This window comes from Vigna unguiculata, chromosome 9 (assembly GCF_004118075.2).
Source record: "Vigna unguiculata cultivar IT97K-499-35 chromosome 9, ASM411807v1, whole genome shotgun sequence".
Lineage (NCBI taxonomy): Eukaryota > Viridiplantae > Streptophyta > Magnoliopsida > Fabales > Fabaceae > Vigna > Vigna unguiculata.
In genome coordinates, this window is record NC_040287.1 from 7,540,370 (window position 1) to 7,684,548 (window position 144,179).

Here is a 144,179-nt window from a genome sequence, read left to right on the forward strand (position 1 = left end):
ACCATCAGGCCTACCTCCAGAAGCATTCCCATCTGCTCCCACCATATGGTGATCATCACAAAAGAGAAGACGGAACAAGAACATACACAAAAATTGCAAGGGTAAGCTAGTGCAATTTAAAACTTATCATGATATAGAAGAACAAGTACATAAGCATTCCCAGGCATACAACACAGAGACACAAAGTCATGTTATGGCAAACAAGTAAGACACTATGACTCAATTATCCGGATACATATACTAAGATCGGATTCACTGGACGCTTGCACTTGTGGTGGCCTCTACTGCTCTGCAGAGCCATTGCCAATGGGTTTCACCCTACCACGCACAAGGTTAACCTTCAAGCATCTAAGGCCATTATCTTGCCAAAGACTAAGGCCTCCCGCCACTCTCACCACTTGGGTCAGTTTGCTCTACATGAGACTTACTGACCCTTTAGAGTTTCGGGATGCGATCCTTACTTGAATCCATATCTTAATATATACACTACACGCCACCATGGAGTCTCCCTACGAGGCTCATGGAATTACGCCTATCACATGCGATTTTCATGTCTCTCATACCACAACCACCACTTTCATCTCATACATCCAATTCTCATTTCACCCAATCATCATGTACAATTCCATGCCATCACTCATACCAAACATACCACTTTCGTTCATAAAACCCAAACACCCAAGCATATTCACGTACATCATATTTGGGAAGAATAATCCAAACAATACATGCAACAAATCATCCAAACAGTCAATAAAACAGTGCACGCACTCACGAACTCGCTTGGGCGAGGGGCTGGCCTCACTCAAACAGCGGGCTCTCACCCAGGCGAGACATGCAACAATGGGGATTTCACGAACTCTCGCTCAGGCGAGGCCTTCTCGCCGGAGCGAGACAAGGCGTCGCTCAAAACACGAAATGGTCGCCTAGGCGAGTGCTCGAGGCAGAACCTTAGGCGAGCCTCTGATATTCTCGCCTAGGCGAGACAAGCTCGCTTGGGCGAGACTATCAGATCTCCCCCACTGCTCCACGCATGCTGTTGGGTATTGGGCTCCCTTCCTATGTGGAGAAAAGGCCCAAAATTTGAGAAGCCCATGTCTCACTTAACCTAGTGGAGAGGAGGCTATAAAATAAAGAGAGAGGCAGAACAATAGAGTCAGAACACACTGAAAGCCCTAACGCATAGAGGGAGAGGTAGAAGGAAAATTCTGTTCACGTTTTTCACAGAGCTGTCACAGTAGAATCGGCGCTGCGGATTCGTTCACCGTTGGATCCGGCTGAAATTTTTACAACAGGTTCGGAACTCATTGATCTTCATTCTGACCGGTCGGATCTTTGATACGAGGTCTGAGTTCGGAGATATTAATTTCGCACTGCAGCAGTGATTTTTAGAGGTTTTCCTCTCTTGTTCTTCTCTATTTGAAAGCTTTGTTGCTTTGTTATTTGGTTGGATGTTGACACTAATTTGTGCTATTGATTGAGACTCTTTTGTACTCTTGTTGATCATAGTGAAGCTATTTCTTTAGTCTGGACGACTCGTGGTTTTTACCCTTGATTTGAGGGGTTTTCCACGTTAAAAATCTTGGTGCCTTTATTTGTACTTTTGGTGATTTATTATTGCTGCTCTTTGATTATTTCTCCTCATAGATTCTTGCAAGTTAGGGGAAATTATATCCGCTGCATTCTCTGGTATATTGTTTGTTGTTGTTTTCCCCATCACATGCAACCCCAGAAACAGACCACATCAAGCATTTTAACTCCATCTTACACAAATACATGTATCCTCCAATCATTTCATGCATAACAGTAGTGGAAACAAGCACATGCAACAAAAAAAGACGAAAAAACCTAGCTCCCCTTACCTCTGTTTTGGAGTACCAAAAGTAACCAACCCTAGCTATGGGGTATCGCAGCTACAAGGACTAGAGTAGAGCTGAAACATGAAGATCCGGACCAAAACAGGGTTAGGAGATCGAACCCTAATGTACCCAAAGCGCTCAACAGCGAAGAAAAGGGGAAGAGATAAACTAAAGCTCTAGAGTTCGACTTACCAGGAGTACAAGATGGGTTATGCTAGCTTGGAGATGGGAGATGATACGTGCCCTAGCAGAGCTTTGCTTCGTAGAGGGAGACAACATGGAGTTTTGTTTTTGAAAACCCAGACAGTGAGAAATGAGGAAGCAGAAAGGGTATAGGGGTCCTACTGAAGGCTGGCCTTGGGCCTCCGAAAAGGCCAGACCCAAAACTTTATAACACTGAAAAAAAAGGGCTTACAAAATTTAAATTAATGAATTAAATAATTAACACTAAAATTAAAAGACTAATAAAATATCAACAATTAATATTAAAAAAAATTATACTATAAAAGAAAACTTGGGATAAATATTTTACTATAATTAAAATTATTATTATCAAAAAAATTTAAATGAATCAATTAATTAATTAACAAAAAATTAAAAAAATAATAAAATATCAATAATTAATGTTAAGAAAAATCTTATATTATAAAAGAAAGAAAATTTAAGATACATTTTTTTCTATAATTAAAATTATTTTTGTCAATAAAATTCAAACGGATGAATTAATTAATCAACACAAAAATTAAAAGAATAAAAGAATATCAATAATTAATAGTAACAAAAATCCTATACTATAAAAGAAAGAAAATGAGATAAATGTTTTTCTATAATTAAAATTATAATTATCAATAAAAAGTTAAAATGAATGAATTAAGTAATTAATACAAAAATTAAAAGAGTAATAAAATATCAACAATTGATGGTGGGAAAAATCTTATGCTTTAAAAGAAATAAAATTGGAAATAAATGTTTTTTTCTATAATTGAAATTATTATTATTATCAATAAAATTTAAATGAATGAATTAATCAAAACAAGATTAAAAGAATAAAAATATCAATAATTAATGTAACATCCCATTTAATTAATAAAGCTAATTAGGAAATGTCACACAGTATAATATAAGAAACAAGATTAACGGAGTATAACGTCACTCCTACAGATATCCCAAAGTACTTAAAGGACGATAATAGAGGCACACCACGATGCCTGATACAAAGTAATGTAAACGAGTGATAGTAATTCAAATAAATTCTCAGATAAGACAATAAATACATGGGCCTTAGCCCTAAATGAAAATTGTGATCCAACCCTGAGAGACTACACATCGAGACCTCCATCACCCCGATGACTTGGGGTGTTTCTCACATCTGCTCACATCAATAAATTAATGATCATCGCAAAGAGAGAGAACCACACAAACAAGACATGCAACAAACAAACAAACAGGGTAAGCTAGAGCGAAAACAGTTTAACATATAGTTACATGCTATTTCACAGTCCACGAAATATATGTCACCCGAACATGTTATGGCTTTTCAAGCAATACACTAAGACTCAGACTCGACTCATTCGGATACATATAATTTAGTCGGATTCAGCGGATGCTTGCACTTGTGGTGGATTTTCTTGCTCTACCGAGCTGCTCACCCCCGAGCTAAGTGTTACGATGTCTCAACCCCCATACACAAGGTTAGCCCTTAATGGGTTTCGAGCCTCCTGCTACTCTCACCACAAGAGTCAGTCCGCTCTATGTGAGACTAACTAACTCCTTAGAGCGTCAGGATGCAACCTTACCTTGAATCCTTACTAATTATATAGATGGGGCACCACCATGAACTCTCATTAACAAGGGTCATGGAATTACGTCCCGACCAACTGAGGCACCACCCTGAGATCTCACCTAAAGATTCAAGGAATTACGTCCTAACCACATATAAATCATGTTTCACCAACCAAATAGGTATTCATCATGCATACCGATCTCATGCCAAACTTTATAACCAACCTTCATTCATATCCCACATCAAATCCATACCAAACTCATCATATTCAATCCATGAACCAATCCCATACATGCACATTATGTATTTCATGCCGTTAACAGATCACATCACCCAAAAATATAGCAAACATACCAAGACAACGGAGAAAACAGAACCTGGTGCATTCTTGCTCAGGCAGAAGAGTCTCACTCAGGCGAGAGCGTTCTCTCGCTCAGGCGAGCTCCCTTCGCCTAGGCGAGAGCTCGAAAAGGGAACAATGGTGTTGTCACGTTCTCTCGCTTAGGCGAGCCCTCCTTGCTTGAGCAAGATGGCCTCTCGCTCAAGACTAGAGCTCGTCGCTTGAGCGACAACTCGGGTAACACCAGGGAGGGTTTTCTAATGGTCTCACTTAGGCGAGCTCCACTCGCTTGGACGAGATTATCAGATCTTCTCTACTGTTCGCGTAGGCCAGTGCACAAATTCATCCAGGACAATGTGAAATACGCATTTATATCATATTGAGCATCATATACACACCATAAACACAAAATAGAACTGAAAAAAAAAACAAGCAGAACACATTTTAAACTCGAACCCTAGCTTCCCTTACTTGGAAATAAGCTAGCAAGGGACCTCAACGCTTAACCCCACAAATACAACAATTCCGAGAGTAGTTTAAGAGTTGGAAATAGCGACACAAAAGAAAGATTGGGTTTACTATTGTGAACCCCAACATAACTACGAAAAACAACTTAGCAGGGAAGAGTATGGTTCAAGAACTAACATACGTGAAGAGAGAACGAAGTTGAACTAGCTTGAATGTGACAGAGGGATAAACCCTAGCAGAGGTTCACAACTGCTCAAGAAAGGAGCAAGGAAGATCTGTTTTTCTGTAATGAGACGTATGAGTGGGGTTAGGGCAGATTAGGGTGTTTGGCTCCCTATGGGTCAGCCCTAGGCCCAACTGGTTTGGGGCAACCCCTTTAAATTAGGGCAGAAAATTATTTAGTGGACCTTACAATTGGAAAGAAAAATCGTATACTGTGAAAGAAAGAATATGAGATAAATGTTTTTTATAACTAAAATTATTTTTATCAAGATGAATTAATTAATTAACATAAATCTTAAAAGAATAAAAAAATATCAATAATTAATGGTGAGAAAACTTCTATACTATAAAAAAATTGAGATAAATGTTTTTCTATAATTAAAATTATTTCTATTAATAAAATTTAAATAAACGAATTAATTAATTAAACAAAAATTAAAAATAATTTATTGACTAGAAATAGTCATCAATAATTTAAATTTATATTACTGATAATTTTATGACGAAAATTTTGTCTAACAATTTCAATTTGTATTACCAACATATTTACTAAATAAAATTTTTGTCTATAATTTGAATTTATATTACGATAATTTTTATCGATAAAAATAAATTTATCTATAAAATTCATTGACAATTTGTTTTATAAAAATTTTAATAAAATTCGTCCGTAAATTAAATTAAATTTATCAACAAATATAAATCTGTGGGAAATTTTTAAAATTTTTTAGTGTATGTCACATTTTATTAGATGTTTTCATCCAAATAACATATATAATTACAACAGATAGCACAATAGTATACTGATAAAAGTTTTTTTAGAAAAATTCACGGAGACACAAAATTCTAATGAAATATATGTTTAACTCACATATTAATATTTATTTTCAATTCAAAAATTAAAAACAGTTTATAAATTCTTTTATAAAATACTCAAATCTTTTATTCAAATTTGCACTCACACTTAAATTTTTAACATTGTAACAAATATTTATCTAAGACATATTTTTAGATTGGAATTTGATTTTTAGGGATCGAATTCTAAATTGTGATTGAAGGTAAATTGGTTGAACAATAATTCAAATATATGTGCAAATATATTTGTATTTGAAAATAATAATTCGGATATAAAATAAATGAATTATATGTGTGAATATTTGAAAAAGTATATTATCTGAGTAATTTCTCAGTCCATATATTGTGCTATTTGAATGAAAAACACATTATATTATACCTAGTACAATAATATTTAAACAAAAACAACTCAAATAAAAAATTATTGTTGACAATTACACGTAAATAAACTCACAATAGTTATTAAAAATTAAAAATATGGTAGACACTATTCAAAAATTACGGTCTAATAATTACATTTAGGAGAGATGAATTTTCATTCAGATGGCCTATCAGATATATTATAACATACTATTCTACTGTACATACTGTTACCGAAAAATCAAATACGTGATGGAAACTACTACTCGTTGTCTTCTTTTGTCCTTGAAATTATAACCACATAATGTTGTTAATGATCATTTTAGATATTTTAAAATAATTGACTTTCTAAAATAAAGTTAATTTTCATTTAGGGTGTGTTGTTGGAGGTGGATAGGGGAGAGAGTGTGAAAATGAATTTGTATAAATTTGGGTTGATGAATTTTTGTGTTTTTTTGAGTGGATTTGAAGAGTAAAGTGAGTGGATTTGGAAATAAATTTTATGAAAATTAGCGAGAAATTTGATTGATGTGATAAATAAAATTAATTGTAAAAATAGATAGAATTAGAAAATTACCAAAATATCCTTGATGGAAATTGTAATTTGATGTTATAAAAATAATTATAATTAATTAATAAAAATTAAAAAATATATTAAAATTATATGAAATTTTAAAATAAAAAAATTAAATTTTTATGAATGTAAAATTTTTTTATACAATTAAATTTTAAAAAAATTATACAATTGAATTTTAAAAAATTATACAATTAAATTTTAAACAAAAATTATATAAATAAAGTTAAAAAAGGTTAAAAAAAAATCACATACACACACGACACCAATGTCGTAACCGGTGTTAGTGACACATACACACACACACACACACACTCACTTGCACCGCACCAGTTAGCTAATCGGTGCATATCTCAACTATGGACTTCACCACCACACACCACCACCTGCTATGTGCGCCACCATAGCCCAGCCTTCCATCCTCTTTCTCGCCCACGACACCCAACCACCTCATCTTCTTCCCCTCCATAGATGAACTCAACAATCATACCCACACCCACACTGTATCGCAGCAACACCATCTCTCACCTCTCAAAACGATCTGCAACCACCACGTTGCCAGCATTCACAATCACACACTAGTGTAGCCAATTTAAAATGTTCTTCGAAAATGCACAGTGGAGTGGAGGGAATCTCGCTCAAGAATCTCGTAGGAGGTAAGGGAATCATGAAAGGGAATTGCGACAGCTGTTTTTGCATAAGAAATGTGATAAAACAAGGTTATTTTGGTAATGTGCCTCACATAATACCACTATCAACGCACTTTTGTAGGGATGGATTAATCCATTTATCTCCCAAATCCGCTCTCTCACATCTACGTAAATCTATAAAAAAGAACGCGGCCTAAGTACAAAATCCGCTCTCTCAAATAACCTCGTACAGTACCAACCATGAAAAGAAACACTACATTAATGTTACTTGTAAAAAGTTTTACATGTTATTCAAAAAAATTATTTGTTAAACTTTTCAGCATAAATTATCTTAAACATTAATAAATTTATCATATATATATATATATATATATATATATATATATATATATATATATATATATATAATAGTTTATATTTGATGCCAACGTTCTAAAAGTTAATTTAGAATGATTTATTTTTTCCATGAAAATAAATAAGTTTATAAAAATGGGTCACGAGTTTCTTCAAATATTTTTATATAAAATAAAATTCACAAGTTTCGCCTTAAAAAACAATTCTATCATCTAAAGTTAAGAACAACTACAAAGTTCTAATAATTTTTTATGACTTTTGTTGTAAACTCATTGAAGATTAATGAATACCAATTAATCTTAGAAAATAGCATAAAATTGTATAATCGAAATGGCATTCATCTCATGTGTAAATTATATATAAACAAAACACATTTTAAATTTGGATTAAACATGTTTTTGTCACTTAACTCAACAAAAAATTGGAATTAATATCTCTTCAAAATTTTGATTTAATTTAGTCTCATAACTTTATAATTACGTATTATAATTACGTATATTTAATCACTATGACCAAATTTTAAAATTTTATTAAATTTATTTGACGTTTCAAACAAGTTATTTTTTAAAATTGTTTTTTAAACAATTTTGAAATCTTGTTGAAATGGTTTATTGTGGTATTTGGATCACAAATTTTTTAAAATAATTCAACATATTATTTATTATTTTAGTAAATAATTATATAATTTATTTTAAAATTAATATAAAGATGACGATCCGTTATATAATTTAACTAACTATTGACGACTTTTAACTATTATATCTCTACTTATCAAATATTCTACTTTTTATTTAGGATAGTTATTTCAAATATTGTGTTAATATAAAATTGGTATTAGTATTTTTTTCCTAACGTGATTAGAAATAAAATATTTAGAAGAGTCAAATTTTAATTATAACAGCCCTTAATTTATGTAGGATAATAATTGTATAATTTATTTTAATTGTAACTGCAAATGTAATTAATACAGCGTTATTTTTTTAGAATTTGTGTTTTCTTATTAAGAGTAAACATTTTACCAAAGTCAAATTTAACTATCATAACCATTAATTAATTAATAAACAATTACACAGAAACTATTAACAAAATAAAATAGATTATTGAAAAATATTAAATGGAAACTTAAAATCATAACATAATATTTGTGACACTTTTTCCAATTTTGAGAATTTTAGACTTTATTAATTTCACTCTATAAAATTTACAAAGAATGAAATTTTAATGGCGAAATGGACGATTTCTCCTATGTCATTCATTGTGACAATATGAACATTTTTTTAGGTTGAACTATTTGATCCATTTCTCTATGAAAATGAGTAATTATTGACCTACTGTATAACTTACGATGTATTTGAGGATTTGAAATAAACTTTGTAGTTTAAATATATAGCTGATATGATAATAGAAAATCGAAAAGTTAAAAAATGTCCACAATCATACCGCTAATCGTTTAATCTAACATTACAAGACTTTGGTTGACATTGATGGAAGAAAAATATCTCTTCAACATTAAATTCAGAATTTCCTCAATAATCATGAACGTTGACACATTGCAAATTCAATCAAATGTAATAATTAAAAAACATTAATCATCAAATTTATATTAATTTTAAAATAAATTATATAATTATTTATCCTACATAAATTAAGGGTTGTCATAATTAAAATTTGACTTTTGTAAATATTTTATTTATAGTGACGTAAGTTATAAAAAAAATTCATTATATGTTTTACATTAAGAAAATATTTGAAATAATTATCCTAAATAAAATTTATTAAGAAGTATGTGGAGGTTATGTAGTAAAAACGTTATTGAAAATTGTATGCTATATATGCTTACGACTTTAGATATGCGTGTATACAAAATTCATTCGAAAAATTAAAATTTTAATATCGTCTTTTAATATAACGACTTGAACAAAATAAAGCAAAAAATTGTAAATGTTGTGAACAAGTTATACCAAACTGATAATTTTATTTAAATTCGACCATTGGTAATATATGAAAAAAATTATATTAATTTTGTAAAAGGAACCGTTTTTCTTTTTCTCTTAAGTCAAAGTTGATGCAGTGCTTACCTAACACCGACGCATGATCACGTGAGAAACTATAAGTCCAATATAAACACGAACTCAACACCCAGCAATGCCAAGACTCGTTCATCCAAGCCACGTTCCTACCAACAAACTTAAACCTTCTCAATCTTTTTCCTTTTTTCTCTTTCAATTATGTAAAACCTAACTCATTTTCCACTCTAATTAATCATAACGATTACTTCTTCCCATGTATAAGCTCTTAAATCACAAACCAAAAATGTCCTTTTCGTGTAAGAATAATAATTCTCAATTCGTATTGTAATAAATATTATTTATTGTGTTCTAGCTTCGGGACCAATTTCTGGTTGCTTCATTTTACCTTTAATTAAGGAAAACTAGAAAAATATTTTTCTTACGTACGTTGATCCGAAATTTCAATAAATTTTAAAATCACTGTATTTATTGTACTTAAGCAAAATCGGGTGAAGAGCATTCTATCACAAATTGCATATGATCAAGAGACAGAGACAAATCTGAGAAAATTTAATAAATAATGAAAAAATAGTATGAGATTTACTTTATTGAATTTTTTTTTATCATTTTATAGTTAAGAAATAATATGTAGACAAATAATGTATTGAATAGAATGATTCTGCTCAATTTCTAAAATTATGTGTATAAAACATATTTATTAAGGAAATAATCTTGAAACGTTAACACCAAATTAACTTTCTCTGTAAATTTAAAATTAGAAGAATGAACACCTATCTACTACACAACTCAAGAGTAATGAAGACATGTCATGTAAATAAGTGATAACACAAGTATACCTAATGTTCAAAACACGAGACACTGAAACTCACATCAATCACATTAAATGCACCCATTAAACAACAACCTCAACCTCACACTCTACCTACTTATTCAATTTACAAACATCTCATAATTCTAAACACAAAAAATAATCACAAGTTTTTTTTTTTTTCATTACTATCATAATTATATAATAAAAACACGTCTAGATTTCTATTAATATAAAAAGTAATATGTATTACAAATAAACATAAACCGTTTTATTTTTCATTTAAAAAAATCATAATTACAATTATACAATAAAAAAAATTATAATTTTTATGTATAATTTATAAATAACAAAAATAAAACCTTGTTGAATCAAAAGATAAAAAATTACTGTTAATAGCTATAGATGTTCAAAACATATATTTGATAATATGTTTATTATAAAATAATGACCAGCCTCCACAAATATAAAAGAGACCGTGTCAATAATAGTCTAGAACAAAATATCAAAGTTCTGTCTCAATTGGCATGTTGGTTAGGGAAATTAATAAATTAAAAAACGGTCAGAGAAAAAAATAAAAAATTTCCTTTATATAGCACTAGGTTGAGGGAAACCGAAGAAAAACCCCAACACACTACTTCTACTACAGTTTCATTCCAAAAACCAACCATGTCTCCGTTCATGGTTGTCGTCGCAACAATCGCGGTTACGATTTTCGTATATCGTTTAATAAACTTCTTAACGCGTTCTTCTTCTCTGCCACTTCCTCCAGGTCCGAAACCCTGGCCCGTTCTCGGGAATTTCCCACACATGGGCCCGGTGCCGCACCACTCCCTCGCCGCCTTGGCCCGCGTTCACGGCCCGTTGATGCACCTGCGTCTCGGATTCGTTGACGTCATCGTGGCGGCGTCGGCGTCGGTGGCCGAACAGTTTTTGAAGATCCATGACTCTAATTTCAGCAGCCGGCCGCCGAACGCCGGAGCCAAATACATAGCCTATAACTACCAGGATCTGGTGTTCGCCCCCTACGGCCCGCGGTGGCGCTTGCTCCGGAAACTCACCTCCGTTCACCTCTTCTCCGGGAAGGCCCTGGAAGTATTTAGACACTTGCGTGAGGTGAATTTTCTGTTTCTATTACACACGTAATATTCATGCATACACACGTGTATACATGTTATATATATATATATATATATATATATATATATATATATATATATATATATATATTTAAAATTTATTTTATTTTTCTGTGAACTTTTTGTGTTATAGTGTATATGACAAGACTTTAAATCTATATATGGGAAAGAGTACATGATAGTTTGAGTAAGTTTTATTTGGATTTGAGTGGTTTTAAAGGGAGAGACGTGTATGTAAGTAAATGAAATTATTTATAAACCTTATGTTATTATTGTTAGTTTCTATTTTACTACTGATATGAATTAACTCTTATTTTGTTCTTCTAATTTTTTACAAAATTTAATTTAAAATTACTTTTTGTTTACTTTATTCTCTTTAAAGACAATATATTTTCGCTTTTGAATTTTTATTTTATTTTGTAAATTAAACCCTGTATAAACATTTTTAAATGCTGTGTCTGTAGAACTTCTGTGATAGTCATAAAAGCTTTTTAACTAATTTATTTAAAGCAACAACTTTAGTATAATTTTTTTCTTCAACGCCACATATTAAAAGTGTCGGTTTAATGTCAAGGCACAATTTATTTAAAGTTACAACGAAATCAGTCTAATTAATTTCTTTTTCAACGCCACATATTAAAAGTATGGGTTTTTAGTATCACGCCACAACTTAATTCATAGATTTGGTAACTTGTAACTCTTAATCTAGAAAACTGTTTTCAAAGCTTCTCATTTCCTCAATAGATCTGTGTCAGTATTGCATATGTTTTGTTAACATTTTAAGGAAAATATTTTCACAATAGTTGTTAAAATATGTTAAAGATTTGGTCCCAAATACATATTTACAGAAGTTGAAAATTACATTTTTGTATAAAAGTACAATTTTACACTTTAGTCCAAAAAGACAGACCTAACGTACGGGGAAAGACGTACAACATACTTTAACACTATTTTGTTAAGAGAAAAAAATTGAGAAAATAAAAAAATAAATGTCACGGTATAAAAAATTAAACTTCAAATTATAGTTATATCATAATATATTTTTAATTTACTGTGATTCACTGTAAAAATATTGATGAAAAAATTAAATAGTTTATCACTTTATAATAAATATTTGAAAAAAAAAATCTTTTAACTTATCGATTAACATATTTAAAATAAAATAAGTTTGAAGTAAATTCAATGCTTGAAAACTGTTTTTTACTACAAAAAATATTTTCAAATATCATTAACAATACTTGAAAAAATACATGTATTCAAAACATATGTGTTTTGCATAATTAATATTATCTAGTGTGAAATTTACTCTATTATTATTATTATTATTATTTGAATACCTCTATTTTTAAAAATAGATGAACATCTTTATGTAATAATAATATTTGAAAGAAGTGTTTTTGAACCTACCCACTACTCTAACCTAATCATGCATTACTGATGATGCCTATTCCCATACCATGCTCAACTTTTGTAATGACAACATTCATCACAACATAAACCGTTTCCTTTTGATGTTTACTTATTTAAGATATATTTTGTTTTAGATGTTGATGTCATTTATTTTATAGACTAAAATGGTCTTTTCAAGAAAAACAATAATTTTTTTGTCTTTTCTAATTTTCACTAATTTACAAGATAAATATTTTCACTAATTTAGACGAGAAAAAGTATCGACAAACAAACCGAAAAAATAAATTTTTTTGGTCCGTGCTTGTTAACGTTTCCCCTTAATAGTTCATAAGTACGCGTCACATTTCGACGTGTATAATTTTCATGCTAGTAATTATGCAAGGCGTGTGTCTCGCATCCGCGCAATGCTTTTCTTGTGGTCGCATTCATGTCACTTCTTACAAAAATGCCACTTATCCGTTTCACTGTAAAGTATTGTATAAATATTTTTTATTTTATTTATATTTTGAAAATAAAAAACTTATTATTAACATGATAGAGATTTCTGAAAATTTAAAGAAATTTAAAGAACTTTTTATTTTGTATAATAATTTAAAGAAAAATAATATATTTAATTTCTGAAAATACTCGTTAATGTCATACGATAGAGATTGAAGTCAACATGAGTGACGTAGGTGTGGCAGTTGACATTAATGAAAGTGTGACGAATTGATAATGAAAAACTAATTGAGAAAATGAACGACACGTTTCAGGAAGAGGTGGGAAGACTTACACGTAACTTGGGAAGTTCAGAGGGAAAAGCAGTGAATTTGGGGCAAGTGTTGAACGTGTGCACGACGAACGCATTGGCGAGGGTGATGATCGGACGGCGAGTGTTCGACGACGGGAACGGCGGGTGCGATCCTAGGGCTGATGAGTTCAAGAGCATGGTGGTGGAGGTGATGGTGTTGGCCGGCGTTTTCAACATCGGAGACTTTATTCCGTTGTTCGAGTGGCTCGATCTTCAAGGAGTGCAAGCTAAGATGAAGAAATTGCACCAAAGATTTGATGCGTTTTTAAGCACCATTATTGAAGAACACGATTCTTCTTCCAACAATCTCTTGAGTATCTTGTTGTCTCTTCAAACTGTGAAGGACGATGATGGAAACCATCTCACTCACACAGAGATCAAAGCACTGCTTCTGGTAGTAACCACTCTGCTCCATACTCCATTTTTTTTTATCGTTTTCATAAAATAATCGCTTGTTAACTGTTTCTACTCTGTTCAAATTTGGCAGAACATGTTTACCGCCGGAACTGACACGTCATCCAGCACAACAGAATGGGCCATCGCGGAACTAATGCGAAACCCGAGAATCCTGGCCCAAGTCCAGCAAGAGTTGGACACAGTTGTGGGCCGAGACAGGAGCGTGAAAGAAGAGGACTTGGCCCATCTCCCGTACTTACAAGCTGTGATCAAGGAAACCTTCAGGCTCCACCCATCAACCCCTCTTTCTCTGCCACGTGTGGCTGCCGAGAGCTGTGAGATATTTGGGTACCACATCCCCAAGGGTTCGACTCTCTTGGTGAATGTTTGGGCCATAGCCCGTGACCCGAAGGAATGGGCCGACCCGTTGGAGTTCAGGCCCGAAAGGTTCCTTCCCGGTGGTGAGAAGGCTGATGTTGACGTTAAGGGCAATGACTTTGAGGTTATACCATTTGGTGCTGGACGCAGGATTTGCGCTGGGCTCAGCCTTGGGCTTCGAATGGTCCAACTTCTAACTGCAACCTTGGCCCATTCTTTTGATTGGGAACTGGAAAATGGGCTGAACCCAGAAAAGATGAACATGGATGAAGCCTATGGGCTGACCCTACAGCGGGCTGAGCCTCTTTCAGTGGTTCCCAAGCCCAGGCTCGCACCACATGTTTACTCAATGTATTCATAATTTTTAAGCTTCTCAGCTTCTTAGTATTGCTGTTGCTCCTTACTTTTTCTTAATGTGAGTTTTAGTAACAATAAAAATATAAATGGTGCAGTGTAATATTGTGAAAAAGGAGATTTGTCTTTTTAGTTGTATTTAATTTCGGGGAAACTTATTTGTATATGTTTATGAATAATTAAATATATGCTATATGGAGGGGATTTCATAACTTGTTTATACCACATGTTTTCTGTATGCTAATAAAGCTTTTTTCTAATATATTGAATGATAAATACTTAACCCCTTCCTACCACTAGGGAGTCACTATGTGTATGTTGAATGATTCCACACACAAATATTCATTTAATAATTCCACAATTTGATTACATTAACCAATTTTTTATGTAGAATCACACATAAATCTATGGCGGAGGCCTTTTCATAAACACACACTTTACATGTAAACTTCATCCATTTTAGTCTGATAAAACTTTCAACGGTTACCAAAATTTACATGTAAATTTCATCCATTTTTACAAATACCTTTGCAACGTAAACACCTCATCCATCCTGGAAAACAAAAAATACTTCGAATTACAATGAAAATCTCTCTTACTTCTTCATTTCCACTTTCTCCCCTTTTTTTCTCTCTTTATATTTTTCTTCCTTCATTCTCCGTTGCATAAAAAAAATCATCTAATTGCACTAAAAAAATAACAAAATTAATGATCCTGATTTCTAAAAAAAAAATCTTTATAGTTTATGTGGATAAAATAATTTAGTAGAATAATTTATTTATTTAGTAAATTTAATATTTGTTGGTGTAAAATATGTTGTTTGGATTAGAAAATTGAATGAAAATAAGCTTGAAAAAATTTAGAAGGTATTTTAAATAACTAAAAATAAAATTTAAAATTCATTGAATTCTACAATTAGTCACTTTTTCTTTTTACATATATATTGAAAAAAAATCAATTTATTAAATATAATTTTTAAATTTTACTAACATTTTTTTGTACAGATTAATTTTAATAAAATTTTATATTTTGAAATAAATATTTTCAAAATGAAATTTTATTTTAAAAAATAAATTTAATTACTTTATGAAAAAGAATAAAATGTGAGATATTACTTTATTTAAATAAAATATTTAAAAATAAAAAAGTTATAAATAATTTAAATGTTATTTATTTCAATTTATTAAAATTGTAGAATTTTCAAGTCTAAACACAATCTTAAACTATAATTGAACCACCTCTCAATTATTCCTCAAACTTTTAACATCCTTCATCGCAGATGTCATGTTTAGAAAGGAAGATGTAGTAATAAAAAGAACAAATTACATGCCAAAGATGAACACGAAGAGTTATAGATTAAAAAGTGTCATAATCATTAAAAGTATGTGATGAATATTAGAAATAAACAATTCGTGGAACGAAATCAAAACAAAAAAAATTGAAAGACGTGATGGATTTAATGGAAGAGATTTTAATATAAATGAAAAAGATTTATCATTTTCAAAGATGAAATTCAAAGATAAGAATTGAAGCTTCCAAAAAACCAATACAGAAAAAAAAAAATCCTTATATAATATAGGCCTACACACAAAACTCAAACATAAATGACTACGGTATAGAGATGGCAAATAAACCCGTCCCCGTGGATATTGTCCGAACCCGTCCCCGTTTTGACGGGGAATCCCCGCATTGACTGGATATGGGTATGGGTATGGGGAATCCCCGACTTTTTCAGTTGGGTATGGGGATGGGTATGGGGATGTACATATACCCGCCATAATACCCGTCCCCGCCATATCTCCATTCTCGTTTAAATTATTAAAATATTCACAATTAATCAAGTAACCCCTATATATATATATTTTTTTTTTCTATTTTTTTTTTCTTTTAATTATTTCATTTGTCATGAAACTCATTCTCATCTCCAATATATTTTTTATCTTATCATAACCTTTATGTAATTATGTTAAAATGATGTATGTTAATTAAAAAAAAATTATGCCTCACATTTGAATATTTATATTATTTTTTAATATTTTTATTTATTATAAATTTTTCTTTCACATGAGAATGTTTATACTCTCAATTTAAGATAATATAAAAAAAATTCTTTACTTATTATTATTATTAATTTTTGTTTAATTTGAAGAACTCTTTTGTTTCATTAAAATAATTTTCGTTATTTTTCAACCATTAATTATATGTTAATATTTGAAAAGTTTTCTTAATTCTCTAAGATATTTTTCGTCTTATCATACCTTAGTTATACATTTGATTTCCTTTGTGTGATTTTTTTCGATAGTCTCTCAAATTATTTCTAAAACACACATTTGTTAGTTTTTTAATATTTTTATTTATTTTTTTTATTTTCATCATGTAGAATAATATTTCGATATATTCTATCTAATTATTTTTTATTTTATAACTCATTATTAATCATAATGTAATTTTTTCACTTTAAATTCTGTTTGAAGTGGTTAAAATTTTATATATATATATACATATATATATATATATATATAATGATATTTAGGAATAGTATATGATAATTCACTATAAGAAAAACATGAAATGGTGACTGATTTAGTCAGTAACCCATATCAGTCACTATTTTTCGTCATTGGTGGTAGTAGTTGATTTATTGTCTGAATCAATGACTAAATTAGTGACCGATTCAATGATCGAATCTGTACTTGATTTAGTGACCAATTTAATTACTAATTTATATGTAATTTAATGACAAATTTTTTGGTCACTAATGATATTTCTATTTAATTTTAACCACTTCAAACATAATTTAATAATTAGTTCTGTAAGGTATTTTTCATTTTATCATACCTTAATTATACATTTGATTTCCTTTGTGCGATTTCTTTCGATAGTCTCTCAAATTATTTCTAAAACACACATTTGTTAGTCTTTTAATATTTTTATTTATTGTTTATTTTCATCATGTAGAATAATATTTCGATATATTCTATCTAATTATTTGTTATTTTATAACTCACTATTAATCATACTGTAATTTTTTCCACTTTAATTGTATAAATAACTTTTATTTACTACAATATAAAAATTTAATGTAATTGCTATGAATATTTTTTTGTCACTATCCAACATATATTGAAGTTCAAAAGATACAAAATCTATGTCAAAATTTTATTATTATGTTTATTATTTGTTCTTTGTGTCATTTTGATCAAGTGATGTATTATAACTTTTATTAGTGTATAAAAAAGAGATTCATTATAATTTAAAAAATTGAAGTAAACAAACATTTAAAATATATTTTAATTTGAATATTTGTTTTCCTTTTATTATTATGTTTATTATTTATTCTTTATGTCATTTTGATCAAGTGATATATTATAACTTTTATTAGTGTATAAAAAAGATATTCATTAGAATTTAAAAAATTGAAGTAAACAAACATTTAAAATATATTTTAATTTAAATATTTGTTTTCCTTTTATATTTTTTTGAAATATTTTTTAATTTTATCAACTAAGTTCATCAATGTTGTAGTTTGCAAATTTAACAAATGTTTTGGTTCACATGAAATTTTATTTGGTATTCTAATATAAAATGTAAACAATTATAATTTATTTTAAGGTATTTGGCATCGAAGAAAATCCTCCTAATATTGAATATTTCATAATATTATGTTTTCTTTACCGTAATTTTTTTTCTTTTATAAAAATTAATATTGAAGTAGTTAGAACACGGGTACGGGTATGGGTACGAGATTATACCCGTTACCCGGTGGGGATGGGGATGGAAAAAAAGTTTGATACCCGTTGGGTTTGGGTATGGGGATGAATTTTTTATGCGGGGATGGGTATGGGATAGCGAAACCCGTCCCCGCCCCGTTGCCATCCCTACTACGGTATGCTTTTACTCCTTTAGACTCCAAATTAAGTATGGTAAATTTTTGATTATAGTGTATGTTTTATTTATTTTTAATTACAATTTACTTAAATATTGACTTTCTAACTGTAGTTTTTTTAATGACTCTAATCTATTAAAGCTAACCATTAAATCAGAATAAGGAATGCTCGTAATTACTAGAAATATATAAAGTATTATAGTTTTTCTTTAATACTTCACAAACGATATTTATTCTAGGTAATCCAAAGACACAGATAGGTAACGAACCAGCTTGAATTTCCTTAAAGTACATATTTGTTTGTTATCAATCTAACATCAAACTATTACTTTATATAAAAATTATTATTAAGTATACTTTATATCAACATTATTTTTAAGTATTTTGCAATTACATTCTTAGCATTCTTCCCAGTTCAATTTATTTAACACTAAGACATCTCTTAATATCTAAGAACCGTATATATTTGCTATATAATTATTTGAATATATTCTGGGACAGGTGAAATGTCATTGTAGATACAAATGGCGACATGACTTGGAAAATATATAAAAATAAAACATAATATGTGAATAAGATCATTAAGATTACCTATGGTACATAATAAATATAAAAAAAATTGCAAATCCTATGGATATGTGTATTGGAGATTAAATCTTGGAAAGCTGAAATTATAGTTAGAAAAAAGAACCACCAGGGAACCCCACCCCTTCTTCAATGAAGAAAAGTCTCATTGAATAGAAAACCATATACAGCATGTAGAAATGACCCTGACATGATGGCTCCACCTTTTAACATACATCAAGCTTTTTCTATGGAGTGTTCTTGTTCAAATCCAATGTAACAATCGGAGACCAAAATCAGTTTTACACCCTGCAAGACAATATTAGCAAACACATGCAAGACAATATTAGAAAACAGTCGAGAAATACGGAGTGACAAATGTTCTATTTTTTGTTTGTTGGAAAATGAAAAACTGATGGTTGAAAATATTTTCACTTCAACTTCTCATCATCCCTTCATTATTTCCGGGTCAATTTTGGGTGTTACAAGACCCTAGTGATGAAAATGTAAATGGTGGACAATTCACTTCTACCATGTAGACAACATGTATGGGAGACATTGTGTTTCTTGGGAGTTTTGAACAGAGTCCATATTATTTGTTCATGAGTGTATGAAGAAAAGAACAAGAGCTAAAGGAGAGCCACAACTTGGATGGATAGAAATCATTTACCTGAAGGTTAGCTGGAGTCGAAGGCAACTTCATTGAGGTATTTAAGTGATCTGGAAAAGAGACTCTTTTCAAAGCATATAGCTCAGATGTAGAGGTATTGGCAAGAACCAACCACCACTGTTCCTCTTTTATCTGTGTCAAGAAAATTGTAAATAATATTGACCGCACACAGACTAGAAATCATAACAAAATATTTTTTTAAAAGAAAAAAAAGAACCTTTGGATATCGAGGAACAAATGCTCTAGAGGAGTGTCGTCTTGAATTGATCTTCTCTAATCTGATATTTAATATGTCAGACCTCTCACCATCACCGTCCCTGTCCCTCCTCTGAACCTTTAATTTCACTTTAATATGAGGGAAATGTTGTAGATCCTGGTCCAAATAAGAGAAACATAAACAAATTGAAAATATAACATCTATATACATAAATTAATTGTCATATCTTATAGATTGTGTTAAATGCGAAAGCCTGGTTTTGAGGAGAGAAAGCTTAATAGATTTCATTTGTTAACTTAAAAGTGGACTTCACCTAATTCAATCCTAAAATACAGTTGAAGGGAAAGAATTTTAGCCATATTTAAGGAGTGTTTGAAACATTACCAAAACCAACAAAAAATGTAAGGTTTAAAACTGATTGAAGGGACTAACAAACATTAAACCTACATAGAGATCCTACATCGACCTTACAAGCAAGGTGCAAACCTCGTCTTACTCGCCAATTTTATAGAATTGAGTTAGGATTAAAGTCTACTTCTTAATATGGTATTGGAGTCATTTAGAGCTTATCCTACTCAAGTTCATTGGGGTTGTTGTGTACTTGCTATTGGACTTTTGTTAGACCACCCACAAATATCTAATCTCACACTCAAAATGTTCATTCCTCGATTAATGTGCTGATCTCACATCAAACAAGGATATGATCAAATCATAATATATGAATGAGATTCAAACTTCATCTTATAAACCAATTTTGTAAGATTGAACTAAGCTTAAAGTCCACTTAAGACTATCTAGCATATTTTATAGATTTATTACACATCTCAATAATGCACAACAACCCATGGGTTGCAACATTGTCTATATGAAGAAAAAGAGTTTTCATCCAATTTTTTAACATCTTCCTATTCCCTGCCCATAATTAAAAACGTTTTACATTTTAAAAAAATAAGTGTATTTGACATGAACTCTACATAGAATATTTAGATAAACACAAAAAAGTCAGTTCCCATTTGTTTAGTTCTAAATAAAGCACTTCTTTTTGGTTTTATTGTTTGAAATACTCCATATATTTTATCCTTTGTCAAATTATACTAGTCAAAATCACATCAAACGTCCATTATATTTCTGTTAATTATTGGATGGATAATAATAGACTTAACTCTAAAATTATAAATAATTATGTTCTTAGTCCCTAAAATTTAAAATAAATTTGAACTTGGTTTTCCAAATTTTAAAAAGTTCATTTTAGTCCCCAAAATTTTAGTCTCTAATTACTAAATTTGACGGACTAAAATGATTTTTTTTGGGTAACCAAAAGTGGATTCATTTCAAATTTTATGCATGAAAAACATAATTAACTTAATAAAAACCAACGCGGGAAACACGTTCACAGTTATAGCTAGAGGGACTAAAACTGTAGTACATTTAAATAAAAATCTAGAATGAGCATTTAAAAATAAAAGTTATTAGCACTATTTACCTGGTGCAATCTTGAAGCTGGGAAATTTGCAGTTACAGTCTGCAGGGCTGTTTTGGGAATCTCTAGTAATTCCTGTACACTAGAAATTCCTCTTTGGCTAAGAGAACTTATCAGATCTGTATTCATGCATGGAAGCATCCATAAGGAAGAGTCCTTGTCAAACCACAAGCCCTAAAATCAGGTCACAAGATTTCAGGTCACTATGAGCACAATTTTATTGAAAGCACAGATTTCAAATATATGCAGTGGAACAATCAAAGGAAAGAAATAATATTTTTTTGATACAATGATGACTACAAATACAGTAACTTGTCTTGGTTGACACAAGTTACAAACAAATGATGAAAGAGGTTATGCTGTATCCAGTTCTAATCTCCATCCCCTTCAAAATGAGAACTAAAGGAATTAAACCTAAATAATAATATTACACTGCAACACCAGAACATTCTAGCTTTAGCACTTAAAATCAAGTTCTTATTTGTCCATTACTATAACCAAGTAAAGTGGTAAGAAATTAATCAGTACCTTTAAATCATACGATTTGTGGATTATATGATACAAACTACAAATTAAATCATGGAAATGACATGAAAAGCAACTACTCATAAGTCATCAACTATGCAAAGCAACATGTAAAGTGGCTGTTGCTGCAAGTGGCTATTACATTTTGGATTTGGAGATCATGGTTTCATAATTCTAGGGACGGTAAAAAGATTTGTGGACCCAAACCTTTGGACACTCTGAAATGCAAATGTAACGTGGTACAACTGTTATATCTGAGGCAGTTATTTAGTATTTATTGCTGACGATGTCGTCTATCATTGGATAATGAAGCTTTAATTTAGTGCGTATTTTGACCTCAATTGGCATACTTTTAGAAAAGCTTTGGATCAAAATATTTAACAAAAACCTTAAAGTATTTTATTAAGTCTAAAATAGACAGATATTGAGAAAAAAATTGCCCTATCTAGTTCCATATAAACCATCTAATTGCCAAGAATGAAGAAAGAGCAGCTGCAGAATAAAGCTGGAAAGAATAATACCTGCATGACCATTTGCAGAAGGCGCATGCAAGTAATCGAGCTAGAAAGCCACCCACTGTTTGCACATATATCAATCATTGCCTGAATTATGCGTATACTCTGATCTAATACGGATTTCAAGTCCGTGACATAGTCACTAATTGGTAACTCCAATTGAGAAAAATGAGCCTGTGCCCCAAAAACTTGTATGGTTATGTATATAAGCAAGGAAAGTTAAAAGAATTGTACCATTCTAAGTTAATGGTTGACTGACCTGAAACAGAAGATTTGCTTTGATGTGAGGGTCGTCTAGACGGTTCTTGTCCACTGGATATTTAACTTTCTCAGAGAGAGCTTCATTGTATTTTTCCTACAAGAAAAGAACAATATACCAAATTTTGGATAACATTATTTTAGATAGGCAATAGTGTTCATATATATAAAAATAAGAGGAAGCTTTGCAGCAAAGTAATTACCAGAAAGATGGTTTGTTTTGGAGCATGATTCAAGAAAGGGGATGCAAAACAGTATTTAAAAAGAATTCCATACATCATGGGCAAGATTCGATGGTGTTATGTAGTATGCTTCAGTTTAGATTGATAAAATTTCAGAATAAAGGGATGGCATACCCATTGAAAGCTAGGAAAGCCTCTGAACTCAAAGACCATTTATAAAGGACTTAAATAAAATTTTCCTCAAAGGGCAAGAGGAGCCTAACTTACACTTAACAAAGGCGAGAACAAGATTTGCTCAACTAAACCAACCCCTTAGAATTTGGAATGCTTCAAATTGCTGTATAACTAATAAATTTATTCTTTAAAAATGACTAACTCATTATTTTAGACAATTTATTTTGGAGAAGAATTTTAAATTATAAATTGAAACCACAAGTTTCATGAAGCTATTAAGCTATTTATATAGATTTTTCAGTCATTAGATGAAACAATTCACATTTCATTTCCTCCTTTTTGAAACAAAAGGTGAAATGATGCATTTCACTAGGCTAAAATTATTTTTTCAACACCAGGATATTGAGTTCCATCTTGTGACAGCCATAGGTATAAGTTCTTCATTTTATTTTCTGCTATCTTCTTCACAGAATTTATAGTTTTTCTTAGAACTTGGGTTAGGACAAACTTGACCAAGCAAAATCAGCTCATAAGTTGCAAAGGTTATTCCCCACTTCTATACCATAATTTGGCCATATCACTACTGGACGTGGAATCTCCAACATACACATATCATGCCAAGGACTAGAGATCTCAAGTAAAAAGTTTGTAGGACTCAACGTTTGACTTGGCCAATTAGAATAGCAGAGCCTATGGCCTAGCCTGTTAGCCTATTTAGAGGCCTTTTTTATATTTCACCAAGTAAATATACACCTGAGTCATATCCCAGTGAGGATACTGTGCAAAAATCAGAGATGATAGGGGGTTGTATCTGGGGCGTTCTTAGACTTGGTAAGCATGCTAATGGGTAGTTTTGTAATATCATGGGGTCGCCTAAAGGAAGATGGGTCTGCTGCGCCAGGTGGAGCCAGTCAAAAGGGTGGAGAAGAATTTATGAGGGGGAACAAGAAAACTTTTGCACAGACCTTGAATAACACCTTTGACGTTTCATGAGCCAAATTCCTACTCCTTGTGTCAAGGGAGATCTTGATACTGCAGATTAACAAGGAGGACTACATGGCTGGTTTTAAAGATTGTAAGAACCACTTACATGGTTGCATAACTCTTCACAAAGGGGAAAAACCCATGATCCATCTTGAGTTTTGCTCCAAAATCAGAAAACCTTCGTCTTCTTTAGGTACGTGAAAGGCCATCCCTCAAGGGAAAGGGTACTATGAATTTGGGTTTTACTCAAAGGAGGATATGAAGCATGTCCAGGAAACAGGATCTTGGAGTCTTTTACCTGGAGTGTCAAGGGTTTTTTTCTAGACGAAGAACTTCATCTCAGCTATGGTGAAATTAACATAAGCCCAGTGTTGGGTGAAAGTATCCATGGAGTACAGGAAACCTAGAGCATTATTCTCTATTGCCAGAGGAACTGGAACAACTCTTTCTTTGGGTGATTGCACGGTGGCCAGATCAAGAGGTTCTTTTGCAAGAATTTTGTCGTTGCAAATTATGGTGGAGAGAAAAGGCTTTGCTTTGGTGGTTAATCTGGAATATTTCCATAATTTTATGTTTTGTTTTGTTTTGTTTTTCTTAATGCTATTTTCCTATGAAAGCTTAATGCTTTCATGAGAGAAATTCATATATAAAAAATGTTTACTTAAGTTTTAAGTCCTTCATAAATTTGAATGTTTTCAATTGAGTCTATTAAATTTTTTCTGTCTATTGGTATTAAAAAATTTTAAATGGGTGACTATTATCTTGTCTCGTCATCTTCTTCTTTGTCTCCATGTGTTAAAAAATGTAAAATTTTGTGATTAATATAAAACAATATTGTGAGAGTGACTTCTATCGTTTTAATATTGTCTTATATTATATTAACTACCAAACCTCCAATTTCTTAACACATGAAGACAAGGAAGCAAGACGAAGGAACAACATAATAACCTCGACACCCAATTGATGAAAAAATTAAATGAAAGGAACACAATTGAAAATTTTGAGTATTCAATGGACAACAAAAAATTTAATAGAGACTCAACTGAAAATACCCAAATTTATGAGAGACTTAACACTTAATTAAGCCAAAAAAAAACAATGAACAACCAATTAGTTAAAAAGATCATCCAGTCTAGTCACAAAAATTTAATAAATTATAATATTTTATTTTATTTATGAAATGAATATATTAATTTAGAAAAACATTAACTACAAAATTTAATATATATATATATATATATATATATATATTATATTTAATTTATAGACTTAATAGACATTATTATAACATGAGGCCATAGGCCTCTGTTAGGCAGCCTGACCTATTGCCAACCCTAACAAGTAGTCCTATAATATAGATTGGTGGTTGTAATCTAATTGGCCCAAGAACAATTGATAGAAGAAAGCTTTAATACCATCTTAAAATTACTCAACCCCACAAAATCAATTTGCAAAGTGAGGATTATCATCCATTTAAATACTTTAGTTTGATGATTTCCAACAATTGTGATCATTTCAACTAAGCAAACAAATTTCTTGCTTACTATATAGCAAAACTGTAGTAATCTTATATGCACAAATTAGATCATCACACAAGTAGGCACAAATTAGATCATCACACAAGTAGGCACAAATCTTGTAAGTTGTAACTATTGTGCAGTTGACTTTAGAGATCAAAGTACAATTGATAATGAATGATGACAAAATCCATAAATTAGAATTTTACATATTTGTGGTTTGATATCCCTCCCCTCACATATTTACAAAAGTCTGAACTTCACAATATTTTGATTAAAAGGTTATCAACTCCAATCTTTATAGCAATTAGAACAGTTACCTCATTATGACGCACAGGTAGTTCATCAAATTCAGAAGCAGCAGATAAGATATGCAAAAAGACCTGCAGAATGAGGGAAAATTTATGCATTAAGATTTTAAAGAATTAAAATAAATGATAATTCAAACAATGAAGGTGTCAGAAAGTCCGAAAAAGGTAAAATTGTATGTCTTACTTCGAGTGATGTATCTGGACCTATGTTAGAACCAAACATAGATACAGTCATGTAGCTGAGGTAATACTGAGATGCAATTGAACCCAACATCATGGGCTCCACCTTCTCTTCATCCATTTTTATGCATCCGCTGTCTTCCAAATCCTCAAATGTGTTCTGCACTAGGCTGTTAAAAGAAAACTGTTTAGCCAAAATAACCCTGTCGAGGACAGTTACAACACTACTTTCAGCCTCTGGCAGATAAAGTGAGAAATAAACTTGCATCTTCGAAAGGGAAAACTGTTGAGTATGATGGTCAGGGTCCAGTAGAACTCTGATTGCAGTTATTTTGCCTCTATGATATATTTTGGGAAATACTTTTTGGACTCTTGATAAAGGAGATAAAATCAATTTTTGGAATGACTAGGGTGTTCATCAAGGTGCATATCTAAGCAAGTAGCTGTGCCATATCACAACAGAGTAAAGCTCTCAGCCACACTGCAATCTGCTCAGGCTTAGGTGATTTGTCGGGTCTGATTATATTTGAAGGACTGGATGTCCTGAATTGGAAATTTCAGTTTCCTCTCACTCAGATTTGAGTAAAATCATCTGGTCAGCTGCTGTTCCACCAGCAAAGTCTCTGGTTTTGTGGAAAATTATGCCTAACAGAATGCCTACTGATACAGCAGTGCAGGGGTGTTCATCTTTGTTCAATGCGCTCCTTGCGTAGAAAAGGAGAGGAATCTTTGTATCATTTCGTTTTTGAGTGTCTACTATACTGTATAATTGGTCCTGGCTGAAGCAAATTTTAAATGATCTAAATTTCAGTTCTGCGCTTCTTATCAATTTTTTAAAGCAAAAACACAGCCCTCTGGTTAAACTCATTCGGCTGGCTGCAGTTTCTGCCATTGTTTGGATGATTTGGCACATGAGAAATCACTCAAGATTTCAAAATCCTGTTGATTTAAACACTGCAAGTCCTTCTACTACTAATTTGGTTAGACTTGTAAGTAATTTTTCAACCAAAAAGATGCATAATACGGAATATGGTTTTAAGGTTCTAAAACTTTTTGGCATCAATTCAATTCGGCCTGGGAAATCTTCTTCCTTTATGCAAGTTATTTGGAGGTTTCCAAGAGTAAATTTGAAAAGGCTAATAGTGATGGAGCGGCTAGAGGTCATCCAAGTTTAGCTCCTTGTCCTGGTCTTTTAGAGGAAGTAGAGGGAAATACATTGGCAGCTTCTCTTCTATTTTGGGCATTCATAATTCCATGTATGTAGAATGTATGGGAGCTGTGATTCAGGATGGAGTGTGATTCAGCTTTGGTTTGCCAAGCAATTTCATCGCCGTCAATGGTTCCTTGGATGCTAATAGGAAGATGGCGAAAATGTTTGAAATTTTGTAGTGATATAGTTTAAAGTTTCATATATTTTTTGGGAAGGGAATCATTGTGCTAATATATTGATTAATTTAGACTTGGATAATAGGGAAGATTTTAAATGGTACACAGTCATGCCTCCGGTTATCAATTTAGATTTTTTTTTTTCATAATAGATATCAAGTTCCTATGTTTAGGAAGTTTAGCTTCTTGGGAAGTTTGGTCTTGAATTTTTTGTTCATGGGTTTGGTTTGGGCCCCTCATGATTTATTTTATTATTTTTTATTTTTCCTTTAATAATATTTTTCATGTAATGACAAATGACATATGTACTTTGGGGTGTCAACCTAACTGAGATAAAAAGAAACAGTTATAAGTCATAACATGAACTTAAAAAGCAATGATTTCAAATCATTACCTAGACAAATATGAATTCAGAAACTCGGAGTCAGCATTCTCCAGTCCATAGTATGCAGGATTTACCATCTGTCATAAAATGCCCATTAAGCACGTATGTAGAAAACTCATACAACAATAAATACAGAAAGAATTCTTGTTCGTTATTTAAATCCCTGCAGAAATTTTATATAAAAATTCACCTTTCAAGCAGTCAGTTAATTTGATAAACAGTAACCCATTAACCTCCTTTCAAACATCAATATTTTTAACCCATTAACCACCTATCTCCTCCTCAATTTCAACTTTTTTATTTAGAAAACTAAGGGCTATAAGATTCTCACATGCCGGACTCACACACAAGTGTGCACAAATGTACATGGTGTATGCACACATATAGAGGGAGAGACTGTTTTGTACAACCCATTTGCTAATTTCATGTCAAATTCAACTAAAATGACTATAATACCTCGCTTGGCTATAAATTGCTAAGCTATCATGAAACGTGCCAATTGTCTGCAATCTTATTTAGCAATAACCTTTCATTTCCATCAAATTTCCTTGGCTATAGTGCTGAACCAGAAATCTCTATTTCTCAGGCCATAATTGCTTTCATTTTTCTAGACGGGGATGATATGGAAGGATGTTGCAAATAGAATATTATTAGGATAAAAGTATTCTCAATATCTCCCTAGTAATTAGGAAAAAATATCCTTAGAATTTTCCTATTCATTTCACCATATTTCAATTTCTGTTTTCAGTAAATGGTGTGATTGTTATCAATAAAATAATTCTTTATTTTCTAGCATTTTTTAAGTTGATATTAGAGCTCCCAATATTCGCAGCCCTATTTTCGTTGCCACGTTAACTGCCATCATTGTCATTGTTCACAATCGATGTTCAAGTCAGTGGTAGGCCAAAAATGTGTGCTCCACTCGTGACCGCCTAAGACCGGGTTGTCAAGACGAGACCCCTTGAGAACCAAGTGGAGGTGATATCCCATTCAACTATGATTTGGTTATATTGACAAACAAGTTTTTTTGTTAGAAATTCAAGTGATAAGGATTGAATCTTTGTTATCTCCTTGTTTAGTGTTCATTAATGTTTAGTATGGAACCTTTTAAAGAGGAACTTGCTTAGTGAATATAGTATGATACACGATACTAATATTACGATATGATACTATTCTCCACCTCCACGATACAAATCGCTTGAAGACTCGTTTCTGCTCCCATATCGTGTTTGTGTTAAACAATTTGATCTTCGAATCATTCCAAATCGCCCTGAATCATAGCTTGAATCGTAGCATCTATGGGTAGAGATGCTACTCATAGTGGCACCTCTCCTGACAGCTACTCCTACTGCAACGACTCTCTTTACGACGCCTCTCATGATGCCTTAGTCCCTCCTGATTAGCATAGGCCATACTAGATGAACTAAGTGCTCTTCAGAATAGTGGAATTTGGGAGCTTATCCCATTACTGTATGGGAAATTTGTTGTTTGTTGTAGATGGGTTTTTGCCATCAAGGTTGGTCTTGATGGTACTATTGATCGCCTCAAAAGCCCGTCTTGTGACCTAAGGTTACACAATTTTTTGGGTTGGATTATGGTGATACTTTTTCGCCCATGGCAAAGATGGCTTTTGTTCGTTTATTTATAGTCATGGCTATTTTTCAACAATGATCTCCTTATCAACTGGATGTCAAAAATGCATTCCTCAATAAAGATTGGCAGGAAGAAATTTATATGGAGCAACCTCCAGGAGTTGTTGCTTAAAGGGGTCTTCTGGGATGGTATGTCGTCTTCGCAAATCTTTATATGGCTTAAAACAGTCTCCTAGGGTCTGGTTTGGAAAATTTTGCAACGTTGTTCAACAATTTGGAATGACTCAGTGTGAGGTAGATCATTCAATCTTTTATCTTCACTCGAGTGCTAGATGTGTCTACTTGATAGTATATGTTGATAACATTGTTCTTACATGCAGTGACAACCATGAGATCTCCCAAATAAAACATCTAACCACCATTTTCAAACCAAAGATCTTGGCAAACTCAGATATTTCTTGGGTATTTATGTGGCACAATCCAACGATGGTATTGCTTTATCTCAAAAGAAGTATGCATTGGATATTTTGGAGGAAACTGGGTTGATTACCTAATACAAACTTCTACCAAATCAAGAGGAGCCCATGTTAGATCCTGTGCAGTATAGAAGTTGGGAAATTGAATTATCTTATATTTACTCGTCCTGACATTTCCTTTCAGTCAGTGTGGTAGGCAAATTTCTTAATTCTCCAATGTGAAGATAATTGTAATGCAATCATCCGTATATTAAAATACATTAAAGGATCTCCTGGAAAAAGAATTGTTATATGGTTTCAATAACCATAAATGAGTTGTTTGTTATTCAGATGTTGTTATTCATATAGAGCTATGGCCTCAGACACTTGTGAACTAGATTGGCTTAAGCAAATGCTTAGAGAGTTACAATTTGGAAATGTCACTCAAATGACACTTATATGTGATAACCAAGTTGTTCTTCATATTAGTTCTAATCCTGTCTCTCATGAGAGGACCAAACACATTGAAACTAAGTTCATTAACTCAAGTGATTAGTTAACATCTATTTTCACGAGGACTGATAATTAATTATATTTGTAACAAACTTTATACATACAATTTGTATGCACCAGCTTGAGGAGGAGTGTTAGATATCTTAGATTATTACATATCTTATCATTATCTTTTAACTTCAGTTACTTTGTTATTATTCCTTATTTCCTTTATTATAAATACAGTAACATATGTGTATTAAGGGAGATTAATCGCATCCAGTCTTTACTATATTCAATGTTATCAATAAATAATTCTTTATTTTCTTACATTTTTCAAGTAAAGTTAATATTTGTAATACTAATACTAAATGACTCTGAAAATTTTGAGAAAAAGCATATGACCAATTAGTACTTACCAGTCTACGAAATAAGTATGTCCATGTAAGATAATGCACTGCGTCTTGTTTATGACAAATGGTTCCAGAAATAATTTCAGCGTTAATGTGATTGTGCAAATACTCCCTCAAACTGCTCTCAACAGGAAAGGGTTCATACAAGAACTGCAACATAAAAGAGAAAACAATATTCTCAGCACATTAGGCTAAAAATGAAAAGATAAATATAATCAGCAATCTCAATTTTGACCTTTTTATAGAAGCTCTTCTTGGGTTCATGAACAAGAATAACAGCTTTCCCATGTTGATCAAACTGAGGGCGTCCAGCACGACCCATCATTTGCAAAATATCAGTGATTGGAAAATCAACATACCTCTTTGCTTTTCCATCATAGTACTCAGTTCCCTGCAAAAGATGCAAAGTATTGTTGAAATAAAATGTTGAAGATAAACACCAGGAGAGATTCAAATATTTTATCCCACTTTCCTGTCAGCATAACTGTGACAGTTTTTCCTGTCAACATCATTGTGACAGCTCATTTTCCTGAGTTGTTAGTATTTAATTGGTACACAAGGAAAGTTTACAAAATATCATGTTCCCAAATGGTGGTTCTGGTTCACCTCACACTTAGTAGAATATCCAAATACAATAGGATTTTATTATACTATCTATACCATTATATAAAGGGGATTCTGCCTTCTAGTATGAAAAATGTTTTTTCTACTAATTTTACCTATTAAATAATTGTTTTTTAAAATTAAAACAATTACCTTACCAATTTTATCCTTTAAATGACCTTTTTTAAACAAATATTTTTTTAACTAAAGCAACTATCTATAATAAAAAAAATTACCAACAAAATAAATAAAAATCTATATACAGTAAATAGTAAAAAGTATTTGTTTATTTTTATCATATTAATAATAATAATTTTACAATATTTTCTTATTATGAAAAAAAAAAATGAACATACAAGTGCATAGTGCATGTGTTTAACTAGTTAATAATAAAAGAAGTGGTAGGAGTCATGGACGCACCCTTGACATGGTCAAGGATCCCAAAATCTTACAAGCCAAGAACAAAATAGTATCCCTACCCCCACCACCACAAGGTTTACGCAATAATAAGAAAAATGAGTTTGCTTTGCTATTCAGCCCACACAGGTAAAATTAATGAATTTGTTGTGAAATTAAAAAAGGAATAATAATAATAATAATATAATAATAATAATACTAATAATAATAATAGAAATAGTATGACAGTAGTATTTTGTTGAGAAGAGAGAAATTGAGAAGGAATAGAAGAATTCTGTGTCTTGAGTGGAAATGGTGTTGTTAGTTGAATATTAAATGCAATATTAAAAGTTGTTGGTAGTATATTAAATGTATTAATAGAAGTTATTAGAAACTATTAGAAGCTTTTAGAAGATTCTAGAGATCTATTGTAATTATTACTTTAGGGTTTGAGTTCTCTATATATGGAGAAGTTGATGTACGGTTTCACGTGGAATTAACAAAAATAAGAATCTTCTTTCTTCCAAATTATTCCTTTCAAGTCATGGGTATTCCTATTTATATAGAAGAACAAACCCAGTAATAAGAACAAAATAATATCAAATGAAAAATATTTGGTAAGGTATTTCTCTACCAAACAGTGTTATCGATATTGAAAAACGAAAAATATAACAAGTTATGGCAGAAGCATTATAGTCAAAAGAAATACAATGTATGAATATAGATAACTTTAAAAAATGGCGAGGGGGGCAGCAGTGAGCAGCAATGAACATTGAGGTCAGCACAAGCAGCGGCAATGAGACTGGAGAAAAATATGGAGAGGTGTGGGTAGAGTGTGAAAGTATTAGGTTAAATTATAATATTTTTGTTGGTTCAGATATGACCCAATTTGCAACAAAATTATCATTTGGGCTTTCACCCTACTAACATAAAAAAAAAAAGAGATAATTAGTGTTCTTTCTTTTGCCCTGTCCCACCATCCTTGCAAATGGAGTTTTCTTCTCCTGCGCCACTTTTTTTGCCTTCCGTGTTAGTAAACCGTGATGCAAAAAACAACCTGCATCACCACCTAAAACATCAAAGAGTGCAACAGTGGCTAGAAAGAAAACCACTAAAACGCTGTCGGAGAGCACAAATGGTCATCGGCAAGGAAGAAAACCACTAGGAGGCTGACGGAGAGAAGAAATGGTCATTGCATAGCAAGGTGGTTGCCGAGTGGAAAAAGCTCAACAAAAAAAAAAACTAGACAGAAAATGTTGGTGATGAAAAAGAACACCAGTTGTATCACTGAAAAAACAGCAGCCTTAAACAATAACACTAGCTGGAAAAAAGCTCAATAGAAAGTGTCATCAACGATGAAACAGCTACACGGTCTGGAAAAGGCTTGTCAAAAAGTTGTCCGCAGTCAACTGTGACAGCATTGGTGAACAGTGTCTCAACATAAACAGCGTGGCAAGGAAAAAAACTGAAAACAGAATCTAAAAGTTTTACTCCTATGATACTTGGAACCATAGGAAAACCACAGATTTGAGTCCTCTTCTCCTTAGGCTTTTGATACCATGCTAAAAGGATAGATGAAAAGACAGGTCAAACAGTATGCTACCACTGTGGTACCGCGGTGAGATCAGAGAAAACCAAGACAAAATATAATGAATTTTGTAGGTTAGACAAGTAGTTAGTTGGGGGTTAGTTGGTTGGTTAGACAGTTAAGATGTGATAGTCGTCCCTGGTGGAAGGCTATTTAGAGTGGGTCTGTGTTTGTGTAAAGGAGTTTTTTTGAATTTGAGAAATAGGAACGGGATCATTAGTCTCCTCCTGTGAGAAGGGAAACATTATCCCGTGGCACTGTATGTGTTGGAGGTGTGTTGAATAGCAAATAAAAGAAGTATTTCAGTCTCATCTGGTTTTGTGTGTGCTGTCTGTGAGTGATTAGTGATGCAGTTTTGGTTTCTTTAATCAAAGAAACCTAACATAATCCAATAATATATCTAACAATCAGAAATGTATACTTAGAATTGTAATTTAGAAGAATTATATTAGCCATTCTCTTGGAAATGCCATTGGATATTTGAACAGCACTCAAGGGAAAGCTTTTCAGGAAAGAAAACCTCTCATAAAAATCCAATTATAATACAAAGCAAAGAGACAGCAGCTAGAACATACATGAATGATAAGTAGTTAACAATCCCATAAATGAAAACCAAACAGGCTTGACACCAGAAAAGGCAACATCAATACGATTGCCAACAATTAGCATAAAAGGAAACACCTCTAGCAATATCACCTTGATAATCACCAGATGAGCTGGAAGATTCACACCCCAAGCCAATGTGCTGGTACAAACTAATATCTGCACAATATTATAAAACTAACCAATTATGGGCAAGCAAAAATAATGTAACTTTCAATTTCTTTTTCTCAATATAGGAAATGACAAATGTCAATTTTTAAGGCAACAAAAGTATGCCTGAATTTTGTTGTTTCCAAAGAGTTCCTCAACTAGTGATCTGTCTTTGTCATTCAGGCCAGCATGATGTAATCCAATGCCAAATTGCAAAGTATGCCTAAGGTTTTGGTCAGAGACTTGAGACAGAACCATCTGCAGGGTTTCCTCAGGCAAACTAAGAAACTGTCTTGATTGTTCATCCGACGCAGCAAACTTGAATCACGAACAAGAAAGATTAATAACAGCAATCCATAATGGAATAAATATTATTTCTCACATGAGATTGAATCTGCACCTGAATTAGGTCAAGTGCAGTAAGTCTCGTCTGGCGTCGGGATGAGACAAATATAAGAACTGGTTTTGCAGGTGAATGTGTGCATATTGCAGCATATGCTGGTTTATTCATGCTGTTCATCCTTGGGCAATAATACTTTCCAGGATAACCCTATAAGAAAACCAAGTAATGTTAACATGTTTAAAAACTTTTATTTTGATTATGCAACAGTAGGGGTTTGCTTAATAGGAGAAAACAGGTATGGAGTTTTTGCATACGGAAACATTGACATGCGTATCAAATTTCCATTCCTCTATTACCCTCATTCACACTTTCTACTAATCACACGAAATTTATAATAATAGACAGACAAAGAAACAGACAAGTTAAGCTGTTATCTATCTGAAACACTAAATCCACATACCTGAATATGAACTTCCAGAGGCACAGGCCTCACACTTGGCTTGAAATTGAATAGTCCAATTTCCTCAACGCCTAACCAGTCAGCTAGATCACTACATATAGAGATTAAACAAGGAAATATAAGTTAATACAAAAAAGCTCCTTTCCTGGTGCTCTTTCTCTCCCTACATTTACACATACCAAGTCACTCACTAGAAAATCATGAGTGCACATGGAAAAACAGTAACATATTAAAGGAGAGTGGAGAGCACAAGATTATATACAGAAATTAGTGGCATAGAAATTAAGAAAATGGAAAATGAGAATCATTTACATTGAACAAAAATTTTCATAGAAGTGGAGAAAGGAACCTACCCAGCATTAGCCAGTGCTGTAGAAAGGCCAATAAATCGTACTGGTCGATCTGTTTGGGATGATATATACCTCATCCTGGATACAATAACCTAGACAGAAATTTCCACAGTCGTCACTAAGTAGCTAGAGAAATCCTTATAATATGCACAGAAAATTAACCCTTAGAGTGAATAGCTTTCAGATAAAACATATGCTACTAGAGAAAAAATGCTTACAAAAGCAGAAATGAAATATCTCCTTAAAGAAATGAAGAAACACATCGCAGAGAGCACAAGAAAGATGGCATGGAATAAACATATTTTCTAAATCTTTATACAGAAAAGTACGTGTCCAAATACCAAAAAGGGAATGGATCCAGTTTAAAGAATGAATTCGGGTTTGAAAATAAGATCACAGAAAACGACCCTATAAAAATCAACAAGACCAAACGGACATTAATGAATAAAATCAGGGAAACCCAAGAGAGAGTGATTCCCTATTGCTTATGTAAGATGCATTTTACTTTACGGGCTTAGATCCATCTCTATGAAACGCAATGTACGTTCTACATATGTTCCTTTGTTGTGCTTGAGACACAAGGATTCCACCATATGACTTATCATTTACACACAGTACCCAGAGCCTAGTTGAATGCAGTAGACTCACTGCATCAGTGCAAAAGTTTTTCTTCAAAAATCACGTTTCTTTCAATTTTTTCTGTTCTCTCATTGTTGTGCCTCCTTATCTAACCTTTGTCAGCAAATTCCACCATTGTTGCTGCCTTTCGGTGTCACCCTTTTGATGGTTGACACCACCATCAGCATCGCCCTGCCAAGGTGACAACTACGCTGCTGGACTCACAAACATCGGATCAGCTGCACACCAAGAAGTGTGCACACTTCTCTCCTCGTTTATAACAGGCAGCCACTTGTGGTGGAGCATCCATGCACCACTCTAGCTGATCTCACCAACATGTCCTCTCTGATATGGTCAAGGCTTTGTGGTTGAGCCTCATTTATGTATCACTTCTTTTGGGGACATTTCTTCTCTCTCCAGAACTTTGTTCCCCCTTCAGCTACCCATGGCTTCTTATACTAGAACTGGGTCTGAATCCTCGATTTTTACTATTTCAATATTTCACTATCCATTGACGTGTTAGATGACCTTAATTATGACACTTGGGACTCCCCAAGTTTGACTTATAGCATTGTGTTGATTGCCTCACCTAGAAAACTGCCTCTACTAATGAAAAAGTTCACCTTCATTGGTTGAAATTTGATGCTCAAGTTTATAGTGTTCATAAGTCAATCATTCAGTCTTAGATAACAAAATTCTTCATTCTATTTTATTTTCCCATCAACCACTCCATCCTTTACCTCTTAAACCTTTTGAATCTACATGCTTTGTTCATAATTCTAGTCCTGGTCGGTTGTCGTTACCATCAACTACCGCACATTGCAAAACTGTTTTTTTTCTTTTCATATTACTTTTTTCAAATACCACCTGCATTTTTTATTCTTTTTTTCTTCTCCACTTCCTCTATATTTTTTGAAATAATATACATATTTTTTGGCAACAATAATGGCTAATGATCGAGACATTTCAAGAACATCCCAGCGAAAATACCCATTTTGCATTAAAATTAAATTTCTGAATTTTTTTTAAATGCATATATTATATTTCTTTTGACTACAACAATTTTCCGCTATAACCCGATATAGTTTCCCTTATAACTTTATAAAGGATTTTTGGGGTCTCCTATGTTCTCTGTTATCTGATATCGATAACATTAGCAGATTTTTTTACTACGTTTTTACATAGATCTAGAATTTATTATATTTGTAACAAGCTTGGTGCATATGATTTATATGCACCAGCTTGAGGGGAAGTGTTAGATGTAACGGGCTTAGGCCCATCCTTTTGTATTTTCCAATCTATAAATGCAAAACTCTATGCGCTCAATACACATTCATTTATTTTAACAACTCTAAACGGTCTTAAAGTGACATGTGAAGAGTCTATGACCCTATGATAATAAATCAACCATTAGTATTAATCACAATCCAATTCACTGTGATAGGACTAAGTACATAGAAATAGATCAAACAATTTATTAAAAAATATGAGATAGTGGCTTTATTACTGCTTCTTATGTCCCATATGGGATTCAATCAGCAAAACTTTTTACAAAAGGCCTTTCAATTGAATGATTTCATAATATCTCATGCAAGCTTCTAGAGTTAGAAAATTCTAGATATCTCTTTGTAATCATTACTTTAGGGTCAAAGTTCCTTATATAGACTAATGTAATGTTTCATAGTATCAATAAAACAATTTCTCTTATACAGTTTGCTATTTTTCAAGGGAAAGAATTTCTTAAAAGAAATTACCAAAACAAAAATATTGCTCCTAATTGCCATCTCTAATTTTAATAAAGAATTCATAGTACCCAATATGCTATAAAGAAATAAGATAAAATAATGAGGTAGTCACTAATATATTGTCACCATTCATAAGCATATACCTCAAGGATTGGCCCACGATCTGCTCCCAATAAGTGAATCTCATCCAAAATCATAAGTCCAACCTATGGATCATTTGCATCAAGATTAATATGTGAAGTAGATGACATCAACATTTATATAGTTAGATTAATAATATTACTAGTGAACCTATATATAAGAAACAAGGAACAAATTCATCAATACAAAAAAAAGTGGTTAAGTTAGCTATTTTAATTAATGAAATAATTCAAATTATATTCCTAGCATACCATTAGTATTTCTCAAATTTAGGAGGAATAATGTTCAACTTTTTTTGTATCAATTAGTATGTCATTGCACCTATAAATACATGAACCTACTAGTTATTTTAGAAAATATGGATAGCTAATTCTAAAGAGACAAATTATTGTCATTATGGGATTATTTTTATACACAAGGATAAAATATAAGGCTTCTAAAATACACAATGAGCACCACGGTCCACGGTTTTCACACTACCCCTCATGAGTAAGTGTTCTCAATTACCAGCTTGGATATCATTTTTCAAAGTTATTGTCTAGCTTTTCCTTGATAAAATGTTTGTTCACCCGATATGTTTAGTTCTCATGTTTCACAGGGTCATGTGCTAATACTAATTGTAGACTTATTGTCAATATATAACTAATAAGTTCATCGCAATTTATCTTTGTTAAGATATCATTAGATATCTTACTCTATCGTATTTTCAGTTTCTATTGTTATTATTCTTAATGTGTATTTTGGGCTTAGCCCATATTTTCTTTATTATAAATTCCTACGTGTATTTTCTACACAAGGGAGATTAATCCCATACCTAGTTTCACTATATTTTCTCCCATGGCGAAGATGGCTTTTGTTCGTTTATTTATCATCATGGTTGCTCTTCAACAATGACCTCTTTATCAACTGGATGTTAAAAACGCGTTCCTCAATAGCGATTTGCAAGAAGAGATTTATATGAAGCAACTTCCTGGATTTGTTACTCAGGGGGAGTGTTCTGGTTGGTATGTCATCTTCGCAAATCTTTATATGGCCTAAAACAGTCTCTTAGGACCTGGTTTGGAAAATTTAGCAATGTTGTTCAAATATTTGGTATGACTTAGTGAGGGGCATGCATTTAGTCTTTTATGCTACATGTGTCTACTTGATAGTCTATGTTGATGAAATTGTTCATACTGGCGATGATAACCATGGCATTTTTCAGATGAAACAACATCTTTGTGATCATTTTCAGACCAAAGATCTTGAAAAACTCAAATATTTCTTGGGTATTGAGGTGGCACAATCCAATAAAGATGGTATTGTTATTTCTCAAAGGAAGTATGCACGGGATATTTTGGAGGAAACTGAGTTGATGAATTCAAAATTTGTTGACACACCCATGGATCCCAATACTAAATGTCTACCACATTAGGAGCCTATGGCAGATCTCGAACAATATAGAAGATTAGTTGGGATATTGAATTATCTTACAGTTACTCGTCCTAACATTTCTTTTGCAGCCAGTGTGATAACCCAATTTCTTAATTCCCCATGTGAAGATCACTGGAATGCAGTCATTCATATATTAAAGTACATTAAAGGATATCTTGGAAAATGGTTGTTATATGGTTCTAATAACCATACAAGGGTTGTTTGTTATTCAGATGCTTCTTGAACAGGATCTCCTTCTGAAGAATATCTACGTCCGAATATTGTGTCTCCATTGAGAAACAAGGTGTTGTGGCCAGATCTAGTGCATAAGAAGAATATAGAGCTATGGCTTCAACCACTTGTAAGCTTGTTTGGTTTAAGCAATTGCTTAAAGAGTTACAATTTGGAGATGTTTAATGAAATGACACTTATATGTAACAATCAAGCTGCTCTTCGTAGCAGTTCTAATCTTGTATTTCATGAGAGCACCAAACATATTGAGATTAGTTGTCATTTCATTCGAGAAAAGATTGTATCTAGAGACATCAAGATTGGGTTCATTAACTCAAGTGATCAGTTAGCATATATTTTCACTAAATCTTGACGGGGACAGAAAATTGGTTATATTTGTAACAAACTTGGTACATACGATTTGTATGTACCAACTTGAGGGGGAGTGTTAAGATATCTTATCTCTATCTTATTTTCAATTTCTATTGTTATTATTCTTCATGTGTATTTTGGGCTTAGCCCATATTTTCTTTATTACAAATACAACCCCTATGTGTATTTTCTACACAAGGGAGATTAATCTTATACATTAGTCTCACTATATTTATACTATTCCATCATAGAAGTTTACATACTCCTTGGGCCAATGCTTGAAGCACTCGATCCAGCTACTATAGTATGTTTTTTGCCCGATATCCAACAGTAGGTCACCTGCCCACAATTGACCCCACATAATGTGCATTGGTATATGCTTTAAGATTTTCACTCTATTTTTTTTGAATAAAATCCCTCTTCTTGGAGTCCCTTTTAAATACTAAACAATTCTTTGAGCAACTTGCAAATGCGTCTGCTTTGGTTGGTGCATAAACTGGCTAACTAGACTCATAACAAAAGCAATGTTTGGTCTAGTAACAAGTAAATAAGCCTACCTACCTGTCTTTGATACATTTTCTTACCCATGGCAATATCCTCCTCTACACTTCCCAACTTTCTATTTAGATCAACGAGAGTACTAGTTGGCCGACAAGCTGACTTACCTATTTTTTTAAGCAAGTCTATAATATATTGTTGAGATATGTAGATTGTTAATCTCAAATTTTTTGGCAAGGCATTGAATTAACATTTGTTTTTCCTTTTTTCAACCTCAGTTATAATAATCCATCTACATATACAAACAATATTGTTACTCACCTTGAACCTGAATGTTTGATAAATAAAGTGTCATAATTATTCTTTCCATTTAACCAAGAAGCGAAATGAACATTCTGCAATTCTCTACCGAGTCTGGGATTTGTCCTCAGTTTCCAAACCATGATTCACGATCTTAGCCATCATACATGGGTGAGATCAGTACGGCAGATTGTGCAACAATTAAGTACGTGATAGGAGTCACTGTTGTGTAGCAATGAAGGTTGTGTTCTACGGTTACAGTTAAAGGCTCCCAAAGATTAGGAGCTCTTATACCATTATCAAGTTTAGAAGGAATAATATTCTACTTTATTGTATCAATTATGAGGTCATCGGGCCTATAAATACATGAACCCATTGGTTATTTTAAGAAGTATGGACAGCTAATTCTAAGGAGACAAATCCCTATGATTATGGGATTGTTCTTAAATACATAAACCTAGTATTAAAATCAATGTATGTGTTATATAGAACAAAATTACAGCAAGGATAAAATAAAAAGTTTCCCAAAATACACATCCACAAACTCTGAAGTCATATATTGATTCACCTTTGTGACATAACTACGGGTATGCCAATTACGACTAATTCCATCCCACTTTTCAGGAGTAGATATGATGATATCGGCTGACAAAAGAGCCATCAAATCGGGAGTATAGTCTCCAGTCATTTCAACCTGATGAAAAATATGATATCATTACCACCAACACCGTGTACGTTTTATAAATATTTGTTTCTCCTTAAAAACATTAGTACCATTTTTTTCCTTAGTTGAGACACAAGACGCTTTTGCCAATCACTCATTCTTTCCCTGACAATAGCTTTCAAAGGAGCTATATAAATAACCTGTTTGTTAAATAAGCAAAGTAGGTTATACACTTCATAAGATAATGTATTTCTTAAAGAAAACATCAAAGATTATCAATAGTGAAAAAATTAAACAATATATAAACAAAGTTTGACATTTATTTCTACAAATTAATAAACGTCATGTACAATGTATGCTATTCTTTCACTTAGTCTCAAGACAGTACATAAGTAAGCACCTTAAGTAGTTACCAAGAGCAAGCACCTTAGGTCCATGCTCTTACTCAAAATGCATTAACAAATTTGAGTACAAACCTTCATATCAGGCTGAGTATTGAAAAGACGAAGCATAGCAAGCTCAGCAGATATAGTTTTTCCACTTCCAGTTGGAGCTCCTAACAGAACATTATTGTCCGTGTGATACAAGGTATGAAAACTCTGCCCAATTCCATTAAAGACGTAACAGAACAGTCTTAATATGTCGTTTATGTATTTAAGCCCACAGTGCATCAGCTAACAAACTTTGTAATATGGAAAATATAACATACCTGTGTTTGTATCGGATTAAAATGTGAAAATTTATACAATGCTTCATAAGCATTGTTGCCGAGAGAAGACACAGGAAGAGGTTTTAAATCAAGGAGTTCTGTATGAGACGTACGAGCCTAAAGAAAATATTTTCAAGTGAGAAACAAAATACCATGAACAGTTGCCAAGAAATAGGTCTAGAAAAAAAAAAGAAAAAGAAAGTAATGAACACTAATACCTCTGGCAATGGTAAATTATGAAAAGTAATAGTGTAGAATGCCTCGGCATGAAGCCATGAATCAGAAACAGCATGGATATAATATTGTGGTGGATGTGGTTCAAATATAGGTACAGTGAAGGAAAGCTTGTAAGGTTCGCCTCTAGCCATCCGCTTTGTCAGTGTAAAGAGTTCCGAGTGGTAGATGTGATCATTCTCAGAATCCTGCTTGAAATGGTTGATCATGCATGCATTTGGAGTTAACAAGTATCAAAACATAATATCACTAAATATTGGAAAGCCACCTTAATTGGGGTCACCCTAGCCTGGCGTAATTGAAATCAATTTTAAAGTTGACAATTGCAACTTAAAAGGTGGTTGTTTAGTCTCTAATCAAGTAGACATGCGATCAAATCAAAATATATAACTAGGAAACATCCATCATCTCAAACCAGTTTTGTGAGACTAAATTAAGGCCACACAAATTTTCTAGGAATGTACTAGCATTCCTCAATCATACATTAGACGTTTCATATGCCAAAGTACTTACGTTAACAATATAGGTTAAACGGAACAGCATAAGCTCAGATAATTCAGAGACAAGAACAACTTCTAACAAATGAACAACAAGGCTTCTAACAAATGAAGAATAAGGCTAACGCATCAAATAACGCAAACCAAAAAAGTAACTTCTAATACTTAGGGTGGATAAAATAGAACATTTAAAAATAACTTAGAAAATATGGTTAAAGCATCTTGGCTGTAAAGAAATGATCAAACAAGCTGGGTCTGAAGCTGTTTTTGGATGTCCTATGTTTGTTTTCCAAAAGAAGTTACAGAATCTGAAACAAGCTCTCAAAATTTGGAATAAATCTGTTTTTGGGAATTTCAGGATTGGTTATAGCTAAAAAACAGATTTTGGGTGATATTCAACAAGATTTGGATACTACTCCTCCTGATGAGATTGAATCTCTTCTCTTTAAGGAAAAACACTTCTTTTTTTTAAGATGCAGTAAAAAGAAAGAACATTTCTAATGGTATTTACAAGATTGTGGATAGGTTGGTGGCAGTGGCTAGTAGGATTGTATCTGTTAAAGAAAGTATTTGTATTGCTTCTGAAGGAATAAACATGCTTTCTAAAACAGCCAGAGGGGGATGTTGCTTTCAAAATAGATATAAAAAAAGCTTCTGATATTTAGTTGGGATTTTTTGCTGGAAGCGGTAAAGCACTTTCGATTTCATAGTATTTTATCTTCTTGGATTCGATTGATTCCGAAATCTGCTATGCTTTCTATTAGGTTTAATCATAACCTTGCTAGTTATTTCTCTTATAGTAGAGGGGTTAGACAAGAGGCTCCATTATCTCCTTTGCTTTTCTGTATAGCTGAGGCAGTTTTCAGTAGAGCAATCACTTTAAAGATTGATAATCAAAAAATGTTGTCTATGGCCAGTTCTAAAGGGTGTCCTTTTGCTTCTCATAATTTGTATGCTGATGATGTCCTTGTTTTTTGTAGAGCTGATAGAAATCTCTAAATAATCTTATGAAATTTCTGGTTTTATATGGTTCTTGTTCTGGTCAACTGATTAATCATGAAAAAAATTAGTTTTGAGTAGATGCTACTTGTTCTTTGGTGATGCAGGGAAGAGGTTTAGTTTTATGTTCTATACATTCTATCTGCATGAACAACGAGGAATCCATTCAATATCCATTTTTTACTGTTCTACGGCTGTATACATTAGGTCTTGTCTGCGAGGTATTTTTTAAGATTCGCAATGGTGGTCTCTGTTAATCTTGTTACTTTTTTCAAGGCTTTGGGTTGTGTCTTGATAAAACTCATTCGTTCAGTTGTTGTATCTTATATTATTTGGATGATTTGGAGAATGAGAAATTATGCAAAATTTCAGAAAGATATATTGTTGCAGTCTACAATTAACACTATCAAAGGGTATGTAAGGTTGACTGATTTAGTTGGGTTAAGGTAAACACGGATGGGGCAGTTTGTGGCAGTCCTGGCTTCGCAGCGTGTGCTGCTTTGTCTTAGGGTGCCAGGGATGAATATATTGGGAGCTTCTCAGCTTTTTTGGGGTGCAGAATTTACTGTATGCAAAAGTCATGGGTGTTGTTCTAGCTACTAAACATTCTCAGTTGCCAGAATATAGGTGTGTTTAGTTGAAAAGTAATTTCACGCTGTTATGTAAAGCTTTTTCTTCTATACAAAATGTTCCTTCACCACTTGGAGGAAGATGGAGAAAGTGTATAGAGATTTGTGAACGAAAAGTATTCTCATATTTTTAGAGAAGGTAATCATTGTGCGGATAAGTTGGCTTCCCTTCCTTTGGATTAGAAAATAAGATTCAATATAAATGGGATGATACTATGCCATCTAAGATAACTCTTGATTTATTTCATAATAGGTTTCAACTTCCTTTATTTAGAGTTGTTTAGTTCTTTGATAAGTACATGGGTTTGGTTTGGCCCCCAATGTTTTTTGTATTTACTTTCTTTATTTTAATAATATTTTACATGTGATGCGCATGATTGGAGTACTTTGAGCTGTCAGCTTAGCAAAGAAGTCAAGGTACAGAGTGAGGTCTAACATGAGTTTATAAATATATATATATATATATATATATATATATAGAGAGAGAGAGAGAGAGAGAGAACACAATCTTACCCTAAGGCCACCAACAAGGATCAATCAATGACATTGGCATTTTATCATAAAGAGAAGTTTCAGTAAAACCAGTCCAAGTAAAAAAAAATACAAATATTTGGATAAAAATAGAACGTTTATACATGGAACGAAAATCTTAGTAACTTCTAAGTATTCTGTCTAAATCCACGACTAAGATTAGGCTATTGGCTTCCATATGGCATAGAGAACTTGGTCATTTAAGGGAGCTTCCCAACCAAACCTATAAGCTGGTGGGTTATAAGGCAATTTGCATCAATGATATCAGTTTTTTATTTTATTTTTTTCTATTTTCTATTGTGGGGGGAATCCTCACTCTTCAATGCCTTTTAATTTTATTTATTCACCTTTATTAACTCCTTCCATGTACTTTTTTAAAATTTTTGACTCACGAAAACTTTGGAATCCTGATAAAAAATAACTTTTACACAATAGTCAGCAGAATTCACATAATGTCACGATATGCGAAGTTCCTTCTTAACAACAAACAAGTCTCGTTTATCCCTTTAGCTTACTGGAAATGATTACCCAAGAAAGTAAGAAAATATTTGATACACACCAGAGAATTGGTTGGGAATTTCACATCTGATTATGAGAGATCTGCCAGTTTCAAATGTTTATATACACACATGCAATTAGTTTAGATCTAACAGAGCTGTAACTAACATTCAACAATCCGTAACTGTATAACAAATCTAACAGATAACTAACTTATTTATGGCACACGCCAAAATACTTAACAGAAGTTACAGAACACAAGTAACAGACTGCACATACACATGCAGTATAGTCAGTCAACATTTATAACTAATCAAGATGAATTATGTAGGTTGTCATGTATTTATAACTAGGAATGAGTCCCTTACGGGCATTCCTTGATGCCATTCACCTCTCTTCTCACCCATATAAAAGGATTTGGCCACTTGAACCTTCTAGAGCAAAATTTAGTAAGTCATTTTTAATTCCTTACTTCATTGAAGAGGAATTTTTTTTTGTTTTAATAACCTGTTATAGAAATTCAAAAGCTCCCTTTTGGCCTGATCTTATCTTTGCACAGTGGAATTTAATAAAAGCAATACTTGGAACAGCTGCATAGGCATTATAAAGCTCCTCCCTGTGGTATGTGATTATGTGATTAAGTGTGGTGCTTGCTCAGAATGTTTCCCAACTACTCTTACATTGTTGTGCTGTAGTCTATTTATAGTTATTATTCGGCATTTTCAGTGAATGTTGTGCGTGCCCTAAGTCTCCAAAACAATAATTGATTATATGTCTCAAGGTATTGGAAGAAGTAAAAAAAGTTTTGTACAAATCTGCTCCATATGCTACAAGTGTTCCTTTGGTATGAGGCATAACTCTGGTACTTTTTAGAGGAGGTTTCTTTGGCAAATCAGCCCCGATTTGGTTTAAAGGGTGTTTCACTATAAATATTGAGCAACTGGGAAGATTTGTTATCCGCTTTACTCTATATTCCTAGTTGTTTTCTCTTTTGTTCCTTTGTATTGGAGGATTACTCATCCCCTTTCTCTTTCAAATGCTCTCTTCAGTTAAATAAATTTCTCCTCCATAATAAGTGTTCAGATTTTTTAACAAAAATCAAGGAATTTATAAAGTAATGCATCATCAAAGGAAAATTTATTTCACCTCTACCAAAATCCACCAACGTTGAGCAGTACCATGAAAACGATCTTTCCAAGTGAAAACGGGCGTAATGACCAAATCAACCTGAAAATAACAAGTAATTGTGTAGAATTGGATGTCAAGACTATTTTATCTGATGAAATTGATGAAAAAAATGTAAAACTAAGCAGTCTGGATAGGTATTCAAACTGTAAAATACCTTCAGCACAGTTCTGGTAATTGGACTCACAGTTGCTGATAACTGAAGTGATGGAAAATACCCTAGGTTTTGCTTGACCAACTAAAACGGGGAGAAATAAGAACATAATAATCAACATTTCTTGAACATCTGAACCAACTTTTGAAAGAAACGTTTCAACATTATTCTTCTAAAAGGTACATACCCTTCCTCCTGGTGCATACCGAATTAATGCCCCAATGTCTTTTTCCTCCATCTCAAACAGGCGATCTAGGTCAGCCCCACGATCTTCAAGCTTTCTCAATATCTATGAACCAAACAATACTATCACACACACCAATATGAAATATTATATAGCTAGAAAATTTAGTGAAAACAATAGTTAAGAGCAAACTTCTGCAGAAAGATCCTTGTCAAATTGTCTAAGAGGATGTTGATGTGGCCAAACTTGACGATCCACAGCTTTGCTATATTCCAACATGAACAGAGTCATCTCACACCAGCCTCTTCGTAAACAAATCTCAAATAATGCCCGTGTTATTCGAGCCAAGCTTGCACTAATATATGCAGCATCAGATACCAAAGAAAAAGAATCCATAGAACCTCGAGATATGTACAACTGCAAACAACAAAGTCATATCTTATTCATTCAATTACTCAGGTATCCTAACTGGAAAATTGAGTCAAACTCAAGAACAAAACCTGAATCAAAATGGAAATCTTTCCATGTTTATTGGAAGGACCACCCTTTATTTCTAATGGACATGATGTGCGCGCCAACATCTCTAGCTCATTTTGTTCTTCTTCTCTCACAGCAATATTCTCAAATTCAGAAGAATGTGCTATCATGTTAATCACCTAGAGTGACAAAAGGTAAAAAGAACATAAAAAAACAAATAATGATAATAGTAATTTATAAATGTCATTAGAATGGATGAATGTTTTCATAGGCTTATTGCAAAGAACAGATAAAGATACATTAGATGACTAACCACCAAAATACACAGCTTCCCTAATCTTCTGGGAAAACAGCATATAAAAATGAACAATAAATAATTGCTTTTATTGTAGGAAAACACCTTTTTTATACGGAAAAAGTTTTGAGAAAATTATTCAAAACAAGAGGCAGGCTCAGGTATAAGCTATCACCCTTAGATATAGTAATTGACAGAACACTTAAAATGCTCCTACCTCACTGTCATTCATGTGCCGTCTCAGCATTTCATTGTATGTTTCAACACTGGAATATTGAATGTAAAAATGGCTTGCAATGCGACCAAGCTCAGTACAATAAAAATTGCCACTTTTCTCATCAAAGCGCATCATTTTTGCTTTATCAAGGGCACGTGCAGCATCAATTACAAGAGACCTCTGCTTAGAACTAAGAGCAGGATCTGCCATCACCTAAAGCATAAAAGATTAAGAAATCACATGTCTTATTCCATACAGTAAATAAAAAACTTATCAGTAGAAAACCATTAAATACATATAGCCAATTACTGAAATTATTTTCAAAATGATAGGCGGGCATGCTTCATTATAAAAAATCTGTGGAATGCAGCAAAATTATCAATATTTCCATTCTTTTCGTAGAATAATAAAAAAAATAATAAAACACACACACACACACACCTGACTTTGAAGTTACAACATATAAAAAAATTAAATACAATTTATTTATTTTTGGTATATGTTCTTATTTCTTTATTCTGTGTAATAAGAAACATGTATTTGTGGTTTGTATGGTACCAATTTCTTACAGAGAACCATGTTCCCTGAGATGAGCCTTCTCCTCATAACACAACTCCTACATTTAAGGTCAGAGCTAGAATTGTCATCTACATTTCTAGATTTTTATGGATTGAAGAAAGTTATTAATTTTGATGGAGCTCTCCTCCCCCTCGATCTGAATGAATCCAATACACGATCAGGGCTGGGCTGGGCAAAGGAATTATAGAAGAATAACAGAATAAGCCAGCTACTCTAGCAGGAAGCTTCTTGCATGTTCAAGAACCCTGTGGCTCTCCCCCTCCTCTTCTTTCTTTCCACACAAAAAACTGCCTTTCTCAAATGAAACCTCCTGTCATATATCTATCTAACCAGTTGGTATTCAGTTAACAGCCAGTTATAAAGTTGATGATAGCACAATTAGGTTCAATTCATTGCACTTACCCCATACACCTTTTACAAAGGAAGTTAGTTCAGTGAAAACATACATCAAACATAAACAAGCCAAAAACATACAAATGCATCATATAACTGGTTCAACAAAGGAAAAGTTTCTAGTTTGGTACCTCATCCCACCCAATACCATAGGCTAAAGGATTCATCCTCATCCTTATAAAAAGATAAGTATATCCCAGCCAGGCACAGGCTTCCTTAACATTAGTTACAGTACCCAATGCCACCTCTGCATTTAAATTATCTTTCAAGGAACTAATGAACTGCAAAAGATCAAAGAAGCCACTCAACACAATATGAAATACATAAAGAAAATCTCATCATATGCAGACAGAGATTCAAAGAACAAACATGAACATATTATCATTACCTGGCTTTCAATTGGGAGTTGGCTTGTCAACAGTCTCAGATAATAAGCTAGTTTGTCATGAGACGTAATTATAATACCTTCACCACTTTTGTCAAACTGAGGTCTCCCAGCTCGCCCAAATATCTACATCAAAATTTCATAAAAAAGCCTCTTAGTTAATTTATAAAAAATAATGGGCTGTCAGCTTCAAGAAAATTATCCTGTTTCTCCTATCAGTTCAAAAATATAATATTATTATCCCTTTGTTTCCTATTTTCAAAAGTTTGAATAGATAACAATGAAATGGAGAAGAGTTGTTTTCATTGTATCTGTTAGGTGTCAAACATGTTTCAATTAGTTTCCTATACAAACTTCTAAAGACAGGAAACAAAACAAAAATAAGTTAGCATTTTAGTAACTAAAAGTGAAAAATTAAAAACATTTCTTGGATCATACAAACAGTTCACATTTCCTTTAGACAAGAAACTGCCTGCCTCACCTGCATAACATCCAGCATACCAAGGTCTCGCCAGCCCCCAGCTTTTGGATCATATAATTGGGTACCCTAGAGAACACCAGTGATCATGTTAAATTATAAATTACAAGAGAAAAAATCCAGACATACTGAAAAAAAAATAATTCAAACAGAAAAAACTGGGTATGACATTGTAGAGTCTTAGAAAGTAGATTTAGGGTTCATTGAAGCCCACATTACCACCTTGTAAAATGAGGTTTGCATTCACTTAGAACCTGTAATTTAGTCATGTATTTATAGGTGGTCTAATAGCAGGCCAATAGTGGGTAACATGATGTCCAACAAACTATAGGAAATAGAGATACATTGAGTTGAAACTGCGTTCCTTACAGAGCACAGCTTATGTTAAGAAAACAGACTCAATACAGTAAATAGAGAAAATAAGGTATCATCTAATAATAAATATATGATATAGAAATAAGTAAAAAAGCATTCCTAATGACACATATATGCTCTAGATATTTCCAATTCTAACTACTCTAAAAGATATTCTTAGTTAAAAAAAATATGTGACTTATTTCTATCATTATAACATTCCCCTTCAAACTAGAGCATATATGTTATATGTGTTGAGTTTGCTGCAAATATGATTGATCCTCGTCCTCTCAAAGATTTGATGAATATGTCTGCAAATGTACCTCTTAGACTCCAGCTTTTCTTTTATGAAATGACAATTCACAAGAATATGTTTGGTCCTCTCATGAAAGACAAGATTAGAGGTAATAGTAATGCTATCTAGTAGTCACATACAAGGTTTGTTAGAGGATATCTGCATGACCACAGAGACGTTTTTGCTAATGTTCAGCATCAGATATGCTTCAAGAATGGGCATAATGTTGCTTTTTGTTATTACGAGACAGTTTCAACCCTCCACTCAAAAGTAGATTTTACTATAATGCTCAGGGAAATACAAATAAATTTGGTTAACGATACTTTTATCCATTCAATCAACTAGAAAAATCTTTTGCTCCACCTCTTCAGTACTCACCAGCCAAATATCGTCATCCCTCATATTATCTTTCCACTTCACAACATCCTCCTTCTGCTAAGGTAACCAACACTGATGTTAGTTGGCCGCCAACCCCCATTGTTCCTCATTCTAGTTCTATTTTTTTCATGTTACTAGAGAAAACAAGAATATTCAACAATGTATTCCTCATTCAGCTCTTCATCAATTACAGCGTGTTCCAACTATCACTAAAAATCCAAATAGTTAGTAAATTTGCTAAGGCAAATTACGATTATTTTGATTATTTTGAATTTCATGCTACTCATTATTTTGTCCAATCTCTGGTAATTAATGAAGTGCTTGTTCAAGGAGATTTGGGGCCAAACGATCTTTGTGCCTTTCCCACCTTTCAGCTTCAACCTCCTCCTCATGCCAAATCTGATTTTTTTTTTGTCAACTATGCAAATTTATACTCTTAAGAAAGTGGAATTTAAGCTTAATTCAACATTATAAAACGAACTTGAAAAGTGGGGTTTGCACCCACTTATGTATTATATAATTTGGTGTAATCTCTAGTCATGTGGCCTCTTCAACACACCCCCTCTTCATGTTGAGCACGGGACATCTAGAGCATGGGACTAGAGAGGAACACAGTAGCAAGTGACGCAAGGCCAGCCACCATGCTATGATAGGCTCTAAATGGCTCTAATACCATCTTAAGAAAGTAGGATTTAAGACTAACTCAACCTTACAAGCTGGTTTTGTGAGGTTAAGTTAGATATAAATTCCACTTAAGAAAAATCAACAATGAAAATAGTATTCAATTTGTTTGGCATGGTAGACTAGGGCATCCTAATGCTCATGTTATGAAACCTATTTTTTAGCTATGAAATACTCTTTTTACCACTGAAGTTGTTTCTTTTTCGTAAAATGTGTTGCATTGCCAAAGTTCATAATAATTTCCTCCTTATCTCGAACTGCTCACAATTATTCTCTTAAACTAGTTTATATTGACTTATGGGGTCGTTCTCTCATTTTGTCCACTAATAGCTTTTCTGTTTGTTTATGCTTAATCAAGATTTACCTAGATTTATCTTCATAAGAAAAACATCTTATTTCTTGAATGTTTTTCAACACTTACAGTCAATAACTAAACTTTAGTTTCAACTGCCCTCGAAAAGTGTTCAAACTGATTAGATGGTGAGTTCAAATCCTTGCCAAAGTTACTTGTAGAAATGAGAATTCAAAACTAGATTATTTGTCCTTATACTCATGATTAGAATAGATTTGTTGAGCGAAAACATAGACACCAATACCCAACAAATGACTTGTGAAGTGTATGTAACCAAATCCCTAGTACCACTACTTTTAAGGGCACACATTTCATCAATCATCGCTTATTGCCACTATAGGTTATGATAAAGAATCACCGAGAAAGTTGATGATAACTGAGGTTAGTATAATGGAGAGAAGGGCTATGACTACAACATATACATTTCTGAATAACAATAAGCTAATCATATTTAATTAGTATCGAGAGGGGGTCAAAAATGGCATTTACATATCTACAGTCATGAATGAACTTGTTTGGTTGATACAGTTACTTAAAGAACTAAGACTTGGAAAGGTTACACAAATGACTCTCATTCGTGATAACCAAGTTGCCCTTCATATTACCTCAAATTCAATATCCAACAAGAGGATCAAACATGTTGAAATATATTGTCACTACATTCATGAAAATATTTTATCTTTAGACAATAGTACTCAATTTGTTAACATCAATGATCAATTTGCATGTCTTCACCAAATATGATTTGTATGCACCTACCTGAGAGGGAGTGTTATATGTATATTAACATATGGACCTAGGCCCATCTCTGTGAAATGCAATGTACATTATATATATATATATATATATATATATATATATATATATATATATATATATATATATATTCCTTTATTGTTCTTGAGACATAAGGATTCCATCATATGACTATAATTTATTCCTACAAGATAATCTTCAACAAAATTTAAGAACTTTTGGTAAGAGAAGCTGAGAAAAGACCGTATAGGTCATGCTAAAAAAGTTTTAGCACAATCACAAAGTGATTGGGGTTCCACAAGTCTATGTAGTGTATGATTGATGCTCTCAAAGTAAACGTTAAGATATAACTTTTTATGGGGTTGACTGATGCAGGAATATGCCAGAAGATCTTTAGTAAACTACAATTCATTGTCCCTGTGATATATACTAGTCACTTATCCCTTTTCCATCACATTCATAAATTTTGAATCAAAATTATTCACTAGATTCCCAACTTTAAAAATTGAATACAGCAATATAATTCCATGATTCAATAATTTGATTGAAGAAAAAGAAACTATATTTATATAAAACAAAAATGATTATCTTATATCAGAGTTTCCATAGAAACAAAACCTTAATGACCACTGTGTGTGCAGGAAGATTGACACCCCATGCCAAAGTTGCTGTACAGACAAGAACCTAAAAGCAAAAAAGACAAAACTTCATTTCATGAAACCGGAGGGAAATTCTAAAACTCATATATGGAAAAATCAGTGTCTCTACCTTCAGAAGTCCATCAGAGAAAAGACGCTCAGTAAGTCCTCTATCTGCACGTAACATCCCAGCATGATGCACACCCACACCATATTCAAAAAGTTCAACAAGATCTTTGTTTCTGGATTTAATGACTTCTTTCTACATGCAAAACATAAAAATCTATGAACACAAAAGAAGCATTCATATCATAAGAAAAATGAAAATCAATGTTTGCTTTAACCACCTTCATAAAGGTGTATTGTGGATGTGTATTATTACTAAAAAGTTCCAAATCCTCATTCCTCCGTGCTAGCTCAACCTGCCAAACACAACATACAAGCGATGATACTGGAAGAAAAGCATGGTACAGATAAAGTGCAATCAGATTCACAGAAATAAATAATAACAATAATGATATGTGAAAAACACCAACACAAGGACAAAAGACCTTCAATTCAAACATGACCATATAAAGCTTCCAAAATGACAAACCAGTTTATTAGCTGTCTTGGCAGTGTCCTTTCGGGAGTGGACAAATACCATTGCCTGGTGGCCTTGCCTTAGAGAATCAGCAACCTGGCTCAAAAAGGAGCCAAAGCTATCAAAATAGTCAACAACGCAAGATTTACCATGTTTTGAAGAAAATGGAGAACGAACAATACCTTTCTATAGCATATATCATTCAACAATTCATTACGAGCTGCAAAGTTTGGCTCACTAATTCCAATATATTGTTGTGCAAGAGGCACTGGACGGTAACTAGAATCAAAGAAGAAAAGGCCTGTGTCTGGATTTACCCTGAGAAATTGTGCAACCTGGTGACAATGAATAGTATAGTAAGAACTTGTAAGTGATGTCCAAAATATACTTTAGCCTACACCACATCAAAGTCAAAAAATTTAATAATAAAAAGTGTATATTATTTAGACCAACACCTCTAGGTAATTGGGAAGAGTGGCAGAAAGGCCCACAATGCGTATCATTGACTGTGTAGATTCCACCTAATAATAATGGGAGAAAAGACAACTATTATGAGAAGTAAAACAAATATAACAAGTGGCTGTAGTGGAATTGTGGTACAACAAACTAATGGGAATAACACACCCACAAACATAAAAAATAATTTCATTTCAAACAGTGCATTTTATGTCTTCAGAATATGTTAACTCAATGCAACTAAAAGAAAATAAAAATAAATGTTTTGTCAAAAACGTACAGATTTCTTTCATTTTTTCCCAATCCTATTTGAATACAAAACTACATCTTTGGGACCCATTTCACCTTATACTTCATAACATCCTGCTACTTTCAACAAATTTCTCAAATGGTATGACGATCATCAGAGCTTTTGTTCCACTACTTTTGTTGCACACAAAAGTTGAGTTCTTCAAGCCACTTGAGTCATCCTTTATGTCACCTAGGTCATCCTTTGTCACCTAGGTCATCCTTTGTCACCTGCGTCATGCTTTGTGTCACATGAGTCAACCTTTGTCCCTCTAGTGAAAGAACTTCCATACCCTAATACTACTTGGGACTTCTTGTAAGGATGTTTTTGAGGTTGTTTTCTTTCGGTATGCAATATCAAAGAAGATAACAAGAACCTATGATTAGTTCAAATCATGTGAATCAGAGGTAATTGTTAATACTGTTGAACTTTCAGAAAATTCCTTGAATAATAACTGTGTCTAACCTTCATGACCAAATATCCCAAGGTTCTCTCTTTGTTGTTGAGGCAATTAGAATCCTTACATCAATTCAACAGGCATTGAAGGATAAGAATTGGGCTCAAGCCATCAATCAAGAGATGGGTACCTTGGAAAAGAAGTAGACTTGGGAGCTTATCGAGAAACCAAAGGATAAAAGGATCGAGGGATGCAGGTGGATTTACACAACGGCATATCAATCTAATGACACATTTGATTGCTAGAAAGCAAGGCTAATTACAAAAGGATATAGCTAGACCTATCGTGCTAATTATGAGGAGAAATTTGCTCCAATGGGAAAGTTGAATATAGCCATAACCAACGACCCTGACAAGCACGACAACCCGGACGGGCTCGACGACCCGAACGGGCCAAATGACCTGGACTGACCCGTCCAAACCATCGGACCCGTCCGAATAGTCGGACTCGTCCAGGTCATAAGGCTCATCCGAGTTTTCGGGTCCGTCGGATCATCGAGCCCGTCTGGATCGTCGTGTCTGTTCGGGTCGTCGAACCTGTTTGGGTCGTTTGGCCCGTCTGGGTTTTCGTGCTTGTCTAGGTCTTTCGGTAGGTCTGGATTGTCAGGCCCGTTCGAGTCATTGTGCTTGTCTAGGTCGTTGGGCTCATCGAGCCCATCTGTTTCATTGTGTTTGTCCGACTCGTCGGACCCATCCGGCTCCTCCGGACCGTCGAGGTCGTTAGGGTCGTCTAGCCCGTCCAGATCGTCGTAGTTGTCTGGGTCGTCGAATCCTTCTGAGTCGTCCTGCCCATCCAGATCATCAGGTCGTCAGGTCCGTTTGGGTTTTCGGGCTCATCCATGTTGTTGGACCCGTCCGGATCGTCCAGATCGTCGGGCCCTTCTGGGTCGTCAAGTTTGTCCGAGACATCAGGCACGTCTAGGTCTTCAAGCCCGTCCAGTTTGTTGGGTCTGTTCGAGTCTTCTGGCCCATCCGAGCCTTAGGTCCCGTCCGGGTCGTCGGGCCTGTTTGGGGCTTCGGACTTGTCCGAGTGATTGGACATGTTTGGCTCGTCGGGCCTGTTTGGGGCTTCGGACTTGTCCGAGTGATTGGACATGTTTGGCTCGTCGGGCCTGTTTGGGTCTTCAAACCTGTTTGGGTCTTCGGACCCATCCGGGTCGCTTGGCCTGATCTTTGATTCTGGCTTAATGTAGTATTATTTGGGGGGCTAACCCACCTTAGCCGTAGCCCTAACCCACTGGAGAGGGGGCTTTGGGGGCTGGGGCTTTTTTTTGCCCCCTCATTTGAGACCTCCCTAAAAGGGGGCTTTATGAAGAGTGGGTCAAGGCTGGCCCATGGGCCAGGGGCCAAATTGACACCTCTAGTTATGAAAATATATTCTTGAGTTACAAGGAGATATTAATTTTTGTAATAACTTTATCAAAGATACTATAGGATTCTAAAAAGATATGGTAATCATTATTCTATTAGTTTCAAGCTCTATACAAACCCTCTTGTATTGATTTACATTTGAATGAAATAAATTGAATCTTTTTTTCTGAGATATTTAAACTGTTTTCAAGTCCACACAAACATAAGACATGTTTTACCTGCCGGAGCGTCCTGGCAACCAGAGCCTCTATCACAGGACCTCTATCGTCATTGAGTAGATGGACTTCATCAATAATTAACAGCTTTACCAGCATTGACAGTGACATGTCACTGCTTTTGCGTGTAATGACATCCCATTTCTCAGGTGTTGTCACTATCATCTGATTTAAACCACAAAAATAATTAACTTAGTTTGCATGCTGGCAAAGAAATCTTGACCTTGCCATTTTCTTAACAAACCTGAGTTTCTTCAAGCTCATTTTTAGAAAGCTGCATATCTCCAGTAAGCTCTCTAACAATCATATTCAAAGGAGATAAACGTTGGCTGAATGTTGAGGTAACTTCTGCAGCCAAAGCCTAGTTATGACAAGAATCTAAAATTAGAAATGACATAAATGCAGGGAACAAAAAGCGAACATGAATACAAGAATGTAAAGAACAGAAGCACAAGCATCAACATACCTTCATTGGCGCAACATAAACTATCTTAAATTCATCTTTATGCAAGTACCCATCCCTGAAGTGCTGTCCAATCTGCACAAGTCATTTATACAGCTAAAGAAAATAAGTTACTCCTCTTCACAGCTGAAACATGAAAAAGCAGAAAGAAATTGAACAATTAAGAAACCTTGTTAATACAATAAAACCCTACACAGCCTTTTTTTTTTTTTTTCTTTCAGCATCATGGCTCTAAATTCGTCATATCAAAATAATGATCACATACTAGGGATTTTTTGTGATACAATAGCTATTAGGGTTTCAGAAGCAGCAGTGCATATGAAGCACCAATATTTTAATTTGTTTCACATATTTGTAGACAATATATTTGTAAACAATAAATGACCGATATCTATACTTTTGGATACTTAATCAATATGGATCAGTAAAGTATACAAGCCTTTAAGAAAATTATGACAATTCAATTCAGCGACAATTCAATTGAGACACATTTCCAATGCCAACACTTGTTTGACACACGTCAAAACAATTCTCATTAAGCATTCAACTAGGAAAAAAAAAACTGTAGTCTTGGACACCTAAGTCAACACCTCTATACAACTCCGTAAGAGACACACACTACTACTATTATTAAAAAAATATCTATTTTTTAACTTTCTAGAAGTTGTGTATCACTCTCTACATGCCAGATGTCAAAGAGACAGCTGTTCGCAGTTAGCTTAAGTTTCTTCTCATGTAAGCTTTACCTAGCTAGTCTCACAGTTGATTGCCTGTGTAAGTCTTAGATCAATTATTAGTTAGGACTTTTCCTGTATAAATACAAACTTTGTATCAAAACATCGTAACTTATCTCTCACACGGAAAAATTCAGTAATTATATCTAAACTTTCTCTCACTACGTTCTCAGAACATTTATAGAAGTCAACTTTAATATAATATACAACATTAGTGGTATATGTTTACTTTACTGGAAAGAAAAAAGAGCCGAAAAACACACATACCAATGTCCTCTCTTGTTACATGGATAGAAAGTGGAAGAAAAAGAGAAAAGTGTACTCCTAGAAACAAAAATTCAAAACTTTATGTTAGAAGTGGGTTTTATGCCTAATTCAACCCCACAAAACCGACTTGTAAGGTGAAGATTGCACCCACTTATATATTGTGAATTGACCTTATCTCTAGTCAATGTGGGACTTTAAACCCACTTCTAACATGGTATCAAAGCCAGGTTAGAGATTATCCTAGCGAGATTTCTTGGACATTCTGTTACACCCGCAATCGGGCCGTTAACGGACCACCCACTAATTTCTAGTCTCACGCACGAGATGAATATACCTCGGCATGAGGGGGTGTGTTGGAAGTACCACATTGACTAGAGATAAGGTCAATTCACAATATATAAGTGAGTGCAATCCTCACCTTACAAGCCGGTTTTGTGGGGTTGAGTTAGGCATAAAACCCACTTCTAACACTTTCCTTCTTTCCACTTTACCTTCAACTTAAATCTCAAAAGTTTTTCTCTCCTCCCATATTTTCATCCATACAACCGAAGAGACATTAAAATGTAATTTATACAAGATTTTTCAGGCTCATTCTCATAGTAAAAGCTTTAGAAAATTTATTTAAGTTGAATATGTTTTTTTCTAAAAAGATAAAATAGAATCGCAAAATGTTAAGGTAGGCTTTATTAAAACGTTGTTTTGAGTTGTACCAATTTGTACCTAGAGACGTAGAGATGTCTCTACCTGTGTTCTATTTTTTTCTTTTGTTGTATATCTGATTTATCTACAATTTATATGTACAAATATGAAAACCCTAGAGAGACTTCTTCAAGCTCTCTAAAGTATATTTTCTCTTTTCATTTTTCTCAAGTTGGTATCAAAGCAGGCTAGTTTTGCTCTGCTTATCCTTGTCTGGTCCGGCAAAGAAAAGTTGTGCACCAAGGTCCGCCACTGGCCATTAGAATTTGATCTTGCAACCACTAGATTTGGAATGTCTCTCTAAGTGATGGCCAACCCCGCCCATCCCGAGGCAAAAACTTCTTCATGCATCACCAAACATAAAATCTTTTAAGCGCATCTCAAGCTCTTTATGCCCATGGGATACCTTCAAGTCACTAAAGTGATGCTGCCCCACAACGGTTGGGTTCATCATCTGATGTACATCCCATTCCAGCCCTTATTTACCCTTTCCTTGCGGGTTGGTTGTTTGGCTCCCATTTTCGCTTTGTAGGATTCCCATTTTACTCCCCTTTTCTGGTTAGAAATAGCTTTTGGGCCAATACATCGTTTTCAGGTTCTCCCACCATTATATTTCTACATTTTTCTACATTATTTATACATATAGTATTCTTTTTGTTCATGATGCTTACCTCATAACCCTCTATGTTCTGAAATATTTTCATCAGGATTTTTGGGGTCACCAGGCTTTTCCGTTTTTGGACATCAATAACACTGCTCCAAACCATCAGATTGGTTTAATTGAGGTTGATGATAATAAATATTTTTAATCTGAATTGATCCCACCCGACTACAGTTAATCAATCTGGATCTGAATATCTTGTAACTCCAAATTGCACCAATCCATGCCCACGAGACCAGGGAAAGAAAACAATTCAAAACAGCAACAGACATAAATTATATTTTGGGAAAAAGTATGTATCAAGCAAGTGACTATTCACCTCGTGTAGAATTGAAATCATAGCTATGTTAGTTTTGCCAGCACCGGTGGGAGCACACACCTTCCAGAACATAAAAAACACCTTGTTACACTACAAAGTAATCATATTTCACTCTTTGCTAAATCCAAGTTCTATAATCATTACTATGTTTGAAAAATCAACCACATATCACTCACTAGAATATTCTCATTAGTTCCATAAACAGTTGAAAATATCCTGCTCTGGATTCGGTTTAGTGATTTGTACCCACGGAATGCAGCTTGTGCAAAGTCATCTAACTCCCTGATCTCAATCTGAAAGTGTGTAATTGTGATAAATATGAATTAATAATCCTTACCATAAACCAAAACTTACAAGACAATTCGGGAATCAGGGAGAAGCAATAGCCATGAAATCTGTTATATATAATTAACAATAACCAAAATTACATAGGTGGGTTTATTTTTTTGTAATTATGGTGTGGCTATCATCTTACAATAACCAAAGATCCAAGGTAGCAATACATAGGTCACACCCTTCACTCACTTCATATATCATTAAAGTATCAACGATTTCATCTTATAGTTCACAACAATACTCCTAATCCCTCAATAAATAGTTCAATGTAACTCACAAGTCACATAGAAGAGATATACCAGCTTTTCTCCAGGTTTCAACGGTGCAGTTGGTTTTGGGGGAATAATAACCTCTTCGTACCCCTTAAAATGCTTCCTTACAGTTCCTTCAGGAAGAGCAGTAACAGCTATTGACTCGGACCTATCTCCAGACCCAATCATCTCATCAAACAAATTTTTCCTCTCACTTGCTTGAAGTAAAGATGAGAAATCCAGCACAGACAAGTCATCATCACCGGCATGTTCTATTCCCCGTCTATTTCGTTTTTCCTCCTTGCGTCGAAGCTTGTCAATTTGCTTTCCTGACTCTGTTTGAACAGTGACCTAAAAAACGTAAATCCTTAATTATCTGTTTGTTAAAGATGAGAGAAATACAGTAGATAGAAATAAAATGGAGGAACGAAAATAGGTGAGAGAATAAAGTGGAAGCTAAAGATGTTTGGTAGAAGAGAAATAGAAAAAAAATGAGGTGAGAAATAGAGAGAAGAGGTGGATTGGTACAATGTAGTGGATTCAACCACTGTTTAAGTATTTCCTCTCCTTTTCTCCCACCAAACTACCCAATTTACTGCTACCTTCTGTCCCCCTTTCCTTTCTTCTCAACCAAACAAAAGCATATAAGTATGGATTTCACTATATACCAGTGAAGAAGTACAGATTAATTAATAAATAATGCGAACAATACCTGTGTTCCATAACTAGGCATGCGAGACTGAGCATTTGAAGCATTTTTATCAGACTTCAATACCAATAAGCCATGACGAATAGAATCAACAATCTCCTTTCGATGCTGCAAATTATCATATAAATGTCAACTACGACTAGAACAACTACAGTCCTTTTTCATTATCAATTTGTTAGGAAACAAGAAAAGAAAAAGAAAAGTAAGATTTTTATTGACTAGGATGAAAAGAACAAGAAATAGGATAGAAATCTTTCCTCCAAGGGTGTTTCCCCTTCACAAAGATTTCTCCTTAATCAAAGAGCCAATGTTCAATTTACAATAACAACAAATCTGCCTCTCTCATATCCTTCTTCCCCAATTTATATCTAGCTAATCAGACCAACTAATTAACCAATTAATATTCTTACTATCTTAATAAACTTCTCCTCCTCCTTCTATCCAAACAGATAGTTCGTAGGTATGCCTTCACTCTTAAAGTGAAGTTCATCAACCACCACAGAGTTATTCAAAGAAAGAAAACAGAGAATTTCAAAACAAAACCTCACACAGCATATGAAGCAATCATTGATTGGACGAATATGGATGGAGGAAGAATTAAGTTCACAAAGAATTACCAAGAACAGTTTTTAAAATTGAGAGGAATTAGCATATTCTCACCAACAAAAATATTTGCACAGTTTCAAATGCGCTATCACCAACAAGATCCAACAGATCTCCAGCTATCTTCAAGGAAAGAGAAAAAATTATAAGTTTCAACAAAGCAGAAAACTGTAGTTATATTCAAATATGTTAGGAAGACTGAAACCAAGCAATATACCTCTTCACCTGGCTTTTCTGAATTAAGAACCCGGCAAATGGCCATAGCCAATTCATCTTGGGATAGCTGTGAATTACAATTCCTAACTATTTTATCACATGCATCTCTTATCCAAGCCAAGTTGAACTTTTCCCCATCGACAATAGAATGATCTGCTGCACTGGTATGACCATACTGTTCATTGTGAAATTCTAATGGAACAGTGCTTTCAAAATCCATCATATCTCCTTCATCTAAGGATACATCAACCAAGAAACGAGCAGGTGCTTGAAAAAACAAATCAGCTCCAAATTCTAAATCCTCGTCGGCATTTAAATTGCTTTCAAAAGAAATGGCAGACATTTTATTGAGTGGCTGCAAATTTAAAAGCCTCTGTGCTAGTGATGCAACTTGCCTCAACTTGGCATCAGCAAGCGTGTGTCCAATAAGCTTTTGCAATTCAAACCTGCATACCAATGTCACACTGAAAGTTTAATGTTTTGAACAATAAGAATTAATATATTTAAGCCGTATTATAGCCTCAGCATTTGTAACATGCATCAGGCAATACAAATTAGAGATTTTCCACCACAGTGTACTAAAAATCCTCCATACAATATCTAGTAAGGCTCATTAATTCTTTAGATCAAAAAGTCATGCAAAATTGAACAGTTACTTGGAAAATGCAAAGGAAGAAGAGGAATGTTCTGATTACAAATTATTATTAGCACACCAACCATGATTCCCAATGCACCCGCTACATAATTTCCAATAAAAATCTTTTATTATTGGTTTCTTAACCACCAAACCAATGCCACAATCAGCAAGATCCTTACCGTATTCCTATAAAGTACAAAAGTGAATTCACAAAAATCAACTATTTAGTGCGTTTGTTTACCAGTTTGAGAAGCAGTTTCGCATGTTACAAGAATTTAAACATGACTGGAGAGTTTTGGTGATTTCCCATTCAAAAGTATTTCAACTCTATTACAAACACCCTCAAGCATATGTAATATACTACCACATTCAGGTTAATGACACTTGTAAAAGGTTGTCAAACTTTCAAGTTAACTAGTAGACCAACAAGTTTACAATTCTGGGTAGAGAAAATTAGTTAGCAGACTGTCAAACTCTTACTTCCATAAACTAGTGAGTGAAGAATGTTCACAAGTTTGAACTCAAATGTAACTTTTGCACTCTAACCATTGACCCAACAGTGTTAGAAGCTTACTACAGCTCAATGATTGAAGAAATTAACTTATTTTCTAAATGTCCGTACTTGAGGAACTTATCTATTTATGAACTTATATATGATTTGGTCATTTATAGAGTTTGATCTTATTTACTACAATTATACTACCATACTTTATTGTTGAGATATGCCTACTTGCTCTATTACGCGGAATTCAAATGTTGAATTATTGTTAAAAATATTATGTTATACATGCATGAGTGTATAAGTTCCATGACTTTTTATGTACACTCTCAGATTTGAGAATACTTACTTTTTGTCTGAAACAATTTTATCAATGTAACCCTCCTCCATTGGCGTGCCAAACAGCTGGTACACAGCCAGTACCACCTCATGGAACTCCTCGGAGCGCATTTCTCCGTCAACCATGTCCACCACTGCTCCTATAAACTGCTTGTAGGCTTGCCGCACTTCCGAAGAAGCTGCTTCAGCAATTCACCAAACACAAATATGGTATAGTTAAAATAACTCCTTTTTGCATCAATTGAAAATTACTAACACATGAGTCTCAAAACTGGACAATACCTTCTTCCCACCCTTGAACAATCTTCCGTGCCAGTTCTGATTCATCAAGAGAACTTGCAGAACTAAATGCCACATTTCAACACCCAAAATGAACCATCAATCAATAAATTGCACGACAATCGCCAACTTGAAAATCACATAACACTATAAAATAATAATAAGTCCGAAACAAATAGCAGCATCTCAAAGTCTCTGTCCGGTTGCCGGAAACTAGAGAAAGTTACCATTGGACGATTCTCAATTCTCCGTGTTTTTCTTTTTCTGACTATTATCTATTATTAATAAGCATTCACAGAACAAAAATGAAAAGGAACAAAAGAAAATGCAATCAAGAATACGATTATTACTTGCGAGGTTTTTGATTATGGAGAATGGTTTTGCGATGAAGATAGTATTGGTCGACATCGAAGGGGTCTCTGAGAGAGTTGGTGAGGCGAGGAATCTGAATCAACATTTTTTCATAGGTTGAATGTCCTTCAACCCAAACAGAATTGATCGCTCTTCAAAAGAAGCTGCAAGAAGATGAAAGTCTGTGGAAACCTGAATGGTTACTATTATACAATGAGTCAAGTTTCAACTTTATTAAATTGTAAATGATACGGGAAAAAATAAATACGGATAAAATATGTATTGGGTGGGAATAAAATTTAAATATATGAAATATGTGTTCTAAATACTTATATTTTGTTGGTTAAAATATTTTATTGTTCCACGTTTTTTACCAAAAAATATCATATAGGTTTTTAGATTTTTTTTTTATTCTCAATTATGTCTATATTTTTTAAAATGTGTAACAATTAGGTTTATTCAGTTGATATGGTATTAACGCTGTTAAGGATATGTTATATATCTAGGAATGGCAATTCGGGACGAGCCAGGTGGACTGGTCCGCAGGCCTGCACAAAAAAACACGAGACGGACTAGGATGTTGAACCCGCTAGCCTGCATAGGCCCGCAGTCCGCACGGGCTAAAGGTGGCGCGGGATGGGCTAGCCTGCTTACAAGATTATATGTTCTCATTTTGTTAGTTCTCACATCATTCATCATGTTGTTTCTAGCCCGCTTACAAAAGTATATGTTCTCATTTTTTTAGTTCTCACATCATTCATCATGTTGTTTTTTAAGTTCCTTTTATTTTTATTACCATTACTATTATTATTATTATTATTATTATTATTATTATTATTATTATGTTTATGTTTAATCATTGTATATAAGATAATAATTTCAGTTATTGAATATGAAATATCTTTTTATGCATTTTTAGGTACATGTCTTGTAAGGTGACATGTTATTGTACTTTAGTTATAATTTTCGTTGTTATCTTTTTTCTCTCTTTGATTAGGTAAACTAATTGAAATCATTTCGATAGAAAATGAATATCAATTATTATGAAAAAATGAAAAAAAAATTATTTTGCTCAACACAAAAAAAAAAATATTTTGTTCATCACAAATGCGGGTCAGCCCACGGGCTAACCTGTAGGACGAGACGGGCCAGAAAAGTGATCCCAAAATCAAACTACGAGGCGGGCCAAACTGCGGGACGGGCTAAAACGGGTCGGGCTGGCATGCTTTGTCATCCCTACATATGTCAACTCCTCATTTTTTATTTTTTTTAAATTATTATTTTTTAATTATTTATGTCACGTGTCACATCAGTATTGTGTCATTGGTCAATTCGACAATGTAGTAACACGTGTTATGTCATTATCTTCATCTCAATTTGGTCATATATTTATTATTTTGATTCTATTTTAGTCCATAATTTAAAAAAAAAAATTAATTCTCCAAATTGAAACCAAATTTAACTTTTGTAAAAATCTTATAATAATATTTTAACAACATTAAATTTATTTAAATTTATATTTTATAACAAATTTTAGTTATATTTTGTTTTAAATTTTGAATATATTTATTTTAGCTTGTTACAAAATTATTTTAAATAATTTATTTACAAATGTTCGAGTTCGTTTAAGAATTACAATTTTATAAATTTAAATATAGATTTTAACATAATTTTGTAACTAGTTAAAATAAATATATTTAATTTTTTTTAAAATAAATAAATAGAATTTGATGTAAAATAGAAATTTGAATAAATTTAATATTTTTAAAATTATGTAATAAAAATATCATTATAATATTCATATAAAAATTAAATTTGATTTCAATTTGGAGAGGATAAATCAAAAGTTAAAAAAATACGACTTGAATAGAATTAAAATAATAATTATAGAGACTAAATTAATGATTTGACACATGTCATCATATTGACTTGATATATAATATAATTATGACGTGACACATTATATAAATAATTTTCAATAAAAAAATTAAAACAATTTTAATATTTTAAAAAATAAAATAATTTAAGAAAATGATGAATTGACTCATCTTAATGCTACTAATAAGATGAACCTAATGTTAGAATTTTTTAAAATATTGACCCAAGACTAAAAAATATACCAAGACTAATTTAAGATTTTTTACAAAAATATGGACCCATAAAACATTTTAAGCTATTTTGTTTTGAAATGTTAATATAAACAGGATTTTAACACATTAATTATATAAATTACAGTGATATCGATTATGGGGCGCACTAGAAAAGCAAACAAAACAAATGCTCCAATTATGAAATAAATCTGCAGCGGTGTGAAAATTAAGTTATTGGGTGCACGAAGAATTAAATGAATCTGCCAAAACCAAAACCAATTCTCTTTGATTCCACCAAAATTAATCACCTTCTTTCTCGGTATCATATTCAACCTCACCATATGCGACTACCATCCAAAACGCAACCATGCTCGCGGCAAAGCCACCAGCGGCGACGGTGGCCACTCATGTCTGTGCGAAACACCGCCGCACTGTCTTCCTCGCTCGTGACTTCTTCAGACCACCAAGACCACCGTCAGGGCAGCCGTTCCGCCAATGAAAACGCTGCCTCCTACGGCCGGGTTCGTCGTCGGCCTCCGCGAGCACAACTCGTGTTTCAAACTCTCGTCACCCACTCCTCCCCTCTCATTCAATCTTATTCCTAACTTTTTTAATTGGTTTATTGATTATCGCAATATCAGATGAAGAAATTTGTTCTTTCTATATGAATTTCATACCATTCACATTAACATTCAACAATAACAAAAAGAAAGTAGAAATTGTGTAACCTGGTTATATTCAAATCTGTGTTTCGTTTCCTTCTGCTTTTTTCCTTAATTATTCTTGTTTGGATCTCTTGAATGTCTCTGATATACACCTTTTGTATTGCTCTTCTGGGTTATGGCTCTAAATGGGATTGAAATGGAGATGAGTAATTAAAATTGATGCGAGGGTGAACTATGATGGATGAAAATGTTAGTGAGAAGATCCTGTAAAGTGTGATAATCTGAAGAGGAATGAGCGGGTGGGGTGGAATAACGGAGAATGTTTTAATGGTGTTGGAAGGTGAAGTGGCCTTTTGAAATAAAAAATTTAAAAAAAAAACTAAAAAATTGACGAGAAACTTTAATGTAATGTAATGGATGTTTTTTTTTTCTATTTTTTTTAATATAAAAATGGTAAGAAACTGTTCTTAATTTTTTTTTAATTTTTAACTTAATTAAAATAAAATAAATATTGTTTTTTTATTTTTTAGTTAGCATTTTATATTTTTATATTTTTGTTTCGAATTTTATTCTTGACTCTTATTTCTAAAAATTACTTAAATATTTATCTTATAATTTTTTTAAAAACAAAATTTAAAGAATTTTTTTTAATTAATTTTATTATTTTTTAAGATAATTTATTTTTATCTCTTTTTAATTAACTTTTTTTATGTTTTGAGAACAATTATTCTCCCGACTAGAGATGTCAAAAAGATTCATGTCCGCGGCCCGTAGATATATGTGGATAAAACTCGCAACAGGTACAAAATTTTTATACTAGCATGTTAACGGGACAAGTATGGATATCATAGTATTTTTACTCGTGGATACCCGTACCCGCTAAACTTTAATTCACACAAATACTTTCATATATATATATATATATATATATATATATATATTAGTAAAAAACATTATGAGTCTTCATTTAGCAATGATGGTTGGATTCTTACCCCACATCGCAGTACTTTTAGATACTGTGAGGGCATTGATGTGTCTCCAAAACTGATTATGGACCAACATGGAAGGTAATGAAATTAACACATAATTTAATTAAGTGATTTTTAGAAATTTGTAATGAACTTCCTATGTTTTCATGCTCTTCTATATTAAAATTGGACAACATGAAACTTTGTACAATGTTGCAAGATGTGGACATTGATGAAGTTAGTACTTTCTTTAATATTTCATTCAAAAATAAACTACAATATAAATTGTTAGTGATTTTTTGTTTTTTTGTTTTTCAGGAATCAATCGGAGAAAGTAGACTTGTTTATCCAAGCACTAAATAAAGAATTTCTATTGTGTTGAACGTCTTTTTATAGTTACTTTTATAATTATTTGGACTTGTATGAACTTGAGTTTATTTGAACTTTATTTCAAATTTATGACAATGATGTATTTTATTTTATTTTATTTGAATTTATGGTTAAATATTTGTTTTTTTAAAATTTTTTTGAATATCCGCGGGTAGATACTCGCGGATATGAAAAAAATAGGCAAGTACCCGCATAATGGATACCCGACAGATATGGGTACGGGTACGGGACGAATATTTATTCAACATGTAGGGTACGAGGAAGCTACTACCCATACCCTACCCGCCCCATTAACATCCCTACACCCGACGAAATTTGATGTTAACAAGTGGAATGTAAAATCCTTTTCTTTTTTTAATATATGTGCTCAGTAGAAAGAAGAAGGTAAAGTCGATTCACTCTTCCAAAAAAAACCTTCTCAGCTTCCTTACCACATTTTCTCTCAACTTTTCTTCCCTTCCTTAACCATTGTTCTTCTCCTTTCTCACTCAGTTTTCAACAATTTCTTGAAACATAGGCTGGAACTAAGACCATTGCAAGGTACTCCTCATATCAAACTGAGTGTTCTTTTCCTCCACATAACTCAATCTCCAACCTTCGTTCTATTTTTGCTTTTTAGTTCTAGAGCTATGGTTCTGTGTTCCTGTTTAGAGTCTCATTAACATCTCTCTATGCTCTTATATTTCAATTCTTAGGCTGTTTTGGGGTTGTGGTGCTCATCTTCACCCAGGGCTTTCCTTTCATCAAGAGTAGTAACAATTCTGAAGTAAGGGAAGTCAAGGTTCTTAAAGTTTTCAAATTGTTTTGCTAGTGTTAGTCTTGAATCATGTGTTAAAATGTGAGTTTGAAGTAATTGTTGTATGGGAATGAATTGTGACTTGTTGGTTTGGATTTCTGGAATTGCATGCGTGAGTAGGTGAGAATTTGTTGTTCTCATCTAGGTGAAAAACCTCTAGCCTAATTGAGAATAGCAAAAAACTCACATTTGCTTCTGCTCGAGTTGTTGCACAAGCGAGGATAATTCTCGCCCAAGTGAGAGCAGTCTCGCCTAAACGAGAAAGTCTAGCATAAGCAAGAACTCACAAATTTGACTGTGCTACCTGTTTGAGTTATTTCTCATGCGAGAAGAAGTTTATAGCTTGAGCAAGAGGACCTTGTCACTTAAGCAAAACCTTCTAGCCAAAGCGAGAATGATGCAGATTTTATTTTAATCCTCTGATTGAATCTATGGTTGACTGAATTACCTTTAAAAGCATGAAGTATTATGTGACTATGCATGTATATTGGGATATTTTAAAACTATATTTGATGTGGTTATCATGAGATGATAATTATTTTGAGATAACATGCAGAGTAAGTGAGAATTTCATGGAGAAATTCCTTTGGTAATAAAATAGTGTATGTAATGACTTAAGGAATCAAGTAAGGTTAGATCCTTACACTCTAATGAATCAGTCAGACTCACATAGAGCAAATTGGTTCATGTGGTGAGAATAGTAAGAGGTATAATTATCACTAATTTTATGTGTATAATTTATCAAGAGGGAAAAGTCCCTATTTATAGGTACAAAAGACAACTCAAAGGGTACAATTCAAGGGTTACATACTTAATGTAAATATCATCAATACTAATCAAGTTGAGTAACTGTCAGCGACTCAATGGACAATCCAAAAATTTCATAACGAATGTCCCTCGTTAAAACCTTACTAAGAAAAATCCTTTGGAATAAAAACCTAGTAAAGGAAAAAGAGTACATCATTCTTAATTCTTTTATAGAATATTCTTCTATTTCTCCCCCTCATGTAAAGTTTCATCTTTAAGATGTCGGAGCTCAATCTTGTGAAGAAATATTTTGTTTGTGATCAATCGTTGTAAGAATCAGATAAATAACCCGCATCTACATAACTCATTTGATTTTGAATCATTTGGATAAAACCAGGTTATATTATATTCAAAGTACCCTTAAGGTAACGAAATATATGTTTTACACTAATTCAATGTCTCATTGTAGGTGAAGAATTATACCTTGCTTAACAAATTTATAACAAATATTATATCAAGTCGAGTATAATAAACAAAATACATTAGTGCTCTTATAATACTAAAAATATGGTATTTCTTAACCGAGAAGTGCTTAATCATTGTGAGATCTAAAAGGACATTTATCAACATCTAACAACCTCACAATTGAAGTGCAAAAATGTTATAACTTGTTGATATAAACCTTTTTAGCACCTTCATTATATAAATCTCTTGATGTACAAAAACACTTGTATTTAAATACTCAATTTGTTATATTAAACAAAACTTTGTACTTCCAAGATCTTTCATCTCAAATTCTTTCTTTAAGCAATCAATTGCTTTTGTGAACTCATTAGGAGTTCTAACGATGTTTATGTTATATGCATAACAATAATTGTGACAAATTTATTTTTCGATATTTTCACATAAATACAACGACAAATACCTTTCTTTTAACAAGTACTTACAAGTAGGGGTGGGCATGGATTGAATATTTAGATATCCGCTCAAGATCCAATTTGAATCTAAATATATGGTTCAAATTTTAATCCATATCCACTTTTTTTTGAAAAAACAATTTGGATATTTTAAAATCTATATCCAAATATTAGGATCAAGTTAGATATCCATATCTAAATATTTGGATCAATTAAGAATCTAGATCCATTTCTAAATCCATTTTTAATGAAACTTAACTTTTATAAAGTTAAGTTTATATTTATATTTATATTTTAAAAATAAAATAATTATTTTATCCAATACATAAATATTTTTTTAAAAAGTAAAATAATATATAAAATAATAAAAATTTAAAAATATTATAAATTTAATAGTATTAAAGATTAAACATAATATATTATTTAAATTCTTAACATTAAAAAAAATTAAAATCATATAATTGTCCATATAAAGTCATTTAATCTTTTGGTAATGAAAATGATTATAAAGTCATTACATCCGCATACAATATCACTAACATTAAAAAATAACAAATCCAAAACACTTTAGAGTTCATGACAATTTTAACAGTCTCTTCAAATAGAATGCACTAACACCCATTCGATTACAAAGTTCAAAATCTCTTCCATGGCTCATTAACTCAAACTCATTAGCATTATCTTCACAACCATCTATATATGAAGCAACTGGAGTTGGCATCAATCCAATTGACTTGTGATTTATTTGAAACATGAACGAATTATTAAAGAAATTTAAAGAATCTATTCCAATGAAAGATATAATAACAAATTCATATTAATAAAATCATGCATTAATTGTCATTATTACAATTAAAGTTATCAAAATAGTTTAGAAAAGCATTTGTTCAAGACACCAAATGAAAAAGAGTAAAATGGCTTAAAACAACAAAAACTAAAGAAATTGCAATTGAAAAGTTGGTCTAAAACTAGTAAAGTGTATCTAAAAACAGAAAATTAGAGAAGCAATTAGAGTAACAGTAACAGTGAAAACTAAACTAAACTAATCAGAGAAGCAATAAACTATATAATCCACAACAAAACTAAACTAAAAATGAGTGTATTCAGATTGGCTGAAAAAAATGTTGTAGAAAATATCCTCTTCATCCCTCCACGAGTATTATCCTCCCTCACCTGGTCTTTCTGCTACTATAATCAATTCATCCTCTTTTGGATTTTCCTAAATGTCAAGGCAATAACAACAAAAGTTAATGCATCACTCAATCATTTTATCTCTACCCACCAACTCTAATAAAACTAATACATTTTTTGTGACTTATAAATGTTCCATCAAAATGTCATGTCAGAATACAACTTAAGGTTTTAAGAAAATCACTAAACAATATAATACAAAGAAAGAGAAGTTATTCACATGAAAAAGGAAGTCCATTCATTACTTACTAATTGCAAAAGGCATGAGGCGTGAGCTTTAACTCAAGAAATTATATTGTGGTCATCATCTTGTTGAGAAACCAACTCTTTAAGAAATGAAAAAAAAAGTTATCATTAGTTAATACATATTTAATTATAATATTATTACATAATTTAAACATCAACATACCTTGGTCAACAGATTGAAGCTCTTCAAAATCATAGTCTAACAATGATGGTGAATATGTGTCTTTCAACCAATCCTGTGTACAAATAAGTGCCTCCACCTTTTGTTGTGATAAAGAACTTCGATATGGATCAAGCACTCTTCCTCCCATGTTAAATGCATACTCAGATGCTACCGTAGAAACAGGCATAGCTAATAGCTCTTGTGCTATGTTTGACAAGATTAGAAATCTACATGAATTCATTTTCCACCAATCAAGAATGTTCAAAGTTGTTTCACCAAGCTCTTCCTCTAAATACTTTTGAAGTTCATATTTGTTTAAAGAGGTTAATCTTGTTGTTTGCAAAAACTTATTCCGACCATATGGATCATGCTTATAATTAGGTATATCAACATGTGTTTGTTGTGTGTCAGTTGCAGCTCTCCCGTTTCGACTTTTATATTCATCAAAGAACAACTTTAAGGAAGTATTGAGCCATGACTTTAACACCCATCCATCATTTGTTTTTTCAGGATCAAAAAGTTGATTAATTGCCCAATTCATATAACTCATCTTGTATCTAGGATCTAAGACAACAACAATTAACAACAATATATTGAACTTGTTAGGTTCACCCCAATATTTCTCATATTTTTTTCTCATTTTTCAGTCATCTTATATGTAGCACTGCTTGTAGCATTGGACTTGAGGAGATGATTGATCTCATTCCAAATTTCTACCACTTCTAACATGTAGATATTACTAGTAACATAAGAGTTACCAGAGATGCAGAAAGTAGCTTCATAAAAAATGCTCAAGAAAGGTAGAATAGACTCAACATACTCCCAATCTTTATAAGAAGGCAATCCAATCCCATTTCCTAACTCATTAGCATATTTTGTATCATAAAACTCAAGTTCAACAAATGCCATTTTATGCTTGAAAGCAGCATCTAACATCAAATATGTTGAATTACACCTTGTTTCAACATCCAAGCAAATATGACCTTTATATTCAATTTTTTTGTCTTTCAACACACTCTTTGAATTTCATAAATATAGAAGGAGGTGATCTAATATATTTCACTGCAGCACAAATTCTTAAAACAGAATTATCAATCTCTTTTAGACCACTACTCACAATTAAGTTCAAAATATGTGCACAACAACGTATATGAGTATAGTCACCTTTCAAAACCAAGTTATTCCAAGACAATAGTCATTTCTTCAAGTGTTGAACTCCCGTGTCATTTGATTTAGCATTATCTACTGTCAAGATCAAAACACGACTCAACCCTCAATTATGCAAGCATGACTCAACAAATTTAGCCATGGCCTCTCCGGTATGACTTATTACTTGACAGAAATTCAAAATCCTTTTATGCAAATTCCAATCATTGTTGATGAAGTGGGTTGTTAAACACATATAACTTTGATTTTGAGGTGAAGTCCATGCATCAGTAGTGACACAAATTCTTTGACAATGTTGAGAAAGAAAATCCTTCAAATATATCTCTTTTGCATTCCATAATGTCACAATATTTCGTGATATGGTATAACGTGATGGGATCTTAAATCTTGGTTGCAAAGCATTTGGATACCTTATAGAAGCAACATGCTCTACAAATCGAAAGGGGAGTTCAACTTCCACAAACATTTTTACCAATTCTTCTTGAAAAAGTTCTTGGTCAAATCTACCATAAGAAAGAGAGTTAATATTTCCATCAATTGTTGAAGATGAACATACTTTTTGTCTCTTGTTTACTTCTTTATTAGGGTTATTTGGACATCTCAACACATGATTACACATTGTAGTTGTTCCTTTCTCATATCGAATAAGGATATCACAATACTTGCATTGAGCCCTTTTATCTAATTTTGGTTCTAGTTGAATGAAATAATTCCAAGCTTCTGATCGATTTTTCTGTCCCTCATGAGAAAGGGGTCCCATATTTGCAGAGCCACTAACAATTGATGGAGTAGTAAGTGCATGCTCAATTGGTTTTGAGATGAAACAATCATCTTCATGGATTAATGACATTTTTAGAACAATGTTGCAATATTGACTAACCAAGAAAACAACCTAGAAGATATCATATCATATCAAATCAAATACGATATTTTTGGTTTCAAACAAGCTTAATAATTACACAAGAGTTTATCATTTTATTTTTATCTAAACATAGCGACATGAAATTTGGATATTTTTTAATAACTGTTTGGTATAAGAGAAAGACACTAAGATTCACTGTCAAATGAGAATATTCTTATATACCTCATAACACGATTTTGACAACTTTGGTTTGAATAAAAAAAGTCTAAGTGAAGCAAATTTTAACTATTGAATTACCCATACACAATTGTTACATTACATGTCACATAAACATATCAATCATTTCATTTGAATCCTAAAGATGTAAAATGTTGCTTTATTATTATTTGATCATACAGAATCATGCAGAAAGGACACTAGGGAGACTATTTTGATCTTTTTCTGCTACTCTTATTATACTATACCATGACTCAATATTTATCTATTTGCAATACTTTGAATAGCAATAGCTACCACTCAAGTGAACCATTAAATTCAATCTTCACAAACTTGGGAATACATTAAACAACTATACCATTGTTGGCAAAACAATAAAACGTAGTCAAAGTCATAGAACCAAATGTGACTCAAGATCCCCAATAAAACTAAACAACCTAATCATTTTCAGAATTCCAATATAACACCAACCCTATCCTACCAGGCAAACACCATATTTGCAGAGCCACTAACAATTGATGGACAAAGAGAATTCTATTTTAAAAGCAAAGAGTATTTAGTCAAACAATCTTTTGCATGCAACACAACCACATCAAAAAAACAACTATTAATCCTATAAATTCTAATATATCCAACTACATCCAAGTAGAACAGAAATACATAGTTTTTGTACAATAAATGATTAGGGATCCAGAAACTACTAACCATAAGCTCATGACCATCTAGATTGAGAAAAGAAAAGTAGGATTATTGTTCTTTTTGTATTCGAGTAATCATCCCAGACATATCCCAAGTCTTCCAAATATTTATATTTTCTTAGTTACGAGAAATTGGTAATAAACACACAAGAAAATATACTGAGCTAGAATAGTTTGAAAGTCATTAGTTTTCATTTTGCTGATTTATAGTTTTCAAAATATATTTACACACACGTCTAAGAAGCAAATTAGGCTTTAATGGATCAAGGATGGGAATAAGACAGTGGAAAGAAGAACCCATATGGCCTTCACAAGAAAAAAAAACTTTTATACTCAAGGAAGAGTGCGGTAAAAAAAATTTAAACACAGTTAGATACAAAATATTTTATAAATCATTACTGTCTATAAATATCTACCAAACTACACTTGATAAAATATGACAGAACAATGCCTGTACAAAGACAGTGGCAGGAAGAACCAAGATGGTCTTCACAAGAAACAAACTTTTATACGCAGAAAAGGGGCAATGAAAAAATTTAAACAACATAGATAGATACACTATTTTATAAATAATTACTGCACATAATATCTAATAGACTGCAAGCATGTTGGCAGAAAGAGTCAAAGATGTGGATAAACCAACACTTCCTATAACATTCTTCAAAATCCCCTACAAACTTTTCTATACCGTTCTCATAGAGATAAACTAACAACACCAGAATCAACATAACCTCATTACTATTCTTGAACGGGGTGAAAGTACATTACACTTGCAAACTCATTGCTTAACAATTTTTAAAATGTTCATTTTTTTATTATAAAGCATGCTCTGCCTATTTCCAGTAAGCTTTGTCTAGACCAAGTTGTCCTACCAAACTTGAGTCGTGAAAGTGCAGAAAGAAAGGAAGGGAAAACAAACCTAGGGATAGCAATGTTGTCGTCAATGTTGGTGTCGATCTCGATCAAAACACAACAGTGTCGTTCGTTCTCTAAAACAAAATCAAACAAATGAATGAATCAAACTTAAAACTAGATAAAATGAACAGAGGAGAAACGAGAAACATTATTGGAATGGAGAAGATAGAAGAGATTCAGATACCTTGAATCAATCAACCGTAACAAAAGAAAAGAGAAGAAATTTAGGGTTCAGAGAATTGAAATCGTGGAATAGAGGATACGGTTCAGATAAGTTTGGATAAAAGTCTTATCCAACGTTAAAATTTAGATTTCCCATCTTATAAAATCTATAAAAGTAAAATAAAAATATGATCTAAAATATATAAAAAATAGATATAAAGTAGAAAGCAGAATCTATAAAGTAGTTTTACAGTGGACCAGTTCAGTTTAAAATTGGACCAGACCAATTTTTTTTCCCACCCTTACTTACAAGGAAAATTATACATCTTGATTGCTTTAATCCATAAAAGGGATTTTTTCAATTTTATTGAATAATCCACTTTAGAATTTGCATTGTTGGGTAAATTAAATCCTTCAGGGATTTTCATATAATTATCATTCTCTATAATATTATTTTGCGCAAAAATCCATTTGTACTCAATAAGTTTTTACACCTTCAAGTGTGCAGACTATAGGTCCAAAAACCTTTTGTTTAACAAGCAAATCTAATTTTGCTTCTATTTCATCTTTCCATTTGGTCAATAATTTCTTTGTCGACAATCTTGATCCTTATTGTCACTCATAACATTTATCGTTATATTATATGTTAAAACATCGTCAATGTTGACTTCATTTTGGTTCTATATTATCTTATTCATGACATAATTTATTGAGATCTCATCATTTTCAACAATTTCAGGTACTTGAGGTTCTTTTGGAATCAAATTACTAATTATGTCAAATGAATCTTTTGTGATTTACACCTCCTCGATTAGGTCATCTTTTCTTTTTAGCTCCTTTTCTCATTCAAGGATTTTTATCTCTGGAACTAATAGGCTTACCACGCTTCAATCGTGTAATTAATTAATATCAATTCTATTTGGAGCATTATCAGTTGGTATATGTGATTTAGTTATCCTATTTGTGTTAGTAAAAACACCTGATAATTGATTGACTAAGTTGTAAATGAATTATCATTTGAACTTCGAGTTCACATTCTTTTGTACGAGGATTAACAGAGATAATGACAATTCATTCTAACCAATATTCTTTTCCAATTGTTTTCTTTATCCCCCTAATGTTGGAAAAACTCATTCATAACAAATGACAGTTGACAAATCAAACTGTAAAGGTGTCTCCTCTAAAGACTCATCATAGTCTCTTATGGTGGGGAAATTCGATCATATACAAAAATTCTTAAACGAGACAATTAGGTTATTGACAAAAAAAAAAACCAATTGCATAATAGAGTAATGATAATAATTTGTTGGCTTGATGTGAATCAATATTGTAGCATGTAAAATTGTATATCTCCAAGTAGTCATTAGAAGATTAGCTCTCATAAGTATTGTCTTGCAACCAGCTTTAGACGTTTTATTCATAATTCTACAACTTCATTTTGAGCATGAACACATGTTCTACTGCATGTTCAACTTCAATTCCAATTGACATACAATATTCATGAAAAGCATAAGATGTAAATTCGCCAGTATTATTAAGAAAAATTTTCTTAAACGGATAATCTGAGAAGTGATCTCTTAACTTAACTAATTGTTCTAATACTTTACAAATGTCTGATTACAAGTTGATAATAAATAAACATGTGACCATTTAGCTTATGCATCAATTAAAGTGTGAAATACCTAAATGATCTACATGATGGGTGCATTGGACCACAAAATAAGCCTGTATTCATTTCAAAAGATGAGATTGACTCATTTCTAAAGTTTTCGGTTGATGGTCTTATTATCAACTTTCCTTATAATCATGTATTACATGAGAGATCATTGGATTGAAGAAGTTTTTGACTCTTAAGTGGGTATTCACAAGAGTTTTCAACTATTTTTCGCATCATGATAAATCCAAGATGAATATGATATTTATTTAGACAAATATCTTAAGAACTTAATAATTTTCTATTAGATTTCTTCGTAGAAGTGTAGCAGCTCTTCTAGAGCCTTCAAAACATTATTTGTGATATAAAAATAATGTTAATATTGACTTCTCGAATAACCAAACATAAGAAAAATAAAATAATAATCTTGAGAGTTTAATTTTTGCACTATTAGCAAAATATAGTATATTTAGTCTATCTAATATTAATGCTTATCAAAATGATCATATATATATATATATATATATATATATATATATATATATATATATATATATATAAATTTTACTGAACTTAATAACCTCAACTTGTTGCAGGTACCATCCAAAATTAATTAACTTCGTAAGTCATATATTATCAAATAATATCAAATAAAACTAAGTATAAAATATCATATCCAAAATATTTGAACCTTAATATATGTATAGTATAATAAAATTAGAACCACAAATCCATATCAAAACTCTTACTTCACATTCTTACAAAAAAAAAATATGTATTTTTTTTAATATATCATTTAATGCAATCTTAATTTACCCATTATATTTTAATACTAATCAAGTTCAAATTTATTATCTTCCAAAACCTAAATTTTCTACACCAAAAAATGAATGGTCCCTTTTATTTACTTTTATTTAAAAGTTACTTCATTGTCTCTTGATACATTGATTGGGCTGTACAAATTCATTTGCATCCACCAATACAATCTCAATCAATTAATGCATCTTAAATCTAATGTTTTTCTCCATTTAATTTATACGCGTAAATGCACAAGTGATGATCTTCTCTATTCAACATTTAAAAATCTGCAATCAATAAATTCCAACATTTATATTTCTATCATGTGACATTATATATATTATTTTAGGGATGACTTTTCAATTACCATCCACATTCCCTATGTAATACCAATTCAAGTTTAATAATGTTATTCATGTGACATCCAATATTAGAAAAATGTTAATATTATACATTCACACTTTTATAACAATTACTAATATATATATATATATATATATATATAATAACAATATTAAATGTTCATTATACACTCATCACACATATACATTTCATAATACAAAAGCAAAAATTGATTCTTACGTATACATAACCAACATCAAACATGCATATTTTATATAGTTATATTTTATAATAAAAATAATTTAATATATAAAACTATATTTTATACTGTCACATTAAAGCTTCTTCTACCATTTTATAAAAAAAAATTCTTAATACTTCCCAATAGGGATGACAACGGGGCGGAGTGGAGACGGGTTTCACTATCGCATACTCATCCCTGTAAAAAAAAATTCATCCCCATCCCCGTACCCAAACCCAACGGGTATCAAAGTTTTATCCCTTCCCCATTCCCACCGGGTAACAGGTATAATCTCATACCCGTACCCGTTTTCTTACTACTTTAACATAAATTTTAATTAATTTTTATAAAATAATAAAAAATTACGGTAAAGGAAACATAATATTATCAAATATTCAATTTTGATATCAAATAATTTGAAATAAATTATAATTATTTACGTTTTAGATTAAAATACCAATTTACAAACATTAATGAAACCTAGTTGATAAAATTTAAAAATATTTTAAAAAAATATAAAAGTATAATAAATATTCAAATTAAAATATATTTTAAATGTTTGTTTACTTCAATTTTTTAAATTCTAATGAATCTCCTTTTTATACACTAATTAAAGTGTTAATACATCATTTGATCAAAATGATGCAAAGAACAAATAATAAACATAATAATAAAATTTTGACATAAATATTGTATCTTTTAAACTCCATTATATGTTGAATGGTGATAAAAAAAATATTCATGGCAATTACATTAAATTTTTATATTGTAGTAAATAAAAGTTATTTATACAATTATAGTGAAAAAATTACAGTATGATTGATAATAAGTTATAAAATAAAAAATAATTAAATAAAATATATCGAAATAGTATTTTTAAAGGATGAAAATAAACAACAAATAAAAATATTAAAAAATTAAAAAATGTATGTGTCTTTGAAACAATTTGAGAAACTATTGAAAGAAATCGCACAAAGAAAAACAAATGTATAATTAAGGGTATTATAAGATGAAAAATACCTTAGAGATCTAATAAAACTTTTCTAATATCAACCTATATACTCAATAGTTGAGAAATAAAAAATTGTTTTAACGAAACAAAAAAGTTCTTCAAATAAATCAAAAATTAATAATAATAATAAGTAAAGATTTTTTTTTTATATTACCTAGTAAGTGAAAAGTTTATGCTATTAAACATTTAAATTGAGAGTATTAAACATTCTCATGTGAATATAAATATTCAAATGTGAGACATAAATTTTTTTAATTGACATACATCATTTTAACATAATTACATAAAGTTTATGATAAGATAAAAAATTTATTGGAGATGCAAATGAGTTTCATGACAAATCAAATAAATATATATATATATATATATATATATATATATATGGTTACTTAATTAATTGTAATAATTTAAACTGGAACGAAGATATGACGATGACGGGTATTATGGCGGGGATATATACATCCCCATACCCATCCTCGTACCCAATTGAAAAATTCGGGGAATCCTCATATCCATACACATACACAGTCAATGTGGGGATGAGTTCGGGCAATACCCACGGGAACGAGTTTATTTGTCATCTCTACTTTCCATCACCAATAAAGTGATCAATGTTTCCATATTCCATTCCATTCATTTTAGCTAAGAAAAACAACAATATCAAGATGAGTGACATCCATATGGTCAAAATCAGAATCATCATCTTTATAAACACAAAGTGTGTTTCATGTTCTTATCCCTATTTTTTAGGATGCTTTTATGTAAGACAAGTATGACCCAAATGGCCTTTACCACCGTAGTGATATTTTCATATTATTTATCATTGTTTTCATCTTTTTCTTTTCTCCTTTTCATGTTATTGTTCCACTTCTGATGACAAAATCTCTCTTTGAAATTTCCTTTATGATCATAAAAATATGGATCAGATGTTGTTACATTCACTTCTGGGAAGGAAGCATAACCAATTTAGTCTCATGGATGTTGTTGCATTCACTTATGAGAATGAAGCATAATCAATTTGGTCTCATGAATTTTCATTAAAAACTCATTGTTTTGTTTAGCTATAAGAAGATATGAAATAATTTGAGAATATTTGTGTTTCAGTCTCTAATACTCAATAATATGAGTAATTTTTTCTTGTAACATCAAGAGTCACAAATTCAAATTTTGTAAGGTTTGACTTGTTTAAAATTGGCTCATAAAACATTAATAATAATCATTTTTTTTGTGAAACTAAAAAATCAATATAGACAATAATTAAAATAATAATAATAATAATAATAATAAAACAAATATGAAACTTGATAAAGTCAAATATTTTTTTACCACAATAAATCATAATTATAAGACAAAATTGTCAAGAAGGAAATAATTAGAAAAAGTCTGGATTGAGTCCTTAAAGAGAAAACATATCCACTAACTCAGTTGGATAGCCTTATAACGTATTATAAATAAAGTTAATAATAGAAAGAATGATAGACAGAAAGAATAGATTATCAAATACTAGTTTTATGTGTATAATTATCAAAGGGAGAAAAGTCTCACAGAAGACAACTCAAAGGATACATCTCAAAAGTTACATACTTAATGTAAACATCATCAATAATAATCAAACTGAGTAATTATCAACAACTCGATGAACAATCCATAAATTTTATAACAATTTGCTATTATTGATTTTAAATATAGTATATTGAATTTATTAGTTTCTATATATATACTTTATTTCTTCGGTATCACTTGCGATAATTTTAATTATTTTATTTTAAATTATTAAAACTAGTTCAACCCATTAAACTCCAGTTAAATCTTTAAACATTGTTTTTTCGACCTTCCATGTGGGGGTTCAGCTTCGGGTATATTAAAAAGATATGTACGCTGACAAAATCGCACACATTCTCTGTTCTGCTCACGGCATATTTTTCTAGGGCGGAAATGCGGGTATGTCCCGCCCGTTTATTTTAAATAAATAGTATTGTTTATTCATAAACTTGTAAAAGTAACTATGTAAATGAATGAGGAATAATTTTTTTTTTATAATTAAATTTTGACAATTTTTTTTATAATTTTAAATGTTATTTTTTAAATAATTTTATATTTTTTTTTCATTTTCAATATTTAAAAACCATTTAAAAAATATTCATTATATTATAAAAAAAATTATTAAAATTTAATAATAAAAATATCACTTTGAAAAAGATATACACCAAATGGTCCATCATTCCACCGCCACTTTTTTAACCGGACAATTTGACACTACATCTTTTTTACTATTTTATCTTTTAGTATGATTTAGTTTCTTTTAAACATAAAAAAATAATTTTTGTTAAAATTATTTTACTCTTATAAAAATATCAAATAGTCGTGAAATAATATAAAAAAATCTTTTCCAATTCTAATTACATAAAAATAAAAATTGATATATTATATTTTTGTCTTCAACTTCAGATCTCACTTCACACTCTCACTCTAGCAACCATTGTTCCTCTCCCAAAACAACCTCATCTATCTCCTTCAACATCTAAAAAAATCTGCAGCATGAGCTCGAAAGCTTTTGCAGCACTGCTTCTTTTGGCCTTCACCAGCTCTTCAAGTAAGCATTTTGGAGTTGTTTTCATCTGTACCAAACAAAGCTTCTTTTCTTCACTTTTCTCTGGCACAACATTTTTATCATTTCTAAGTACACAACAACGTTTGTTTGTTGATGTTTGTAGTTTGTAGTTTGTTTTTTGGCCTAAAGTTTTGGTGTGGAATGTGACAGGTGCTACTTGGTGCGTTTGCAAGGAAGGAAGTGATACGATTCTGCAGAAAACCTTAGACTATGCGTGTGGAGCTGGGGCTGATTGCAACCCTTTGCACCAAAATGGCCCTTGTTTTCAACCAAACACTGTTAGAGCTCACTGTAACTATGCAGTTAACAGCTATTTCCAAAAGAAGAGCCAAGCTCAAGGCTCTTGTGACTTTGCAGGAACCGCCACTGTTACTGCTTCAGATCCCAGTAAATCCTCCACACTACTTCTTCTTTCTTCGTCACGCCAATTTCATCATATCCTTCAAAATTAAAGATTTTGTTATTTTCATTAAGTTCCCATTTTACTAAAAAATTTATCTTTTCAGACCTCTGGTTACAAATTTTAATGTCTGGTTTCTCTGTTTTCTACCTTTAAAATGCAGTGATCCATATACATTTTTTTAAACTAATCCTAATAATAGTATCTTTGGTGTTTGGAAGTTGAAAGTTTTAATCAAAAATAAGATAATTTTATAATAGATAATTACTTCTTAGTATTAAAATTATTTGAAGATAATATTTTTAATATAGTATTAAAATCATTGAAAAAATTTAACATCGAAATGAAATAATTTTATATTATATAACTAAGTGCAAATCTTCGTCATGTGGTTGTGTTGAGTTGAATTAGACTTAAGTAAATCTCTTACCCATCTTAGCAAAATTAGTTTATAACTCTAATAATTTAGCTATATTAACAAAAATTACCCTTTTTGAAGTTATGTGTTTTTTTTTTTGAAAGTTCAGCTCAAATACTCCTTCACAAATCCATTGTGTTATCAAACTAGGTCACAGTCATTGAATTAAGGATTTTAGTACTGTTATTCAGAATCTCTTTCTCTTTAGAGTACTTACTTATATTCATTCAACCAGTTACCACAAAATCCATAGATTCTCAAGGTCTCATGACAACTCAAAATTTGTGACTTGTTTTATGAACAGGCAGTGCAGGATGTTCCTACCCTGCAAGTTCCAGGTATGCATGTTGTTCTTCATCTTCGGTTACCTTTAGCTTGGAATTTGATTCTTCAAAACCTTTAAACAACTTTCCAAATTATTCAATTTTTTTTATATATTATTGTATAATATTAAGAAAATTATTCAATGGCAGGTTTATTTGTGTGTGTGAAGTTTGGTTTGTTGTGGATTTATAATATATTTTATAGTGATGTTTTTAAATATATCTTACTTAACCAAGTTAATATTTAATAACATGGTGTTTTATGAATTAGATTTGCATACTAAGTAAATATGTGATAAAGTTCACCTAAAATATCTTATGTGAGGAGCAAAAACCTAATATGTTTCAAGTTGAAAAAGCAAAATAAATGGTTTGGAAACTCGTCTTTTCCCTACAACAAAAAAGAAAAAAAAAATCTTTTACTTTCTCAATCAAAATGTTTGAGTGGAGGGTTTCATGTATTCAAATAGAGGATCATAATGTTATCATTTAATGAAAAGGATTTACGTTATTATTACTTTTTAAAAATAATAATATATGAAAAAGACACTCTCACTTATTTTTTTATAAATAATTATGACATTATGGCTGTCTTTTCTTGTTAAAATTGAATTTTACTTTTGTAATTCTTGTTTCTTTTTCTATTTGATGTTTCTTTGTGTTAAAGTCATAGTTACAAGTAAATGTGTATTATTACTTTTTCTTTGTGAATAATTTTTGTAAGACTAGGACCTTCCATTCTTGTAATTGCATAAATAACTTTGTTTTTTTATAAGATAAGTCAAAATCTATTATTACTTTGCACTAGCTGGGTGGTCCATTGTAGGCCAAAGTCTTTTCTCATTTGACCAGTCTGCATGATGATGATGCAGGTTCATTCATTGCTCATTTTTCTGCTACCAAAGTGATTTTAATACATACCCATTTTAAATTTTTTTATATTAAATAAAATTTTAAGTAACTCTTTGACTATAAGTTAAATATCATTCTGTCTGAAATATTTATCAACAAAAAATACCATGAGAACTTTAGAAAATATGTTACCTACCTTTCTTCATACAATAAAAATATAATGAATTTTGTTATGAATAGGGTATTGATTAAAGATAATTAATATGTATTAAATTTTATAAAAATTTATAGTTAACTGTAATAATAAATAAAATTTAATCTAATAATCATTAATGCAATTTTATTATATTTAAAACACAAAAATGTCTTTAAAATTAAAATATAATTAAACATAAAAATTTAAATTAATATAAAAATAAACAAAAAATAGTATTAAACATTTTAAAAACTAAAAATAATTAAAGTATCAATTTGAGATTTTATTAAATTTTTTTACTCTAACTTGATAAATTTTTATAATATCTCGGTTAACTCAACAAATCTCTTTATAAAAATACAAACAATATAATTAAAGTATCATTTTTTTTACTCTAACATGATAAACAATTATAAATACATAAATTTAGTAATATAAAAAAATAATTACTTAAACTTTTAATTAAGACTTTACAAATTTTAAAATACTTATTTTATCTTAAAAATTTAAAGGACATGTTTATCTATAAAATTGGTTATACATATTTATATTATTTTAATTTTTAATATAAAAATAATAAAAACAATACATATTAATTATTTCTTAACCGTATCTCCCGAGTATAATTGTCTCCAAATATAATTTAATAGGAGTAGAGAGCTAACTTTAACCACAGCTTTAGTTACTGAAGTAGCTGATATTCAATTATAATGTATATTTAGAATTTTAAAAAAATTATTATTTTAAGTTTTATATATATATATATGTATATATTATTTGGTGGGTGTTAAAATATCTTGAGTAGGAAAGAAAAAACATTAAATCTTATCAAGAGAACATAAAAAGAAAAATTAAAAGGCAAATCTGTATGAAGTGTGCTCTTCTATGGCATTTTACATTCATTATTTGATTCTTTATTATTATTTTTTTATAAATATGTGTTGAGGATTTAGATGTAAGTTTAAATTTCATATTTATTAAAAATAAAAAAGTTGTGTTTTATATAAAAATGAAAATTTATAAGTTTATTGTTTTAAAATTTAAATTTTTTAATTAAAGATAATCTTAATTTTTGATGTAAAAATTAAACTCTTATTTTTTTCGAAAACATTTATTTAATAACACTCGGTTCGCTTTTCTTAAACAGCAGTGCAGGCACAGGAACAAACAGTGGGACAAAAACACCTTCCGGCATCTCTTCTTCTTCTCCGTACAGTTCCACAGCAGGAGTGTTGGGAGGGATTGGCAGTGACACCAACCCAGATGAGAGTAATGGTGGCCTTATCAACACTACTTTCTTCATTTCTTTCTTTTCATTTTTCATCGCAATTCTCTCCTGCTGCTGCTGAAAACTCTCTTCTTCTGTGTATGTCACACTCACCATGTTATTATGATGGACCAATGTGATGTTGTATTTTACTCTGCATCTGTTACTCTTATTAAAAATCTGCACTTCCATATTTCCAAATTCAGGTTATATGGATTATATAGTTTCAAATTTAAATTTGTATTATAAATTATACGATATAGAATCTAATTTATGTTTTATATATTTTTTTTTAAAATTTGTATTATATATTATACAATTTAGAATGTAATTTGTATTTTAAATTTATATTATAAATTATATAATCGTGAATGTATATTTGTATTATAAATTGTAAAATTTAAAATATAATTTACATTTCAGATTTTCTTCCAAACTTGTATTATAGTTAGTATAATTCGAAATGTAAATTTACATTATTAATTGTATAATCTAAAATTTAATTTGCATTGTGAATTGTTTTCCAAATTTAGATTACAAATTATACAATTCAAAATATAAATTTGCATTTTGAAAATCAAAATAATTATAAATTGCACAATCCAAAATATCTTTTTCTACTAATTTCAGTGAGTACAACTGAAATTTTAAAAGTAAGAGGGTGTAAAAAGGAAACATTGGGGTGCAAGAAGAAATTTAACGGGTCTTTCTCTATTTTTCTATTATCTTTAAGGTTCAGCGGTTAATGTGGTGAGAATGTTTTTTTATCAACAATGAAAAGTATAAATAGAGAAGTACTTGGGATACTACAATCATTTTGCACATCAAAAAGCAAAGATCAAAACAACTAAAAACTAAAAAAGAAAAAAAATACCTATAACCTATCATAAGGAGGATATAATTGTAACATCTCATTTAATAGCTTTTAAACTACTAAATAAAACATTATATAGTGATAGTCCAAAGCAGATAACATGGAAGTTAAGTATAATCTTATACAGTCATTCAAAACTGAGTAATGATAATACTATATGCACAAGACCATTAGTAGGAAGAGAAGATAAATTCTAACTACTTACTACAAAACACACCTATCTACAGGACCTCTAGATACTACTGCTCAGTCATACTATCAACACTACGTGAAATCCCTCCACCTACAGCCTCCTCTGCTCACACATTTAAGTGATCATTGCAAAGAATAAAACGAGAGTAGACAACATAGAACACGTAGGGTAAGCTAATAATGATTTAAAGAATGTTAAATTAAAGTAAGACTAAAGTAACGATCAATCATCACAATTTCACACAAGAACATTCTAACACCTCATACGCCAATCAACTCCAGACTCAATTATCCAGATATATGCAATTAACATCGGACCTCTTGGTGGCTTGCACCAGTGTATGATTCCCAAACTCTGCAGAGTTTGGCCTCAAGGGGTTATCACCCAATCATCACACTAGGTAAGTCTCCTTCTCGCCAAAGACTTGATCGAGTCGGTGGCTAAGACCTATTGCTACTCCTCACGACATAACTCATTATACTCTACATGAGCCTTAATGGTTATTGGAGCGTTAGGATACCAACCAAAATTGAGTCCTTATGTCCTTGCATACACTACCTTATCCACACTTAGAATTTCTCCACGAAATTCTTCCATAATTCACATAAAACAAACCCTCATTCATCAAATCTTATCCAAGATATATCAATACAATCATAAAAGTCATATTCAATCATTTAGTGCATGAAACATGTCAAAACAGCAAACATATGAGACAGGGTAATTTAGCGCTTAGCGTCCAGTTCCAACGCTAAGCGCCATTTGTCTCACAAATTTCACCGCTCAGTCTCAGATCCAGCACTCGGCCTTGAGATTTAATTTTTGTTCCAGATCTGCAGAGGTCCCAACGTTGGGGCATCGCTCGGCTAGCGCTCAACGTCATTCTTCTCGCATTTTTCAATGCTAAGCACCACTGGGTTGGCGCTCAGCGCTGATCCTCTCGCATTTTTCAACACTCAACCTTGAATTCTGAGGCTCAGCTTCACACCAGAAAACAACACATATTTGGTTTTCTTAAGAAATTTGTTACCAACTTTCATGACTATAATTGGCACACCCTTTGCAGAGTTACTAGGTTTTCAAATTAGTTTTCAATTGAGGAATCTAAGGCCAATCAGAGTTATGACTCAAGTATTCATCCTTCTCAATTCAATCTCAAGTCATACAATACATTCACATATCAGCATATATCAATACCAATCAATTCAAATTCCAACAGCAATCAAACAAGCAGTTCTAGTCATACACAATTACACCTCACTAAAGTCTTTAAGCATAATCAATTATTAGCTTCCCTTATCTGATTAACTCGCACAATCTACTGCCAAAAACCTAAATTCCCCTTTCTCTTCTGATGCTCACAAATCAACCTAGAATTATCAGAAACACGATCAGAGGATGTCATTAGAGCCACTGATCAACAAGAATTTTTACAAGGTACACAAATCTCACATGTGATACAAGTACATCACATGCATGGCTTTTCAAGAAAAGACCGAGAAAATAGCATTATTATAACTTACTCAATTCAAGGTTCTGATCGGACAGACTTGGAGATCTCGCCGCAGTGTGTAAGACCCGAGGAGTTTAATTAATTAAATAAATAAATAATTAATAAATGTGGGTAGTGGGAGCCTTTATGATATTAAATTATAACTTGTATGATGTGAAAAAGTACTAGCTCAAATGGTTGAGAGTACTTTGATTGTGTGAGAGGATTTGGATTTGAGTCCTATGAATGCCATTATTGTGTTATTTATTTATTATTGTTTTGTTATATATGGGATCATGTTTTGGAATGATATAATACTTCAATTCTATGAGTTAGCAAGAAACATGAATTGACATGATGGTTTGGCATTGACTTGGCATTAGCATGGTTAGGGGTTCAAGTTTTGGAGAACTCAAATTAAACTTTATTTTTGCTATTTTGGGTTTTTGGCTTGAATTTGAAGGGTTAAGGGAAACCCTAGATGCATGGGCCACCAAAGGTGGCTGAGAAACGAATCATAAAGATCAATGAATGATAATAAACATTACCATTAAACCTTGAATTTGTTTTTTTGTAATTACCTAGCTTTAAGGCACCTTTAAGAAGAAAGGTTTTGGCAAGTTGTGAGTGTACTCAGAAAATAGAGACGAAAATCAGAGTGTAGAGAGTGTGGTGAGTGAACAATTGAGGGGCTGGACAGTGGAAGAGCTTAGAGGAATTGTTGGAAATCAAGGAAAGGACTCAAGCTTTATACTTTTAAGCAAAGGAATTTCGAGGTTAGGGGAGCTGGACTCCAATTTTCCTTGTTCGTCTTAATATGTACATGAAAAGTATGATAACATGATTGCATGATCCTTGTTTAATTTGCAAAATTTCTGATTTCTGGAAATTTTTCAGAAACCGCCTGGCAGGCTATACATAGCCGCCAAGAGGCTCATCCATTATTGTGTGTTTCTGGGTTCCTGTGAGGAACCGCCTGGCGGTGAAGCCCTGTACCGCCAGGCGACACAAGCATGTAACCCATTTCTGGGTTTCTCTGATGAACTGCCTGGCGGTGATGAATTTTCGCCAGGTGGCGCGAGTCTGTTTTGCTCGATTTTGTGATTATATGCAGTTTGAGATGATTCTGATCGGGGGAAAATCAAGGGTTAGTGGTTAAGAGATGATGTGATGTTGTAATTCTTGAATTCTAGCATAAATGACGTTTAAAATTGATGGAACGGTGGGGATATGTTTTAGGACCGACAGTATGGTTTTTTTTTATTCTTAGAGTACAATTGATGTGTAATTGCTTTGTGAATCTCACTGAGTATAGTTAGTATTGAATAGTAAGGCTGTATTGTTGTTTTCTCGTGCAAAGATGAGAGAGACTGGATCGAGAAAGGCGAAAATGGGAGAATGGGATTGTTGACATGTGTGACAAAGTCTAATTTTTCTCAGGTCTGATACACCGCCTAGCAGAATATAGGTTGTCGTCGAGCGGCAGCGTTGCACCAGTGGGTTCTGGAGGTTTTAGTTGTGTTGGTTTGAGTTGGTTGCTGTGATATCTTTTGGACATGATGTGGTACGAAGGAATTAGTGAAAAGAGATGGAATTTGGGTACCTAGAAGATAGGAGAGCAAATGGGGTTAATGATATAAGATTAGAACTATAGGGTAGATTGTGGAAAATCTATCAGATAAGGGTTTGGTAGCTGAATTATAAATGCGGTAGTGGTTGGTACAATTTATACAGGGTAAGTAACAAGATAGGATTTCATGACTGTGAGGGCTTAAGTGGTGAAGTAACCATAATACTGTCAGGGAAGGTTATGTAATATAAGTTGTATTAGTTGTTTGATGTGAATTGTTAAAAAGTCAACTAATCTTAAGTCAAGCAACTCACTGGTATGATAGGATAGGAGGGCTCATACGGGTATACGCAAGTTTGGTAATAGGATACCATTGGAAAATTTGTACACTGGAGTGTGCCAACGTAGGAATGAGACTTAGCCGTTGAATGGAGTGCATAGAAACCAGTACATGTCGTTGTGCTGGTATGGCGCCTGGCAGCAGGGTTCAACCCGCCAGGCGATAGCAACAAATACAGGGAGTTTGTATGTCGTGAGGCGCCTAGCGATGAGATGGGTTCCGCCAGGCGATAGCGTCATTGGACTATTGGAACTAATGTGCTTAGCGATGAGGGCAATCCCGCTAGGCAGTGTTTGAAACTCTGGGTGTTTCTGAGGCACTATGCGCCTGGCGGTACACATCCCCCCGCTAGGCGGTTTGGAAGCTGGTAGCGCCTGGCGGTACGTGTCCCCCGCCAAGCGATTTTGATGCTGCATCCTTGGGTTGTTGGATTCTACATGCGTGATCTACAAGGCTTTTGGTGGTGCTTCAAAGGTGGGATTACTGGTGTTCCTTGAGTTGAGCTCGGAACGTATCCCTTGAGTTGAGCTCGGGATAGGGGTTAAGCACGTAGCATTCCTCGAGTTGAGCTCGGAATGGCATCCCACGAGTTGAGCTCGGGATGGCAGATGAACACGAGGAACCCGTGAGTTGAGCTCGGGTTTGGCGAGTGTTGTCGATGTGAGTGTGCTGGTTGTGTCTAGTACGGATGGGTCCAGAGATATTGTCATCCTCAGTAGTTAACTGACGAGTTTGGTAGTCTTAGAACGTTGCAAACTATGTTCGTATTTGGGAACTCCACCTGGCGTTGCGGTGTTTGATCCGTAGCAATGGTTTCCCGCACGTGCTCTATCGATTGTGACCGATAGGTATGGCAGCAAGTCACCTTGGGGTAATCACTAAAAGAGGTAGAACATGAATGACCTGGTTGTGGCCAAGGGAGATGAAATTGATGGAGGGTTTTTATTTGGTGGGTTACATGAAATATATAAGTGTCTTATATATATATATATATGTATATGAATATATCTGTATGTTTATTCTGTTAAGCTCACCCTATCTGTTTGTGTTTGGCGATGATCGTGTGTGCGGTACACGTGAACAGATGATGTTGATGCAAGTGGTGTTGGTGATGCTTAGCCACGAAGCGGGGAAAAGCTTGGGGAGTTTATATATTTTCATGTCTTATGATTTTGGCATAAGATGTAAACTTTTATGAGATATTTTTGGATTATTCCACTTTTGTAATTATGGATTTTTGGTTTGTCCTTGAAAGTTATAAAAGTTTAAATTTCCCGCGTTTTGGGAAATGAGGTATTATTAAATGGAACTGTTATTATTTCTTTATTTAATATTAAAATCCGTAATATCCTGACGGGATGTTACACAATGATCACTCTATCAGTCTCTGATTTCTAAAAGGATGAGAGAATGGTAAGATATTTTAGAGAGAAGTCAAAGATAATTTAGAGGACATAGTTTTATAGAGATAGTGTTTTCTAAATAATGAAATCTTTTTATGAAATTTCTATTTATATATAAGAAGTTTATTATTAAAATAATAATAATAATAGGATCTCATTATTTTAAACATAGTCATTCTTTTAATGTGATTTTCTAGGTTCTCACAATAATAGTTTATGATAACTATTCTACAAGAAAAATAGTGCAAATTTTTGAAGATAATAGAGACAAGTGTATGTATGTTAAGGATTTCACAAACTCAAGGAAAACAATTACTACCTAGTTAGTTTTGTGACAAAATTTTTCTTTTGTTTTCTATGCATGTCCATTCGATTCATAAGCCCACACTTTTGTGTACCGCAAAAAAGAATCTCTAAACTATATAGCATGAGTCTAGATGACACATTAGATGAGCACAAATAGAGTTGTGTATGGGTGTTACTTCAAAAAGGGATCGCAAACAAAGTATACCCCAACACCTAGCAAAAAGAGCACCATATGACGTGAGTGAAAAAGACTACACCTCATGTAGCTAAAAAAGCATCACCTAAACTAGCCAAAAAAACCAAACTCCTAATTCATTATTGATTTCATGCATACATCTGGACACAATCACCAAGCCGAGTATCACAATCTCATTTTGGAAACTTTATTAGTTATCCACTTCTAAGCCTTGACTTGGGCCAAGTTGAACACTTGTTCCCCATCCTTCACCATACTCATAAAAATTATTCTATTTCTATGCATCTAAATAGTCCATATAATTGTAACCCACTTTCAAATAGAGCTACCTTTTTTACTTAACCTTGGTAGAGAAAAATGATAGAAATGATTTTTTTTCTAAATTGTGAAGTGTTGTGGCAATATCCTTCCAATTATCACACAAATTCCATATATTCTTAGCAAAAGGACAAGTAAAGAATAGGTGACCCACTAAATCTTTACACCTGCCACACATGACACACACATTGGTATTCACTCTCACCCCTCTTGTGATCAAATTATGACACATTGTGGCTTTGTTTAAGATTACTTTCCATGTAAATTATAAGATAATTGGTAAGGCTTTAATATTCCAAAGTTGTCCAAATAGATAATCTTCGACATCTATCGATATTGTTTTGACTTTACTATAGGATGATTTGACAATATAAACATTAGTATTCCAAACTCACCAATCTCCCTTGCCCACATCCATACCATGCTCAGACAATTCTTTGCCATAGCAAATTCCATTTCCAAACCCCATTATTCCAACTTCCAATGTCCTCTAATTTAGTCTCTTGTGTAATAGAGTTAGCATACATCATTGAAAATCTTTTTAACAAGGAATAATTGCCTAACCAACTATCTTTCCATAATCAAATCTTATTTTTCCTTCCTTTGCTCCAAGAGATATTAACAAACTAGTTCCATTTTGCCCCTTGTCACATACTTTCCTAAGGTCTCTCCATCACCAAGACTCATGTTTATTTTTGATTAAATTATTTAGGGTCGTCGAAGATCCATACTTTAACTCCAAAATTTATTTCCATAAACCATTTTTATCAGTTCTCATTCTCCACCCACTTTCATTTACCAAGTAAAGTCTTATTAAATGCTTCTAGGTCTCCAACTCCTAAGCAGCCCTCATCTTTAGGTTTACATAAAATATCTCATTTTACCCATGTTATCTTCCTGCGATCCTAACTCCAATGCCATAAAAAATCCTTTTGAATTCTCTTCACCTCTTTTGTAACATTTATTTGCATCCTAAACAAGGAAGGGTAAGATAGAAGTAAGGTTGTAATAACAAAATTTATGAGTGCAAAACCTTTCCTCTCCACTTAGGTAGTTTCTTTCTGATCCTATCTACCATGCTATTCTATAATTCTCTCTTCCTATGGTTACAGTTTACTTGCATGTCTAAGTAGATAAAAGGAACACCTATTTTGATGCAATTCAATAATGTATGTGATTGTTATTATTAATTACATCTTTATATGTTTATATATCTTATATTTTTAAATCTTTATTAATTTTACTACTATTCATATTAGGAAACAATTCATCATGGTACTAAAAGCCCTTCAATACATAGTTTGTATTGTGATTTAACTACACGTTAGTATGTAATTAAAAATTGTTATTTATATAATTTTAAGAAAATTATAAAATTTAAACAATTTAATATAGCATGAATTTAGAATTTGATGTTGATCTTAACTAGTTTGGTAGTTGTATGAATGAGTCATGATCTATCTGATCTAGCACTCCCAGTGGGATTAGAACCTAGGAGACGGGAACATGGGTATTTCTTTCTGCACCCTCTATCTACGACCTGCACCCCTATGTAAAAGACTTAAATGCTCATTTCCCATATTGATTAAGGCAAGTGCTTCCTAACTATCTGATTAATAAGGAGGTTAATCATGTTCATCACTTAACCACCACACAGGAGAAAAATATAACTTTATATTTATGTCACTTTCTAGGTAATTAGGAAAATGCACATGAATAAATTTACCATAGTTTTGTTTTTTTTATTGGTTTATTCTTCTTCTATTGAGATTTTACCTTTTGTTTTCATTTATAAATAAAAGACTTATCTCTCATGTACTTTTTACACTCTTGAAATTGAATGCATTAGATTTTATGAGAATTTTTAGTGTTTTAAAAGTACGAAACTTTTTTATGGGTTCTTATTTTAGATTATTTTTTTAAGTGGTAAATCTTCATGGTAGTTATCCCAGTGAGATTTATACACTCTTATTTTCATTTCATTTTCTTAATTCATTTATTTTTTCAAGTTTACCTTATTTTTTGTATTAATCTTGCGTGGTCAAAAGCTTATTAGCCCATTGTTAAAGTTTGCATTTGTTCAAAGTTTTAGAATTGATAGATCCAACCCTACAAAACTTTGAGTTTCAAGCATCAATAATCAAACCTTAGAGCCTTAATAGTAGGATTATAACTTGTTAAAGAAATAAGTCTAAAAAAAACATTCTCAAGGGTGATTCTCATATTGTGATCAAACAAGTAAACAAAAAAAACCTTTATCATTATCATATTTAAAAGATTTGGAGGATAACTTTAAAAAGTTGAACTTACACATGTTATAGGTGGCAAAATGATCAAGTTAGAATTTCTTTAATATAGTTACTGATAACATATTTGTATCGATGCCTTCAAGTTATTTTTTTTCAAGTTAATTTTGTAAAAGCTTTTGTATTTATTCCCTTTGAACATGTACATCATCTTTATAAACTTTTCAAAGTGTCAAGAAAAAGTTTTCACACTTGTTTATTTTTAGGTGGCCACATAGTTTACTTTGAAATCAAACATAAGACAATAAATAGTATTATTTATTCATAAACTTGTAACGGTAACTGTGTAAATGAAGAGAGTGCGCAAAAAAAGTATTCATGACAATACCACACAAAACCAAACGGGTCCATCATTTCACGACCACTTTCTTAATTACATAAAAATAAAAAAGATAATGATATTTTGATTACTAAAATTTCACAACTTTATTTTATAACATGATGTATCATCTTTTAAGTGGTTTTTAAATATTAAAAATAAAAAAAATATATCACCTAAAATTATAAAAGAAAATTGTCAGAGTAATTTAAATTACTTTTCAAATAAAAATTGATGTCTTTTATTTTTGTCTTTCAGATCTCACTTCACACTCACTCTAGCAACCATCGTTGATTGTTCCTCTTCCAAAACAACCTCATCTATCTCCTTCCACCTCTAAAAAAATCTGCAGCATGAGCTCGAAAGCTTTTGCAGCACTGCTTCTTTTGGCCTTCACCAGCTCTTCAAGTAAGCATTTTGGAGTTGTTTTCATCTGTACCAAACAAAGCTTCTTTTCTTCACTTTTCTCTGGCACAACATTTTTATCATTTCTAAGTACACAACAACGTTTGTTTGTTGATGTTTGTAGTTTGTAGTTTGTTTTTTGGCCTAAAGTTTTGGTGTGGAATGTGACAGGTGCTACTTGGTGCGTTTGCAAAGAGGGAAGTGATACGATTCTGCAGAAAACCTTAGACTATGCGTGTGGAGCTGGGGCTGATTGCAACCCTTTGCACCAAAATGGCCCTTGTTTTCAACCAAACACTGTTAGAGCTCACTGTAACTATGCAGTTAACAGCTATTTCCAAAAGAAGAGCCAAGCTCAAGGCTCTTGTGACTTTGCAGGAACCGCCACTGTTACTGCTTCAGATCCCAGTAAATCCTCCGCGCCACTCTTTTCTTCTTTCTTCATCACACCAATTTCATCACATCCTTCAAAATTAAGGATTTTGGTATTTTCATTGAGTTCCCATTTTACTAAAAAATTTATCTTTTCAAACCTCTAGTTGCATATTTCAATGTGTGCTTTCTCTGTTTTCTACCTTTAAAATGTAGTGATGCATATAGATTTTTATATTTTAAAGAGAGTCTGGATTTTTTTTAAACTAACGCTAATATCAGTATCTTTGGTGCTTGGGAGTTTAGAGTCTGATATCCATTTGGATCAGAGTAGATAAGAAATAAGATAATTTTATAATATATATAACTACTATTTGATATGGTATTAGAATTATTGTTAGAATTTTCTTAGTTAGAAGTTCTATGATGGATCGAAGATAAAATAATTTTATAGTATATAGATAGATGTAAATCTCATCTTATAAATGATTTTGTGGAGTTGAATTAAGTTTGAAGTTTACTTCTTAACGATCTTAACAGAGATTTATTAAGGTTATTATTCTATCCGTTATCCTCGTACAGCTTTTAACACTAATAATTTGGATGGATAATACTTTAGTTGGGGTTTAGCCATATTAACAAAATTATCCTTATGTGTTTTTGTGAAAGTTCAGCTCAAATGGTCCTTCACAAATCCATTGTGTTAGCCAACTAGGTCACAATCATTGAATTAAGGATTTTAGTACTGTTATTCAGAATCTCTTTCACTTCAGAGTACTTACTTATATTCATTCAACCAGTTACCACAAAATCCTTAGATTCTCAAGGTTATCATGACAACTCAAAATTTGTGACTTGTTTTATGAACAGGCAGTGCAGGATGTTCCTACCCTGCAAGTTCCAGGTATGCATGTTGTTCTTCATCTTCTGTTACCTTTAACTTGGAATTTGATTCTTCAAAACCTTTAAACAACGTTACAAATCTGCTCCTTAACTAGCTCTGGTTTAGTTTTTGTTTTCTTTTGTCTAAAGTTTGGTGTGGTAGGTGGTATGTTGTATATAGTATACACATTTAGTAGCATAGTGGCTAGTGACTTTATATGATAGCTAACTTTACTTTTCTCATAATAATGGAGAATGAGAGCTATGCTTACATATTTATCCATTCCCCACAAAAAGGTTTTCTTTTGTGTGGAAGTGGGGAAGAGGGTGCATTATTCATTTGTTTTCTCATATGTTGATCAGTGCATAATCATGTATTTGGATTTTCAGAAACTTTCATATGAAAGGGTTCTCTGTTCTTACCTTTTTCTTCACATCAGACATTTTAGTTTATATATTTTCTCTACCCTTTTGGATTTTTTTATATGTTATTGTATAATATTAAGAAAATTATTCAATGGCAGGTTTAGTTGTGTGTTTGTGTGTGTGAAGTTTGGTTTGTTGTGGATTTATAATATATTTTACAGTGATTTTTTTAAATATATCTTTCTTAACCAAGTTAATATTCAATAACATGGTGTTTTATGAATTAGAGTTGCATACTAAGTAAATATGTGATAAAGTTCACCTAAAATATCTTATGAGAGGAGAAAAAAACCCTAATCTGTTTGAAGTTGAAAAAGCAAAATAGGTGATTTGGAAACTCGTCTTTTCTCTAAAACAAAAAAGAAAAAAAAAATCCTTATTACTTTCTCAGTCAAAATGTGTGAGTGGAGGATTTCATGTATTCAAATAAAGTGGTTGTAATGATATTTAAATTGGAATAGAGGGATCATAATGTTATCATTTCATGGAAAGGATTTACCTTATTATTACTTTTCAAAAATAATAATATGTGAAAAAGACACTTCTCACTTATTTTCCTATAAATAATTATTTGATGTTTCCTTTGTGTTAAAGTCATAGTTATAATTAAATGTTTATTATTACTTTTTTTTTATGGATAATTTTTTTTAAGACTAGGACCTTCCATTCTTGTAATTGCAGAAATAACATTGCTTTTTCCTAGGCTAAGTCAAAATCTATTATTACTTTTATGTATTTTGCACTAACTGGGTGGTCCATTGTAGGCCAAAGTCTTTTCTCATTTGACTAGTCTGCATGATGATGATGCAGTTTCATTCATTGCTCATTTTTTCTGCTACCAGAGTGATTTAATACATACCCATTTTAAAATTATATATATATAATTTGATGGGTGTTAAAATATCTTAAATCAGAAAAAAAAAACATTAAATCTCATCAAGAGAACATAAAAAGAAAGATTAAAAGGTAAATTTGTCTAAATTGGTCTCTTCTATGACATTTATTTTGTCTTTTTCAGGAACCAACTAACTAGATAGATGTAATAAAAGAAAAAGAAAAAAGTGTAGGAGTTCTATGAGCATCCATAATTATTTCTCACTATTCTGAGTTGTGACTCAATAATTGTTTAGGGTAGATATTTTGATGATATAACTTTAGGAAATTTAAGTATTATTATTTAATATATTTTTTTTATAAAAACGGTAAATCTTTTTATAATTGTTTTGCTGACAAAAATATAAATCTTATTTAATTGTTTTTTTTTACAAAAATCACAATTTTTCAGCAAAAACAGTAAATCACTAAGAATCAACATATTTTTAACATTTCTTTTAAGTTAAAACTTTTTTTATACATCTCATTATTACTAACTGCATTTTCTTTTTGATGCAAAAAGTTAAAATATTATATTTCACTATATCACGTTGTTATCATCATTGGGACAGTACTGCATCGTTGTTGTATCTTCATTTTTTAGGAGACAAAAAACTTGTTTCGAAAGAAAACTCATTCTCGTATTTTATGTTTTTGGAAAATTCATTTTGAAAAATCTGTTTTTAAATAAATAAATATATATATATATATATATATATTTATTTATTTGAAAAGGATTTTTCAAAAATTTATTTTGAAAATTTTAATTTAAAATGTATTTTATGTGTTCCTAAAATTCATCCTATTCATATTCCGAAAATTTCAAAACTTTCAAAATTTACAGGGCATAATTTAAATTTGTCTTTTGGAGGGTTGAGGAAGAAAAAACATGAGGTTTTTATGATATTAGGATCATTCATGTCTTGGTTAACTTAAAATAAGGGTGGCACATATTCTGATATTAAGTCTCTTTTTATTTGTATTAAAATATTATCTTATATACATATGACATTAATAGTTACGTGGTTAAGATTAAGTGAATTAAATCACAGTAAAATTTTGACCGTGAACTTGTATTACACTCTTAGTTAAAAAAAGTTACACTTTAATTAATGATTACTTTAATTAATGATTATAGTTTTTAGTTTAATTACAAGTGTTCAGTTCCTATGATGAAAGGAATAAGTTGAGAGATAAAAAGAATATAAAAACATTTTACAAATAAGATAAAAATCAATTATAAAGAATTAATTGTCTTCGAAATTTAAACCAAAATTTAATAATTTATTAGGGATATGATTTAATTTTTCCACGAAATATTCAAAGTAAAATTAAATGATGAGTCTAAACTTTTTTAACCATTTGTTAAATTAATACTTCTTTACGTTTTCTATAAAAATTCATACTCTTTGGTATTACTATAAAAATTCATTCTTAAAAGGAGAATCACACTTAAAATTGGTAAAAGTATATCAATCCATAAATTTAACCACAACGTAATATTTCACGAAAGGTAATTCAGAAAAGAAAAAAAAAAGTTTAACATTATTACAAAGAAAATATGAAATATTGACACTTTTAATAAGTAACAAAGTAGAGTAAAAGAAAAAGTGAGAGTAATACTTCAAAAGGTGATATGATATCAACATAGACAATATTAAATATTAGTTTAACTTTTTATTTATTTTAATTCTGATCCAGTATGTGTTATACGTGTGTCCCCTCGTAGTTTTATTTTTATATTTTTCTAATAACTTTACTCTTTATGCTTTATACTTTTGCAAATTAATTAAAGTGTTGATGAGATGTAAATTAATATTGTTCCACTTTTAAGTATAAATTTCCCTTATGTATTTATATTATATAGCTGGTAGTAGTTTTCCACACCAAAATTTTAGGTCATTATTATTTTAAAAACTGAACAGGCACATTCACAAGTATTTTTTGTTTTTTATACGTTAAGATTTGGATAAAATCATTATCGTGCATATTACATTTGAGATATTCGCTTTAAAATTTAAAGTTTTATCACGCTTTTACATTGGAGAATTAAAGGAGAATGACTCTGATTTTCAAATAATCTAAAACTATTAGATAAATGAGATAGCAATCCATACTTGAATTCGAAGAAGTTTTACTGTAAAAAATATATATTTCTTTAATCATCAAACCACCGTATGAATAGATATTACAATAAGACAAAAGTATATCCACTAAAATTACTCATAATTAGAGCTAAATACAATAACTAATGACAACAATAAAATAATTAATTAATAATAATAATAATAATAATAAATAATCATAATAATAACATCTTAATAACTTCAATAATAATAATTATAAGAATAATAAATAATTTTGACTGTTATTCTTTATTTCGTTTTTATTTCGTGTTGTGACTTAACGTGGATAATTATTTTTTTTAGAAAAAAGATATAGATACATTAATTAATGATTCACGTTAAAGCACATCAAAAATAAAAGATAAAAGTCAAAAAATAGAATCATAATATCATTGCACTTTTCATCGACTGAGAGCATTGGTTTCCTTTTCCTGAACAGCAATGCAGGCACAGGAACAAACAGTGGGACAACCACAGTTTCGTCTGGCACCTCTTCTTCCCCTCCGTTCAGTTCCACACCAGGAGTGTTGGGAGGGATCGGCAGTGGCAGCAACACAGATGACAGTCACGGTGACCTTATCAACACTACTTTCTTCATTTCTTTCTTTTCAGGTTTCATCATTATTATGTCGTGGTGGTGCTGAAAACTCTCTTCTTCTGTGTGCATGATGGAGCAACTGATGCTGTATTTTACTGTGTATGTGGGTCTGTTAATTCTCTTCTTCTAGGTCTTCAATTAGAGGCATTAGTTTTTGGTTTACTATTTTTCTCTTAACATTTACTTCCATGAAAGAAAGGAAGGGCTTTTGGTTCTTTCCAACTATTTCCAAGTAGTGCTGAGGTCTTCGGGATTTTTTCATGCACCCCATGTTTCTTTCTGCACCTCCGTAGTCTTATTGATAGTTACTCTTGTTAAAAAATTTGCACTTTTATGTTGATTTCCAAATTCACGTTACGGATTACGGATTAATGGTATAAACACCGGCGTGATATTATATTAGTAGATGATGACATTATAATGTTATTAAGTTAATATATAAAATAAAATTATATTTATTAAAAATATAGTGAAATATTTCAAAGAAGGTGAAAGAATAACTATTGATAAATAGGAAAAAAAGAAAAAGCAGAGATAGAGCGTTTTATAAAAAACTTCTAAAACAACTGTCAATTTTCAAAAGTTTAAGAAATAATTATATTTTAAAGGATAAAACTGAAATTTTGAAATGTAGACACAAAAGAAGAAATCTTCTTTATGTCTTGTTATAGATATAGTTTGAAATGTAAATTTGTATTATGAATCGTACAATTTTTTACTATGATATATTTTTTTTGTTTTTGAAAAATAAAATAAAATCTCTTCAACTCTAATAATTTATAGTTTGTCGTAATTGTTGTAATCTTGTAATACTTTTGTCAGGTGTAACTTCTGTAGAATAAAAAATAGCAATTGGAAGTGATACCTAATTAAAAGAAGGGTCTAGAATCTATGTTATTTGTGAAGAAATTGATTGGGGTGGAGTGAGTAATTGCCAAAGAGTTAGCTTCTTTGATAACTAGCCAGAACTCTTGTATAACTTTAAATGAATTGAATGCTTAGAGATTTAAAAAAAAAAAAGAAAAAAAACTTCTAAGAGTGTGATAGTGTTTTTTATTAATTCAAGCGATGATTCTTTCTCTCAATTATATTTTACATATATTTTCTTATCATATCTCCTTCTTTTTCTTTTGTTTACATTACTTTTCTACTAGTTTTGTTGCAAATTATGTTTCATGGAATCAATGTCTCAAGCTTGATGAAAAATTAGTTTTTTACCAAAATTGAGTTCTCCTTTCTAAACTTCTACTTCATGCTACTACAAAATTGATTTATTCCTGTTAGGGATGGCAATAGTCCGCATGTGCACAAAAATAACGTGGGACAAGTCAAAAATAACGTCGGTCGAAGTCTGCAGTCTGCGTGAGCTAACCTGCAAGCTCATATATTTGTGTATATCAGTTACTTTTTATTTAAATTCTTGTACTAATGTTTTAAATTTTTGTATGACTGAAAAAGACAACTACTTTTTTCCGATTACTTGTGTATATCAGTTACTTTTTTTCTAAACTCTTGTATTAATGTTCTAAATTCTTGTACGACTAAACAAGAAAATTATTATGTATTTTTTAATATGCTTAAATTTGAAAATACATATTGTATGTCAAAGTACGAATATAAATATGATGGAAATGTTGAATTATCAATTTATTATCCAACTTCCCAAAATCTTTGTTTAATAATTTTGTGAACTTCTTAAAGTTTTCCAATTTTTTGAACATTAGAATTTTTATCATAAGAATTTAAAAAAAAAAAAACAAGTTAGCTTGTGGACCCGCACTTATGCGAGGCGGACCAGACTTTTCACCGTGCATTGAAAATGCGAGACGGAACGAACTGAATCGCATTGCCACCCGTACCCCTAATTCTTGTTGATTCAAAGCACTCTTACCTAAGAATTTCATATATCGTTTGGAAGGTGTCGATTAGTGGAACATCCCACTTTCATATATAGTGTTTTTGGAGTTTCATCAATATTTCGTTAACTTTAATCTTTCCTAAACTTCTTCTAACTAACTTAAGATGTAAAAACATTCGTTTTAGGTCTTCCAATTTTTTTTTTCAGTATTAATATTCTTCTTTTAAATTAATTGTAAAATCATGTTTAAGAAAAAAGGTCAAGATTTTTTTTTACTATTAATATACATTTATTAAATAAATTATAAAATTATGTTTAAGATAAAAAATGTCTAAAAAGAATTTGTAGTAATATACTTTTATTAAATTAATTATGAGTTTATATTTGAGAATAAACTTTAATTAAATTATTATTAATGTCTATTGATTTTTATTGGTATTAAAAAAGATATTTAATGAATTATTTTTTCAATAAATTATAATTTCTTTTAGGAAAAAGATAATGATTAATTATCTTTATTATCCTATAATCAAATTTGATTATATTTTCTTCTTTTTTATCTTTCCGTGACTTTAATTTTGATTCTATTTTTTTCTTTTGTTATCTTTGTGACTTTAATTTTAATTATATTTTATTTCTTTCATCCCTTTGTGTCTTCAATTTTGATTATATTTTCTTCTTTTGTTCTTATATGACTTCAATTTTAATTCTTAATTCTATTTTGCTTATTTTATCTTTACATGACTTTAATTTTAATTTCATTTTATTTTTTACCCATCTATCAATTTTGATCCACTTATTTCACTTCTTGGCTCTTATTGCTTTCTCTTGTTCTAGAGTTCTTCTTTTAAGGATTTTGACATATTTCATTTATTGAATCTCACACTGCTTATTTGTACCAATATTTTTATTCTCATATATGAATATATGATTAGTATGTTTTTCTTTCTATTTGTGTTAATGTTGTTTTTATTCTATTTATTGAACTTTATTGGGACTATAATGTTTTTTCTTTTTATCTGAATTTGTTTAGGGATTAGGATTTAGGGTTCTAGCTAGGAAAAATAATAATTTTTTTATTGTTTTTATTAATGATTAATCTCAAAATGAACTTTGCAGGTTTATGAAAAAATTGAAACTTGAGAAAGAGACTTATACTTTAAGATACTACAAATCTCTAATGGAGATCGAGTTTACTTTCTTGTGACAACACGAACCATGTTTTATTGTTTTAACTTATTATTTTTATATTCTTATTTTTTAGTAATATTTTATACATTATAATTCGTTTTTTATTTTATATAAAAATATATAGATATGTCAACTAAAAATTTTAAATCATACTATTAAAAAGTGTAAAAGAAGAGAAAAGCTGAAGCTTTAATTGCATCATAAAAAAAGCGAAGATTGATGGAAAAGAAAAATGAATTAAAAAAATACAAGTGTGTGTGAATTTTGAATGAACAAGATAATACCAATATAGATATAGGTAAACACAATAATAGAGAAATAAAAATAGTTAGTGATCAAATAAACAGATAAGAAAAATGAAAAAAAAAAATTACAAGTAAGTGTTCTACTATTTGAATGAACAAGATAATAATAATATAATAAAGATAGAGGTGAAAACAATAACAAGAAGAGAAGTAGTCACTAATGATGATAAGTGTGATACTCACACTCATAAACTCATGATAAAAAATAAAAAATATATAAAAAAACTAAAGAAATTTACCTTATTATTTACTGAAAAAAAATATTAAATAAAATTAATTTCGAATAATTTAATAAATAATTTTATATAAAAAAACAAAGAAAATAAATTTTAAATAAAAAACCATATTTTTAAGGATACAAATAAATAGGATAAAAAGTGAGTATAAATTTCTTCAACTACAGGAAAAAAAGAGTTGATATATGAATACAAATAAATTAGACAATAACTAATTAGTTAGTCCCGTAATATTAAATATGTTGTCTACTCTTTCAATAATTTTTCTTAACCAAATATATATTAACTTTGTTGACAGCAAATGAACAAGAAACGAGGTATCGATATATTTAAAACATTTAAAACAATCAACACTCCCTATGCAGCAAAGAAAAAACAAGACAACCTTTTTTTTGGCCAATGCAAATCCATGCAATACTGTATTCACATTTATCAAAGCAAAAAGTAAAATGCAGAGCTGCAGAAAATTTCTATAACTGACTAATAATAATACATGCATTACTGCAAAGTTAAAGAAAAATAAATATAAATGAAGATAAGTTTGAATTTAAAGAAAAAAAGATTGCAAGCATGCATTACTAGACACTTAAAAATTCAGGTAAGTTTGAAATTTAAAATTTTTAGGCATTTAAGTAAATTTGTTTTATTATTATTATTATTATTATTATTATTATTATTATTATTTTTATTTTTATTATTATTGTTAACGAAGACGCGTCTGTATTTTTTAATTTTTAAAAAAATTTAAATTTAAATTAATAATAAATATATAATTAATTTTTAAAATAATTATTAAATATAAAATTAAAAAAAAATTTATGTACAATTTTTTTTTTTAAATAATAATTTAAGACATTTTTTTTAAATAATTAATTTTTAAAATAAATAAAAATAAAAATGATATTATGAAATATGAATATTAAAATAGAAATTTCTTTATATATTGTTATAGATTAATTTACTATTTATTATTATAATGATTATTATTATTATTTATAATATTATTATTATTATTTGTCTATAAGATTTAATAATAATAATTATTATTATTATTATTATTATTACTTTTTTAATAATTTTAATTCTACAATTTAAACTAATAATTTATTATTATTATAAAGATTATAATTATTATTGTTACTTTTATGTTTTCATTTACAAATGAAAACAGAAGGGTTAAGAGGGTCTGGCTAACGAAACACTTATTCAAATTATTTTCAATTTGTGTATTTAATAAATTCTAAAATTTTAGTTTAAGTTTTACGACAAGTACTTTTTTATTTTCATCTTTATTTCAATATTACTTTGTTAGTTGGTATTTGACATATTATTACCTTTTTTTTATTAAATTTTCAACTTGATTTTTTATTAATTAATATATATTTTATTATTAGAAAAAAATAAAATATTACTCTTCAATAATTTACCTGATATACTGTTGTTTCAAATTAATAAAAAAGTAAATATGTTATTATATGTATATGTTATACATACAAAAAGAGAAAAGAAATATATATTTAATTTTTTAATAATTTATAGTATAACAAGTATTTTAAATCTTTTTTATTATTAACAAAAAAAAACTACCGTTAACAAAAATGGTCTTGCAATCATATGTAAAATTTAAGAACAAAAACGTTAAAACTTATATTATGATATGTCTTTTATTTCTCGTCTATTCAAAATAAAAGATAAGAATCTTTAGGTCTCTTAAAAATCTCTCTTTCTAAACAACTTCAGTTTCCTCAAACTAAAATTATTCTCAAATCTATCTTTACAAATACTACATCGTTTAAAACAAACACACCCTTAGTTTCATTCCATCGTGTTCACAATTTTTTATCTTTTTGATGAACACTCTTCTTATGCCTGTCTCGTAACTTTTTTTATCAAAAGTATATTTTCAATTCATTCCAAGTACATCGTCTTTATAACAAAAGTATGCAAAACTTTCTAAATTCCACATAAATTGCCACTAGTAGTCTTTAATATCATTATTTGTGACTACGAGAACTCAAATGATTCACCTTTTTTCTACTCTTTTATATTTTTACAGAATTTAGATTTTTTATTGATTTTTTTTATGTCCTCATTATTTGTGACTAGTAGATTTTTTTTTATATTATTTTTTATTTTTTTTAAAGTACATTATGTTAGTATTTTAAATATTCTTTTAATATATTTTAAAATATTAAAATTAATTGTAATCAATATATTATGAAAATACAGTAGTATTCGACCACTTAAATAAAAGCATAATAAAACGGTAAAACTCAAGTATATGAAACACTATTTTTAACTTTGGAAATGTTTGATAACAAATGGGCAAATAACCGTTCATTCAAATTAATAAAGAATTGAATGCAAATTATGATTTTGGATAAATTAATATAAAATTTGTTATGTGGTTTATTTGCTAACCAATCTAGTCAAATTCTCCAAAATAAGAGTCTAAACTCTATTTAAGTCTTTTTATAGAGTCAAATATTCCAACAATAATAATGTCACAAAAAAAGTGATTCATCACAATAAAGTATGAACAACGAATAAATCCAATTTAAATTTGTACACTTTAAAAATTAATTAATTAATTAATTATCAAACTGTAAAACGTAAATAAATTACTCGTTTTATTATTTTTGTAATGGAAAAATATTGTCTGAACGATAAATTTAAATACAAAGATGGGTTACAATCAAATATTTAAAAAAAAATTGAATTCATCCATTTAAAATCATAAACAATAAAGTCTCAACTAAACAAAATACAAAACCAAAAAGGTTTTATTATTTCCTTAAATAATTTCGTTTTCTTTTTGTTCAAATGATGCGAAACCAAGGAGCACGTAATGCAAATGATCCAAAATAGGTGCCACTGTTTCGATGTTATGCTTTGACTATTCTTTGACCTGAACAAAATGCCAAAATGGTTTCAGTATTTTTTCTTTTCCCTTTCAGTTTTCTCTTTCTTTCTCTTTCTCTTTCATCCTCTTCTCAACCCAGAAGAGGTAATGAAACTTGTTGAGGAAGTTTCACGCATTCACAGAGATTAGCAGAGAATAGAGCTATGGATGTTTTGTGCTGTAAAATGAAACCACCAAGCTAAAGTCTTTTTCTTTCATTCAGCATGCTGTTGTAGAAGTGAAGAAGGAAAAAGAAAGAGCTTTTTCCTCACGCAAAAACTGAAACCCCTTTTTCGTATTATTTGGTTAAGTATTTGTGTTTCAGCAAGTTCATCACTTTGGAATCGAACAAGGTCCGCATCAACAGATTTTTTATTTATACATTCTCACACTTCATACTGATACTTCATTGTATGCTTTCAGTTTTTTCCAGAATGTTAAAAGTTGCAGTTTTTTAGGACTCACCCTTGTCTTTCACAAAGAGTATAGTACCCCCAGACACAATGCAGCCACCCAAGGAAAATATCAAGGTAAGCAAAAAACAAAGCATTTCTGCTCTTAACTTGCCCTTTGTGTGTTCATTTATCATTTTCTATTGTATGGTTTTCTGCTGGAGTTTGCTATTTTTAGAGCATCGTGCTGTGCCGTGTAAATTGTTTTAAGAGTCAAAATTCTATGTCACTTGTTACTCACTACATTGATTTTGAATAATACTTCCTTGAAATAGTAAGAAGCTTTCATGTTACGCTCCCTTACAAAGTGGTGGTGTGATCAGGATCGGGCATTATGGAGTGTTTAAATTCCACATTGAATAGTATGGTGGGATGATTGGTGGAGTACTTGAGTGTTTGATTCTCTTTCTCCCCCTTGACCCATTTGTTTGGATGCTTATCATTAGTATCAACGTTTATTGTTGGTGTGTTGAAAAGAACAATCTGCATAGGGGTTGGTGGTACAATAAGGACTTGGGTATAGGGAGTGTAAGTCCCACACTTAGTATTAAAGGATGCTTGATGAAGTAATTTTGTACTTGGTTCTGCCCCTCTTAACAACTAGCTTTTAAGGGATGGTTGCCCAAGTGCACAAACAGGGGTAGGGTGGTATGATGGGGATTTGGTTATGTCTCCTGTAGAGTAGTTTGATATCCTCATATTTTTATTATCACTTATTTTCTTTTAAGAGAGGGTTCTCCTACTGCTTATCAATTGGTATCAAAACTTGTTTTTGGTTTATCAAAACGGGCTCTCTATAGTGGGGCTGGCTAGAAAGGCTGACTAAAGTGGCATTAAGTGTCAGCTTGAGTTAGTTTGGGATGCTCGATGAAGTACTTAAACGTTTGGTCCTCTCCCCTTAAAAAGTAGTTTTCAAGGGGACAGTTTTCTGAGTATTTATCACCATGGCTTTTGATAGAAGACTAGTTTTGGAGTTGCTTAAGGTTGCTAGGTTATCAATTACAAATTTCACTGGTTATATTAGGGCATAAGGATAATTTAGTTAGGAGATAATTAGGATATTAATGAGTTAGTTAGTTACTTGAAGGTGTTAGCTAGATATGAATAGTGGAAGAAGAAGAGAAGAGAAGAAGGATGCTCATTTTAGTAGATTTTGGGGGCAGATCGAGATTGGTAGGGCTGAAAAATTCTTGACGTGCAAAACATTTATTCATTGCATAAGCTACAATTAATATGCATCCATGAGCAAGGAGAGCATGACAATGCTTTGCTTCTATTGTTGGTGCCAAAGATAACCCAGAATTCAGATTGGGAATCATTTTTAAAGCTTTTAAAACAAGATTCAGAGATAGCTATGGTAGCCACATCATTGAATGATTGACTGCCATGAAGCAAAGAGAGTAAACCGAGATGAAAGTTTGTAGCAAAGAAATGGAAACTTCCTCAGTGTTGTTGGAAGAGAGGACCAACATTTTAGAGCTGAAACACATGCTACACAAGATATTGAACGAAGGTGGTGATCCACATTTGATTGAGCAAGACAAATATAGAAATGGAGGAAAGTGGATCAAAATGCATTGAAGTGGAGGCTAGTTGTCGGACAAAAAGGTTGGAGCTGCACACCTTTGGTAGAAGCATAGAAGGGGAAGCTGAGTCAAAGTAAAGAAGGTTCAATAATAAAAACTCACATTCTTTTGTAGTGGAGAAGAAAACAAAAATGAAGTGAAATTAGCAAGAGAAACAAGGATTGTGATGGAGGAAGAAGTGGATGCATGAATAAAGAGAGTGAAGATTGTGGGCTGTAAAGATTAGTTTCTTGATAACACAATTGTAGAGTTAAACAAAAAGGAAACTGAAGGTGGAGATGCAACCATGCATAACTGTTTTAGGAATTCACATTTCCATAAGAAAAATTCTTATTAATGAGTTTTAGGAAGGTTGGATTGTTAGGGTGTAAGGAGAAGTTAGTCAAGATAGTTAGAATATTATTGAGTTAATTAGTTAATTGAGGTCAGTTAGATATAAATAAGGGAAGAAGTTTAGGAGAGAGGAATGATGTTCATTTTGTACATTCAGCATTAGCTTTTTGGGAATGGAGAAATCCTTTATGAGGGAAACTTTTTGAAGGAGAGAGGTCTTTCCTATTTTTATTTTGTTGTTTTCTCTTTTCAATTCATGGTTCCTAACCGGTAGTGATTCCATATACGTTAACCTTTCTTAACCATCTTTTTTTATCTCTCCCACTTGACTTTGGAATTGCAATTTGCTTTGTACTTTTCTTGGGTATCAAGTTTCCTCCAAAGAAAATCAGTGTCTTCAAATTGAATCTCCCTGAAGAAGAGTTCACCCAATTAGCTTTTCCATCATAATATATCCCCTCCCTTCCCTTATATTTATGGAGTATGACATTAGTTGGACTTAATCAGATAGATATTTATGAGTTCATTATTCCTTGCAGCTTGAACAATGCGATATATGCGGTGCTCGTGGTTTGATAGAAAAAGTTGTTACTTGCTCTAAATGCAGCGTGATTCGACATGCGTAATGATCTCAAATTGGCCATTCTCTTTCATTACTTATTTATTTTCTTTCAGTCTTTTAATTTTTGTGGCATGATTACTTTCTTGTCTTATTAAGCAAACTAATAAATGAGAAAAAAAAAGCAGGCAAGTGGTATCCTATCTATTTGAATTTGCATTCTTTTTACCAAGAAGCTTGAAAACCTAAAAAACTGTAAATATTTGCATTATTAATAAGAATGAAGAAAGACTAAAAAAGTGCAAATTATTGGCTTTGGTTTGACCTATGTTTTTTTTTTATATATATATGCCTTTGCAGTAGTATAAGTGTGGCATAGAACCTTTTTTCTTAATCAATGCTATATCCATCCCATTTCAGTTATTGCGTTCAAATTAATACCACAATAATTCCTAAAGACTGGCTCTGTGAGACTTGCCAATCCAAGCACGATTCAACTTCACCTTATAAAGTGAACCAGGATGTCAGTTCCTGGGCTTGTAAAAGGAAACCATCTGTCAAAAGAGCCAAAGTGAAGTACCTTGACTTAGATGAAGTCATTAGGCTTTCTTCTGGGAGGACCTCTGCTGGATCAAAAAATGTTATTTCCAAGATTCCCTCCCTGACTCCAAAACCAAATCCTCCCATATTACCTCCTAAAGTACTTGGGAAGCTTCCAAGAAATGATGAAGTACACAAGAGGCCAATGACTAACCAACATGCTTCTTGCTCATTGTTTAAAGGTAGGAATTTCCCTCCATTTTTGCTTCCATGTCTATTTTTCTTAGCATTTATGGTGCACGTTCTTGAAAGCACAAAGTTTTAATGTGCTGAGCTTGCCTGGGTTTTAATCTGATTTGATGGAAATAAAATGTGCACTTGAGCATGTTCATTCCTGTCTAGTCAGAGTTTCTTACACCCACTGCTTGGTTTCAATGCATTTGTATGTATAGTTAAAGAGAAATAATCTTTAATTTAATAACTCTCTGGATTGTTTTAAAAGAAGTTATCATATATAAAGAGTCAGTTTGGATACGTTTCTGCAATAACACTTTTTGGAGAGAAAATAAGAAGAAAAAAGGAAATGAGATTTTTCATGAGGTAAAATTAGCTCATTAATAGGCTAATTTGTAAAAGCTTTTCATAAATTTTCTTATTTTTAACTTGTGCATAAGCAAATTTTAGCTTATTGAAAAACTCATTTTATTTTTTCTCTCGTATATGTGCTTTTGTAGAAATTTGTTATAACAGATCCTGGGTCTAAATTTAATTTCCATTCACTGGCATTGACTGTGTAAGAGTTTGAACTATCAGAGATATAGAACCACAGTATGACTGGTTTAGAAAAAAATGTTCTAAATCTTCTGCTTTTCAAGTTTACCAGGAGATAAGTTTGTGATTTGTTTTATGGTTCTAGTAGGATCAACACAGGAGTGTATAGAAGAAAATCAGCAACCCTTTGGTGGAGTGGTAGCAGATAAAAATGTACAGGCCCATGATCCTCAGAAAGAAAAGGCTACAAAAGATGCCCCATTTGGAGATTTATCAGCAACAAAATCTTTGGCTATTGTTGGTTAGCAAGGATACTTTTCTTGTCATGATTTCATTCTGTGTTACGTTTGATGCTTTTAACTGGTGTTAAATCCTAACATCTCTACATGCAAATGTAAGGGTTGTGTTATGTATGTATTAGGAGTTCTATATTGAGTAAGATAAACTATTTGATGTGGTACTTAAGTCTTGAGGTTCTTCCATCTAATGAACTAGTTTTTTTGAGTTGGACTTTCCTCTTGTGTTTAAGTCTAACATTATATAGTATATGAATGATGTATGATGATATTAGTCACTTGCATCTGGTGTGGGGTTCTCAAGCTGTCATATCATATCTTATTTTATTCCCTTTTCTTTTGCTCTCTCTCTTCCTTAGCTGGTGAACCTAGCGATGATGCTCAGAGCATTCAACAAAACTTAGACCTTTATCGTAAATTTTTACCCTCCTCAATTCATGCTTGGAGGTATGTACCTTCTTTTTTGCCTTAAACTTGTCATTGATAACCTTTTTACCTTGCATTGCACTTCCTTCCTAGTGCACATAAAATTTCGTATGGTGGTTACAATGAGATTGGAACTATCGATCTCTCTTCAATTTTATATTTTACTATTTTTTATTCCTTCTTTCAAGCAGATTCAGCTTTAGGAATCACCATGTACATGGGTGGATAAAAGCTATGAGCTTTTGTGTTTTGACTTTTTCTCTTATTTTGAATATCTATGAAGTTTTGTTCCTTCCCTTTACGGTGGTAAATAACCCATTCCATAAACAAATGCGGCCATGTTAGGGTATAATTACAAGCAATCACATTTGCAAGATATATTTGCTTATTTTTGTTAAAATAAATGGTTTTGATCTTGTAAAGTTCGTGATTATGTCTGAAGAGTTAATTTTTTTTTTTAAATTCCTCCTTCTAAACTATAATGACATTCTATTACAATTGGTATAACATAGGAACCTCTATGAAATCTCAAATAAACTATTGGGACGTGTATAATTAGGTTTAATGTGTCTAGGATTCCTTTGGAATAACTTTTCTATACAAATTTATAGAAGAGAAAAATAAATTCTTATTTTCTTTTTTTAAAACTGAGTTTGTTAATAAATTCAAACTTTCTGGCTGCTCAAAAACACTTCTGTGAGTAGAACATAGGCTATCTTCTTATTTATTATCAAAACAAACAATTCTATATATGGTCTCCTAGCATTATATGAATTTATTGATGAATTTATTGCAAGAATATGATACTTGAAACAGCAAACATTTAGTTGGGTGAAGGTTACAGTTTTACTCATCCCAAATTTTGTAGGGGTCAGATCCAAATTCTTCAAGCAGCTGCATCTAGCATAATTTATGATGGATTTGAGGCCCAAACACCATGCATGGTTAACAAGAAAGCATATAAACTTTCAAGAGAAATGCCATCAGTTCTGCAACTGGAGTCACTTCCTGCATTGAATGTCTTGACTGATATATTCCCAGATGATTCTCCTAACCTTCAGGATATTGCATTGTACTTCTTTCCATCAGAACATACTGATAGGTCATTTCTTCCTATTTTCTTGATCTTTTTCATTTTCCTTTTTCTTTTTGGTGTCATCCATGTGGGCAATTGCGGTTTAAGCTGCTTATCCTACATGTTCTCCATTGAATGTAGGTTGAGAAAGGACCTGAATGACATATTGAAGTTTATGAATGACGAGAAAGCAATGCTAAGAAGTTTTATTGATGGAGTGGAATTGCTAGTATTTACCTCAAATCAACTTGACATAGACTCAAGGGGTATGTAAACTAAACTGCTTCATTCATTAGCTCTGCTTTTTCTTCAATAATTCCTTTCCATTCATGAATATTTAACATCAAAATTCAGGGAGGAGAGAGCAGGTTTGAAATATTAACTTTTATCATGGATTTGGTGTGGTCTTGTACCCCAAGCTTTGTATTCTTTTATTTTTTTTTCTTTTTAATAAATTCTCATGTGATAGCAAATGATCGATAAGTTTTGGAGTGTCAGTATCGTTGAGATGTTAAAGTTCACAGTGATACTTAACATGATCTTATTTGGAATTTGTTTGTCCCATTCGCCTGCGTTACACAATCAACATTTGTTGACATTAACTAGTGTGTGCAGGTGTTATTGCTGAAGTAAAGGCTGGACATTTTTTATGGGGAGTATTTCGCCAATTTAACATGGAGCCAGTTGATATGGAAATTGATATGATTGGAGGAAAAGATGTGGAGGGAAAAGTTGATCGTATTCTGAAAGTTAAACCCAAGAGGGTTCTATGAAAAGTGTAATAACAGACTGCATATTCCACTAGGTTTTGAAGCATTTACCTAAATTTCTGCATGAAAAATTGCTTCGTGCCACATGTTTAGTATTACATTTACCTTAAAAAGTTCATTATACATCATTACAATCTGTAATCATAGTAAAACAACTAAGTTCCACAACTATCTTAAGCTAACCAAGTTCAGAAGTAGACAAGCTTTAAAGTCTTGATAGTTACACTGCATAAGTACAAACCAAATTGTTTCTATCAGAAGTCTGTCCATGGCATCCTGAGACTGCATTTGGGTCCTTCATCAGAATTTTGTATGAAGATTGTTCACCAAATGAGAAGAAAAATAACTTACCACCTAAGAATATTGCTTCAATCCCTGAAGTGCATTGCATTACTTTAGTAATCTACTTAGCCATTTGTGTTAGAAGTGGAGTTTAAGTCTAATTCAATTTCACAAAATCGAATTTATAAAGTGAAGTTTGTACCTCACTTATTTTAACACATCTCCTCATGTCGAGGTATATACATCTTGTGCGTGAGATTAGAAATTAATGGATGATATGTTAGCGGTCCGATTGCAGATAGAACAGAATGTTCAAAAAATCTCACTAGGATAGATTTTTTTTAAACAATGATTTTGATACCATGTTAGAAGTGAAGTTTAAGTCTTTCTTAACCCCCACAAAGTCGATTTGTAAGGTAAGATTTGCATTTCACTTATATACTATGAAATTGTCTTATATTTAGTTGATATAATCTTTCAGTAATTTGGTTATTGGTGTGTGCTATTGTATCACAAAGAGAGAAAAACTGTAATAATTGATGAAGCTGCTTTATTTTGTGAATGTTATAGTGCAGACAGAAAAAGAAAATATAGGAAAAATATGTTTATTTGTCTTTTCTAAAGTGTAGATTTAATTCCTCTATTTTTGTCAATTTTTAGTACCTTTGATTGTTATTCTAATTTATAGAGGGTAAAATTGTTGTTTAAAATTAGACGGACTATAAATAGTAATTTTAAGGACTAAAATTGAATTTTGAAAATCTTTAAAAGATAGGACAAAAAGTTGAGTAGTCTTATAAAGTTGTTTTTAGTTGGATTTTAAACAGTTTGGTTAAGTGAGTCGTTAACTCTTTATGGTTCTTTCAATGTGGATAATTAAAATTATGAAACAATTATTTATTTATTATTCTTATATAACAAGTTTTGACAATATCTGATTTTAGTACAATAACCTTTTATGGCTTTTATTTAGTATTCTAATTAAAATTTGATCAGTTTTAGTGATCTGTATGCTAGTTTTAACGTATTTTTTCAATCATTATGTGATATTAAATTTAATGACATTTTATTACATTTAATAACTGATTTTGTGGAGGCTTTTATCTTTTAGAAATTCGTTGATAAGTCTTAATTAAAATTACGAAGAAATTTCCTATTGCAAAATAGCCACCAAAATGTATTTATTTGTAAGAAAAATATTTAATTCACTTATTTTATTAGTAATCTTTATTTAGATTTTTCAAATAATAGAAATATGATACTAAGACCTCGAATGATTAACAAAATTATCTGAAGCTTATCCAGCAGAATCATATATATATATATATATATATATATATATATATATATATATATATATATATATATTATATATATATATATATATATATATATATATATATATATATATTATAACCAACAGAAAAATGCAAAAATAATTCAACCTCCTTTTGTTAACCTGACTTCTTAATTCATTAATCCATTGTGAATACGTAGGTATGTTATTCATTTACATTTTTTATTTTCATGTAGATAAAATAAAGAGATGATAATGTTTTAATTTCAATAAAAAAAAGGTTAATTAGGATGTTTCTAAAAAAATTATCAAAAATGTATTATCACTAGATATAATAAATACTATTAAACTTAATTTCACATGATTAAATGAGAGTCCATATGAAAACCATCGACCAACTAAAATGTAATATACTAGACTAATAAGATTTTAGTTAATATACTAAATATAAAAGTTATCATAACTTATACTAAAAATAAAAATCACATACTAATGGGAAAAAAATGAAAATTTGTCAAATAAATAAGTATTCACTTTGAATCAAATTATTCATGTGAAAAAACTGTATGTAGTCAGTTAATATTCTATATAATGAATATTCTTAAAATCTAAATAGAAGTAAATCTATTAGAAGAAGATTAATTAATTTGTTTCCACTGTTATGCTGAAAATTGTGAAATGAAAATCATTTAAAAAACATATAAAAATTTAATTAATTTTCAAACTTTAAACATATAGTGACAGCTGATTCATTGATGTTTAATCTCGATAAGTTGTGTACTTGTAGTGACATTGGATGTTCCACAGAGCGGTAAACATTACCACACACAAGGTTAGTCTAGTCCGTTAACATCTTTGATCAAGGTAAAATCCTTAGACTAAGACTTCCTGGTTCTCTCACCACATACTCCATTTTTTTCTACTTGAAAATTTTGAATGGTTATTAAAGCATCAGGAGAACTTTCGGATGGACCCCTACATCAATGCTTACATTAGAACAACCACTACTAATTCTCCTTGAATTAGTATCAACAATTTCTAATTCATCAATTAACTCCGAACCAATTATTCATAAAAGCTATCCAATTCTTTAAATAAATCAGTTAACAAGGGTTCATGTTCTAATCCACTCGCTTAGCGAGTACGTCTACTCGTTTGACAAAAAGTACCTCTTGGACCAGTGACAAATTACTCGCCAAACGAGTGTATCATTGGGACTCTAGTACAAGACTTCCTCCAATAATTCACCCAACGAGTTTCAAATTAGGGAGCCCTTGACTTATAGTTCGCCCAACGACTTCCAAGACAACGATTTCTAGACTCAAAATTTGTCCAACGAGTAATTCTCGTTTAGTAAGTATGCATAATTTTGTAGAATCTGATTTCTGCATAATTGTGCATTCTCAAGCTCGTACAGATAACCTAATTTCCTTTTACATATGCCAACACATATCAACTACAAGTTTATCACAAACATCAATACCAATACAATTGAAATATTAAACATCAGTATGTCTACACACACATAACTTAAACACTTAGATTTCATAACATTCACATATGACAAATCATTCTACAGCTCAGATACAACAACCATAACCAATCACAGTACAACCATAAATCTATAATTCAAACATGTTGGTAACAAAAATTAATGAAATTATCTTCCCTTACCTTTGAGACAATATACAATACAAACAACTCAAATGAATACCACAACTTCCTTCAACGGTACAAAACACACAACTCAACCTAGGAACAACAATATCATGATCAGAGAATATTATCAGAACCACTGATCAGTGGAAAGACACTAAAGGAACTCAAATTACACATGCGGGTTGAGATTTCCCACATGCACAGAAATCAAAACTGAACAAGAGAAAATGGTAGAAGATCAACTTACTTTGTTTGAGAAATTGATCAAACAATATTAGAGAGCTCGCTTTAGGAGTCATCCTTTCAAACAAATAAACAAAAATGTGAGAAATCTAAAAAGAAGGAAAAGAGCTTTGGAGAAAAGGTTGTAGATAATTAAGTGTTTATAACTAATGAAAAATCATTTATAAAATTTCTATTTATATTTTAACGGCTTAATATTAGAATAGTTAAGTATTCATTATTTTAAATACTCTGTCGATTATAGAATATTTAGGTATCACAATGTCTAATATTTATTACTTGCACAAACTATTAAATTACTTTTTATTATTTGTTATTTTATATTATGTTAATCTCATTTCCATAGTATATATATATATATATATATATATATATATATATATATATATATATATATATATATATATATATATATATATATATATATATATATATATATATATTTATTTATTTATTTTTTTTTGAATGTAACACTGTCAATTAAAAATTTAATTTAATTTAATAATTTTAAAAAGAAAATTATCTCTTAAACATAATTTAATGTCTAGTATTTATTACTTGCACACACTATTAAATTATTTTGTTGATATATAGTGAATTACTACTGATATTCATTATTACTGAGGTTTGTTTACATTAATATAAACTAAATCATAACACTACTTATTCAGTAAGAGAATTTTTTTTTAAAGTGCAATGTAATTTAAATATTTGTTTAAAGAAATGAATATATTTTGTCCTAAATACTCAAGCCTCCCGGTATTTGTCAAAAGTTATAATAGAAATATAAATTTTAATATTTGTTTTTCTCAATTCATTTAAAAAATATAATTTGAGAAGAGAAATTCAGCAAGTAATCATTTTCTAAAATGTATTTGTCTTAAAATATGAACCCTAAATCATTTTATCCTGAAAAGTATACAGACAAGCTAAATATTTCTTATTATCTTTTTCAGAAAGTAATTATATTTTTATCAAATAACATATTTAAATATATGTTTTTTATGTAAAGAAATACATGTTGGTAACATCACAGATACATTGATTGAGCAATCATTTTTCTCTTACAATATTAATTTATAACTTTAGTTGAAATGAATATAATTTGAAACTTCACTTACAATCTTTTGTTTTTTATCATTTCTTTTTTTGTTTTATACCTTTATTTTCTGTCATATATAATACGAAACGTCACTGAAGAGTAAAAACTTGGTGAGAAAGTTTTGCACAATTTTAGACAGACTTGAGCTTGCTACTGTAAGTGCGAATACAGCATGACAGATTTCATCCGTCAAATGAGATTGAAAGCACAAACTGTGTTTTCTTCCATTTGTAGTATTGTTGTCGTCAGAGGAATTTCTTTCTTCAATCTCTTTTTCCTATTACTTGCTTTGTACCAAGTATTTAAGCAAGACATCATTTTTTTTCTGTTCTGTTTTTCATCACACTTTTTTTTTATACTCCTGATGATTCTATTTGCATTCTCCAACATTTTTCAGTTGCATGCATTCCATTTTTTTTTTTCTAAAAAAAAAAGTATGAGTCACCTCTATCGTTTTCTCTTCCTTTTTAGTTCACACCAAATTTTTGAGAAGAACACTTATTTATTTATTTTTTATATTCCTACCGATGCTACATGCATTCTCCAACACTTTTTAGTTACATGCATTTCTTTTTTTTTTTTTCAAAATAATACACATTAATGGTTCTTAGGACTCACCCTTTGTCGATTTGTCTTCCTTTTCTTTTCAGTTCACCAGAATCGCACAATGAAGCCGCAGAAAGAAGATGACTATGTAAACAAAAAAAAAAAATACAAGAACTCATTCTACTCTTGTTTTCTTGTTTTTTTTTTTTTATTTCTTTATAGTTATTTATTTATTATTTTTATTGATTAGTTTTTTTTTTTGTTAATATGGGTGGTGAGGGGCTGTTGGGATTTGGTTATTTTTACATTAGTGTATTGTGTAATTTGTTTTAGGGTCAAAATTTCACATCACTAGTTACTTATTACTTCATTGATTTTGAATAGTGTTATTAGTTCTTCTTTAAATAAATCATAAATGTGATAGCTTTTACATTTGAATCATTTATGGATAGTGGGGGTTTGGTGATTTTACAAACCAATATCAATTGTTTCACACTCATTTCTTTTCCTTTACAAAGTGATAATCAATGTCAGTGAGTTTTTTTATGGAAGGTTACAGTTTTGATAGCATGTTCAAGGTTGCTACATTATCACACATTCTATCCATTTTAATCTTTCTTAACTATTCATGTGCTTAGATTTCTCACTTTCTGTGAGAATTACAGTTTTCTTCTGATTTTTATGGATATCAAGTTTCCTCCAAAGAGAATTCAGTGTCTTCAGATAGAATGTTAGTCTGAAACATGATTCATCCAATTAGCCTTTGCACTATCATACATCTTCACATGTCCCTTATTTTTAAGTAAGAATTTTGATTAGTTCAAATAATTGAAATACATGTTCAATACCGCAAAGAGAAATTCTTGTTTTGTTAGTATGTTGCATAATTTTTTAACATATTTTCAAGAACCAATTGTCTCTGTAGAAGTTTGACATTTGAACTTACATGTTTATCTTTTATTTTTCTTCCTAGAATGCAAACGTTTACTGAAACTGAAATGTGTACAAGTCATATTTTTTCTTCATTGGTTTTGCATGTTTGCAAGACATTGTACTCATTCCACAGTGGGTGGTTTGAATAATTGTAGATATTTTAAGACTTTGTTTCACTAATTTGGCTGTTCTTTGTAGTATATGTATTATTTATGTGTTTGTTATTCTTTGCAGGTTTGTGAGATATGTGGTGATATTGGTTGGAAAGAAGTACTACTTACTTGTTCTATATGCAAAGGAGGACATGAACATGCGTAATAATCTCCCACATACCATTCTCTGTTTTTGTGTATTTGTATTCTTTTTAAGTGTATTTGATATCTTGTTTCATGTTATTTTCAAACTATTTCAGTTATTGCACGAGATTTCATACCTTAAAAATTCCAGAATATTGGGTCTGTGAGCCTTGCCAACAATCCCAGTGTGTGTCAACTTCACCACTTATAGAAGATCAGGGTATTGGCTCAAGGGCTTCTAAAACGTATCAAACTAACAAAACTGCAAAAGTGAAGTCACTTACAGAGGATGAAGTCATTAGACTCTCTTCTGGAGCAAGTCATCCTGTTTCATCTACTGTGGTACTTGGGAAACATCATAGAAATGATGAAATACTCAAGAAAACAATGACTAGTAAACATGCTTCTTGCTCGTTTTCAAAAGGTGAGAATTTTCTCCACCTTTGCTATCATCTCCATTCTTCTATTTCCTCTTAACATTTATGATACATGTTCTTCTTATTCTCAAAAACAGAACTTAAGTGGAGGTTGAATTTGTTTTTGCTTTAATCTGTTTTGATGGACTTAAAATACTGTGCTTATGAACTTGCACTTATTTATGGAGTGGAAATAAGTTAGACAATCCGTTAGAGATCTATGGCCTAACTGACCTATTTATTTGTATGATAATAATTAAACAGAACTAGTCTTTTAATAACCTGGATTGTTTTTAAAAAAGAAGTATTATCATACATTTACTCTTGGTTTCATTTTCATTCCGTGTCACTTGCATAGGAGTTTACATAATTAGTCATATAGAACCATAGTGTAACTGGATCTTGGAAAAGTATTTAATGCCTTTGCTTTGCAAGTTTACCATAATTTTATTTATTATTATGAGACAATAAATCTTGTAGGGTCTGTTCGTTATGTAAATAGTGATGGAGTATATACAAATAATCACTACTCATGATTACAAATATCCTAATTCCTAAATTGTGTATCATCTTTTAGGAATATTATTATATATAGTTGAAGAGAAAAAGTCAATTCATGATTTGTCTAGCTTAGTTTTAGGAGAAGAAATTAATATAATTAAGGAGATAAAATATTTCTTGATTCACATCCCTCAATTAAGGTGGTTGGTTTAGGAGTATCAATTTGCTAACAAGAAAGTGATGACATGGACAAAGAATAACCTTAATAAGAATATCCACAATTGAAATTAAGTATGTGAAGGGTTGATATAACATGGTCATCATAAGCCTCGCAAATGGAATGACAATCTAATTAATATGTTTGGTTTGCTTATGGAACATTGGATTTGCAACAATTTGGATAACTTGTATTGTCAGCATACAGAGACATTGGATGTGCGTGAGGAAATCCAAGTTCAACCAAAAGAACACAAAACCAAATAATTTCAAAACAAGTAGTAAACATGACACAATAGTCTGATTTCATAGATAATTTAAAGGTTTGTGTTTGCTTCTTGCTTTCCCATGAGATCAACAAGGAGTTAAGAAACATGCATGAACTAGTAATCTATCATCGATTATGAAGACATCCAACCTAATTGACATCACTATAAGCAATCAACTTAAAAGGTGTCCAGTGGGAAAGGATAAACTACATTGAGAGGTTCCTAAAAAACATAGAATTATACAACGTGCCACTAGCAATATAGATGGCGAAGAGAGTGCATAAATTGACTCAATTGCTAAATGACAAACAATATGTTAGGTCTTGTTATAGTCAAATAATTAAGATTGCCCACAAGTTGTTGAGATAATAAAGGATCTAGAGAAAGGGCACCCTCATCATGGTGATATTTAGCATTAACTTCGAGAGGAGTATCCACCGTATTAGTTTATTGAGGCCAACTATAAAGTTTAGGTTTGTGGTATATTTATGGTGATGGAGAAATGTACCTTTGGAATAACCTCAAGGCCAAGGAAATAGTGCAAGTGACCAAGGTCTTTCATATGAAACATGATTTGTAGTTGTTTAAGTTCCTGGCTCGTGTATCAAAGAAGGGGAAAGATTCCTATCTGAATACATTAATAGTCTTAAAATCTAGGCAGAAGTTTCATGTAAAATTGATCTTGCTTACTAGTATTATACCTGTTCTTACCATGATAAAGATATCATATATCTTTTGGTTTTAATTCTATCGATAGGGATATCATATATTTTTGTTCTGGTAAAGGTGTGATTGAACCTTAAATGAAAGAAAAAAAGTAAAGAAGTATCTCAACATTAGCAAATAATACTCAGGCCAAAATAGTTTGTTCCTTGGTCGTGGGAGTAACATTTATAAGCAATTTGGTTACAATTTTGTAAATAAATAGTCATATCTTTTCTAAATAATCTACTTAAAAGATAATGAATAACAAATGATAATATCTCATAAGTCAGTTTATATTTACCGAATATGGGCTACAAAGATACAATATTTTGTTATTGAAATCCTCTCATATTCCCTCGGATATTTACCATATCTCGTTCCTTTGGGATGTTCTCGAATGTTCTCGGCCATTTGGAAACATCCTTCCACAACATAGTTTGTGATGTGGCTTTTTGCTATGACCTTGGCTTTTTGGTGACATCCTTCTATATCTTGGACCATCACGTGGCACCTTGCTATGACCTCGGCTTTTTGGTGATATCCTTTTATAACTTAAACCATCACGTGGTACCTTGCTGTGACCTCGGATTTCTAGTGACATCCTTCTATAACTTGAACCATCACGTGGCACCTTACTATGTCGTCCGAATGATGTCGTCCTTGGTCTGGGAGGGTACATAGCTCTCCCAATTTTGAGCTTCTATCTCTATGCAATGGAAGTGAGAAAGTTGTCCTTCGGAAACCGATGTGCACCATTTTCCATGTACCATCATAATTTCATACCTACCCTTGCCACATGTACCATATCCAACGACAATTGCAAACTTTGGACGGTATGATCTTTCTTCATTCTTCACTTAACTATTGTATTTTTCAAAAGTCGGCCCCTCGCTTCCTTTGCTTCCCCCTCACTTTCTCCAGCTTTCGTCGTCCTTTGTCGCTTTTCGTCTTCCCCAGTTCTTCCTTCTTTTTTCATGCAAGGTAACTCCTTTTACCTTGTTCCTTTGCATTAATTGTTACTTGGTGTGGTTGCCCTTATTTTTCTGGCTGTTGATGTCCTGCATGTTGGTTTCCTACTGGTTTTCTGCTTGTTGGTTTCCTGTTGGTTTTCTACTGGCTGATTCTCTGCTTGTTGGTTTGCATTGTGATTTGTCTTTGTGTTTTTTTGGGCTGGTTTTGGTTGAGAATCTTATTTTAGTTTTTCTTAGGGTCGTTTCAATTTGTTGCATTCATTTTCATTGTTTTGCTTGGGTTTTCCATCTAAACCTGTTGGCTCCCTTTCTCCACGATGACATCGTATGACCCTTATTACCCCTAGGCTACCCTTGCCCTTAGGAGGGGGTTTTTTTCCATGGCCACCCTTATTAGGGTCAGAGCCTTTATAGGTGCCATCAAACATTGTGTAAGAGCAATGAGAAAGACGTGGTAGTCGCTACTTGTGACGCTGACGAGATGGTTTTATACATCCTCTCCAAAAATTCACATTCATGTACATTACTCTGTTTGAGAAGCTTGGGTTGCGATTTCCCTTCGACACCTTTGAGAAAGAATTCCTTACTGTCTTGAACGTCGCCCCCTACCAATTGCAACCCAACAGCTGGGCATTTGTTTGCCCACAGTGGCCGAGAAGTACACAGACACTGGGCCGAGATGTACATGGCCATCTACACCAAGCTAGGTCCATCCTCTTCTCTCATTACCCTTCTTTGATAAACGCGCCTTAATTTGAACAACAACCTCTCCTGTTGTGCACGTGTCCGAGTACATCTCTCCCACACTTCCCTACTGTACTAATTCGCGAGACATACATGGATACCCTATATACTCACTAGCCCCTCCAGGCTTGTGGTAAACGAAATGAAACAAGAGTCTGTTTGAAAAAATAAGTGAAGGACTTAAGGGTCTTACATCACCGTTCTTAGGAACGTGAATAAGGGTGCATGGCCTAGAGGTAGTGTTGCAGTGGCATGAGACTCGAGATATTTACCATGATGATGATATGGGAACCCATGCCAAACCTATTCTCAAAAGAAATCATAGGACTCCTATAAATTGATGTAAGGCCCATATTAAAAACTACTTGTGTTTTGAGAAGTGAAGCACCCCGAGCTAAGATGTAGCATCCCTCCCCAGGTATGTCGTCCCCTTTTGCTTATTGTTCTACCAATAAGTGTAGTGAGTCAGAGGATGAGTGGGATGTACCCGACTCTTCTAATAGTCTTACGTCCCCAGTCGATAGTGATTGCGCTGAGGGTGTCGAGGAGTATTCGACCTTACATTATCTGGGGTATGAATGGGTAGATCCTAGAGTAAAGTTACCCTTATCGCGATTCACCAGGCCTGCTGCACTAGCTGCATTGCGCAAGTGGGCTGACATCATAGCGGATACCGTTGATGATCGTATTGTAAGCATTGAACGGGTTAGGAGTGAGGATAGCGTGTCACGGACGTGAGGGTCACTCACATGATTTCTTTTATATGTATGCAACCTTAATGACCGATTTGCATGTATGCGTGCCATTTGATGACTTCACGATGGGCGTTTTAAGGGTTTTGAATGTAGTCCCTAGCCAACTACACCCCAATAGTTGGGCCGCATTACAGGCCTTCAGATTGGTTTGTCGTGTGCTGCATCTGAAACCCTCACCCCAGGTCTTTTTGCAGTACTATAGTACCCGACCAGGCAAACTGGCTAGCTGGGTGTCCCTTGTTGGCCAGAGTCACCATTGCCTGCTAGCTTCATATACCCAGTCGTTTAAAAGGTTTAAGACAGGATTCTTTAAAGTCATTATTAGGTCCATTGGGGTTGAGTACTTCTATTTTGATGACGCAACACCCAAGCTTCCCTTTTATTTGACTAAAACCCCCACCACGTACCGCATTTGGCCAAGAGAGTCTCTAGACTGAGATACACTGTCCTACTTGGACCAATTTCCCAAAAAACTATCTTCAAAGAAAGTTATTAGTGTATTTAGATCCCCCCATCCATGTGATGAGTTATTCAGTATGTATGCTCGACTGACTAGGCGTGATTGGTATGATGTTAATGGTGGCTAACGCGTTTTTACTTTTGTAGGTATTATGGCGGCTATTGGTTCCTCTGAAAAGGATGTGTACTTGGAGCTAAGGCGAAAAAGGGTCGAAGAAGAAAAGAAGAGTGGGGGAAGTTCTGGGCGGACTGAGGCAGAGGGATCATCTCAGAGGGGTGATTTATTGCCCCCTCCTGTTGAGAAGAAGAGCAAGCGACGCGATCGTCTCTCTAAACCAGGAACCCCTCGTCCTCCTTCGCCCAAGAAAACGCAAAATGTTGAAGAGGGAAACAAGGACTCCCTGTCGGCCCTCTTTGACTCACTGTTGAAGATAAATGAAGGCATAAAGGTGTCCCTGTCCTTAGAGGAGGCCGAGATAGTGTCTGCCATACATCCAAAAGTTGTTTTGTATGCACTGAATGAGTTTCAAGCTAGGGCTATGGTGATGGGGCGGCACCTGGAGACGGTCTTCAGCAAGTTGGCAGACTCCAGCAGGTTAGCTGCAGAAATAGAAACATTGCAGAGGGATTTGGCAGAAGTGAATCATAGAAGGCAAGAGGTGTCCATGCAACTAGAAAATGTGAAAAATGAGAGGTCCCAGCTCTTGGCAGAACGCAATGCTTTGAAGGCGCGCTGCAAAGAGCTGGAAATGAAGGATGAAGAATCTCGAGCCGCGCTGGAGCAACTGGAGGGGAAATTGTCGGCCTCCAAGGCCGAACACACCTCAGCCCTGGAATGGATCTACGAGTTGGAAGGATACGTGATGCCTCAGCACGAAGAGGGCTTTTATAAAGCTATTCGTCAAGCTGCCTACTTATTCAACTTTGATGCAGGAGATGATCGTATTGACATAAAAAAGGATGTTTATGATGGAGTCTTGATGAGTATTGAAGACATAGTTTCTGCCAAAGCTGTTGTTGACGATCCAGAGAAGGTGTCGTCACCTCCTACTGCCTGATGAATTCATGTGTATTATGTTTGTTGTGTTGTGACTTTCTAGGATCACATTATGTGTAATTCCTTAAGGGCCTCTAGGGCAAGTAATGAACCTTTAGAATTTGTAGGTCGTCTGTAATGAACCTTTATGTGCACGTGTCCGAGTATATCTCTCCCACACTTCCCTCCTGTACTAATTTGCGGGACATACATGGACACCCTATACACTGGGATTTTTTAAAGGTTTTTCAGCTTTCCCTCGATTTTCCCTTTCCTGGCATTGTCCTTATAAATTTAAATCAATAGGAGAACATTTATTGAACGCCGAGGAAAAAGAGGATGTTGAAACCTTTCAAGTACACTTCAATGTCCTCTTGTAAGATAAAGAGGATCGAGAGAGAGAAGGAAAATTGTATATCTATTATTATCAATTACAAAAGAATACCGCACTTTATCAATACATAAGAAAGTAAAGAGTAAATGATAAAAACAGAATCAGTAAATGGCCATGTAAGATAAAGAGGATCGAGAGAGAGAAGAAGGAAAATTGTATATCTATTATTATCAATTACAAAAGAATACCGCACTTTATCAATACATAAGAAAGTAAGAGTAAATGATAAAAACAGAATCAGTAAATGGCCATGCAACACGGTCCCAATGAAACAAAGAAAACTTTGAAGAAGCATTACGAAAATGAAACAAACTAGGTTGAAGAACTGCAAGTGAAAAGAAAAAGTCACGAATACGAGCAGAACCACAAGAACGATCAAGAACAAAAGTCACAAACACAAATTGGTACCACAAGTGAGAATTGAAACCGCAAGTACAACAACCAAACCACAACAAAAATGGAAACCAAAAATCACGATCCGGAATAGGGACTATGATTACAAATAAAAATGGCAACATGAACAAGAACCATAAATCCCGCGCAGAGAACAGGTACTACTAGATAGAAACCACGAGCCTCCCCATGAAAATGCGGAAGGAAGAATGAATCAAACAAAAGAAATAATATTGGATCAGAACTAGTTTGATATCATGTCGGAGAGAAGGTTTGATACCTTTGTTCGTTCTATAAATAATGATCAGAACATTTATAGATAATTTTTCGTCAGCATTACAAATATCCTATTTTCTGATTTGTGTAGCTTTTTAGGAATACTATTATACACAACTGAATAGGACATATCAATTCATGATTTTCATGATTTCTCTGGTGTATTCTTAACAAAACAAATTATTATAATTAAGGAGATAACATATTTTTTGAATCTCATGTAGGACCAACAAAGGAGTGTGTAGGAGAAAATCAACAGTTCCTTGGTAGAGTGATAGCTGATCATAATATTCAAAACTATTCTCCTCGGAAGGAAAAACGTGCAGACAAGGCACCTTTTGAAGCTTCATCAACAAGAAAATTTTCCCCTTTTGCTGATTCAGGTATTTGTGTGATAAAATGAAATAGAAATGTTATTTATGTTAATAATTTGACAAGATTCTATTAAACAAATTTCATACATTTAGTGAGATTTAATTTTCATCCGCTGGTACAGATGTGTGGAACTAGAGCGTGACTAGTTTAGAAAGAATGTTTAAAGCATTTGTTGTGCTAGTTTACCACATTTTGTGATTTGTTTTTATGAGACTATGGATCTTGTAGGACCATCAAAGATATGTTTAGAAAAAAATCAACGACCAATGGGTGAAGTGACACCTGCTAAAAAAGTTCAAATCCATGATCCTCAAAAAGAGAAGCCTACAAAAGCGACACCTTTTGAAGCTTTATTCGCCAGAAAATCTCCCCCTGTTGTCGACTCAGGTAGGATACTTTTCTTGTCTGATGTTTTTTTTTTCAATTGTTTGTTGCATCTACTTCAGTCCATTTAAGCAAATGCGGGCATGTATGTTAATATTTATCATGGTAAGTATTACTCACATTGCACTTTTTGTGTTTTGGACCCATCATCTCGTATTTTATTCTTTTTTCTTTTTCTGTTTCTCTCTCTCTTCCATAGGTGGTATCCCTTGTGTTAATGAAGACGGTAAACAGTTCAACATTAAAAAATATGACAAGAGTATTCAGCAAAGCTTGAACCTTGATTATAAATTTTTACCGTGTTCAATTGTTACTTGGAGGTACGTACCTCTCTCTTCACTTATCATTGATAACTATTTTCCTTAAATGTCTCTTCCTTTAGACGTGAGAATGTGTCGGGAAATACAAATGTGAGTCTAAATCTCCATATTAATTAAAGATGAGAAAGTTGAGTCTCATATAAAGAATACAAATGTGAGTCTAAGTCTCATATTAAGTAGAGATGAGAAAGTTGAGTTCCATATAAAGAAGACCCATAAATTCATTACTTTAATATTTTGGGTTGCAAATGTTGTTAATGCCTTGGTGTTGTGTCTGTTGGGCTGATGAAAATACATATTGAAAAGTCACACATCACCTAAGATAACCTAGGGGTAGGTATTAGTGACTATATAATAGGTTCTAAGTCCATAATGTTTCTTGTCCCAAGTCAAAGACACTTCAAGCTTGTATTTGATTCTTCAAATTCTTATTTCTTATACTCTTGTAATAAAAGCGTTCTAAGGTTTGGGTTAAATTTTGGCTCTAGAGAGTATGGGTGTACTTGGGGTCAAAGGGTAGAGTATTTTCTGTGTGTTGTACAAATTTGCACATAGTAATTATTCTCCAGTCGTGATTTTTCTCTGTATTTGGAGTTTTCACACTATATTCTTGTGTTCTTTATTTTTATCTTATTTATGTGTTAATATGTTAATAAGGTGGTTCTTAGGGGTAGAGACGATAATGTTCTTAATTGATGATGCACTTTTCCCAACAATTGGTATTAGAGCCGTGTCACGAGTTCAATTTCTGATGGACAATTGTTAAAAGGGAGATTGTTGCGGGTTGCACGATTGTCCTGTGGCGGATGCCAGGTGGGTCAAGTCACAATCCTAGAGTGGGATTCCTAGTAGGATAATTGCTAAGGGAGAGATTGTTGCAGGAGGCATCAATTGTCCCGTGGTAGAGGCCAAGTGAGTTGGGTCATAATCGAATTGTGGTGCTTGGACTGTTACACTCTTAGGTAAAACAAGTTATGCCTTGACTAATGGCTATAGCTTTTGGCCTAGTGGTAAAGACGATAATGTTCTTAATTGATAATGCATTTCTCCCAACAATTGGTATTAGAGCCAAGGTCACGAGTTCATTCCTGGTGGGTTGGCTAATGGCTATAACTTTGTGGTTGCAGCTTAGTCAGTGGTTTTGTGTCGTGGGTTGCGACATTGTTCCGACAAAGGTTTAGCATTGATGCAAGGTGCATGAAAATTCTTGGGATGACTTAACTCTAAGTGGAAATTCTTGAAATGGTTTGATTTCAAGTGAAAATTCTCAGAACGATTTAATTCCAAGTGATACTCTTTATGCTTATGGTGGAGTATATGATTATTGGTATAGACACTGAAGATTCTTGGGATGGTTTAATTCCGATTAGAAAATCTTGGGATAGTTTGATTCCATATGAAAATTTTTGAGATGGTTTGATTCAAATGGAAATTATTGGAATAGTTTGATTTCAAGTGGAAATTCTCAGGACGATTAGATTCCAAGTGATACTCTTTATGGTGGAGTATGATTGCTGGTATAGACAATGAAGATGTGTTTATTTTAATTAGGGTGAAAAAAGTTGGGCGGATGAAAATAATAGGTTATAACCTAGGGAGTGGGTGTTAGTGACTATATAATAGGTTATAAGTCCTGATGTTCCTTGCTCCCAAGTCAAAGTCACTTTGAGCTAGTGTTTGACTTTTATTATTCTCTTGTAGAGTGTTGCGAGGTGTAACTAAATTCTTGCTCTGGAGGGTGTAGGTGCACTTGGGGTCAAAGAGTACAGACTGTTTTTTGTGTATCGTACAAATTTGCACATCGTAATTATTCTCTAGTCGTGGTTTTTCTACGTATTTGGAGTTTTCACGTTATATTCATGTGTTTCTTTTTTTTTTATATCTCATTTATCTGTTAATACGGTGATTCTTGGAGATAAAGACGATTATGTTTTTAATTGATGATGCGTTTTTTCCAATAATGTCTCCTCAGTAATCCTTCCTCGCAAAATCCATTAGTGATATTAGAGCTTATGGTTAATCTTGATGATCGGCTTAGATGAGTCCCTATATTGGAAGTCTTAGTAAGGCAAGCGTGTTTCGTAATGATGAGCAATTGTATAAGGGATACTCATGGTTTGAAATACTTCCAAGTGAGTAAAGATGAAAAAGTTGACCATCGTGTAAGAAAGAAGAAAGAAGACTCATAAACTCATTGCTTTAAGATTTTGAGTTGAAGGTGATGTCAATTCCTTATATATGAGTTGGATTCATGTTTTACTGGTATTGTGTCTCTTTAGGGAATTCTCTTTCAAAAGATCCAAAGATGGAACGTCCCTTCTTTTCAAACTAATTTATTACTATTTACGAATTACAACATCTTCAAAGTAGTTTCAGTTTCAGCAATGACTATGTACATGGGTGCATAGAAACTAAATAAATTTACATGTGTGTAGTGAACTTTTGTGATCTTTTCTTCAATCTCAAAAATTTATGTCTGCAAAAAAAGTTTTGTTCCTTCCTTTTACAATGGTAAACTTAATTCCATACGACAAATATTGGCATGTTCGGTAGTGAGCTTATAAATGTTAACAATTAGTAAACTATAGAAACCTGTTTGATTAAAGAGATTTTTATGGGTAACTCGTGCAAGTCTCAATCATTTGAGGAAGTTATTGCAAGTATTATCTGAAGGTTACAGTTTTATTAATCTAAATTTAACATGGTCACCATTTCCAGGGGTCAATTCCAAATTCTTCATACTGCTGCACCTAGCAAGTTTTATGATGGGTTTGAAGCCCAACCACCATTCAGTGTTAATCGGAAAGCATTTGAATTTTCGAGAGAAATGCCATCGATTCTTCAATTGGAGTCGCGTCCTGCTTTGAAGGTCTTGATTGACATATTCCAAGATGATTCTCCCAAGCTTCAGGATATTGCAGTGTACTTCTTTCCATCAGAACAAACTGAGAGGTTAGCTTTTATTTGATTTTTTTTTTCTTTCTTTTGGTCTTTTGGTATCAGCCAGACCAGTATTTATTGTTTAAGCTATTCTGTTTATACATGCTCTCAATGTAGGTCAAGAAAGAACCTGAATAGTATATTGAAGCTTATGAGGGATGAAAAAACAATGCTAAGAAGTTATTTTAATGGAGTGGAGTTGCTGATATTTAGCTCAAATCAACTTGGCATGGACCAAAGGGGTGCGTAAACTGTTTCATGATTAGATCTGCTCTGCCACTTCCTTAACACCCTATTTTACAATTCCTTTCCATGAATATTTGATATCAAAAATAAGATTAGGGAGAGAAGGTTCAAAATATTAAAATTTTCTTTTGAAACCTGTCTTATGTTGAATTTGTTTGTCCAATTTGTCTACATGACTCAACCAACATTTAGGGGTTAAATATGATATTAAACTTTATACGAAATTAGAATTCATTCATGTCTCAAATTTTCATATATTTTGGTTCTTAAGTTTAAAAAATGCTTTTAACCCAATGACATTAATGATTTTACACTAGTGTTCCATATTGACATTTGAGCTAGAATGTATCAAGTTGTGTAATCAGTTCAAACGTCAACCATAAACGTGTTTGACATGTCAAAAGATTTAACATAATTGGACTAAAAGGATTATATCCATTCATTTTTATAGTTTGAGGACCAATCTGTATCAAAGTTTGAGATATGAATGAATCTCAAATTTATTGACTAAAAACATATTTAATCCAATATTTATTTTTACATTTTGTCTTGGCAAATATGTCATCAACTAGTGTGCACAGGTGCTATTGCTGCAGTAAACGATGGACATTTCCTGTGGGGATTATTTCGCAAAAGGAAAATTGATAAAAGTATTGAAGTTGTACCTAAAATGGAGCCACTTGCTATCAACTTTGATATTGCTGGAGGGAGAGCTGATCACCTTGCACTAGTTATACCCAAATTGGAGTTTGATGACAATCTGGGTGTTCCTCCAGGCTTTAAAGAATAACCAAAACGACTTCATGAAACTTGCTGCGAAGATCAGGGACCTAACAGCACATGATTTAAGACCTTCTAAATGGTGCAGTAAAATATCACTAGGTGTTGCTATACTACAACATTTGTTTGCTCAGTTTCTGAACCCAGTTAAAAATATCTCCAGGTTTAGCTTGTGTTAGAATTTGAGAAGTTTGTTCTGACGAATTTTTGTTATCATTTATTGTCTTTTTAAATTACAAAACTAAATTGTTTCTCATAACTGAGATGATGAAAAGGGATTCATTTAAATTACAATGACGTTGTTCTAATTTTGAAAATTCTCTGTGATAATATCTTTCAATGAAGATAATTAGTTTAGAATCATGAAGCTCTTGGGCAACAGTGGTGGAGAAATATTGGGAGGGAGAAGGGAGAGAATTAGGACTTGGAGAGGCCATTGTTGATGAGGAACTAGCGCTTGATACATAATAGAATTTGATGATGATAATGAATTAAATAATTAGAGAATACAAAAGTTGGTCGTGTGACCGAAAGATGCAAATTTATTCACTCTATCTAAAAGATTGTTACAATTCTATTCTACATCAGAATATATATATATATATATATATATATATATATATATATATATATATATATATATATATATATATATATATATATATAAAGGAGGGGAAGCTACACTGCAATTGTAAACCAGTGGAAACTTATAACTAATCTAGAAAACAAAATAAACAAAGACACCTGAAAAATAATTAAAACAACTACAGAAAATTAACCACTTTAGATGAACAGATTGTACAAGAAACTTTACATGATGATATTTTCATAAAGATTGTTACATTGGGAATTGCGAAGGAAGTTTGAGATCAGTTGAAAGAAAAGTTTTAAGGCAATGTAAAGAATGCAAGTTTTAAATTTGAGGAGAGTTTGATATGTTCATTATTGGTAATGAACTGAGAGTGATCAACATGTGATAAAAAAAAAATATTAGTTTGTCTTTCAAAGAAGAGTGAAAGAAAAATCTCCTCTCCAAATGAAGACAAGGATTTCTCCATCATAAAAGTGACAACTTGTGAATGTTCTACAAAGCCAACATTGGCGATCTTTCGTAATGAAGGGGAATCAGGCCTCAATTACAATTTTTACTAAAACTGAAGTAATATATAAGACTGTACACGATATATAGTTTTGCAAGACTTAAAATAAGGCATTGGTGTAGAATAATTTTACCCATTGAACAAGATATTATTCGTGCATGAACGAATTGTACAATCCAAGATCTGAAAATATTTTCTGAATTAAACTATCTAAAAGATATTTTTTATGCATAAACAATTCCTTATTCTTCAATTCATAATGAACTTTTAGATTTGAAAGTATATTATGGATTGCACAATCCAATCAAAAGACCCTACAGATTACAAGATAATCCAAAAATTTTACGGATCAGACAATGAGGTATCACACACATCAGACAACCTAAACAAGATAAAACAAAAATTAATTTGTGAACACCTTAGTACCGCACCGACGGTAATGGGAGTGAAATCAAGCAATGTAACGGGACAAATAAAGCTGCAGAGAGGATGATATAGAATATAGAATAAAGGTATATACAAATTTATTTAAGGTGATTTTCATCTTTCAATAAGCACACCGAGCATATGGGTTTAAAAAGCAATTGTCTATCCAAATTAAGTACCTAATATTTTTTAATGTAAAATATTTCTAATACATATTTTGCAACTATCTTATCATTTTTTTATGCACCCCATCAAACATATAAAATACCACAACTGACCTTTTAACTTTTTTACTTGTATCCTAATTTTTTTTCACGCCATCTTCATCCCTGGTTGTGCAGCTTCGGTGGCATCTTGTTCCATGCCTTCGTTAGCTGTGTTTTCTACACCGATAAGAGTCCACCGGAAAATTATTTGAAATGGAAAGGAGAAGACGCCACCTCCGGAAAAGAAACACGTACACTTTCCGGGATATTATCTCAGTTTGAGATGCATTCCTATTTAACTTTCTGAGACTTCGAAAGCACTTACACTTACAGATGGAATTCGAAACTTTGCGAACACTTCAAGATAGAATTCGTGGACTCTTTTTATTGTTGGAATGGTAAGAGCCGAAAACAAACATTCTCACACTTCCACTCTTTCGGACAGCAAATTCCGGAATTAACAATTTCACCTTTCGGGAAAGAAAAATAATTTGTTTCCAAAACTAGTTCTTCGAAACATATAAAATCTATTTCGGAATTCTCTATCCAGAAAACACCCAGAAGTGCTATTACCGATTTGATTTTCCGGAGTAGCATATCGGAAACAATAACCTGGAAACAAATCTCCTCTTACCATTCCAACTCCTGATCATATTTTGCGGAAACTTATTCCGGATTCCAATTTCCGGTTGCACATAAGATAGAACTTCAAATAAAACAAACAAGGGTAAAAATAGATTTAAAGAAAGTGATGGGGTGGAGGATGAAATTGCCTACATGTTTAGTAGCTACCCACTAAAACATACCAAGTAAAAATACGACATGACTTTAAGATTACCCATGTTTTAAAGAAATTTACTATGTAAAAAAGATTTGAACAAAATAAAAACTTTTTATTTTCAAATTACATAACTAAAATCATTTATAGTTAAAAAAAACAAACTTACTCCAAATTCAAAAGACAACGTATTCAACTTTCTACTTGTTATCAGCCCCTTCTCACTGGTCGAATGGATGAACTGGCACAAATTGACCACGACAAATTAATTTGAACAAGTTTACGATTTTATTTTGAATGTGATTTCTATGCAATTGCGTATGTTCACAGTAACGGGGATCTAATTATCACTTGTTTGAGCATGTAAAAAAATTTGATATACAACCTCCCCTCTTGGTAAAAATCTGGATGGGAAGTAAAGCGTGATTCGATGAGAATATTCTAAGCAACCTCCTGAAGTGATTTCTTGTCTACTGATAATCTGGGAACATCTCGCAACTTATCATTGGGCACTCTTTCATTGAAATGATCTCTGAGAAATTCCACAGCCATGAATGTAAGTGCTGAAGCCGGAATGTACCATGCAATCCTGGGGATGCTACCCCTAAAAATTCCCTTCGTGCCTTCTGCGGCCCATATGCTGCACATTGCATCCAACCAACCAGTATACCTAAGACAATGTTAGAAAGCAAAATTATCATAAAGTTAGCTTATAAATAATCAAAAATATTACCACTCAGCTCACTCAACTGAAGAAGAAATATGCAAAGTATTCTGGTGGCAGGCACACAATGTGCATAACATAACCTGTCTAAATATTTACTGAAGGAAATGATACCTCAAAGTTGAACCCTGCACTTGCAGTCTTGTTTTCACAACATCCAAAGGAGTAGTAAGATATGCGCTGAGACCTGTTGAATTATACTGAACATACTGAGTTTTATGGAAGACAAAGAACAGTGCAGCACTTAACATTTAAAGCAGAGCACTGCACATACCACCCGCTAATCCTCCTAAAACCAGTCCCTCTAATGAATGGTTAACACGCCAATTTGGGCTGGATATCCCTCTTTGCTCTACATATTCTTTAACGTCTTTCAAACCTTCATAGAACATGACCTATACAATGATAACAGCAATTTCATATAAACAGAAAAGGTATGATGGTTGTGAGTAGTGACTCTATTTACTGAAATCAGGACCGAGTTGATCACCAACACAGCCATTAATATCTAAGTGTGATTCCAATTGTCAGTGAAAATGCAAACAATCTCTTTCAACCATTGACGAGGATACATTGTTTCAAGAGTTTGCGCAATATTATAAAGCTGGGACTTTATACACTGTGAAGTGTTAGGAATTTAACAATATTAATTTGAAATAAATGGTTCACAAACACTATCACGAGCAGAAGGCTTTAAAAATAATGAATTATATCATTCCCAACAAATTTTGAACAAGAAATTCTGCTGTAAATAGCAGCTTATCAGGATAAAAAAAATATTTGCAATATCTCCATGGTATTTAAAATAGCTTCAAAATCCTTCTATCTATTTCAACATATTTTTATTTTCTTTTCAAACGTTTTGGTTATCACAAATAGAGATGATGAAAATGTATGTGTGATTGATATCAATAAAATAATTATTTAGTTTTCGACTTGCATATTCTCTCTTATGTTTGGAACCATTTTTAGAATTTATTCTTGAAGAAAAATGGTTTGTTAGTTTCATTGATGATTGTACTTGTGTCACCTAGACATTATAAAAAGTAAATTTGAGGTCTTCCAAATTTTTGTTAAATTTTTCCATCCAGTCCAAAATCAAGTTGGATGACGTATCAACAGAATTAGATATGATAATAGTAGTAAATATGTGAATCAAGAATTCTCCAATTTTTTGTCTCATGGCAGTATCGTTAATGAACTAACGTGTTAACACTCCACATCAAAAATAGAGTTGTAAAAAGGAAAATGATCATCTTCTAAAGATAGCTAGGCCTTCCTTTTCCATATGAACCTATTGGGGAGAACTTGTGTTAAAGGCAACATACCTAATCAACATGTTACCCAATTGTATCTTAAATAACGTTAGTCCTATTTAATCTTTTTTGTCTTATGTTCCCTCTACTTCTTTAGTGTCAAGTCTACCTTGTCGAGTATTTGGATGTTCTGCTTTTCTTCACTCTCATAATCCTAATCCCACTAAATTAAATCCTAGAGTTCTTTAATGCACATTTATTGGTTATCCTTATAATAAAAAAGGGTACAGATGCTATCATCCTAAAAGTCATTGTATATATCACCATGGATGTCACCATTAACAAAACAGAATCCTAGCTTGTCAACCCTACGCTTTAGGGGCAGAAAACACTTGAAGGGGAGGAGGTCTCGTTTCTATCGTTACAATATTTATCTTTCCAAGATACTCAAGATCCAACTGATGAAGTCAGCCTAAATGGGATTGAACCAACTCATATTGAGAAAAAAGACAAATTCTTTGACAAAAACTATCAAAGAAAACAACCCACTTTTACTTCAAAGCAAGAAGAGTCGTCTAATTTGGAAGTGAGGATATTTGAAGGCAACAGTGAGGGTAAGTATTATTGAGGGTTTACCCATTGCGTTGAGAGAGGAAAAAAGATTGTGTTAAATATTCTATTTCCCAATATGTTTGCCCTTACAATCTTACTAATAGATATTGATGTATCATTGTTGTGATTGATGCCACAAACATTCATACCTCAGTCCAAGAAGCCATGAGAAGTGAACATTGGACTCAACATGGGAGATTGTTGACAAACCAAACGACAAAAAGATACTAGGATGCAAATAGGCAAGTATAAAGCTAGATTGGTCTCAAAGGGGTATACTTAAACTTATATTGATTATGAGACTTTTTCTACTATAACAAAGATGAATATAGTTCAAGTTGTTCTTGCTCTAGCAACTCATTTTGGATGTAAATTACATAGTTGGATGTGAAGAATGTCTTTCTCCATGAAGATTTAGAAGAAGTATACACGGACATTCCTTCTGGATTTGAACCTCACGGTGGAAGGGCTAAGGTATGCCTCCTAAAGAAGGCCTTATATGGTCTTAAACAATCCCCAAGAGCATGGTTTGGGAGATTTACTAACAATGGTTTCCTTAGGATATAAGCAAAGCCAAGGAGATCATACTTTATTCATAAAAGACTTTGTTTCAAGCAAACTTACACTTTTGTTGGTCTATGTGGATGACATGATTATTGAAGATGATGAAAAAGAGAAAGTGACTTTAAAGGAAAAATTGGCAAACCAATTCGAAATGAAAGACATGAGAGAAATTAAGTACTTCCTTCAAATAGAGGTTTCTTATTCAAAAAAGAAGATTTTCATCTCCCGAAGAAAATATGTACTTGATCTCCTTGAAGAAATAGGTAAGTTGGGACGCATAACCTCAGGAGTCATAGAATTGGAAGCGAAGAGAATTCTCCTATAGAAAAAACCCAATATCCTATATTCATAGGAAAACTTATTTATTTATCACACACAAGACTGGACAATTGCTTATGCAATTAGTGTGGTAATGGTAAGTCAGTTTATGCATGATGTAAAAGAAAGACACATGCAAGCAATCGAAAAAATTCTTCTGTACTTTATGTCAAGCCCAGGAAAGGGGTTATTTTTTAGGAAAGGAGACACTTAGACCTTGAAGATATATATTGGTGCACTATGCAGGTTCTGTTATTGATAGAAAATTTACATCTGGGTACTGTATTGGAGAAACTAGTGACTTGGAAATGCATAAAACATGATACAGTATTTCATTCTAATGCAGAAGCTGAATTTCAAGTCCTTGCTTAAGGTGCCTGAAGGAGTCTAAATGAAGATCATACTTCATGACCTTAAAATTTAAGTTGACATTCCTATGCAATTGTACTTGATAACAAGTTAGTCATGAGCATTGCCCATAATCCAGCCCAATATGATAGGACCAAACATACTAAAATTGACAAACACTTGATCAAAGACATTTCACTAAAGGGCTTCCTCAGAACAGATCCCAGAATCTTGTAGGCAAGTTAGGAATAATTGATATTCATTTAACAACTTAAGGGAAAGTGTTGTAAATAGCAGATTGTTAGGATAAATAATATTCTCAATCTCTCTCCATTGGAATTAGGAAAAAATATCTCCAAAATCTTCCCATTTATTTCAGCATATTTTTATTTCATTTTTTAGACATTTTGGTAATTACAAATAGAGAATGATGAGAATGTAATTTGTGTGATTGATATCAAGAAAATAATTTTTTGGTTTTCAATTCGTTTCTTTATTATAGATTCCAAGTAATCAGGAAGAAAAATGTGTATTTAGAAATTGCTGCAAAAGATCTCCCTGGTTTTTCAAGTACAATGTCTTAGAGATTTACATAACATAATTGTTAATTTATAACTAAATACCAGGTGTGGCAGAAGAGCTAATAAATCAGACCCAGGAAAGGAAAGTGTATCAACATAAAAGGTTTTTATGGATAAGACCACCTTCCCGGTTCAGCTCTATGAATACCATACTTGATGTGATGTTAGAATATATAACACGTGTCCAATATGTCAACTATTTATGTTCAATAATACAAGTGTCCTTCCTTAAAGTTATGATTTTATAGCCCATTCGATGTGTAGCCAGTAGTACACAAAAAGAAGATGCCTTGATCAAGTAAGAAAGGACTTTTAATTAAAATTAATAGAGACCAAACAAAATATTTTCATATACTCAAAAAATATAGCAGATTATAAAAAGAGCATAAGCAGTGAAATTGTGTGGGTTACATATGATACCATTAGTCCAGCAAACGGAACATCCCTTGCCAGAGTAGAAAAATATCTGCAGAAGAAAGAAATATAAGGAATTAAAATCATGAATGAAATTATGGGACCTAAACAAAAAATGTGTTTAGAATTAATTTAAAAATTGACTCAGTATAAGATTCATTCACCGCTTGCTTTTTAAAAAATGTAACATTTATAATAATATCAGTGTCAAAAGAAAACTAGTATTTTTTTTAGTGTGTACCCTGCATATAAACCCTTTAATCCCTGTGTTTTCCATATTGAGAAGCCTGCGTGGATCATCCCTGTATAATAACCATATATTTGTGGGCCAGGCTTAATTGCATTGCCATTTTTCACAGCAACCGAACTCCAAGACGTAAGTGTGCCTTGAACCTGCATGCGTTGCTTTATCACTTCACATGGAACATACACAAAAGAACCTAGAGTGTCTCCTGAAAATAGAGAGAAAAACAAGGTAAATTTGAGCCCACTGAAATGGTTACATGTCTCATGCTCACAAAACCTTCAAATTTGGCACAAGAACAAAATTATAACACCAGGATGATAATAATGGTAGTGCATCTAAAAGTCAGTTTTTTAGAAAAGCAAAACTCAAAAATAAGCTTCCTTAGAAGTTAACTGAGGGAGGATCCACTTTTACAAAGAAGAAAAACTAAATAATGCTAAGTCAAATGCTACCTATGAAAATATATAGGATGTGCTATGACAATCAATAGGGATGGCAATGCAGGTTGGCTCGTCCCACATTTGGCCTGCAGCAAAAGAGTGGATCAGGCCAGACCAACCCGCATAAGAAATGTGGGTTAAATTCTCTGGCCCACCTCACATTAGGATTGGCCGCAGGCCAACTCGCATAAGGAAATTACTTTAAAAGCAATTGTATCTACAATTATTTTGATATTTCAGATCTTTATTGCTCCCTATGAACTTATCTTTGATAATAAAATTTAAATAAGCTAAATAAACATAAAATTAACGTCTACATCAAGTAAATATGCCAAAGTTAAATATTTCATAAACAAAGGAATATAAAAATAAAGTATTGTTCAAACTACTAAAAAAGTATAGAAATCAATTGTCATCTTGTGTTGACTTCAAAGACATCATTCTTGTTCTTCCATTTCAATAACATTGGATGCACACTTGGAAGAACTTTCATGTCGCACATTTTTATAATTATAATATTCTCCATCATCTGCATATATTTGAACAATCACTGAATAAAATAAAAATATACAACAAAAATGGGATCAAAGAAAAAGTTAATTCCCTCAAAAAATCCATTCTTAAAACTAGAAGTGCAGATAATTGCTTCCACATTTTCGGGCAAAAGACAAATCCTATACTTAAAGACTTAATGAATATGTATGTCAGTTATTCACAAGACTAGAAAAATCTAATGATGATGTCTCATACTCCAACTTTTCTCTTATGAAATGGAAATCTATCTCAATATGTTTGGCGTTGTCATGACAAACATGATCAGAGACTATGTGCAATGTTACCTAATTGTCACATATAAGGTGCATTTGGGAACTTTCTTCAAATTTAAGCTCTTAAAGGAGTTATTGTAGCCATATAAGCTCATAAGACACCAATGTCATTATCTTGTATGTTGCTTCTACGCACTACATCTTACCACAAATAGCAATGTGTATAACTTCTCAAAATCAAATTACTAAAAGATACAAAAGTAGTACTAATTTACTATGACATGGTTCAAATCTGCTTACCAATAGCTCCAGCAATGAAATTCGCCCAGTGGCCCCTAAGACTAGGATGTGAATCCTCAATCCACTTTTTCGTGGACTCTATGACACCAAAATATGTTGCACCAGTCGCAAGAGATCCAGTAATGCCAGGTATTGCACCCCTGTAAAAGCCTACAGAATTTAATTAATCACAAGGGACAAACTTCTAAGTTCATAGTCCAAGGTATATGTTACTAGATTCAAGAATAAGTTTACAACAACAACAACAAAGTGTTATACCACTAGGTGAGGAAGACTACTTAGATCACAAGTAAACTTAAATAGAGAAAAATTAAGACTTGAAGTCATTGCTCATCTATCAAAATGCCTGCTTGATTTTCATCATTTTCCAGCCAAATAGGCTTTCAAGTCAATGGCACTCTCTTAAAAGTTTTCATTAAGTTCTGAAAGCAAAAAATTTAACTCAAACACGCATGAAATGCCATTTAACATAAGGAAATTACATTACTAAAAAGCATCAAAAATATCCATAGCAGGAATAAAAATATTAAACGATCAAAATAGCATACCTTTTAGTCCATCAACCTGCCAGACATATCGCACCATCTGCAATATGTTTTTCTGGTTCTAACGGATGAATGATGTTCCAAATAACGAGAAAAACGTTAGATGATGGAGCTATATACGAACAGCAGCTCATTCATAAACTTTTTGAACATGTCGACAATACTGTCTAATTTATCTATAGGCTGCCATTATACCTGAAGTCCATTTAAAATAGCTTGACTTTGTAGTCGGGTTTTAATGGTATCCACCGGATGCATCATTCCTTCTCCAAAAGCACCAGCAACAGCTCCCCACACAAACTCTCTCCATACTTCAGTAATATCATAAGGTAAGAAAAGTAGCTCTAAAATATTTAAAAAAGAATAAACGATTCCACACACAGATTATTCTCCAGCCACAGTAAAACTCTGTTGGGAGAGATGAATGAGAAAACGTTCAATCATTCCATTAACTATTTAAAAGCAAGATTATGTATCATAATATTGGAACTCACTCAAAGAACTTTCAATTCAATAACTTATTCTCAAATCCGCATCAAGTGAACCAAAAACTTTATGTTATAACCAAGAAACCACAACTCCAGACTCAAACAAACATATTCAACAAATTTAAATTGCATGTGTGAGATTGGGAAAAAAATCAAACATATTCATGAACTTTTGGTTCATTTCCTAACATTACATCCCTTTGATTAAATTGCAAAGAACATCTCTTCAGCATCAAAGAAGTAGAATTTATATTAATCCTAACGGAAACATGTATCCTCCGTTTTTGAAACAACTCGTTGATTCCTTTCATTTATTAAAATTAAACCATCGTGCATGAATGCGGTTATCGGTTATCGATAGAATCAACTGCTTACAAAAGAAATGGTCATGCGAAACCCTCTTCGAAACTTGTGCCTCCTTGGATGTGATACTCTGAACCGCCATAGACAAGTAATGGAACTTCTTCTCTAGGGTTTTACAAGGGTTTTACAGAAGAGAACAGGTTCAGAAAGTAAGAAACACAAAGTGAAAAAGGTAAAAGAATAAATCAGTTAATAAATGTAAGAGAAGTTTCAGAAATATACAGTCAGAAATTAAGTAATAGCCTCTAATATTCAAATAAGGAATTATGTTTTATATGTATTTAAAAAAAAAAACTGTACTATAATTTATTTATTATCCTAAACAAAACAGACCGCATAATTAGAATTTTCTAATTTTCAAAAAATTTAAGTTAAAATTAATAATAAATATATAATTTTTAAAATAGTTGTTAAATATAAAATTAAAAAAAATTAAGATATGTAAAAAAAAATTAAATAATAATTTAAGACAAAAAAATATTTCTAAAATAATAAT

At 32.0% G+C, this 144,179-nt stretch overlaps 7 protein-coding genes across 14 annotated transcripts; 5 read left to right on the forward strand and 2 right to left on the reverse strand.

Annotated features, from left to right (window-relative positions):
• Positions 1-10,868: 10,868 nt before the first annotated feature.
• Positions 10,869-14,990, forward strand: LOC114164840 (flavonoid 3'-monooxygenase). Its single transcript, XM_028049610.1, has 3 exons — positions 10,869-11,419; positions 13,605-14,036; positions 14,130-14,990. The coding sequence occupies exons 1-3, from the start codon at positions 10,973-10,975 to the stop codon at positions 14,775-14,777; spliced, it is 1,527 nt and encodes a 508-aa protein (XP_027905411.1). The 5' UTR covers positions 10,869-10,972; the 3' UTR covers positions 14,778-14,990.
• A 4,129-nt stretch (positions 14,991-19,119) lies between these two features.
• On the reverse strand, positions 19,120-64,271 carry LOC114196220 (DExH-box ATP-dependent RNA helicase DExH14). Its single transcript, XM_028086784.1, has 49 exons — positions 64,062-64,271; positions 63,715-63,776; positions 63,443-63,611; positions 61,959-62,403; positions 61,799-61,864; positions 61,142-61,246; positions 60,478-60,780; positions 60,019-60,135; positions 59,843-59,902; positions 57,166-57,237; positions 56,944-57,060; positions 56,703-56,864; positions 54,368-54,433; positions 54,095-54,247; positions 53,925-54,008; positions 53,677-53,751; positions 53,460-53,591; positions 53,310-53,375; positions 49,879-49,944; positions 49,401-49,523; positions 49,144-49,293; positions 48,041-48,253; positions 47,552-47,707; positions 47,244-47,468; positions 47,055-47,156; positions 46,871-46,951; positions 46,675-46,755; positions 42,359-42,562; positions 42,141-42,257; positions 41,908-42,030; positions 41,542-41,631; positions 41,336-41,461; positions 37,956-38,018; positions 35,453-35,541; positions 35,100-35,190; positions 34,697-34,846; positions 34,423-34,614; positions 34,240-34,305; positions 31,192-31,347; positions 30,963-31,106; positions 28,014-28,081; positions 26,238-26,403; positions 26,063-26,125; positions 22,887-22,982; positions 22,634-22,801; positions 21,591-21,761; positions 20,108-20,263; positions 19,891-20,022; positions 19,120-19,529 (listed from the first exon to the last, which is right to left on the reverse strand). Exons 1-49 carry the CDS (start codon positions 64,166-64,168, stop codon positions 19,458-19,460), a joined length of 6,261 nt encoding a protein of 2,086 aa, XP_027942585.1. The 5' UTR covers positions 64,169-64,271; the 3' UTR covers positions 19,120-19,457.
• An 18,487-nt stretch (positions 64,272-82,758) lies between these two features.
• On the forward strand, positions 82,759-86,600 carry LOC114164414 (PLASMODESMATA CALLOSE-BINDING PROTEIN 3-like). Of its 2 annotated transcripts, none has more exons than XM_028049084.1 (4): positions 82,759-82,895; positions 83,064-83,300; positions 84,036-84,069; positions 86,250-86,600. In XM_028049084.1, the coding sequence occupies exons 1-4, from the start codon at positions 82,841-82,843 to the stop codon at positions 86,449-86,451; spliced, it is 528 nt and encodes a 175-aa protein (XP_027904885.1). In that variant the 5' UTR covers positions 82,759-82,840; the 3' UTR covers positions 86,452-86,600. The 2 variants fall into 2 exon arrangements, with proteins under 2 accessions (XP_027904885.1, XP_027904886.1); XM_028049085.1 differs by having other exon boundaries at positions 86,253-86,528.
• Positions 86,601-95,915: 9,315 nt separating this feature from the next.
• LOC114162276 (PLASMODESMATA CALLOSE-BINDING PROTEIN 3-like) lies at positions 95,916-101,633 on the forward strand. The gene is made up of 4 exons (XM_028046101.1): positions 95,916-96,094; positions 96,263-96,499; positions 97,334-97,367; positions 101,210-101,633. Exons 1-4 carry the CDS (start codon positions 96,040-96,042, stop codon positions 101,412-101,414), a joined length of 531 nt encoding a protein of 176 aa, XP_027901902.1. The 5' UTR covers positions 95,916-96,039; the 3' UTR covers positions 101,415-101,633.
• Positions 101,634-107,886: 6,253 nt separating this feature from the next.
• On the forward strand, positions 107,887-114,865 carry LOC114162934. 3 transcript variants are annotated; one of them, XM_028046951.1, is made up of 9 exons: positions 107,890-108,213; positions 108,284-108,390; positions 110,771-110,853; positions 111,211-111,572; positions 112,247-112,402; positions 112,757-112,844; positions 113,692-113,925; positions 114,040-114,164; positions 114,514-114,865. In XM_028046951.1, the coding sequence occupies exons 2-9, from the start codon at positions 108,364-108,366 to the stop codon at positions 114,669-114,671; spliced, it is 1,233 nt and encodes a 410-aa protein (XP_027902752.1). In that variant the 5' UTR covers positions 107,890-108,213; positions 108,284-108,363; the 3' UTR covers positions 114,672-114,865. The 3 variants fall into 3 exon arrangements, with proteins under 3 accessions (XP_027902750.1, XP_027902751.1, XP_027902752.1); XM_028046949.1 differs by having other exon boundaries at positions 107,887-108,213; positions 113,692-114,164; XM_028046950.1 differs by having other exon boundaries at positions 107,887-108,213; positions 112,250-112,402; positions 113,692-114,164.
• A 4,467-nt stretch (positions 114,866-119,332) lies between these two features.
• LOC114162600 lies at positions 119,333-133,500 on the forward strand. Of its 5 annotated transcripts, none has more exons than XM_028046541.1 (10): positions 119,333-119,406; positions 119,902-119,945; positions 120,965-121,044; positions 121,143-121,450; positions 128,386-128,544; positions 128,765-128,923; positions 129,120-129,240; positions 131,959-132,192; positions 132,298-132,422; positions 132,999-133,500. In XM_028046541.1, the coding sequence occupies exons 2-10, from the start codon at positions 119,919-119,921 to the stop codon at positions 133,214-133,216; spliced, it is 1,431 nt and encodes a 476-aa protein (XP_027902342.1). In that variant the 5' UTR covers positions 119,333-119,406; positions 119,902-119,918; the 3' UTR covers positions 133,217-133,500. The 5 variants fall into 5 exon arrangements, with proteins under 5 accessions (XP_027902342.1, XP_027902344.1, XP_027902345.1 ...); XM_028046543.1 differs by lacking the exon at positions 119,333-119,406 and adding an exon at positions 119,418-119,549; XM_028046539.1 differs by lacking the exon at positions 119,333-119,406 and adding an exon at positions 119,594-119,685.
• Positions 133,501-135,981: 2,481 nt separating this feature from the next.
• LOC114162285 (mitochondrial substrate carrier family protein E) lies at positions 135,982-143,918 on the reverse strand. The gene is made up of 9 exons (XM_028046113.1): positions 143,696-143,918; positions 143,028-143,143; positions 142,836-142,893; positions 142,288-142,437; positions 140,775-140,985; positions 140,540-140,585; positions 136,715-136,835; positions 136,555-136,627; positions 135,982-136,386 (listed from the first exon to the last, which is right to left on the reverse strand). Exons 1-9 carry the CDS (start codon positions 143,763-143,765, stop codon positions 136,158-136,160), a joined length of 1,074 nt encoding a protein of 357 aa, XP_027901914.1. The 5' UTR covers positions 143,766-143,918; the 3' UTR covers positions 135,982-136,157.
• Positions 143,919-144,179: the final 261 nt, after the last annotated feature.

Excerpts from the sequence above, each read along its gene's own strand:
- LOC114164840 (XM_028049610.1), top strand. The coding sequence starts at position 10,973 with ATGTCTCCGTTCATGGTTGTCGTCGCAACAATCGCGGTTACGATTTTC. Across the intron at positions 11,420-13,604 it reads TATTTAGACACTTGCGTGAG|GAAGAGGTGGGAAGACTTAC; the intron begins GTGAATTTTCTG and ends GACACGTTTCAG. Across the intron at positions 14,037-14,129 it reads AGATCAAAGCACTGCTTCTG|AACATGTTTACCGCCGGAAC; the intron begins GTAGTAACCACT and ends CAAATTTGGCAG.
- LOC114196220 (XM_028086784.1), bottom strand. The coding sequence starts at position 64,168 with ATGTTGATTCAGATTCCTCGCCTCACCAACTCTCTCAGAGACCCCTTC. Across the intron at positions 63,612-63,714 it reads TGTTCAAGGGTGGGAAGAAG|CTTCTTCGGAAGTGCGGCAA; the intron begins GTATTGTCCAGT and ends TTGCTGAAGCAG. Across the intron at positions 54,248-54,367 it reads CTCTTCCCAATTACCTAGAG|GTTGCACAATTTCTCAGGGT; the intron begins GTGTTGGTCTAA and ends CATTGTCACCAG.
- LOC114164414 (XM_028049084.1), top strand. The coding sequence starts at position 82,841 with ATGAGCTCGAAAGCTTTTGCAGCACTGCTTCTTTTGGCCTTCACCAGC. Across the intron at positions 82,896-83,063 it reads GGCCTTCACCAGCTCTTCAA|GTGCTACTTGGTGCGTTTGC; the intron begins GTAAGCATTTTG and ends GGAATGTGACAG. Across the intron at positions 83,301-84,035 it reads TGTTACTGCTTCAGATCCCA|GCAGTGCAGGATGTTCCTAC; the intron begins GTAAATCCTCCA and ends TTTTATGAACAG.
- LOC114162276 (XM_028046101.1), top strand. The coding sequence starts at position 96,040 with ATGAGCTCGAAAGCTTTTGCAGCACTGCTTCTTTTGGCCTTCACCAGC. Across the intron at positions 96,095-96,262 it reads GGCCTTCACCAGCTCTTCAA|GTGCTACTTGGTGCGTTTGC; the intron begins GTAAGCATTTTG and ends GGAATGTGACAG. Across the intron at positions 97,368-101,209 it reads TCCTACCCTGCAAGTTCCAG|CAATGCAGGCACAGGAACAA; the intron begins GTATGCATGTTG and ends TTTCCTGAACAG.
- LOC114162934 (XM_028046949.1), top strand. The coding sequence starts at position 108,364 with ATGCAGCCACCCAAGGAAAATATCAAG. Across the intron at positions 112,403-112,756 it reads AAAATCTTTGGCTATTGTTG|CTGGTGAACCTAGCGATGAT; the intron begins GTTAGCAAGGAT and ends TCTCTTCCTTAG. Across the intron at positions 112,845-113,691 it reads TCCTCAATTCATGCTTGGAG|GGGTCAGATCCAAATTCTTC; the intron begins GTATGTACCTTC and ends CAAATTTTGTAG.
- LOC114162600 (XM_028046539.1), top strand. The coding sequence starts at position 119,616 with ATGATTCTATTTGCATTCTCCAACATTTTTCAGTTGCATGCATTCCAT. Across the intron at positions 128,545-128,764 it reads TTCCCCTTTTGCTGATTCAG|GACCATCAAAGATATGTTTA; the intron begins GTATTTGTGTGA and ends TGGATCTTGTAG. Across the intron at positions 132,423-132,998 it reads ACTTGGCATGGACCAAAGGG|TGTGCACAGGTGCTATTGCT; the intron begins GTGCGTAAACTG and ends GTCATCAACTAG.
- LOC114162285 (XM_028046113.1), bottom strand. The coding sequence starts at position 143,765 with ATGGCGGTTCAGAGTATCACATCCAAGGAGGCACAAGTTTCGAAGAGG. Across the intron at positions 142,894-143,027 it reads CTATTTTAAATGGACTTCAG|AACCAGAAAAACATATTGCA; the intron begins GTATAATGGCAG and ends TTCATCCGTTAG. Across the intron at positions 142,438-142,835 it reads GCAGGTTGATGGACTAAAAG|GCTTTTACAGGGGTGCAATA; the intron begins GTATGCTATTTT and ends TAAATTCTGTAG.